Genomic DNA, 144,179 nt, shown 5'->3' on the forward strand with positions numbered 1-144,179 from the left:
TATATATATATAGAGCTATTTAGAAATATCAAGATTTGAATTTTGAATTTCCAGAATACTTGAAGATTACAGGAGCTTGATCCTCAGATCCTTGGGTTGCCTATATCTTGAAGTTATGAGGGATCTGCTGCTATATACTTACATGACAATCTAAACAAAAACAGGGAAAAGGTTTTACATTTTAAAAATAATTATTTAATTTAGGGAATTAAAATATTTATTTCAGAAAATGAATCAGTTACATAGACGCACTGTTGAAAAACTGTTCAGGAGGTGAAAAAGGTCATTAATATTTTGCTGCTTCATATTTCTTATCAGAAGTTTTTCCTTATGGTGATTTTCACAGTGTAGTATTTCAAAAGCATACTTAATTTCCCATGAAAAAGGATTTTTAATCAGAAATTAGGAAAAGCACATTATTGGGAAGCACATCATTACACAGAAGTCAACTGGTATCACTTCTTCACCTTCTTTACTGCAGGTGATCTAGATAGTTAATTATAATTGTAATTATGGGTATGGATAGAATTTGCAGCTTTCAGTGGATATATTTTACCTGGATTCCTCATGGAAAAGGCAAAGAAAGAGAAGGAAAAACTGAATGAAGATATGCTCTCCTGTTAAAATCCTGAGCCTTTTTCCCACATCAGGGCTTTAAATAATGAACTAAGCCAGAGAAGATATTCATCTTTAGTACAAGTCAGTGTGATGCTCAGTCCATTTCAATCCAGAATATGTGGTCAAAATGGGATTTCTGCTTTAAATCTGCATATAATTATTGTGGGAAGCACCTGTAATACCTGGATTTCTTCCCATTTACTCCAGTCATTTATGAAAATGCAAAACCTGCTTTCTTTACTTAAGAATTTCCTTTTATAAAAATCAAAAAATTGTAGTCTGTAAACCTAGGACTGTTTATTATTCATAAAGCTATTCTTGTCCATAAATTCTCACATATAATGGGAGTCTCTAGAAGCTAAAAATCAAGAAACTTTGTGCAAATATTCAGTCATAAAACACAGTAAGGGAGCTGAAAGTTGGAGGGAAGAGGCTATGAACATGGTTCTCCCTTAATTTAACTGAATGAAGCAAACAAACCTTTGGAACATGAAAATGAAGAAATCAGATAATGAATAACGATAAAGGCTCATTAAAACTTAGACGTGCGCCCCTCAAATATAATTACCTTTAATATGATTTCATCAAATGTCACGGAAGAGCTGGGAACTCATCATGATGAAACACTTTTCACCCTACGGTGAGGAGGCCTCATGGAGCTTTATAAATATTGACAATGACTGACTCTTCCTGCAGGGAAAATCGGGTGACTGGAAATGTTTAATCTAATTGAGATCTCAGCAGTGTCACACGGTGGGTGCAGGTCCAGCCCCTCCACCCAACACCTGCAGGATGGGCACCTCCACTCAGACCTCACGCGTGGGATGCTGAACATCTGTCAGATCTGGATACCCAACCATGGAACCTCCCTGCTCTAGAAGGTTTAAACCTCACAAGGATTAACTAACCTGCCCTGCATCAAAACACCACTTGTGTGGAGCTGCTGTGTAAAGCAGAGGAGCTAGAAGGATTTATGACTGTGGGAAAGCTGTCCCCAAATATTTTGTGTGTGATTGGCTTTGTTTACACAGGAAAATGGAAGGAAAAATGATATAAAAGGATGTAAAACTTTATATAGCTTTAAACTATATATAAACTATATACTAGTAACTATAGTATATAACTTATAAATTATAATAATATATACACCCAAATATGCTATATAAAAATATATGCAAATATAATATATACATCCAAATATTTTGTGTGCGATTGGCTTTGTTTACACAGGAAAATGGAAGGAAAAATGATATAAAAGGATGTAAAACTTTATATAGCTTTAAACTATATATAAACTATATACTATTAACTATAGTATATAACTATATAACTTATAAATTACAATAATATATACACCCAAATATACTATTTGCAAATATATACAAATATAATATATACATCCAAATATTTTGTGTGTGATTGGCTTTGTTTACATAGGAAAATAGAAGGAAAAATGGTATAAAACTATGTAAAACTCTATATAACTTTAAACTCTATATAAACTATATACTATTAACTATAGTGTATAACTATATAACTTATAACTTTAAACTATTTATAAACTATATATAAAATTTAAACTATTTATAAACTATATACTATCAACTATAATATATAACTATATAACTTATCACTTTAAACTATAAATAAACTATATATAAAATTTAAACTATTTATAAACTATATACTATCAACTATAATATATAACTATATAACTTATAAACTATATAAACTTTATATAACTTTAAAAGAAGTTATATAAAGCCAGGATTGTATGACAAAAAGACACTCCATATCACAGAATCTTGATTTTACATAAGTTCTCTTTGCTTTTCAGAAAGACAAAAATGTTATAGAGTGAAAATGTAATACCTTTGCTGTCATGCATAGAGGAATCCCATCCCTCCCTTTGCAGAAATACTCTCCTGCTCATGGGCTGCTCCCTGGATAAGGATGGATGTACTGAAGGTTTTTCGATGCACTGTTCAGCAAATCACATTTTTTGATTTCATGGCTTCAGTGGTCTTATCTATTTTGTTATATTAAAAAAAAAAAAATCTCTTGTTGCCAAACTAAGCCTTTTTAATGCTGTCAGGGAAAGCTCTGGCTTAAGCTTAGTTTTTCCAGTCCATGGCTTCTCAGCTTGAGGAAATGCATCTTTAGATTCAGCACTGGCTCTGTTATTTGGAGTTAATTTTCAACACCAAAGTCCTGACTCTCTCCCCCCCAGGACCCTGAGAGGAAGATTGGTGCTCCAGGGACTGAGGGGAGCCTCACCTGAGAGCTGCTCCACTCCCCTCCCCAGGAGAGCCCTTGCTGCTCTTTCCTCACCCGTGGGAAGCTGATGGCATTCTGCTCACTGAGACCTTTCCACATGCCAGACAGCACCAGTTCCTTGGAATTGCAGCTGTTAATTCCTGGTTTTTAACCATCTGACACCAGGCCAACTTTGCTCCTCTGTTGCATTGCTTGGATGAAATAGCAAAAATGAAGGCATGTGAGAAAGAACAGATATTCTCTTGAACTGAAGATCCATGGAAATCCTCTGTGGATCCTCCTATGCCATTGAGGGCTCTGCTAGGACTCCTGTGGCTCTGAGAAGCTGTCACTAACACATCAGAGAAGTTTTGAGCCTTAAAGGTGGGATCCCACATGGAAATATGCAGCAAGTTCACCAATGGCCAGAACTTTCTTCACTGCTTGGATACCTCTGGCTTATATTTGCTTTCTCTTTTTCTGAATGCATTTAACACAGCTTCGTGCTTTTATTTCTTGTGTTCCCTTGGAAAATGTCCATAAAGACACCAGGAAAAGCTCAGTCAAATATGCTGCAATATAAATGTCCATTTGCAATGTATACATTATATAGTTTTTTTTTTAAGTAAGATTGAAAACAAAACTGCAGAGCCCAGTTTATTAATATATTATATCCACACCTACACATAAATACATGTGTTTATACATCAGTGTGACATTACATGTCTGTGCTCATGGACCCCCACACATACTACACAAAATTATCTATCACATTAAGACTACACAAGACTCACAAAAGCCTGAAAAACTGAAAGAAAACAGAAGGAAGCACAGCCAGTTTTGATGGCTTCTGACAATAAATAGCAACTTTTATTTTTCACTTTAATAGCACAGGCCATGCATTACATCTATGGGCAAACCCTCTTATAGCTAATGGAGATATATCCATTAACAACATCAATTTACTCTCCTTTCATTTCACGGTTCTACCAAGCAAAATAAAATATGAAATAAAGAAAGCTTTATGCTAAGGGAAATGTAATTTTGAATTTTAATTCATTGATCAGGAATTAATAATTTGCCCCAGGTTTTGGGGTCATTAGTGTGGGAGATAGTGCAGCGCAGTCCAGCAGAGTCTAAGTTTAGCAGTGATATTTCTCATAGAGCATGAAGCTAATTAGTCCCTCTGAAAATTCCTTCTCAATCCCTTGTGGATTTCTTTCTGGAAAACCTCAGAAAGTCAATACAGAAGTTTCTCTTAATGCTATGCATCTCTAGTTAACCCTTTATTTTTCAGTGTAGGACCAGGACAAGTGTGGCAGTCTTGAAGGTTGTTCACAGTTGTTACAGTGATAAATACACACACTTTTCTGGGCTTTAGTATTGCAGCCATTAATAAGGAAAGAAAAAGGTGGGGAGAGGGTTGTCCTGCTTGGATTTTCTGTTGCTAAAACCAATGCTGAAGAAAAGAGGCTGTGTAAGAACCCCAGGATTTGCACCTTCAGGCTGCAGGCACCACCAGCACATGAACATTGGTGATAGATACGTCATGGATTTCAGTGGATCCCCAAAGAAACCAAAAGCTGTACTCCCAAAAAAGCAAATTTTACACCAGTTTTCTGCTGTTTCCTTCACTTATGATTCTTCCCTTCCCTCCTCTCCTTCTATCCTGCCCTGCTTCCCATGTCCATCGTTGTTTCCGCCACCTCAAAGGCTTTTGGAGAACAACCCTTATGAGGACATTTCTGCCAAGAGCCCAGACCAGGAGTTCCAGCCCTGTTGTAAACTCAGTCCCTCAGAATTTCACAATTTCCTTAGCACTGTCATGCTTCCCCTTCAGCTGAGCAGCTGCAAAAAATTACAGGCTCTGAAATCTCTGGGTATTGTTCCCTGTGTGAGTGGTAGGGATCTGCTGGAGCCAAGTTCCCTTCCATATGTGCAAACTGTTCTCCCCATGAACACTCCTGCTAACTCTGCTCTAACCAGCCACTGCCAGATTATTTCTAGGCTTTAAAAAGATTTTCTTCAACCAAACACATTTAGGATTTTCTAATAGCAATTTAAACCTAATCTGAGAATGTCTGGAAGTGGAAAATGACTTCTACATGCTGAGGATAGTGTTCCATTACCAGTAATTTATTGTCTTTAAGAGCATCACTGGAACATTTATTGACACAACAAAACACAGACATTTCTGGTTTATTGTAAAATCTCATTGTGCTCAGCCATTTGTGACTAAGCACAGCAGTGCAATTTATACTCCCAGGCAGGGCTTCCTATTTTTCCAAGTGTGTTTAGACTCATATGAAGATTGTACAGTCCAAGGGACAAAAAAAAATCTCCTGTTGGAGGCCAATGTAAAACCACAAGCAGTATTGGTGGAAGAAAATCAATTAAGATCTTTAGGAAGGAATTTGGCTGAAGAAATTTACTGCAGCATTTTCAGTTGTGTATGCTGGTATCTAAGAGGTTATGACTGGTTTGTTGAAGCAAAGAATCTCAGTCATTTTAGATTGTAAAAACTGTTTTTCTGTGTTAAGAATTCAACAAGCTCATGTAAGATATAAACTTAGTACTTGTATCTTCATTGACTCTAGAACAGATATTTCAGAGAAATATAATTTCTAATTAAAAGTTACACAAAAGAGAACTGTTTAAAAGTTTGTTGGTTTTTTTTAAATAAATATTTATAATTATTGCTAAGACATTTTAGATCCAGTCCTGCAAAGTCAAGGATTAAACATGTGGGTAACTGTTAGGACTGTCAGAGTAGAAATCTTTGAATTTCATCCATTAGCAGTGGGTAAGAGAGCAAGTCCAGGGATGGTTCTAGGTGTCTAAGGAGATCTTGATTGAGTCACACATGGCTGAGAGGTGCAGCTCATGCACCCCACATTTCACTGACTTTCTACTGCATTGTTCAGAACAGCCTCAGAACTGTATTTTGCAAGGATTCAGAACTGTTCAATGTCAATTTTTAACCCTCAGATATTTCAGAGGCTCTCGTGCATTTTTATTTTGAATATATTTATTCTTTGGTACATTTCACCATTTATCTTGACCTCTATCACCTACTAAAAGAAAAGCCCATTGACTTCTTAGGTTTGTCTGGAATTGCTCCTACTTGCAGATGCAGGTAGGAGGCAGAAACCTCTTCTTCTGCCTGCCCCTCTTTCCTGTAAACCAGGATATTTCATGTAAGGCCTTGTCCTGTGAAACTAATGTGATTTTCTCCAGACCAGGCAGTTAACATTTTTCATTCACTGCACTTCTATCTAACATATTGCATAAAGCTCTGAAGAGATTTCATTTATGCCAGCAATATAAATAAGGCCACACAAAAGCTTTTTGTCCCCCAGCTGATATAATATCTTTGTTCCTGCATTACAGTTGTTTGTTTTCTTGCAAGCTCTGAATGTTTCTTTGTGCTCTTATCCCATAATTATTTCATTAGGACCCACGAGGCTGCTGCCTCAGCACAGCACATTCAGCCCAGGTGTTGCTAAAATTATAATCTATGGGAGGCAATCACAGTATTCAGCAGCCTGCAGGTCACACCTGCTCAGGGTGGTTGGTTTGTTTTTCATTATGAATTTTCCACAGGGTTTATTCCAGGATAATACATTTAGATGTAGGTCTGGCAGGCAATTCAAGGATTTTAGAGTGGATTCACTTTTTCTTATGGATGGAATTTGCACTTAAATGTTAATTAAGTAAGGCAACTTTTTGAAGCCCCTTTCACTGATGACTGTGTATTTGAGGGACTCTACTGTGACATCATAATTCCGTAAAATGGCAGATGAACCTTATTTTATTTCATTATTTATTTTATTTTATTTTATTTTATTTTATTTTATTTTATTTTATTTTATTTTATTTTATTTATTTTCACTTAACTTGCCCTTTAAAAAGATAAAGTTGCAGCTTGGTTTAACATTTTTAAAGCCAGCTGCACTGAAACTGTGTTAAAGAACAAGGAACATCTCCACAAGAATTCCCAGGGTGAGTGGTTTGTGCACTATTACCTGAATTACTGATCTTTATGTACGTGTGTCTGTAAACACAAACTCATTCTGCATTCTTATTGCTAAACATTTTTCTTCATAAAAGGAGTTCACAGTTTATGCCTGGAGGGAACTCTCTTTTATTGTAGAGTCACCTAGAAGACACCAGTTTCAAAAGACATGTAAGCAGTCAATATAAACACAATTCACATCCAATGACTGAATTCCTCTGAGTTCCAGGGATAAGAGGGACTTTTTTTTGTCCAAGGCTTTTTAGTTTCAGACAGATTTCTGAAGAAAATAATTAGATTTGTAAAACTGAGACCAGCATTTCTTCCCATTGATCACAGAGCTAAGAGGGGCCTCAGGGCTGTGTTCACTCCAAAGGGAAAACCAGCTTGGAAAGAACAGAAACAACAAGGTATAATTTAGCCTAGTTATTTTCCAGCTTTTAATGTGCTTGGCAGAGCCTCTTTTCTTGTCAGATGAAACATGTCAGAGCCAGATCTCTCCATCACAAACCTGTGCTCAGTAATACCAGAGTACTCAGACAAAGCCTGCATGGAAATGCTAACAGTATCTTCCCTGGTTATCTTGCAGGGTGATGGTTCTCCTGGACTGCTCATGAGGACAGAAACATCAAATCCTCTGCCCCCTCCAGCTCTTGGTAATGTTTGCTCTGAGGAATGAAAAACTTTCTGGGTGCAAGAAGCCAGCAGAGAAATGCTGATGTTGTGGGGTGTGGGATGGATGGGCACTGCCTCTCCTTCCTCTCCTGGTGCTTGAGGTTAAATCCTCAAGCACATCCCAAAGATGAGGATAAACCTGGCATACCAGGCAGCCATTGCCACTGATGAAACATTCCTGGTGTTTATTCTGTCATGGCTTTAGCTACCATGTATGTGTGCAGACAAATGTTTTCCCATCTATAGCTAAACACTCTTTTCACACTGTAACTCGTTTAAGTATCCCAGGTGATGTGTTTTCCTCAGGGGTTTAGACAGGGTTAAGTGGTGTTTTTCTACTCAAGCAGTTCCCCAAGTGCAGAACTGTAAAATGCTTTTTTCTAATGTGGTTAGCAGAATACTTAAAAAAATAAATTTAAGAGACATTTTACCATAGAATACAATTTTCTAAATTTGAAATGCATTGAAAAGTTCAGACCTTCATTGAAACCCTCACAATATCGTATTTTTTGACTAGTTTTCAGTGTGAATTGTACAAAACAAACCTGAAGGAGCACCATCTCAGACTACTACTACTATTTTGGGTCAAGACTATGTATGAACAATATTTTAGAACAAGTGCCCTAACTTGAAAATATTTTAGAATAGTGTCCTAACTTCTTTACTTTTGAAGAAGTTAAATTATTTAATGTGTATAGATAGCCTATGCCATTATGTATACAAGTCCAGGATTTTGCCCATGACACACACATATATATATATTTGTATAGTCCACCAAAAGCATCACAATGAAGAATCACCTATTCCTGTTCATATTTTCATCTAGGTGGATGGGGAAGTGTCTGCCCTGCATTCTGACATTAAAATTAATGTTGTTTCTATTCAAAGGGGAACAAGTGATATTTTACTCCTTTTTAGCAGAGACACAGGAGCTGTTCAATCTCTTTTCTTCTTCCACACACCCTTTCTCCACCCTGAGCCTTTCCAGCTTTAAAAATTACCCCCTCAGAGCATGTCAGACCTGGTTATCACACACACAGCTGTTCAGCCAAATAAATGTTTAGCATTATTGATGAATTGGTCAGTGATTCTCTTAAAAGCAAAATTTCTGCTTTTTTTTTCCTTCTCTCCTCTGAACATTACATGCCATACTGAGTATTGTATATATAGAAATACACATTCACACATACACTTTCTGTGGGTTATAATTTCTGCAGATTAAAATACAATGCACACCCTCTGTGCCTGGAGAAGAGGAGATGCATTATTCAGTGGAACTAACTACCACACAGTCCCACTGCAGAGTAATTAACAGCATGACTGTCGGGCACAGAGGGGGAAAAAAGGTCTGCAAAGAGCTGCAAAGGATAAAAAAGCTGGCTAAGTGTATCACTTGCTATTAGTAAAACATAAGCTGCTAGGTATGGCTTCCAACTTAAATGGTAAGAATTATTCATAGCAGGAATTTCCCCCTAGTAGCAATAGCTGCAAATGATTAATTCATACAGAAAGCTAAGTTAATTATGAAGTATTGCAAATTAAAACTCCAAGCACCAAAAATAAATGGAAGTCTTAAAAAGAGACAGCTTTAAAAGGGATTACTTTTCCTAAAGAAGCCAGCAAGATAGTACATTTCTCAGACTGGACTGTGAGAAGCAGGAGGGCTTTTTTCTAAATTTCAACATTTAAGGAACCTGTAGGCAAATGAGCAAAATTCTACTTCTCCCTGGTGCTTCAAATGGAATCATAGAATGCTTTCAATTGGAAAGGGTCTTAAAGATCATCTCATTCCAAAGATCATCACCTTCCACTTGACAAGATTGCTCCAAGCCCCATTCAACCTGGCTTTGAACACTCCCAGGGATGGGAAGTATTTATAAGTCCTGAAATTTTTTATTTCTAAATAAATATATGCTTTTGGAACTAATTTCAGAGTTTATTTACTTTAAAATTTTCTTATTAGAAGTTTATTTCATATTAATTTCTTATTAAAATTAATGAGGTGATCACATTATTAAATATTATTCTAATAAGCATGTGTATAGTTAAAGAATCAAAGCAAATAAAATGTAGCTGACCAGCATTTTTCAAAGCATGAAAGCATTTTTGAGCATTTTTGCTCCACTGTTCTGTCGAAAGCTAAAATAACAAACTTGAATAAACAACTCCCTGGAGTTCCTTCTCTCTTTTTTTTTGACAATTTTTTTATTCTTAATTAAAATACAGAATAGCAAAAACTTGAAATCATCATCAGCAGATTTGGCTGTGATCCTATTCCTTTTCTGCTCGTTCTTCAGCAGACACAGAGATGGCTGGTTAAAGACAAGTGGGAATTAGTGAAGGAATCATTCTTTGCCTGGATGCAGTTCACACCTGCAGAGCAGCACGCCTGGCAGGCTGTGCCCTGCTCCTGCCTGGGGGAGCCACAATTCCATCAGCTGCCTGGGTAAAGCAGAACTATCCATGTACCAACAGGCATCTTCACATGCAAATGGATATTTTTGAGTGCTCTTCTGTCTACCCATGCTAAGGGCACAAGCATGGTTCTGCATTTCTATTCCAGCATATTTTATCAAACAATCAATTAGCTGAAGGCAAGAGGAGCCAGGAGAGCAGGAAAGGGGGGTGGTGCAAAACTCCAGCAAAGTGAGCAGATATTGTCAGTGTGCTGTAGCACCACAGCAAGAGAGGGGTGAGGAGGAGAAATATGCCACAAGAAAGGACTGAGAGAGGAGGCAGGAGGAAGGGAAGGTCCCCCAGTCATGCCATTGATGCTGAGAGATAGAAACAAATTGCTTCTACAGTCATATCCCTCTTTAGGAATGGTTAGAAAAGCCATTATTCCTCTCCATATCTGCTTTTTGACAGGTGACAAAGCAACAGCACTTCTGTCAATTCACTCTCCTGTGAACTGTTGGGAAAAAAGGATACCCAGGCCCACACTTTCCTGGTAGAATATTGCTATTGACATTCCACTGACATGCATTGCATATTAATGCTGCTTCTGCTGCTGACCAGAGCTGGTGCTGCCCTCCTCCTACTGCTACCCATGCAAGCTGTCAACTAAATAATGTCACTTTTTGATTAAGTGCCTTCAGTATCTGACACTCAAAAGATGAAACATTTCTCCTCACTTCAGTCGAGTTGATTGTATTTTTCTATTTCCTCTGAATATAGAAGTCCTGTTTTGGAAATTCAACTTCAAATGTGAATGTGTCCAACTCCTGAAGCTGCTGGTTAAAAAAGTTTAGCAATCCCAAGCCAATTATAAGCCATCATTCAATAATCAATAACATATTAATAGATTTGGGAGATATTTGTCATGTGCTGACATAATGGGTTCTATATAGAAATAATACATGGGGGACATGTCAAATAAAATCAAAGCTACCTGCATGCAAACAAGAGAGTGCTGAGCAGTCAGCAGATCCTCTCCCACTTTCCATTTTTTTTTTTAAATCTGTGTATATATACAGCAAATTACCCGCTGTCATGAAAATTTATTCCCATCCCAAGACCTGTTAAACTTCATCCAGAGACGGGTTAAGACCCAAGAGAGCAATTTAGGAAATAAACATTTATCTCCTACTATTACTGACATTGGCAAAATTCCAGTGTAAATGTCTTTTGTTCTCAGTCTGGGTGTTTACAGCATGAAAAGGCTGCTGCCACAGAGGCACCAGCAGAAGTTTGAGCACTTTTCTAAGAACCCTGTATCAGCAGTGAAATCACATCTCACCAAAGATGGAAACCACTAAAGTGATTAAAATGCACTGCAGGCAATGTAGCTACAGAAATAAATGACCTGTGTAGCGAGGATGGCATTCTCTTCAGCATGACATTTGGATCTGGGGCTGCTGAGCTCCTGAAGAGACTTCCCTCCCATTCAGTGGGTTTTTCCAAAAGTGAAGCTCTGTCAAGCAAAGAACAGTTCACAAAGTTCAGTATTTAGTGACTAAAAGAAAGTAGTGTGCTATGTGATATGAAAGACAAGTTTTACAAAAGTGGAAACTTTTGTTAGAATGTGTTTCTTGGCCAGTTCAATGTGGTTAACCTCTTTTTTAATATAAATTGAAAAGAAATTGATAAGGCTGAGTCAAACACTTAGAATGCCATGAAGAGATGACAAAAAAATTGACAGGAGGCCTCATGGTGGTCTTTAACAACTTCATGAGGGGCAAATACTGCTCTCTTCCCTCTCATCATCAGTGACAGGACTCAAGGAAAGGCATAAAGCTGAGTCAGGGGAGGGTTAGGTTGGATATTAAGAGGAAGTTTTTGTCCAGTGGTTGGTAAATCACATGGAACTCTATTTTCTTCATGGTGGAAAAAGGCCATTCTTTATTCATTCCTTTTTTACACAGTTTTGCAGACCTCGTTTGGGACTCTAATTGGTCAGTAGCTTTCTTGCCAGTTACTTTTATTGGTTAGTAACAAGTTGTTATTCTGCATTGACTGGTCACTCAAACCCTTGGTGTGTACCTGTAGGGACAGTTTGTGAAAGAGTTTTCATTTTTCTATCTAATGTATAAAAACAGTTTATGCAGGTGCAAGTTATTTTTTAAGAAATTATTTTAAAGTTTATTTATTTTATGCAGGTGTTTGTTTTTTTTTTTTTAACAAGCTTTTAATAGCTTGTTATGTTAATGAATTGCTCCCAACAGGATTGCTTTCACATGGGAACTTGCAAAATGCTAGCTTTGCAAGTTGATTCCAGGAGACAGGCTTGATTTTGTGAAGCCTTTCTTTATGATTTTTCTACTTTACTGCAGCAGCTGGGCACTCAGGCTCCACAGGACAGTGGGCACAGCACCGAGGCTGCCTGAGCTCAAGAAGTGTTTGGACAATTGCACACAGTGGGACTCTTGGGGTGTCCTGCACTGGGCTGGGAGTTGGACTCGATGATCCTGGTGGGTCCTTTCCGATATTCTATGATTGTATGAAATCCCTAATTTTAGGCAGCTGTTCTGTGTGGCTCGCCAAAGGCGGCACTGATGTGCTCCGGTGTCTGAGCAGCGGCTTTGCTGGGCACACACGGGTTCCCTGGGCACATCCCCTTGGGCACACAGGGGTTCATTGGGCACACAGAGGTTTGCAGGGCACATCCTCCTGGGCACACAGATGTTCTCGGGGCACACAGAGGCTCTGACATATCCCGCTGAGCACACAGAGCTTCTGGCACATCCCGCTGGGCACACAGAGCTTCTGGCACATCCCGCTGGGCACACAGAGGTTCCCTGGGCACACAGAGGTTCTGGCACATCCCGCTGAGCACACAGAGCTTCTGGCACATCCCGCTGGGCACACAGAGGTTCCCTGGGCACCCAGAGGTTCTGGCACATCCCCCTGGGCACACAGAGGTTCTGGCACATCCCACTGGGCACACAGAGGTTCCCTGGGCACCCAGAGGTTCTGGCACATCCCGCTGAGCACACAGAGCTTCTGGCACATCCCGCTGGGCACACAGAGGTTCCCTGGGCACACAGAGGTTCCCTGGGCACACGGAACTTCTGGCGCGGCCCCGCAGCTCCGCCCCGGCTGTCCCGGAGCATCCCTGCCCGGCGTGTGGGGACAGAGAGGGGAGAGCAGCAGAGGGGATTCCCTCCCGTGCCCCGCACCGCTGCCAGCGCTCCCCGGGCTCCCACGGGGACCAGAGGTGCCGCCCCTCTCTTCCTCCTCCTCCTCCTCCTCCTCCTCCTCCTGCCGCTGCCGCTCCTCCTCTCCGCTGCTGCCGGGGCCGCGCCGGGAGCGCAGCGCGGAGCGGGGCTGCAGGAGCGCGGTGCCGCCGCTCCCCGCCCGGTCCCCGCCGCTCCCCGCCGCTCCCCGCCGCTCCCCGGGTCCCGCCGGCCTCCGTGTGTCCGCAGCCGGGCCGGAGCATGGCTTGGGGCGAGCTGGGGCTGCTCCGCTGGCTGCGGGAGAGCCGCCAGTCCCGCAAGCTCATCCTGCTCATCGTCTTCATCGCGCTGCTGCTGGACAACATGCTGCTCACCGTGGTCGGTAGGTGACATGGGCTCGGGCTGCTTTGCCTCCCCCGGCTTCTGCCAGGAATGATGTCCGGCGGCAGATGTGCTCCCTGAATGCCTGATTAATGCTCTCAAACCCGGCATTTTCAAACACTGATTAATTTTGGTTTTAGCCATGAATTCTATCCCAGGCGTTGCAAACGCGCCGCAGTGGACATCAAAGTCTTGCTTTATTTCCATGTTAATTGCAAGATAAGGAATGGTATAAAAAGGTCTTAATAACTCCTTTTTTTCTCTTTTTTCTTATTTTTTTTTTCCTGCTAAACGCCACGAATACTTCGTAGAACGACAGATAACAGTATTTTTAGCTCATCTTCGTTTTTCCTCCTGTGGTCATGCAACTGAAACAACAGGCTAGATAACATTGGAGATGCCTGTTTCCTTGTGATAGTTCCTGTTTCCCCCACATTGGTCTTAAAATGATAGGTTAATAAGAAAACTATCTAAGTCACTTTTAAGAAAAGCACTTCCATGAGTTAGTTTAACAAAATAACAAAAGTTTTGATCAAAGTCTAAGATCCAACTTTTAACGGCTTCAGTGGCACAGTGTCAAGATTCAGAAATCTACTCGAATAAAACAATTTAATATTTTTCACTGGTAGACTGAAAACTCCTCATATTCAAATGTTCATATAAATTGAAAGAAGATGGTCCAGAGAAACCAGTGGCTTGTGGATGTGCATACAAACACACAGGAATGCACATGGTTCTCCTGGAAGTGACTCGGTCTGTGCAGAGCCAGCTCTCAGGTGATGCTTCAGACTCAGTTTCTGAATCAGAATCCTGAATTTCTTGAAGAGGTTCAGCTTAAAAATTGATGCCACAAGGTAGACCTTAGTTAAAAAATATATCTATTTTTAGCGAGTTGATGTTGGATTTTTTTTTTACATTAATATACTTCCTTATAGGATTAGTAATATTTGATTGATTGTTAAGTAATATGTATGCTAGATGCCCTAGGAATTGTTATAGTTTGTAGATTTGAGGTGCTGGACTTTTTCAGGACAAAATGCAAGATGAGAAGGAGTGATGCTGTCACTTATATTAAAATTAATGAACCTGACATCTGTTTTTACAAACTCTGAAATCCTAATGTCTGGGATACATATTGATGCAATTAAATTGCAGCCAAGATCCTAAAACATATAAACATGGCTCCTTTTGGATGATATTATCTATGTAAATTTTAAAATAATGAGACATGAAAATATTGTCTCTTATTGCAAATATGTCTATTATTTCTGATTCTTTGATATAGGTCTGTTATATTTTTTCCTTCTTCTGGCTAGTACCTATCAATATTTTGGTGGTTTATTTTAGAAATATTTTATATTGTATTTTTTATATTTTGGCTTAATAATCATTCCAATTCTCTTCTCATTATTCACACTTTTGGAGCCTAATAAAAGGACTTTGTAGCCACATGCAACAAAGAGGTTTCAGACATGGGTTTTGACACTTCTAATATTTTACTTAATGATGTATGCATAGAAAACCTTATGGGAATCTTATGAAAACTGGCAAAAAATTAAGAACAACGTAAATTAATTTTTTGTTTTAAACTGCACTTCTGAGTTACAGGTTTGTTTTTTTCCGGTAGCAAATTTCTTTTCCAATTCTGTGTTTCTGAACATGCTCTGTAGGAAAGCCTTGTATTTCCTGATCAATGGCAAAGCAACAGCTCGGTGATTCCATTTACAAATAACCTGATAGTAAGATGCCAATGTATTCTGTTTGTTTTTCCAGTGCCAATAATTCCCAGTTACCTTTACAGCATTGAGCACGAGAAAAATGCCACAGAAATCCAGACTACTAAACCTAACCTACCCTCAGCCACCATGGACAGTTTCCAGAGCATCTTTTCCTACTACGACAATTCCACAATGGTCACTGGAAACGAATCTGACAAGACACAGCCTGGGGAGCTGCATCAGAGCCAGACAGAACAAATGGTTGTGAGTGTCACTGCTTCCCCCTCTGACTGCCCCAAGGATGACAAGGAGCTGCTGAATGAAAACGTCCGGGTGGGTCTCTTGTTTGCTTCAAAAGCAACAGTGCAGCTGATGACCAACCCCTTCATAGGGCCTCTGACCAACAGGTATGTCACTGCTGCTGCACCAGCACTGAGGGTTTCACCCTGATCTTTAAGCCCAGGTTAGTGTTTCAAACAGGGTTTTCTTAATTCTCTTTTGGATTGCTGCCTTCTTGCTTTTTCTGGAGGAATACTCCAGTGAAATACATTTGGTGAGCAGTTTTAAACGCTTACAGCCTTTCCAAAATAGCTGCACATCAGCCATCAGTATCACACACTTTTCCTCCAGCTTTTGTATAGAAACCTTTGCTGAGATGGTGTTGAAACATCTCCCATCTAGGTACAGGAGAGCAAAAGACACTGCAATGTAGTATTCACAAAGATTGTGGATTGTCAATATTCCTGTGACACCCACATTAGGCAAAGAGGATACTGAAAGTGTAGGCAGGGTTCAGATCCCTTCCCTGCTCTCACTGAGGTGAGCAGCTCTTGGTGTGTGGTGGTTTGGAGTTGTCTGAGGAGAGAATCAGTGGGAAAATTGTGTGAACTCCAGGGAAAAGTGAACAAATGTCCAACTTTGCCAATGCCATGTTCATCACCAGGTTCAGTGGGTCCCACATTCCCAGCACTACATGACTCTGCCCAGCCTTCCAATTGCTCCCTCGAAATTCTTGCAAATATATGATGTTGCAAATATGTTTAAATGGGACTTCACAGAAAATTTATTTGGGCCAGGATCAAGCTTATAAACATCAATAACTATGACTTAAAGCCCCTCTCCAAATCCAAGTACTGATGATATTTATATGAAGATTAAAAAGTATATATAATATAATTTAAATTTTTGATGTTAATAATACATTTGATTTCACTGTTAGCATTTTGTGTAACTGCTCCCCACAGAAGCAGCCTCAGTCCTCCCAAACAGACTATGAGATCAATCTCTGCAGGAAATAAACTCCAAATTCTATTCATACATATTTCTTATGTAAACTGTTTTCATAGAGAGTTATTCCTTTCAGAAAATAGCAAGCAGCAGAAACTTGTACTTCTAGAACACTTTTCAAGCAGTCAATGTCCATCATAGGTGACAATATTTAAAACAACCAACACACTACCAAAAATATGCCAGATAATTCAGGTTTTGAAGCCAAAACAACCTTGTTTAGGTTTTATAGTGTGTATATATATATATATATATGTGGTGTATATGTATATACACTATATATATATTTATAGTGTATACATATACTATATAACCTAATAGATACATATATAGTCTAAATGTTTCCTTTCAATCTAATAAAAAGTATCCAGCTGAGGGCTAAGCAGCATTTGGACTCACAGTGTCAGGTATTCCAAACCTGTGTTTGATCTGTGGAACTGATCTAAACACAAAAGCTGTAAATGAGAGAGAGAGTTTAATTTCTCCCTCATTTCCCCTTAATTTCCCCTTATCACCAATACATAACACCTCCACAGATGTAAGTACAGCATCACAAAATTACTTTTGCACAAATATTGCTGCAAGTTGAGAAGGATTTTTCTTTCCTGTATTGTTTAGTGAGGATGTCATAGCTCCTCTGCAGGTAAAGTAACATAACATCAAATAATGTTTTTATAAGAGTTCTTTGGATGTGTTTCCAGGTTTTCCTAACTGCCTAAATGGTTGCCCCATTGATATTTACTATTTTTCTGTTAGCACCAGCATTTCCAGAGCCTGCCAAAACAGGAGAACGGTGTGTGGCCACACCTCTCCCCTGGAGCCAGCTCCTGGGATGTGTGTGATGCATCCCTGGTTTGGCAATGAGGCAGGAATGTTCCTGCAGCATCCCCCTTTCCTCTTAGGGGCAGGGTTGGCACCACACCAGTGTGAATTTGAGTGCTGGGAGCTGAGGTTTCCTCCTGGAAACATCCCTCAGGTTTTTGCCTGGGCAGGGTGTGTGACTGCAGGCACATGAGTGAGAGAAGGAAATTCAAGGAGCAAGTCATCCCATCATCCCCTCATCCACATGACAAACTCTTGTCTCACACAGCTGAAGTGAGTGCCTTAGTGGCAAAGGGGCCATAAATTAATTTTAGGGTTCACTGTTTTTCTTTCATGCATTATTTGTATCTTGGTACTGGTATCTGCCTTTCTTCTGATAAATGTTTAGTGAGAAATATCAGTTAACACATTTATCAGTAGAAGTTATTAGATACTCTTCCCCTCTTAAGCTGACAATTTCTAATAACAATGATCAGCTAAAATTTGTGATTGTATAAATCAAACAGAAAATATCTCGGTTATCAATAGAAATACTCTTCCTTACCACTGATAAGCTGTTTCATCACTGTTAAGTTTTGCCTTTATTACTTCTACAGAATTCCAGCAAAATACAAAAGTTTCATAGAAATGATTGCTTGTTTCAAGATCAGTGTGCACAGTTAATTAAAATGCCCAGTAAGTTCCTTTTTCAAATAAGTAGCACACTGTGTACAGTGATTTTTATTTTTCAATCAAATATAGCTGTTCAGCAGTGGTTTAGAGTTTTAGTCGAGTGCTGGTTTTCACCAGGAACTGGCTTTGAGTTTGTACAGCCAGCAACAAGATGTTCTACTCATATGAGTCTGCAAATAATCACTATTTTTAAGGTTCTGAAAGTTTGGAGGCCTGTTTTCCCTTCTTTTATAGTTACTGAAAGTATCGATATGCAAAAACAAATCCCAGAATTGGTTTTATTCAAGGCATATGTTCTGCAAAAACCATTTCTTATTTAAAGCCCAGCTTTTTTCATGGAACACCAGGCACACCTGGCTCAGAGAACAGGTTTTCAGTTCCTGAAACAATACAAGTTCCCTCTGCCCTAGCAAAGTCCTGACAGAGCAAACACTGGTGATGGCTTTGCCATAGGAAGTCACCAACAAACTTCCCACCCTGGCACGGTTTCAGGGCAGAGCTGATACGATTTTGTGGGTCAGAAGAACACGATGTTTTTCCTGGTGGTGAAATTGGTAAGAAGCTATCCACAAAGCACAGCATCTGACACAGGTTTCTTTGTGAGGAGGATGCAGAGAGTGAAGGCTCTGCCTAAAGCTGTCCTGTGGAGAGAGTGGGCAAAGGGCTGCCCTTTGGAACCAACAGCTTCATCCACCTGCACTGGCTCAGGTGCCAGAGGAGCTGTGGCTGCCCCATCCCTGGAAGTGCCCAGGGCCAGGTTGGAGGAGGCTCTGAGCACCCTGGTCCAGTGGAAGGTCTCCCTGTCCATGGCAGGGGGGTGGAAGGTGATGGGGTCTAAATTCCCTTTCAACCCAAACCATCCTGTGGTTCTCTGCTTGACCCCACTGCTTTTATCAACCTCTCACCAAGCTCTGTGCACCAGGCTGTGAGCCCAGCTGTGCCAGCCTCTCAACCAGCAGAGCCATTCAATGCCTCTGCCATGTGTGTCCCCTTCTTTTTTTCATTAGTCTGAAAAAAAAAATTGTAGTTTTAACCTTGTTCCTATTCATATCAGCCTCAAAAACCATTAAAATGATTAGCCATTTTCACCATCACCCTCCTTTTGACACCATCCTGGCTACAGCTTTGAACTCCTTAGCATGAGAGAGAAAGGGGACCACAAAGTGTTTGTGCCCAAGACACACACAAAGAAGGAAGCAGAGGAATAAATAATGTTTGTAACTACATATTTACAGTTCAGTTCCTGTGTGAGCTTTCCTTTCAGGTTTTGGCAGGAGGCTGAAGTGACCTGTTCTGTCTGCCCAGGTCACTCTGTCCCTCTGCCTTCCCCGTGCTCCAGCATGGGGGTGGGAGTGCAGGGACCACACGCCCTGTCCCTGCTGACCCTACGTGTTCTTTCTGAGCTCCACACATATTCAGTGCTTCGTTGGTTCAGAACCTCAAGGAACATATTCTTGCCATAAATCCTCCCCAGTCTTCACTGCCAGTGAAGAAGAGAGCCAGAGTTCCAGGCAGGACAGAGCTAGCAAGGGGTGCTCACATGGAGCTGTGTAACAGCAAGGTTGGAATCAGTGGATTTACAGCACTAATTGATAATTAGGCTGTAATAATCCACAGCTGCTCACCTGGTCAATGTAACCTTTATTGTGCTGTTGCACAGGACAACAATCTGCTGTCTTAGTCTAGAGTAATCTTGTTAGTGGGTATAAATGTTTTCCTGAGAGCCCTACAATCTGAAATGGAGTTCATTTGGGTGTTCTCCATCAATGGCAGCCTTTCCTTTCCCTCCTTCAACTAGTGACTCAGACTTTTCCAGAGACCAGAAATACTTGTAATAAGCACTTTTAGCTGCAAGTAGCCTTGGTGAGACGTGCTGGACTCTGCTTCAGAATTGCTTGGAGGGTTTTGAAAGCAGTACCCAAGAAAATTGTATGTTTAGCCATAGTAACAAGAAAAGATAAGAGAGAAGACAGGCTGTAATATTCTTTGGTGCTGCAAACATGCAGAGGAACAAAATGCAGAGGTAATTGTGATGGAGGATGCTATGTCATGGCTGAGGAAAAACTGCACATTCACTTTTCACCTGGCAAGAACATGAATGGCCCAGAACCGAGGGGCAGAATTGGCTGCTACAGGCAGTGCCTCTCCTTTTTATGATTATTTATGTTGTGTAGGGCACTTGTTCAGCAAAACCTCCCAGTCTGTGCCCTCAACAGCTGTAGAACAGACAGGCAATCCAGCTGCAGGTTGGACATTTGTGGTAGCACAGCTGCCAAATAATTGTGCTGCTAGTTCAGGAGGAGCAGGGCTTGTTGAGAAGGACAGGGAAGGACAACCTGCATATCCAAGGAAATGTCAGCTGGATGTGAGAAAGCCCAAGCACGGCTTCTAGAGGTTCAGCAATTCCATGCAGAGGCAGCACTCCAGAATTGTGCATCTCCACATTTTGGGGGATGCTCTGGGCAATATTTTCCTTCCAGAGTATTTTAATGACTTGTTTAGCTCCAAGCTTCTCCTATGTGTCACTTTCCATCTTGCTGTGGCCCTGTTTGTCCAAGGAAAAGGAAGAATAACATCTGCAACTGCAAAAATTAAGAACAATGCTTGAAAAGCATTACATTGAGCATTAGAAGTGACTTCCAAAATGCTTGTTTTCTTCCTGCCTTCAACCACCAGAAAGTTCCCTGGTGTAGGAAGCCCATTGGAAGAGTTGAAACCTCCTTTATTTAGCATGATGGCACTGCTCTGTGTTTAATTTGTGAATGTTTATGGCAGATCTCACAGCTCATGTCTCTGATGTAATGAGGGAAATGTGGACGTGGGAGCCAATTTGGATGGCATTTCTCTTCATGCAAATAACTGAATATTATTTCAATGTACTTGTAGCAGAAGCAAATTGCAATCTCACAGGCCCTGTGTCAAATCTATGAATTGCTTGATTCCTGTACTGAAATCAGAATTCTCTCTCACAGTGCCCATCCTAGATACGTCTGGGATGGCCTTGAAAGACCCAGCCCTACTTTACTTTGCAGTGGGAAAAGCCATAAGGACATTCATCTTCTTTCATACCCCAGAAAAATCTGATTATGCCCACCATCATCAGTATCCATACCTGCAGGGTTTATTTTTTTTTTTTCTCAGTGCTTTCTTTAATTAAAAAAACTCAAAATCAGGGCAATTGTGATCAAACTCTCCGTGGCCTGTTCTACCTGGGCCCACTAGAAAGGGAAGTGCTCTGAGGCAGCTAAGAAGTTGGCAAGAGGTAATTTTTTATTTCCTCATGCACACAGAAACACCAGGGGAGACCAGCATCCCATCGTGTAATGCCTATTACACACAGCAAGGGAAAGGCTGCCTTAGAAAAAATCATTCACTTTAAATAAAGCAGACAAAAAAATGTATTGTTCTTTTATATATCATGTGTGACAGTGCTGGGAGATTAAAGTTATTATCCTAAGGCCACAGGGGAAGTTGTGATAGGGATTTAATTTGCTTTGGAGACATCAGTTCAGGTAAGTTGCACATGAGTGACCAATCTCTGCTGTCACATATTTACAACACCCTCTTACAGATTTCAAATAGGAGAATCTGTGCACTATGTTTTTATCATATTTTAATGCAGTGATGATTTAAGGCAAAATACCACGTGAAAGCTCATTTTATTTCATTCACAAGAATGATACAAACGATGAATGTTAAGCTCTGCACTCTAGGGAGTTTTCCATTATCAAAGGTCCTTGATTGTATAAAAATATTAATACAAAACAAAAGCTTGGAATAATTATATTGGTTTGTCTATTTCATGACTACTGTTATTAAAAGGGCCATTTTTGACCCTTCCATTATTTGATTGATCTGTTTTAGCCAATGCTGAACCATTTAAATGCACAACACTGTCAAATCATTGGAAACTGAAATCCTTTGAAAGTGCTCCTCTGAAAAGCAGGATCCATTGTTGAAGAATTTGGCCACTAAATAATGTCCTGGCACATACATTTGAGATGCACAATCCTACAAAAAATGAAACTGTGAACAAGGTGTGCTGGACAGAATATGCACACTGTCTTCAGAGCTACCTAGGTTTTGACTCTAGGGTAGATTTTTATTTGCGTGAAAAATAATATACTGTGATTTTTTTTTTTTTTTTTGGTGGTTGAATTTTCAGTTTTATCTGCTCAAAAAATGTAATTGCTTCCCAGCCAGGAAGTTCTTTATTTCCTGGAAACTTGAAAATACTTGGAGAAACCAGGCATTTCTACAGACTGTTTAGAGTCCTAGTGAAGAAATGGGCTGATGAAGAAAGCTTTGATCAGCTCCATTTCTACTCCTAAACCCATGGAAAGCAAAAGTATTATTCTCAGGCTCTTTGGGACTCTTCCAGTGCTCCTGAGGCAAAACTCCCAGAAAAGCTGATGACAAATTTTTTCCAGTAAAAAAGCCATTGGCTTGACTATGTCTCATTATAATTACCATCATTGTCTGATGAGGATGGAAACAGATGAGCACTGAACCACGACTGGGGTATTTCAGAATTCAGCACACTCAGGGAAATCTTCCCTTGGCATATCTTTGGCAACATCATGGAGGAGTTTTATTGGGAAAAATTAAGTCAGAATGAGAACAGGGCAGTCAGGGCAATCATGAGAAGGATTTTTTCCCAGGCATTTCAGATAAAATGTCTGCTGTGTCAGATGAAAAGAAATTTGTAATGTGGACAAATATGGCCATGTGGTCCACAATAAATAGTTCAAAGCCTGCCAAGAAACTACAGGTTGGGTTTGTGTGGTGTGTGAATTCATGTAAGACTAACTCAAAACCTCAGTGGGACAACCTCTGAAATGTGAATACTCATTTTGTTTTCCAGAATAGGCTACCAGATCCCCCTGTTTGCTGGCTTCTGCATCATGTTTGTTTCAACAATCAGTAAGTGTCACATCTTACTTGGTCTGGCCCAGGCAGGCACAACTTTTAAATAAATGGTCCATAATAATTATCACTAGGAATTCTTCTTGTTGATGTCTGGGGACTAGTTCCCAAGGAAAATTTAAGGGAGTCAGCTCCACGTTGATGGTGGTACTGATGAGATTGAACAAGTGCTCTCTTGGGAACGTGCTCCGAGGAACCACAACCCTTCATCCCACCTCAGCGGGTCTCTTCCTTAGCTGAACCTTTCAGGCTTTTCTGCGCTGAAGCAGTGCTCAGACAGTTTTGAATAGCCACAGGAGAGCTGCCCTGCCAGGCCCTGCACAAGCAGATCTCATGGGGGTTTTATCAGAAAGATGGTGAGGCTGCAGTGGCTGATGAGTCAACAGGATCTCAGCGTCCCTGAACGTCGCCGTGGGATGTGCAAACAGGAGATCTGCCTGCAAGTCAGCTGAGATAACTTGCCTGCTCTAATGGCAGTGATAAGGCTTCAGCTGCTGTTTTATGTTTGGTTTCGGCCTGACATTTAAAGCTGTGGCCCAGACAGAAAGAGTACAGAGAACATCAGAGTTCATTAGAAGCCTGTGAGGATCAGTAAAAGAATCGTTTTTGCCTCGGAAGGCAGGTGTAAGGATGTATTAGAACAGGTGTAAGATGTATTAGAGCCTGTGACCAAAACTAGGAAGGGGACAAACAGATCTCCAGGTCCACTGTACATAAAAGAAAGAATAATGAGAGGTTTCCCAGTGGAGATGTGGATGGCACATCCCTGGAAGTGCTCAAGGCCAGGATGGAGAGGGCTTGGAGCAACCTGGTCTGGTGGAAAGTGTCCCTGGCCATGGCAGGGGATTGAGCCAGCTGATTTTTAAGGTCTCTTCTCACCCAGAACATTCCATGATTCTATGATCTTAAAACTGTATCACCAAGGGGACTGAAGTACTAGAGAAGATGACCTGGTCTTAGAGCCACTGACAACTCTGTGTCTTAGGAACAGAGTTAAATATTATTTATGTTAGATAAATTCTGGTTGGGATGTAGATAAGAGTAGGGAGCCTAAATGAGAACTGCTGATCTGCTGAAACCCTTCTTTCCTTTATTTTTATTTTTAAGTGTCCACGCAGTAGGGAGTTTGTAAAATGTGGTGAAAAGCCCCAAGACCACAGGACAGGTGGGAGGAGTGCACGTGGATCCCATGTTTAGCTGGTGCATAACACCTTCCTGCAGCTATAACCTGCCCTGCAAATTTCCTTAGTTGGCCAAGAGATGGGAGCTGAAAAAAAAGCCCTTTATAAACTTACTGTAGATTTAATGACACTGACAACAACATGGCCTCTACAAGCAGAGACGTGTTTTGGTTTCTGAGAAATTCCTGTTTTCCAGCATTGTGGGTGGGAAATTTAGCCAGGCTGACTGCAGCATGCAGGGGCTCTGTCCTAAAAGGCTGAGAATGAAACCTGGGGTTAAATCTCTTGGGAAAAGAAATAGTGGCCCATCCATCCTCTGGTGCACTTCCTCTGCTAGTGGGAGGAGAAGGAGCTTGCTGAAGTTTTTGAATGGGGGGATCTGGCTTCCCTGCACCTTCAGCCAGCTGTGCTCCACACATCTGGCAGCACCAGGGGAAAACCTCTCTCCACCCACTCATTGCTGGAGGAAACACTGGTGAGTGTGTGTTACAGCCTGCCCTCCCCACGTCCTGGAGCTCCAGACTGGGCAGCCTTAAATGAAGCAGAGTGGAGAGGTGAGGCTGGAAAGAAAAGTCTTATTACTCCTCTTGTGTGCAGCTGAACCTGAGCAGATGTAATCAAATCCTGAGTAATTAGTTAAAACTGCTTGGGCTCTTGCATCCTGTGTTACCTGGAGGCTCAGACACCTGAGAGCAATTCAACACTGACACATCTAAATGCAATAAGAGAAAATAATGCAGTTAGCATTGAAAGTGGCACAAGTCACTGTAAATGCTTGACTAAATTGTAGGAAGTTTTTGTGATAGTTTCAAGAAATCTAACTTTTTAACCTAGTTATAGTTAACCTAATTTTAAAAATTACCTCTGTTTTAATTTTTTTTTTTCCTGCAGTGTTTGCCTTCTCTGGAAGCTATGCACTACTATTTATTGCCAGGTCCCTTCAAGGAGTGGGTTCCTCATGTTCTTCTGTGGCAGGTAAGAGATAATAGAGAAAAAATGTAGATCACTTTCAGTCTTTTTTTAGTTAAATTTTGTCACCACATTCAATAATTAATACAAAAATATTCAATTGAATCCTCTTTTCTTTTTTTCTGTCTCTTTCATACAAAGTAGCTCAAAAGCAAATGCCTTTTAAGACTTCCTTGGTATTTGGGTTGCAGTAAGGTAGAGCACTAAATGAACTGCACTCTCCCTGGGATTTCTGCACCTGTGTCTTCAACACTTTAAATTCATTTTTAGCCGCTTTAAAGGTCACTGAGAACTTATGTTGGTACTTATTACAGTTAGAACAGCAGCTCTGTCTGTTACAGAAATTTCTGTTATCAAATGTTGTTTTCAAGGGCTTACGATGCAGGCTGCCAGTTTGGGCTCAGTATATCCATACCACATTTCCAAAAAAAAGTGTCTCATTTTTAAACAAGTAGGTGAAATGGAATATGGGCTTTCAGCCCAAATTATTTGAGCATTCTTGAGGCTGAGGCTGGAGAAAATACATTTTGTTCATGCTGAACATTCCAATCTTGGAAAAATTTCCTGCAAGGGCAGGAACTGACATCAGTTAGGGTTGCAAGTCAAGCTTTCCCAAGGGAAGACATGCCAGAATCAAAATTATTGTTCAGCTGCATCTCAGTCCCTGTGCAAGGGGGCACTTGAGCTACGGGCTCCTAGGTGAACACAAGACTTTTTTATTTCTCAGCCAATGAGCACAAAAGAGCAGAAAAGGCCAAGGCACCTTCTAGTCCACCCCTTCCTGAAGGCAGGATCAGCTGAATATCTGTCATTCCTCATGCACACTGGACAGGCAGGACCTCAGAAGCCTCCAGAGCTGCCGTCAGCATCCAGCTCAGTGCTTAAGTACCCTTATGTTCAGGAAGGTTTTTTCCCCTGGTATCTCATCTAAAGGCTCTTTACTGCCATGTGAGCTTATTTCTGCTTGCCATCCTTCAGAGAACACAAAGAACAGATTCCTTTCTTTATCTTCCTGGCTTTCCTTCGTATTGCAAGACTGTTATCACCTCTCCCATCAGTTTTATCCTCTCTGGTTTTGAATTGGAAGCCCTGCAGGTATTATTCTGAGCCCTTGCTCACCCCCTGCACGGGCTCCAAATTTCTCCCTGTGCTGCACCAGAACCAGCCCCAGCTCTGGGGAGAAGCTCTGACTCCTTTCAGGCCACCAGCAGAGAGAGTCTCACACACATCTCCCAGCAAGGGAAGTTCTGTGTGCCACTGCTGGCAGTCATTCATTCCCTCCCCTGCCTGTCTGTGCAATCGTTCTCATCTATGTGAGAAATTTGTGTCACTGTCTTCTCATTTCCCCCTCTTCCTTTTTTTCCAGACTATTTCCCCAAACCCCACATTCACTGTGAATTCTAATGCAGCTCTCTAACAGCTCTCCAGCTGTTCATGCAAACAATTTGATGTCATCCACTTGTTTCAATAACCCTGGTAATGCACACAGGACCTCAGCTCTTTTGATGATGGATGGTATTTACTGATTGATCAACCATGCAATCTATTGTTTTCCTTCTTTGTGTAGCTGCAGAACTTATTTATTGAGTCCTATGTGAATCTTGATTTGGAAACAGAATTATTAATTTCTATAAGGACTCTTCTGCAGCATTTACGTCTGCAGTGTCTGAGTGCTCCACAAAAAGACAAGCAAATTAGGCTTCATGTCTCCTTTTGTGAAATGAAGGCTCATAATCAAGTGCAGATATAAGACATGTGAAGATAAAGGTCAAAAGGATCCTTTAATTTTTTGATGCTGAACTTGAAATACTCATTTACAAAGCAATCAGCTCTGCATAATACCTCATACCCAGAGCACTGTCCACAATTGGAGCTAAGTGGTCACCAGACCTTTGTGCACTCTGAGTAAAAATAAATTATGGTGAACACTTGTCAAAAGCTCTTTGGAAAGCATCATCAAAAAGCTCTGTGACAAAGAGATGCATAAAGAATCTAACAAATAAGGGCATCACTAAATTACCTGACTAATACTGCACAACAGTATGGTCTTGGTGACCATGGATGGTGCCAAAAGCATTTTTGCTTGGAAGTTAATTCTATAGGGAGGGAGTATATGTGTGTATATATATATGTACACACACACACACACACAAAAAAAAAAAAATAAACCCTCGGTCATTTCTGTATAATGTTTAGTAGGTGTGGCAAATGATGACCATAAACTGTAGCACACAGATGCCTAATTTTGTGCTGTGCTTTTTTTTTTTCCTTTTGTCTCTTTATTTATTTATTTTTAATTGCAGGGATGGGATTGCTTGCCACTGTTTATACGGATGACGAAGAGAGAGGCAACGCAATGGGAATTGCACTTGGAGGCCTGGCTATGGGAGTATTAGGTCAGTGAGGTGGAGGCTCTGCTGGCAGAAGAAACCATCCCCCAGCCATCCCAAAGTTTGCTCTTGGGACCTCTGAAAGCAGCAGGAGGGTGTCACTGGGTGCAATGGGGTTGTGCAGCCTCCAGACTGGGTTCATGGTGCATGTGCAGAGCAGCTTTTCCCACAGCAGCCATTCCCAGTGTGCACACACACGCCAGTCTCTGAGATGTTTGGGGTTTGTTTACGTTGCACATTTGGGGAATGAAGAATATGGTTATTGCCACGATCAGTGATCTCTGTGGGGCTTTTCAAACTGGGTTTTTGGTTGCTGTGTGCCTGTAGCAGGATGCCCAAACGCTCGCAGGGGTTTTGTTCAGAGTCAGAGTGTTCACAAGTGTCCTTTGCTTTCCTTGGCAGTGGGCCCCCCTTTTGGGAGTGTCATGTATGAGTTTGTGGGGAAGAGCTCTCCTTTCCTGGTGCTGGCAGCCCTGGCTCTGTTTGATGGAGGTCAGTAGATCCCTGAGTCAGTATCACCCTGAGGCACCAACCTTTCCTGATCCTGCCATCCATCCCCTCCTGGAGGAGAGTTACAGCATGGATTTCTTTTCACAGCTGTTCAGTTACTTGTTCTGCAGCCCTCCAGAACACAGGCAGAAGTGAGTACTAAAGTAAAACACTGCAGGAATGGGTGTCACTTTGCCTTTCCTAATCCCAAGCTTTTGTTTTGCAGAGTCAGAAGGGGACACCTTTACTGACACTTTTGAAGGACCCGTATATCATTATTGCAGCAGGTACCAGACCTTTTTCTTCCTTCTTTAAACCAGCCATTGATGTCATTCCTGGCCTCTTGGCATGTCTTGGGTTGAGCTGCTTTAACAGCATTGTCATTTTCTGGTTTGCTTTGCATAAAGATCTAAGAATGTGTTGGTGATACAGGATGAATGTACCAACAGAAGCACAATAGGCAGAAAATTTGAAATAAATGTGTCTTTCCAAATGAGAGGCCACTAATAACTTCTAGGTGCCTGCTGGGGCAATGAGATGTGGCCAGGAAACTTCCTGAGAGGCAAGTGACTTGGGCCAAGGCTTTCAGAGTGAGGGATTGCCAGCACATCACAGGCAGGCACAGGGAATAACACTGAACTTTGTTTCTGTTTGAAGAGGGAGTAAGTTTGGTCTCTTGAGCATGAATTGTTGTATTTCAGAAAAGGTCTGGTGGAATGGTGAATGGTGTTTGGTATTATATGTATCTGTTTTCAAATGAGCCTTTCTGTCTCAAGAGAAGTTTTTCTTTTTGCACATTTTTGTTTATTCTGAATTCTGTAATTAAGCCTGGCCCTTTCTAATGTTGACAAAATACCTGGAAACAGAGAATTATTTTCACAGTTCTGTTTCTTCATCCTAACTTGCTTGTCTAACAGAACAATTCTTCCAGGCATTTCTGGAAGTTTTCTGTTCCTTGCTGATTTTTAGGCAATTATCATAACCTTAACTCTGTGACTTGGTTGAGCCGTGACTTAAGTTATACAAATCCTTTTGCTTGAGAAATTCTTGGAGCATGAAAAATCCACTGAATAAAAGTATTTTAGGGAAAAATATAGCAGTGACAGTACTTGTAAGAGATCAGGTTTGTGCTTTGACAGTGATGCTGATGTTCTTTAACCTCAGCCCCTCCTCCTTGCTTTATTTCCCTTGCAGACCAAATTTGGTTTTGTCAGAGCTGAATGCCAAATGCCCTGGTTTGTGTCAGAGGTGCTGCTTCAGAGTCTGTGCCATCAGTAGCCACTGCCTAGGCAGAGGAAATGTCACTGACATGTTTTGTCCCTGCTGGTGGGAGCTCAGGGAGTGAAATCTGTGCCATTCCTGAAGCCAAACCTCACTGACAGGGATTACAGGAAAAACAGTGTTAGCCTGACACAGCTGCATGCACAGACAAGTTGGTTTAAATGATCAGATGCAAAAAGCAGAGCTGAGGCAGGTATCACCTTGGGAAGGCGTGGGACAGCTTTTCACTGGGTGCCTGCTCTGTCCCAGGAAAATGCCAGTGATGTCTGTGCCACTCTGCCAAAAGCTGGGGGGGCTCTTGGCTGTGGAGATGGGATTCAGCTGCCAGGATGCACTTTCACACCTTCTGGCCAGCACAGGGCATTTAATGTCATTCAAGGAAGAAAAGATGTAGGATGCAAGGCACTTTAAAAAAAGGTCAGCTCCATGCAAGACTGAGGAAAAAAATAATGTATTTTCTTTTGGAGAAGCTTTGCTGAGGTAGCAGGCTCTTGGATTTTGCCCCAGATTAGAGCTCAGGCTCTCACTTTTCTCTTGGGGCACATTCTCCAGGTCTGAAGCACCTTTATCCCCATAATCCTGAGCACTTTGGTAAACTCTGGTGGTGCTGCCTGGCCTAAGGAGAAGCAGGTGCCACAACCATGTGCAAGCACACCTGTGAGGTTTGCTCACCTTCCTTTGTGAGGTTTGTTCAGAATAGAACCAATCCTTTGCTATTTAAGCTGACTTAGTCAGAATGGTCCTGCTTCCTCTGCCTGCACTCAGTGCAGCCTGAAATGTTTTTTCCAGCATCAAAGCAGCTGCTTGAGCGTGGCTGATTTTGGCCTGGGAGAGCCCCAAGGTGTTTAACTGGGGCTCCTTGCACCAAGTGGAAGGGTTGGCTTCTGTCTTTAGGGCAAAGCAGTGCTGAACTGTTGCTCCTTGCCTGGGGAAGGGAGAGAGCCAGCAAGTTCATTTTAGGAATTGTGGATACACAATCTAATATATTCTGACAGGTTTGAGCAAAGAATGGCATCAGTGCTCATTTGGTTTTGAACCTTGTGATGAGGAACTCCCTCAGTGAGAAATAATGCTTCTCTGACCTCTTAAAAATTCAGCTTATTTTAGGGAAAAAAAGAGTAAAATTTGTATAGTAAACGACTGAAAGAATCTAGAATATTTTCCTGAAATTCAGAGATTGTAAATATTACAGAGAAAGGTGGGAACACAAGTTTGAGGCTGTCACTTCCAGCAGTGATTCCCAAAAGCCATTTTGTAAGGGATTAGCAGAGGGGACATGTCCTGTTGCCCTGCATTAAACTTTGAGTGCCTGAGGGTCTTTTGAGTAATCCTGAAAGGCATCTTGAACCCCAAGAAATACCATGGGGTTTCATAATCCCTCCACTGAGGCTGAAGTGCAGCACTGAGGAGGGATGAACACGACACAAAGCCACTGGAGCCTGGCTCTGCAGGCAGCAGTGCAGGGCTGAACCAGCATTTCCACCCCTTGTTATCCTTTGTGCCTGGGTTACTGAAGGTCCAGGCACTCAGAAGAGATTTGTAGGCATTTGAAATTCATAGGGCTGTGCAAGCTCAAAGCCAAACCCATGTTTGCTGCTCACTGCTGCCTGTGGGATCTCGAGAGGAAACTCCCTTTTTTGGGGAGCAGACATCCCTGTGCTGTATCTGGGTATTTTCAGGATCAAGAGCTCCCCATCCTGCCATGGGAGGTAGGTCTGGTCTCTCAGATGAGAGGCACAGGGTCAGAGCCTCAGCCTCTTACACAAAGGGCTCTGCTATTGCCCCAGGAGACCAGGTAAAGACCAAGTGGTTGTAGTTTTAGTTAATCATTTGTACAACAGACCTCGTGAACTTTCCAAATGTCATCAAGCTCACTGCAAACTTTCACATTATGAAGCAGCTTAACCTTTATTGTAGAATTTCTAGAATAGAAATATACAAAAAGCTAGCCTTCGGTGATTTTACATTGTGTTCTATTTAATGTTAATCACCATCTGACACATGAAAAATAGGGCTGTAAAAAGTGCAATATTTTATGTAAAAGCATTCATTCTTTGCATGGTGTTTTATTTATAGTCAAAAGAAATAATTACTACTATTATTTTTCCCCTCCCCTTCTTTCTTTAAGGGTCAATCTGTTTTGCAAACATGGCTATTGCTATGCTTGAACCAGCTTTACCCATCTGGATGATGGAGACCATGTGCTCAAAAAAATGGCAGCTTGGTAAAGTACAGTATATTATTTGCATCTCTATATTTTGTCTATTGAATGTCTGAGTTCTGGTCCTGTTAAAGATTATTTGCTTCAAGGGGGTAATTTTTATGTTTTTTTTTTTTTAAATCTGTAAAGTGCCAGCGTTAAACCTGCACAATTACAAACACTGGTATGTAAGAAAAATACACTGGGGTGATGTTATTGCAATAGAGGCTCCTGTAATGGGCTGCACTCACATTTCAAGGAAAAACAGTTGTAGGCAGCCTCAGGACTGGTGCTGATCCAGCTCCACTGGGAATGCCAGCACTGCTCTGGCAGTGAACATTGGCCAGGGCAACTGCAAGGTGCCTGTTGAGTCCCAGAGCCAGCCTGGCAGAGCAAAACCATTTGTTCTCTGTTCTCCCTGTGGGAATCCCCCCTGAGTCCCCAGCCTGAACTGCCCCGAGCAGGTACAGGGATCTGCAGCAGCTGCTCTGTGCTCTGGCAGCACACCCTCCTTGCAGCCCAACACGTGGGACAAGGATGGACTGCTGCTTAAAGTGTGCCCACAGGGACAGCAGGAGCACTTTCCCTTGGATTTGATAGATTTGGCTTCCCTTAGTGCTTATTTAAACATCCCTTTCAACAGAAAGCAATGGGGAGCCCCTGCTTGGACCTCGTTGGGACTTTTAGCAGGGACACAGCCTTGGGAAACCAAGTCCATAAACATGGAGCATGCCTCACGTGTCCACTCCAGATAAAGCTGGAGCAGTCACTTTCTCTTTGAGGTGAGCAAGAGCAGGAAAAAACCACCAGAAAGTGGATTAAATTCCACTTTGAGTGACAAACCATATGTGAGAGGTTGATGTGAATCTTAAGTGGGGGATGCCCAGCCTTCATCTATCTCTGATTAATTTAATCATGGCATGAGGGTATTTTTTAATATCAGTGTATAGTTTGAAAGAAGAAAATTCCTTCATGAAAATGATGTTCAGCTGATATCCCTGCTCTGTGTTAATGTACACATTACACCCTATAAAAAGCACAAATCTTTGTTCTAATTAATGCAATTGAAATCTAGAGTGGCTACAGATGCAGTTCTTAATGTACTGCTGAACCTGGAAATAACTTCTAGCCTGTAATACAGCAGAATGCAAACTTAGGGATTTTGAACCTCAAAAAGGAAAAATAAATATTGTCTATCGACCTCCCTCACCAGTTTCATATTACTGATGCAATAGAAATAAGATCTACTTCATTGAACAGAGGTTACTAGAAGGAAAATATCCATTTTAAATGAAGACTAATTTAACCCCCTTAATGATACAGGTAATTGACTCCATTTCACTTTGTCTGATTTGACAGCATTAATGAAAAATTTTAAGCCTCTTAAATTGTAAATTGAACTGCAGGGTTTTAAGCAAATTATTATTTTATGCAATTGGAAGCCAGCTGTTTGAAGCATGATCTGAAGAAGGTATAAAGAACCTTGATTTGACCAATGAATATTACTGTGCATAAAGCCTATTTAGAAAATTATGGTTCTGCCTCAGTATACCACAGCTTACAGACCAACCTGTGCAAGTCTTATTTAACAAGCCTTTGCAGTATAATTTCTCTTTTCCAGCTGTCAAGGCCTGCTCTGTGTTACCATTTGGTATAACCAGACAGCTCCAAACAGCACTGAAGTAGCTCTGGTTACACAGGCTAAAATGAAATCTTTCCCCAGCACCACCACTGTAACCCACAAGGTTTTTAATCACAGGATATTGCTGTGCTAAAAATTACCTCTTGATTTTTTTCTTATGAATATATCAGAGAGATAGGAAGGAAGATGGATAGGCAGGAAATGAGAAAACCTATGTTGCCCTGGTGAAAGATGAGCACACACACACACACGTGAAGGCAGAGGCTGGATTGTGTACCTGGCACCAGGGCTGCTTTCTGAATCTCTGGCTGGCTCCTGCCCTGGGACTTCTGTGTAAGGAGAGGATGAATCCTCCAGAACAGAGAGTAATAACTGGATTTGAAACCAGAGATGTCACCAGACTACAGCATCTACTCCAGATACAGCCACTGCTGTGGCAGCTTCAGGGACAGAAAAACATTGCTGGTGCCAACAAATGTGCTTTTCCCAGTGGAGGTGGGAAATGAGAGAGACAGAATTTACTCAGGTGTCTTCATCTGCAAGCTATTACAGTTTTATTAAAACTTCATTTTATTTAAACCAATATGTGATTTAAAAAAAAATTAAAAATACATTGGCTAAATAATTTTGATATCATTTTAAAAGCTTTTCTACCCTTGCATTATTGATACACACTTGATCAAGGGCTGCATCACAGTACAGACATGCCTGTAACAGGAAGCTTAAAGGAATTCCCAGGCTTAGAGGAGGGGACTGTCACTTGCAGAGCCACAGCAGCCCTGCTGTCCCCTGCTGCAGGGGATTCACCCACCCTGGGCTGGCTGAGCAGATGCTCCACAAGCCCTGAGCTGCAGGAGAGTCGCTCTCCTTGACCTCTCCCAAAGCTTATTGCAGTCAGATAGAAACTTTGTGCTCTTTGTTGTTCTGTCCCCTCTCCCAGACCAGTTCTTGGATCTCATGCTGAAAAACTCTTTTCAAAGGCATCACGTTGCTCCTGCATCTCACAGATGATGTCCTTAGATTTCACGGGAAGGCTGCAACAAACCGGATATTTGATTCTTGGGGCTCTATTAGATGTGTCCAGATCAAAATTGCAGTGTCTGGCATTTATTAGTTTCTTCTAACACTTCACTGAAATCCTTGCTGATAAAACATCTCATTCATATTTTTCAGGCGTTGCTTTTCTTCCAGCTAGCATCTCTTATCTCATTGGGACGAATCTTTTTGGGATACTTGCACACAAAATTGGAAGGTATGCCTAATTTAAAAATACTAATCACCTTCCAGTCTCTTCATGCACCATTTCCAGTGTTTCCCAGGGCAGTTTATTGATAGTGGAAATTATTAAACCTTGTTCTATAGGAGCAAAATTGATTTTTTTTGAACACATTGCTACTTTGCTGTTTAACTCAGCGCTTCAGACATGGCTTTGAAACATTCAGCTCTAATATCTCATGATCACCATCTCTGAGTGATGTTTCTTCTTTGGTAGGTGGCTTTGTGCTTTGCTCGGGATGCTAATCGTGGGAATAAGTATTTTATGTGTAAGTAGACAATCACACATCTTTTAAATCATGTCAATGTTTGTGTGCTCATCTTCAGATATGTGCTTTTCCCATGAGAGTTTTATGACACGTTATTAAACAATGTGTGGTTAATAGGTTCCAGATCAGAGTTTTGAGTGCTTTCCAATTTCAGTGCTTCAATTATTTTTAGAAATGATGACTCTGAGAGGAGCATGCTCCTCTGTTGAGCTGTCACTCAGCAGTTTATAACAGTAAGTGTGTCAGTGGTTTAATGGCACACTTGTCTGAAATAACAGCTCAGAACAAGGATCAAACTCTCAGATCTGTACAAAGTGGGCTGTAGTTTCTTGGAGAATTTATCTCAGAAAAATAAGCTAACCTCATTAGCATGTGCAGTGTGATGTAATTAACTGCCTGAAATTTCCTTTATAGGTTCCATTTGCTAAAAACATTTATGGGCTCATAGCACCAACTTTTGGAGTTGGATTTGCCATAGGTAAGAACATTTGCAATGAGATCTTACAATCTGTTATTTCTGTAAAAATGGTTTGATATGAAGTTACACAGAAAATCAGGTTTTTTGCCATTCTGATCGAACAGTGCTGCAGCCTGAGCTGTAGCCCAAACTGGCAGGCAGAGCAAGAAGGATTAAGGGACAGTTCTTATGGGGTTTGGACCAGGCTGCTTTAGACCAGCTGGACCCCCAGGCCTGTCCATCAACCTAAGCAGATCTTTCAACCTGTCCATGAATGTAAATTTGTTTTTAGAAATGCATCTGTGCACTGCCCCAAACCCACAGCCTTTCCTGTAGAGGAAAAGGATTTATATAGACATTTGAACTGAAAAAAAAAGGCTTAAACTGTTTGTACGTAAAGAGGAGTTCCCAAGCTCAAACACATGCACTCCTCAAGTAACATGTGTGACATTTCCTTACCCTGGGCTGTGCAGGCAGGCTGCAGTGGGGACCCTGCCTTGCTTTTCAGTGCTTGGCTGCTCAGAAAATGTTCTGGGGCACCTCCACATGAGGGATGTGTAGTGAGGAAAAAAGCTTCAGGCACTGATTCAGACCCCAAGTATTTCAGCAGTTTTGTGAGCTGTTTGTGCTGTTTCTTGCCAGAAATGAGGGTGTGTATCAAAAGACAGGATAAAAACACCATAAATAATTCTGATTGACTGGGGGAGAATGCTGTCTTTTAGGCTGTCAGCCAGGGTAGGTTCACACCAGATAACTTTCCCCTAATTACTTGGCAGATATGGGAAGTGGGAGGTTTGCTCAGTTGGTGGGAAGTGTGGATACACCCTAAATTCACATCTCTCCTGTCCTCTGGCAGGTGCCACATGTACACCTGTACACACGTCCACACACGACCCCAGACACGGCAAAGACCATAAAAAACAAAGCTAATACAGACTATTTTTACACAAACCTTTTGCTTTTTGACAAGCATCCTTTTAGCTGCTTTTGCATCCCTTCTTAGCACATAGCTCACCAAGAGGTTAAAAGCAGGGGAAGAAATTGCAGCGTTTCCCTGGCCTGTGTTTTGCAGGGATGGTGGACTCCTCCATGATGCCAATCATGGGCTACCTGGTGGATCTGCGCCACGTGTCGGTCTATGGCAGCGTCTATGCTATAGCTGATGTTGCCTTCTGCATGGGTTTTGCCATAGGTAAGTCCAGCCTCTCCCAGCCTGGAAAGCACAGGGGAATCTGCTACAATTCAGAAACCCAGTGGTACTTGCAGGTTTTATGAGAAGACGTTTTTATTTTCTGCCAGAAGTCAGAGTAGGGGGAGTTGTGTTTGGCATCTGTTCCCCTCCTCTGCAGCAATTGGTGCTCGCTCCATGAGCTGGAAGAGGCTTGAAGGCACTGAACACAAATGGGATGTGCTGAGAAAAGAGGCCTTGGAACATCTAAAACCAACACCAGAGCTGTGCTCCAAGGGTCTGTGAGGGGAATCCCTCCCCACTGACCCCCTGCCTCCTTGAGAGCATGACACAGATGCCCTTAGGAACACCTCTAATCTCTTCCAGGAATTTGGGCTATGGAGCCAGGAAAGTTTTATAATTACAAACACGTCTTTACATTCCTCAAATCTGTTTGTAAGATGAGGGGTTTGTATACAGAAGTACTATTGTTTAAAGGGACTGCTGTAAATTTTGTGTCTGAGCAATCTCCAGAAAAGGGTTTTTATCTGTACAAGGTCCCTCTGCTGGTGGTGCCATTGCCAAGGCCATTGGATTCCCATGGCTCATGACAATTATAGGAATTGTGGATATCATCTTTGCCCCCCTGTGTTTTTTCCTTCGAAGTCCACCTGCCAAAGAGGAGAAAATGGTAAGTGTAACTTGATGGTTTTTTTTTTAATATTGTTTTTTTTTTTCAGCTAAACAAATGATAACTTACATTTGCATCTTTCCCTCTAACTTCCTCAAAATGGGACCAGCACAGTGTATTTCACCCTCAGGCATTAACTTTGGAATTAACTCCCCCTTCTTTATATGTCCAAGATGTATAAAGGCAAACCCTTTATTGATGTTACAAAGTCACAAATTTGATTTTTATGAAACAGGGTCTTGCAGATATTCCTCTGCATCAGCATATGCTGCAGTGGAGTCAGTAGAGAATTTATTTCTCTTTTCCTTGAGGAGCCAGAACTCTATTGGCCAATTGACCAAATTATTCCATGGTGTGCCTCAGCCTATTGTTTTCCCATGGTTGTCTGGGAAAAAAATATTTTAAAAACATATATCACAGTATATTTTGAATATTTTGGATCATCTTTTTTCCTCCTTCTCCTTCCTTCATGCAGTTCACCTTATCCCTACAAACTAGTGCCTTCTCTTATCCAATATGTACCACAGGGCTTCTCTTTCTCTTTGTTTTAAATATAAATTTGCCAAAGGCTTTTTTTTTTTTTTAATATAAATTTGTCAAACTCTGTGCTCTCCAGCCACTGTAGGGTGTGTAAGAACAGTGTCACCATCTGTAGATTTAGTCTACTCAGCACTCATCCTTACTCTTCTTGAAGAAGGCTGATCTGGGCCCAAAATGTAATTGCTGGTTGTTTATTTGGGTGAAAAGTAACTAATTCTGCATGGTCATGGTCTTATTCTGCAGTGGCACAACTCTGCAAGGTAAGGACAGCATGTGATGTTGGTGCTGCTCACTTTGCACTGGCAGAAGGTGGAAAATTGAATCTTGTGGAAATAATGGTGTGTGTGAGGCCAGCGACCTTCTGTTTGGCTCCTATTTGGACTGCAGAATCCCAGTTAATCCCTTGTCATGACCTTTGCTGAATGCACTGGTTTAGTTTGTTTTGGGTTTTGTACATTAAATAAGGCTGAGGAACAGAAAGGAAAAAAATATCAGCTGCTGTTTCCTGGCAGTATAAAATTTATCACGTACTTCTATGGCCCCTGACAGTTTCATTTGTAACATCACAACCCCTGAAGGGACAGGATCTCTCCCCATGGCTCCAACACCTTCCAGCATCTGCCACCTCTAATATACCTTTAAATTCAAAATAGCTCCAAAGTGGCTCATGGCTGTAAAGTGATGTCCCAAGTCATTCAGGCTGGAGGAGAGTCAAAAGGAGGGTCCCAAAATTGTGGTCTTTGCATAATTATTAATTACACTCAGCATGAAGAACACTACACAGCTGCTCCAAAGCTCCCTGGGGAATTTCGGGCCAGAGAATTTAGTATTTTATCTGGCCCTTACCATGAGTACCACTTTTAGCTTGCTGTAGGGGTCAAAGCACAGTATGGGGACAACCACCCCTGGCATTACCCTCAGTTATGCTGTTCTGGATCTCCATGGAAAGAGGGGACAAAAGCAGTAAAAAGAGAATTGGCTCGAAGCAGTAGGGCTCCTCTTGACCATTCGTTAAGGTTTTAATAGATGGAAATTAGTTATGGGAGGGGTAAACTACTGTCTCTGGAGAGCAGGTTGATGTATTTCAATAATACCTGGGCTGAAATACTGGAAATAGAAATTTTCCAGAGCTGTCTTTAGCAAGAAGATCCCCACTCACACAGACCTGAGGACTCCATTTGCCCTGACTGCAATCAGTGTGGGCTCTGCCCCAAGGGAGGAGAGGGGAATCCCTGAGTGGTGCATGCAGCACCAGCCTCAGCTGGATGCTAAGCAGAAATACTCACACTCTGTTTTCTTCCAGGCAATACTCATGGATCACAACTGTCCCGTGAAAACAAAAATGTACACCCAGAACAACATCCAGTCCTACCCCATAGGTGAAGAAGAGGAGGAATATGAAAGTGATGAATAACAGAAAAGCCATATAACATATTTAGGTGTATGAAATGCTGTGGTTCATGTGAAACATCTCATCCAGAAATAGGTTTTAGTTGTACTGTACATTGAATAGTGAAATGGTCAGAAAAACCAAAGGTATATTATTTATTGCCCGTGACTATAAAGCAGACTGCAAACCGCCTTATGGGGGGAAAGAGCTTTTATAGACCATTTGTATAGTGTTACTCCTTGTGTATTTAATTTTATTGAATATTACACTCTATTTTTTATTAAATGTGTAGTATAAATCTGTATAAAATGTGAATTTTAACTATTTGGTTTTTAAATTCACCTCATTGACAGTATTTCATATTTTATTTGCAGTTATGTGTTACTGTCAAACTCAAGTCTTTATTATTTAATTGGAAATTTAAAAAAGCAACTCTCAAAGAAAACCAAATTTGCATCCTTTCAAGTGACACCCTTGTAAATGCATTGAGAGGAGCTGGAATTCAGAGTGTGGACAGCACTATCACTTTTTTCATCAGCTTCTGGTCATAATAATATATACAAAAAACTAAATAAGAGGCACAACTTCTCTGCCAGTTTAAATACTGAGTTCTTGCTGAATCACCAATGGTGAGGAAAACATGCTGTTAAACAGATGAGTGCATTGCTATTATTGGTATTTAATGAAGTTTTAATCAAGCAGTTGTGCAATATGAAGCCCCCAAACACAAAGCAGCAGGTAAACAAGTGGGTACGAGCATGCACTTTTCCTGTCCCTTAGCAGGGAATGTAACAGCATGAGGATACTTTTTGTATTTCTATATTTTGGATCTTTTAACATATTTCAACTTTATTTTAGTTGCATCTTCAGTGACTGGTTAGGAAAAGCTGCAGTATTACAGTATTTAGACTTAGCATGTGCTGAAAGTGAGCTGCTAACTGGAGCAGTTCAAAACAACTCTCTTACATGTATTTATGTATACATCTAAAAATCCAATGTACATTTATTTTTTTAAATTAGTTCAAATACACTCTTTGCTTAAAAAATGGAAGAAACAGCCTGCTTGTTGCCAGTTTTTCATAACATCTGGGGACACAGCCCAATACAGGTGAAGTATTGTATTAGGCAGTCCCTGTCTGCACTTAGGAAAAACAAGACTTGGAAAGAAATAATTTTAAAAACAATCCCAATGTCCTTCTCAACCATGGTGTATCATCTCATTTGTAAAATGAAAATCTTTATGTGCCTTCTCTCATGTAATTGCAGATGTTTTATGTACTACAGCATAGATACTATGTTTACATATAGTTTTGTAAAGCGTATATACTATGGTCAAAAAATATGAAAAATATAGTGGATCAAACTTCAAGTATTGCTCTGTCAATTATTGCATTCAGAACACATCAAAATAAAGTTATCTGACAGAAGTTCATGATCTATTGTAATAAAGTGAAAAAAGGATTAAAAAAGAATGACCCCCATCATGATTTGCCTTATGCAATGTGCTTTACCAGTGTGGAAAGCATTTCCCAGAGCTCCTTCAGAAACCAAGAGTCTGTCATCTGATGAATTCTTCCTCATCACCAAGTAAGTAATAATTGTGCAGATCAGTGACTATTTACACGAGGCTCAGATTTTACTGTGATTTGCACACTTGAAACTTTGCCCCAAAAGATGTTATTCTACTTAACTTCACTGAAGTCTTTTGGTCAACATCAAATTGTTAATCTGATCACATTTGAGACTGAAATACCAGTGCAAGAATTCTGAATTATTAGTGTTCGTCTTTTTGCCAGCGGATGTATTTCTTCAATTCACTAATATATAATTCAAACATAGCAAGTCACATTTTTTAAAAGCACAGAAGGGCTTTCTTCATGGCCTGGTTTTGAATTTTTTAGCCCATCAAAACCAAGGAGTTTGCATTAATCTGCAACATGAGTAGGAGGAGGAGAACCAAGGAGAGAGAAATGGATCACATTCCTCTTCTGCAGCTGGAGCCAGGTTTCTGCTGGGGCTCAGGGAGCAGCATCTTCCCAGGATTTGCTGAGCAGATCAGTGCAGTGCAGTGGCTCCCTTCTCTTGCTCCCCTCCTGCTCCTCCAGAAGAGGAAGATTAGTTAAAATCCACACAGACAACTCATGTTTGTAATCTATGCGCCACCTTTCTCTCCACTGCCAAACAAAAACTTGGCAGTTAAGAGTTTTTGAGTAATGTGTAACCAGACCTTTTCTGATAACAGGAAGAAATTTTACTCAGAAAATACACAAAAATATCCCTTCTGTCCTGGAAATGTGGATTTTTCCTATTTTGTATATTTTGATCTGTGTCAATTCAGGTGTGATAAAGACATTTTATTCATTTGCTCCCACTATTTATTCCTCCTCTGCAGCTTTAAACTTCCACACATGCTTTGTTTCAAATTTCTCAGCCCAAATAATCCACTTATCAGTAATTTTTTATAATGCAAAATGTGTTTCTCCCCTGAAGTTCCTTCCTTTAAGAGGTGCCTTTAGATGATAAGCTACTGCAATAGAAGTGTTTAAAAAACACTGACACAATGCAAGAAAGTTGATAATTTAGCAAAACTATTTTATTAAAGCTTATTCTCATGATAAAATAACAGCCAACAAAATCATATTAGGCAGGTCTTCTGCAAATGTGTGTAGCTGCCACCTATTCAGATATCATTAAGTCAAGATATTCTTGTTTTCTGTGGTATTCTTTATTTTCAGCTATTTACAGTCACGCATGAAGCAAAGATTACATCAGGAATGTAGTATTACAATTTCCCCCTGGAGATTCACTGCTTATTGTAAATAATGCCAGATAGGAATTAATGTTTTCCTTCTTATCACTAAAATACAACTATTTTGCCCTTTTTCCATTCAGTATATTTAAAAATATTGCACTACATTTAATTTACCTGTTACAATCATCATCATTAGCAACACTATGCGAGGAAAAAGATATCCAGCTTTTCTTACCCACTGTGTTACACCAGTCAATTTAAAACCATGAATGTGTTTTTTGAAATCAGTATTTGCATTGTTTTCACAGCTCCTTCATGTGCACCAGGGCTTAAATGAAGCACTTGGATATATTTGAAAACCTCTGTAGTAGTCTGTAAGAGCAAACACTGATGGCATTGAATGCAGATCACCACCAATGGTAAGCTGCTGAGAAAATGGAGTGGGGAAGTCTTAATATGCATCTCAAGCAAGTATAGGTTAAATAACTTTTAGACAAGAAGGGAAGCTAATTTTGTGCGATTATTTGCTGAAGCTTAATTTCAGAAGTGTGTCACATGCCTGTTTTTAGCATGGATAGTTTTCCATACATCAACTAAGTAGTATCAACTGCCCAGAACTCACTAAAAAGTGCAAGTAGTTGCATGACTGGCAGTAACCATTTTGCTTAGAAGCACAAGCACGCTGTTCCATGGTGCAAACCACTGCTTCTTAATTTTGCCCATCACAAACTAAACCAAGAAGCAAATTTAAAGGAGAGGTACATTACTTATGACCTCAAAACCTAAAGCAGTTATTTTTACCATCTCAAACTCCACTCTGACAAAGGCTTTTTTCTTCTACTACCAGCAATACCAGTGATAATGATATGAGTACCTAGCACAGTACCTGAAATAAAGATGATATTTTATACAAAATTTCTATACACAGAAGATGAAACAATGTCTACAGGAAATAAATAAGAATGATGGCCTTAGCCAGGTGATGCTAAGATCCACAGTTTACACATAGCACAAGACCAGACAGTTCTTTTTAAAAGCAGCTGGTTGAATTTCTTCCTCATCTCTACTGGACTCACAAATTGACTCAAATAAAATATGTTATATACACTATAGGACATTTTGCTGACAAAGGTGATCCTTCTGCTCAGACTCTATCTTCTGTCTGAGAAGCTGAATGCAATTTACCATGCTGTGATTACTCAAAAGTGTGGAGAAAACATTAATTACTTTGTATTTTGCACCTTAAGCTTTCCAAAATGATAGTCTGCAGCAAAATATTAATTTCTTTATATTACTTACACCATCATTACATGCTTTTTCACAGAAGGCAATGAAACCTCCAACTGTTGTGAAGAACAACTTTCCTTTATCAGGCTACCAGATAATACAACATCACAAACATGATTTCGTTCTGGAAGGCAACGAGCCTGTTACCTTGAAAATATTCCCAATTTCATTATTATGAGATACCAGTTCATACTTTGATATCTAACAACAGTCCAAAGTTCTAAGGAGGATTTTCTTTAGCATAGCATTACTATATTTTGTGTTAAATAGAAACTACAAAAAGTTCTTTTATTTAACAAAAGCATGGAAAACAAATGATATGCAATGGTAACTTCAGTAATATTAATAACAGACAAAATGAAAGACCTTTTGCTTGCTTTCATGATATGTTTGGCAAAAAATACACAACTACCTAGAAGACATACAATTAAACTGTGATGAACATTTAAAAGCCTGGCCCCTTGGTGACTTCTGAGTCAGTCATCAGCTTAGGCATGCAACAAGCTTATAATGTTTTCATCATACAATGGATACTAAACATCTTGAAAACCCTGCCTGTTTCCCATTGAAAACACTAGCTAAAAAAAAAAAAATCTGAAAAAAAAAATAATGCAGAGAGGGGAAGCGGGGTCAAGTAATGTATTAAGGAAACCACACACATTGATGTGAAATGGTAAGGTTACATAATTAGAAAAAATAAAAATAAGTTATTAAAAATAAATTTCCAATATAAACCCCAAAGTGTAGTTTTAACCAGCTAGTTTAACAAAATGACGGTGCTGTAGCTGGAGAAGAACCACTATTAGCAATTAACTGTGGAGAAGCAGGACACGCACATTATACCAGTGTTTTAATTTAATTTGTGTGTGTTTGGAGTTAAGTGCAAAGTATTCTCTTAGTCCATTCCTTCAAAGACTAAATATGTAAATATCAGTCTACTGATTGAGGTGGATCAACTGCTTCTTCTGATATGATGTTCAATGTTGGAGCCTCTGTCAGACTGCCATCTTCGCTATCCACTACTTCTGCTATACTGGGTTCCTCAAAATCTTTAGTCACTTTTTTGGATTGCCTCTCTGAGAAAATGTTCTCCAGGGTCTCTAAATCCTCAATGCCTGCCTTGTAGTGGATCATCAGCAGTGTGAGGGCCTGCAGTCTCTCACCCGACTTAGCCAGTGCAGCAGAAATCAGGGCTTTTTTCCTCACCTCGGTCGTCTCCTTTTCTTCTTTAACCAGCGAATTATTGTTCTCCAGCTCTTGGTCTATTTCATTCTGCAGCTTATCCAACATAAACTCCAATTTCTGAAAACGCTCCTCTGTGGGTAAACTTCTGTAGAGATCACGGCCGATTTCCTTCACGGCAATGAAGACGCTGTCGTCGAGGCCGCCCTCCTTGCGGACCAGCTTGATGCCGGCGCCCGCGGCGCGCTTGGAGGGGCTGCTGGGCCCGCTGAGCTCGGTGTCGCTGCTCTCGTTGTCAGACGTGTTCGGGGTGTGCTTTGGTGAAGGCTCGGCCACGTCCGGCCCCTGCTCGGCCAGGCGGCTTTTGGGCACTTGCCGGAGGTTCAGCAGCCGGGTGCTGGTGTTGATGATGTGCCGGGTCAGCCCCGTGGTTCTGTTAGCAGACTTGGCCTCGGAATCGACCCGAGGGGCTGCGGCTGCAGGAGCCTCCTGTCCCTCGGCTCTGCTGCTGCCCCCAGTTCGATCGAGTCGCTTTTCAGCCCCTACGCAAAAGGGCATCTCTGTTAAACATTTTTCTTGACATTTTTTATGGCAAACGTAAGCACAGAACATGCACTGTGAAGCTGCTTTAGTCCACACTTTCTTTTTGCAGTAATCACACCAAGTTGGATTCTGAAACTGAGTATCTTGAAAGTTATGCTTGTTCTCTGTGAGAACTTGTCCCATGAAAGGATCGTCTTTCTGAAGGGCACGAGCTTCTTCTTCCAAGTGACACTCTCTCTCTTTCTCCAGAAATATGCTTGAATCATCAGTTTCACCTTCTTTTAAATATTTGAATTGTAAAGTTACATCACCGTAGCAAAATTTTTCATTGAAACCTTTATGAGTTGTCAAACTCCGCAACGCTGTCCTGGTGACTGCCGCTTTAGGTGTAGGAGCATGCAGCTGAAATTTTCTAACAAATTCCATTGAGGATGTAGCTAGACAATCTAAAGCAATTTCTTCAAGTCTTATGCTTGCATACCCTAAGCAGATAAAACCACCTGCTTTGAAAGGGTCTCTGCACCACAGTGCAACATTAAGGTACTTATGGTATTTTTCTACTTCAAATAGACAGGAGGATGTTCTCGCCAGTGGCCATTGGCCCTGACGGTTTTTATAAGGAATTTCTGGTGACTCCCATGTTCGATGATCATCGCTATCTTTACAACTACGTGCATTTTCTGTGAGTCCATCTTTTAATGTATCTTGCTTTGGTGCTGTTACTACTTTTGATACTGCTGGGTCTTCTATCTGATCACTAATTTTAACTAGCTTCTCTGTAGATTTTTCTCCATTATTTGCAGGTGGAGGTGGCCTCTCTGGTTTATCAGAACACACACCACCAGTTTCTAACACAGTTTGGCCATCACTAGTAGACAAAGTAGGCTTAATTTGTGGCCTAGGTGGCACAGGAGGTTTAGTACTAGATCCTTGTGACTGTTTACCCGATGGCTGTGGTGCATCTGAAACCTCAACATTTTTAGGTGTTGCCACTTTAGCCCCATCTTTTTGTTGCGTTTTTGATGTTGCCTGGTAATTTCCTAAATGCAGTTTTCGATTCAGGATGGGGGATATAGTTCCAAGAGGTTTAGCAGCAGCAAGAATTACTACTGACCGTTTGGGACTTGGAGACGTTGGCAGATCTTCTTTTTGGTCAGGTGCATCACAAGCTAAGTCTTCAAATTCTGAATCAAAATCTCGGCTATCAGTATCAGCTGCTAAATTATTCTGGTCATCTTCTGCCTGTGCCAAGAAAGCTGTGTCCTCCAATTGTCCAAATCCATCCTGCAGTGCTGAGCCATGCTGATTATACCCAACAGGCCTTTCATAAAAGACTAAAACTCTGTCCCCAGCTTGTCTAATAAGCTTCAACACTTGGACAGTTGATGTGATTTTAACACCTATTAAAGAAAAGGACAAACATTATTAAGTTCTAATTATGATAATAATCTAAGTGACCAGAAATAGTCAACAAACACATTGTTGCTCAGTAACAAAGGAAGTCAATTATGACAGAAGAGCTTAATTGAAATGTAACAGATGGATTCTCTCCATTGTGTTCATATAAATATGGAGCTGGAAAAAATAATTACATAAATACTCCAGTTTGCTGCTCCTAATAATACTGTAGTCTTACATTGTAATGTTGGTTTAATATGGAAAGTTTTAACCTTGCTCTTACTGTAAGTTTGGACTTTTGAGCAGTAGAAATTTAACAAAGGACTCAAAAAAGTTGGTATTTTTAAACACAGTTATAATTATAAGAGAAACGGGCAAAAATGAAAATACTTCCAATTTGTTAACAAAATATGGGCATAATGCTACATTATCAGTGTGGTTGGAGTGAGCTGAACCATCTTCCTGAGCAGAACTTTCAGAGCCATTTGATGTATCTCCAAATTACACGCAAGCCAAAATATCTTAATGAGCACACAGTCCAAATACAGTCCTGCAGGGGATCACATAAAAATTACTTTTCCTTTGTTCTAAAGCTATCATCATCTATATATTGAAAGGAACTGAAAACTCTTTTAAATTACTGGAGTACTGCAATGGGGATTTATTTAGGCAGTACCTAAGCAAAAGAACTTATTGTAGACTTTAAGCTCTGGTCTGTACAACCTCTGTAAAAGGTTAAATTTACTGCTAGCCCAGTCACATTAATGTTTTGGCTTGTTTGTTTGGTTTTTTGGGGTTTGTTGTTGTTGTTGTTGTTGTTTATTTGTTCTGTTTTTAATGTTGTTGCCAAACATTTATTCAAGCTTCTTTTGCCTTTTACCTAAGAAGGAGTAAATAAATATGCAGGAAAATAAATCAAGCAAACAAAGACCTTAAGTGACCATAAATACATAAATGTTAGCTTTTGAGTGCCAAGCACAACTGTAGTAACTAAGGAAGGGAGATTAGCTGAACTGCATACACAGGACGACCCTCATTCCCTCATTGTGAAAGCTGACATATCACTCACTGCCAATTGCCAGCAGTCTGTCTCCTCTCTGTAGATCAGCAGCTGCAGCAGGTGAGTTTGGAGTCACAGTTTCGATGACAACGTGCCCTGCATCCTCCTCCTTGGACTGCACAAGGCGCAGCGTGAGCCCAACGCTTTGCAGATTCCCTTTCACAAGTTCTGCCTGCAGACAAAGAAGTCAAAAGTATCTCAGTAAAGCTGACTGCAAGGATTCATGGCTAATAATTTAAATAAAATTATGCCATTTTGATATTAAAAACAAATTATTATTTTAACAATGCGTTAGGATGTCCATTGACTTAATCTAATTGATTAGCTGTCTGCCAACTGATTTTATACCTTTGGAGATATTCACAAAAAGTCCCAGTTCTAGATAAAATACTACTATTAAACACAACCTCATTATCCATTTTATTAGGAGCACTGCATCATCAACCTAGGTATCACTTTAAATGCAGCACATTTGTGTTATAAAACATAACACTATGAGCAGCTTTCCCGTAGTCTGTGCAAAAGGGTGTTTGGAGTAACAAACTCTTATGTACTTCCAGATTGCTTAGGTATATTTAGAACAAATCTCAATTAACAATAGCATAAAAAGTTTCTTCAAAGAGGGAAACCCTTTTCTCATACTTATCTTGCAAAATAAATACTATTTAAATTTTAATTCAAGTAACCTCAAATACCTTTTTAAAAACAAACGAAAAACCAAAAAGGACAACTGAGGTGCAATCCCTGTAGCTAACTTTCATATGACAGACCTAGGTAGGGATCAATTATTTACAGACCTCAGTGTCTGAGATCTTTGGCAACTTTCTTTCCTAATAAAAGCAGCCCTTAATAAATTTAACAATATAATTTTTTTCCCCTAAAGCACATTCCTTTTAGACTATTTCAAATAACTGTCTACCATCATTCCATCAACAGATATTCTGTTTGAAAGGAGAACTCATATGTTTCAGCTTCAAGGATAGAAATTTAATTTGTTTTTTTGATTCCCAAGAAGAGAGAGGCCGACAGTGTAGAAACCTCCACAGGAAATTTTATATTTGGTTTCAATTTACTGAGTTCAGGTAGACAGCCTCCTCCTTCAGCCTTCTGCATTTACTTTGTTGCTATTCAATTGTGGATGTTTGAACTGTCTGGAGCTGAGCCTCCTCTTTGGAGGATGTGCTCATTTACTCAGTTTGTGCAATGGCTTTCCACAGATGGAAGTGGATTACTTAGCTCAGTCCATGGCTCTCTCCTTGGCTGCATAGCTGTCACTCCTTTCCCATAATCTTAATAGCACTGGCTCTTTTCTAATTGCAGTTCACTTCTTTACAGGAACAAAAATGCTATAGAAATAAAAACTGCTCAGCAGTTTGCTGTAGAACAGCACTGAGTTTGAAGAAGCAGACTTGTAATAACTTTCTAAGCTTTGTCACTATTTTCTGCATTTCCCACAAGCACCTACTCTTTTTTTCTCAGACTTCTATTGTTAACGCCCAGTAATGTATGTAAGAATAACAAGACCAATATAAGCTTAATTGCAGTTCCAAGACTTAAAGGTTATTCCAGAATGAAACAAGTAAATAGTTGCCTACAAAAACAACCCTGATGGAGTATTCAAGTTGATTTTTGTTCATTTGTTTGTTTAAATGCCATCCTCATTTACACCAAAACTACTGTTACGTAATTAAATTTCAAAAAATTTAAACAATAAATTACTAAGTATTAAGATACAAAGAAGTATTAGAAATGTCTGTGGAGGAAGACAATCTTTGTTTTTTAAAAAAAAATTGCTCTTCTGCTTTAGTCCTTTATTTATATGCAATATAGCTTTAAGCTAGCAATTCACACATGTTGCAATGTGCTGTATGGAAACAACATGAACAATTACTGCAATTTCAAACAACACTAATTGAATAGTTTAACAGTCAAAAACACAAATGACATGAATTTGCTTTGGCAGCAGGCAAAGCTGCAACAAAAACAACATCCAAAGATCACAATAATATAACTGCACATTCTTATCAAACAATGAGGAAACCATTATTCCTGAGCTTTGCTCAGAGTCCAAGTACTCAAATCTTGGTTTTCCTATGATGGTTCCTTTGTAAGTCTCGCTCTAAGTGACTAAGCTCAAAAAAATATTTCCAAATCATTACGTTTGAATAGAAAAACTATCATAATGAAGATCAGGAAGTAAACTTGCATTTAAGGAATGCTGACAAACATGAAAATTACAAAGGGCTGAAAAACAAATTATAACCACTTTTCCCCCTAATTTCTGTTAGTGCACTGAAGTAGAAAGCTGTTTAGTGAGAGAATTCCAGGAAAGAAATGGATGCTTAGAACAGTGAAAAGAAAAAAAACCAACAAAACACTCAAGATGGTTTTCCTTTTAACACCCTGTTATTCTGGCCATTTAATTATACTCCTTTAGGAAGTCATCTATTTTGACTGTATATAGCTTCTTCTGAAATCTTACATTAGTTCTGTAGCTCAAAGGCCAGAACTGGAGCTCATTAGCAAGACAAGACATTTGAGAGTCAAGACCTGTCCAGGGTGGACATTCTGTTAGCTTTGCATGGCAGCAGAAGAGACATTACGGAGAGTTCATTCTCAACATGAGACAACTCTTGCCCACTCCAGAGCAGAGAAACACCCAACTACTGAAGGAAGGTGGCCACCACAACCCTGTCACAGGAAGGAGTAGGTTGGCCTGTTACCTCAGGCCAACCTACTCCTTCCTTTTACCATTGGTGTTTTCTCACCAATTCAAAAAATGGTGATAAGATTTCTCCAGAAAATCTTCTCTGACAGAGACTGTCAGGGGGAAGAGCTGGTGTTGCAACATCTGACTTTTTGAAGAAAGGCAGCAATGACCTCTAACCATTGTTGATACTTGCAATCATGAAAAAAGTGCATGGTGAGCAGATATGGAGAAAGGGCATAATTAAACAACAAAAAGGAATAAAAAAATTACCAAAAGCTCTTTTTTAAAGTGCTTGTCAGTACAGACTCTGATGCTCTTGAGTTTCCTTTGAATCCAAGGACTCCTTTGAGCAGAACTACACAGTGGATGACTTAACAGCGGAAATATTCTGTAGTGCAAAGACTAGAAACTCCTGAGGTGATTCCCAGCATTTCACCCTTCCCTCCTCCTCCAGAGAGAGACCACATGAAAGAAATGAGGGACAGCTGGGACCCAAGATATGTAGGTATCTCTGAACATTTGGCTCCCATGCAGGGACGCAGCCTGCAGATTACAACATGTATGACTCACTGATGGCAAGGAGACTTCCCATATCCCAGCAGTATCTGATGGAAAGCTGTTTTTGGAAGGAGAGTGCCTTTGAACGTAACAAGCAAAGTTCATCTCAACTTTTTATTAACTTTGGCACAGTCACAAGCTTTCTCATGAAGTAAAGCGGTTTTATTTATCAACCCAAACCAGATGAACAGTTTCCTTGATTATTCTTTCTGGCACCTGCAAGAAACACCACTCTACCTCAGGCTAAGATGAATGCAGGTGAAGACCATTTGGAGCTCTCAAACATCCCCCACCACAACAAGTTCACTCACAAACCCAAACATCTTTGTATACCCAGCACAGCTACTTTAAGCCTTTCTGTCTCTCCCTTAAATTAAGACTTGATAATAAATGTGAAGAGCCAAAGACCTATTGGAACACAAAACACAAGGAGGATGAAAATCAGCTAAATGACACAGAAGTTAGAAGAAAATTGCTAATAATGAAAGAACATTTATTATCAAGAAACCTTGATTTAAGGGATAAAAACTTAACAACTTAACCCAGAAGAAAGGAAAATTTTAACCAATTAGCTATATCATATTAAAGCAAGTTTATTTTAATTTGATCTAATTAATAGCTCTGTTTTACTAGTTCCTGCAAACCTTAGTAGTTATTTAAATAAGCAGCAAGACAAAGCAGATATTAGTACTTCATTGTCAGCAACAGGTATACATTCAGTGTATTTTATACTGAAATAGTTTAACTGCGTCACAGTGCTTAGCAAATTTACCTTTTTAAAAAAAAACCCTAAGCAATCCTGAGACTATTTATTAAATACTTGTTGATTTTAAGATGCAACAAAACAGGAATGACTATCCTAGAGAGAAAAAAACAAAGAAGTACTTTCCTTAGCGTTTTATTATTTTAAAAATCCCAACAATAAAATAAGAGGACACAAGATGACCATCAACTTTAAAATTAATAGAACATTTTGATATGGAGCTGTGAATACTTGGCTTTTACAGGACAAAGTCCACAAGCATTGATTCCACAGAGGCTTTAGTTTATTTGTATGCACCCATGTTTGAGGCACTGCAGAGCACAACCCCACTGCCACTTTCAGTTCAATACTGCATGTGTGCTATGGAAACACAATGCAGGAGAAAATCTTCTTGTGTCTCACAACTTTTCCTTGCCTCAGCTTGTTGTTCGGAAAGCCCAGCAATTGAATGTCAGTGAAAAGAAATTTTTCCAAACATACTGAACTCCATAGCTGCACAGTGAATAATCAGAAATTTAAAGCTTGAGAGTATAATTTAAATGGCCAAGTATTTACATGAATATCAAAATATGATGAAGTTTTAATCTTCAAATGCTTCATGAAATTATCAGTCTGAAATAATTTACAAATACAATGGGATGATAAATAAACATCCCTTTTACAGGCAACAGACAAATGTAATGCCATCTCATTCACTGTTTATTCCAAAACTATATATATGAAGTTAGATTATTATTTGATTCAGAGGTAAAACGCTAAGAGTGAGATAGAGTGGTAGTGTCATAAGTAGAATCTAAGATAACATTAGATACAGCACTTCCATTCAGAATTTCTAAGACAACACATAATAAATTATGTCCATTAATAAATACAGAGGTTACAACATCTAGGAAAGTGTGTATGACAATCTCCTACCAGCAGTGCAACATTGTTCAGCTAAACTTAAAAAATTATTAGGTGCATACAAAAATAGAAAATGACAAAATTATGCCATAGCAGGATAATTGAGCAGAAGAATTTTGCTCTTAAACTTAACTGCTTATTTTCAGGAACTGAAAAGGAAATAGTTGTTTTTGTAAGCTTAATTTTACACTGTAAAATAATTTCTAATAGTCTAAATTTGCTTAACTATTTGTAAGCATTAACATCATAAATCTTTACTAGAATTTAGTAAGCATGTCACATTCTTTTGAATAATTGTTAAGAAAAGCTTGATCACCCAAGCACAAATAAGAGGTCTTTTTTTACTGACTTTACATCAACTAGAAGAATACTGTTTTTCCAAGTTGTTCATACATCAGGGGTATGTAACAGATTCTATGTATCAGAAACTGAACCCATGTCAGTGCTGTACTATGGATAAAAATATTTCTTTTCGGCCGAACTATCGGAGTTGCCAAAGGGGATCTTAAGTATTCTTGCAAGATATAGTCTAATGCCTTTTGAGAAAAAAAGTGAAAATGTCTGTGAATATGTCTGTAAAGTATTACATTCTCCCAGACAACCCTGCACATTGTGAGGAGAGGAAGGAATATTTCATGTCAAACCCCCCCCAAAACATTAAAGTCCAAAACTGGGAAGCAGTTTCTTCTCTTCGGAAGACTCAGTTCTTCGCATTATTGAAAAAACATTTTTGGCAAAGCATTGACTTTAGTATTATTACTTTTTTCAAGCCTATTACTGAATAGAAGTATTATAAATGACCTGCACAGCAAAGAGGCTGTGAGATTATTTACAGGGGAAAGGAGGCAGTGAAAGGAAATATGTATCACCAAACTCATGGTTTTCTCCTTAGAAACACTGGACACAAAGGAAATAAAATAATTTTCTTGTAATGTTCTGGGAGGATTTCAATCTATGGTTTTGAAAAGGAGTAGATGATTTTCTTCTCCTTGTGACACAGCCCTGAAGCCTAACAAGAGAGCTTGTGCCAGTGTAGCACAAGTCTTTTCCAAACCTCTTCTCCAGCCCTCCTGTCCACGGGGCACAGTAACCGCAGACGGGTTCAGATGCAAATCTGGATTAAGGAATCCACGATGACAGAAACACTTTCATTCCCCAGGCATTGAGAAAACTCCCAATTACAGAAGAGGAATGTTCTCTGAGCATTCAAGAGCTACCCCTGCTCTTGGGATGCTTAAATAGCTCAGTAGTCAATAAAGTATGCCCTAACTATCAGTTCTAAACTGTATTCACTGTTATGTCTTCCACATGCACAGGTGCAACGATGCACAAGTGTGGATGTGCCTCCACCTCCTGATTTAACCTCTGTACTTCCTTTAGAGGGTTTAGAAATGTTCAAACACACTGACAGAAGAGTTAAATAAAATAAAAAAGCTGTAGTAATATTTACAGAATAACTATGCTATGCAGTATAACAATGAAAATGAAGGAAATAGTCTCTGCAGTCAAATTAAATCTACATAGAAAATTGACTTCTTTTCCTCCTCACTGGAAAGAGGCATTAATTACAAATCACTCATTGGAAAAAGACTGATGGTAATGTAATGTAAAAGACTGTATACACTACAGCTAGAAGCAATATGCCATTCTAAGAAACCAAAATATACTAGAAAACACATTTACAAACTTGGAAATTAATTTATGATTTGTGATTATTTTTTTGTTTCAAATGATTAACAAAAGACTGCTTGAATAAAAATCTGATTCATTTTTTTCCATAATTGAATCTAAATCGTAATCTAATAATGCTACTGTTCCATAATTTGTATCAAGACTTCTATGACAAAAACTAACATACTCTTCCTTGCTATGTGATCCTTCCTCCATACCAAAGATATACACATCTTTAGTATAATTCAAGTGGAAATTTAAATGTATTTTTCCACCATTCCTAGGTTTATATTGATTCAGTTAATTTCAACAAACATTTTTATTTGTCCTCACTGTTTTTTTAATATTTTTACAAAACATATCAGACAAATACCTTGAATGAATATGTATTTCTTATAGATATATAGAATGGTAGGTGAAAGGGGAGTTGTATAATTTTTTTTTTCAAAATAACTAAATTTATTAATACATTTAAACATTTAAATATATATATATGTGTGTGTGTGACTAGAACTTCCAAAAAGAAATCAAAAGGAAATTATCTGCTGCTTATAAAAAAATTCTTGTTTAACAGCAATCCTAATTATCATTTTTGCACAACTCCTTTTACAGTCATAACTGAGCAACTGCCAAAAAGATATTTCTATGCTTATTTTGTCTAAAAGAAGAAATTTGATTATACTATTTAAAACTTAACATACAGAACCAAAATGAGTTTGAAAAAGCTACTAAAATGGACTTTTATCATTAAGAGATATCACCAATAAAAATAAAATTTCAACCACATTTTTGTAATTTCTCTTTCTCTTCTTTGCCACTTATTTGATAGCTAAACCATTCCTTACTTGTACCCAATGTTCACTGGAGTGTTTGTAGTGGGTTTCCAGATCAGGCTGATCAAATTTTAGACATATTCAAATTTTAGACAATTTTAATTAATTGGTTGTTTGCTTAACCTGGTGTTCTGCTTTCCTCCACTGCAGCTCTTACTGTGTGCTGAAACCCTGCGAGTCAGGAGGGTTTTTCTGTACTCACAGCTGTCTGAGCAGACCTCCACTTGCTTAATCCTCTAAAAAAAGAGTCAACTTTTCACACTGCTCACTTTTCTCTCCAAAACCTCTGAACAACACACTCTGTCCTGAAAACAATTTTAGTCAGTGAAACAAAGGAATCAGCCAACACTCAAAATTATCTTGAGACTAAGTATTCACACACAATTTTTCTAGACCAAATATCAGAAAGTATCTAGTGTCATATCAGAAAATAAGTTCTTCAGCTTCTTTCCTTTGATTCAACACTGCCCATCTTGTAATTTCTGCATTTTTTATATATATTTACATTCCATACTCTCTCAGCTGGAGCAGCTTTATAGAACTGGATATACCTTGGTGTCTCCTTGAGTGTTACTTAATGAACAGGTACCATTTTGTGGAATATTAGGAAAACCAGGTTTTTGATGACTATAAAACAGTGAAAAAAGGCAAGTGGGATGTTCTACATTTTGCTGTTAATCTTTGCAGCCTTTTGAACTGTGTTCTGTACACGGGGAGACACAATGATCTCAGACAAACTCTGCATTTTTCCTGTTTGGTTTGTTTTACTTTTAAGAAGGAGTGTACTTATGGACAAGGTCTTGATATTTTCTTATTAGTCATCCTAAATAGCAAGCCAGTGGGGCTCATTTTCTGATCTACAGGATAACTTGTAAAACCCAAAAAATACAAGTTACAAAATATGATGATAATTTTATTCTGAAATTAGTTACTTATTGCACCAAGATCATATTTAAAATAGCAATTCATTAATACCACAAAATGGCAAATGTTATGCACATGTCTAACTTCGCCATCATAAACTACTTGTCTGAAAAGAAATGTGACAATTCATTGTAGGAAAATTAAACATCTGCATGTCTGCCTGATGAGCACTGAAAATGTTACATATCAGCAAAATCCAGAACTGGCTTGTTACTGAACAGGATGAGAGAAGCTGTATCTTGTTTTCCCAAATACTTCTGATACATTGCAGGCACTCTTTGGCTAAACTACTCCTAAAAAATTGCACCTTCCAATTGCATGGTGAAGCAGGTTACACGACATGTAAAAAGCAAACTGTTTAGCAATTATCATGAATTGCTGGGGCATTCTTATAGCAATTACATGATTTGAATGGAGGAGATAAAGACAAGGTAGCAGAAAACCTGCATTTAACTTTGAAGTACCAAGAGCAGGTAAAATAAAGGCCTTCAGTTTTAGGTGGAGCTCTTTGCAGAGCAATTTAGCACAAACACCAACATAGCTTGTCTTTTAAGTGCTCTTATGCACTGACAGTTTTTATTAAACTCAACTTTGATGATCTCCTTTGATTCTGAAGAAATGGAAAAGATCAATTCTTTTTTTCCTAATGTTATGATAAGAAAAAGCCTTTCTCCAATATTGCTTAAGCGTTACTTGGTCATCATGTAAATATTTTGTGCAAAACTGAAATAAGGTTACTAAGTTCATTAATAATACCATGTGTGATATCAAACCAATAAAAACTTTACCTTGTTATGAATCACTGCATTGCAAATTACAGATAAAGGGGATTGATGAGAACCTATGAGTTTATGCACTGTGAATATGTGCACATGAGACAGGGCAACCCAGGGATTTGCTCATCTCTGAGACAGAAGGAAAACAACTGAAAACATTCAAGTGTATGCATTAAAAGTAAACCCTCTAAAACAATAATTATTTACATGCATCTTGGAAGTATCTAATCAATGGTGATAAAACAGCTACTAGTAATCTCTTGCAATAAACTCAAAATATTGGAGTTCTTTATAATAGAACTAACAGACAGAGTGACGAGCTTTTTCCACACAGAGAAACTGCTTGGCAATTTTCACTATCAGACTCAGCAGCATTAAATACTTGAATACTGACATGGATATTGCTATCAAAACTAAAAATATGAGAGGTTATTATACACTGTGATTATAATAATATGCATCACAGATGCTAGTGTCCATGGAAATAAGATATACAATATAATTTATATTCACTAAGTAGTAACTCTTTGATTTCAATAAGTCACATTTTAAAGGGTTTAGAAGTTACTTTTCTGACAGAAATGCTACACTCTCACAACCAAAGCATTAAGACTGCAGGTAATACAAATGACACTCTTATCAATAACACAGCCAAAGCAACAGGGACCTCACATGCACCTAGAAGTTCCATAATCATACAATTTGAAATATCATAGAACTTAAGAGAACAGTTTGGTTTTTCTGCACTGCAGAAACACTTTTTTTTTGGCAACTGGTACATTTCTCATCAACATTAATGGCTAGATGGCTATTAAAGCAAAGCACAAGCCTGAATAATATCCTGTGTGACCCACTGAGTGTTCAGAATCCCACATTCCCACTGAACGAGCTAAGCCCAAAGGAACTAAAGCAGATGTAGTAAAATGATTCGTGATCTTAACAGCTCTTCAGAGATTAAATAGAAGACCCATCTGTACCAAAATGAAGTTCCTGTTCCATACAAGCCCCACCCCCACCCTTTGCCCGGTAAAACCAGACCAACACTTTTCTGAAATTCTATGTTAAAACATGGCCAGAAGAAATGAGGATTTATATTTAACTTATTCCAAGTAATTGCTGCAAGAAGGCCAAGGTTTTCTGTATAATAATCTTTCTGTACCTAGAAAGGCAGCCAAACCACACTGAGTTGTTTTCAATTAAATTCTGGACAAAACGCTGCAGTACAAACACACAACTATACAACCAGTAAAGGTTTCCATGACCATACATCTATTTCTGGTTATTTTGTTGAACACATCACATCAAATCAATCAAATAAATTTATTTATGGTTATAGGGCACAAGTCCCTGGCAGGCAGTGAAACAGCAGCTCAATGTCACATCTAATTAGTAGCACCAAGACAACAGCACACCTAGAAACCAGATTTTCATTCTGTTACCGACGACCATCACTTATAAAAATTGCCACAACTATTAAACTGAAAATATCTTTACATCAACTCAAATACTGACAATTCACTTTACAAAAAAAAAAAAAAAATCAATACCCAGCTCTAGCTTCTCTGCACTTGAAAAATAATCCAGATTATTTTTAAATACACATAAAAATCAATTCCAAATAGATTCAAGGAATGCTTTAAAAACAGAATGTTAGCTGTAAATTGGAATCCACATACAAGCCAGCTTTGCAACTGAGCTTCTAAAAATGCTTTATAAAAATCCAAACATCTGAACTTTTCATAGAAGGGATCTTTGTCTTCAATGTCCTCTTCACTCAACCAACGTGACCATAACTGCCTAATATAAAAGTGGGATTTCCTTTCTCTATAGTCAGCTCAATGACAAGAAAGCAATTTGTGTAACCATGTCTTCTCCAGAAACTGATTTTAGATCTCAAACCACTAGCACTAAGCATGTAAAAGAGATAAAAAGAAATATTCTTTCAGAAACAGTTTATTAGGAGTAAACCCCAAAAAAGTTACAAGAGAAGCAGAACACTGCTTCCACTCATAGTGGAAGTAAAAGTTCATTCCTTCTGACCCTTTTTTTTTTCAGTACCTTCTGCTCAGGGAAGTAATATATACCATTTCCTCATCTCTCTTTTGTAAGCTAAGTGAAAGAATGAATAGGAAATTATGTCAAGCTTAAAAACTTCTGTTACTTCAGCACTCACTATAACTTCATACACTCTGGTTTTATGCTCTATTATTTTTAAATTAGCAACATATTTTATTGATAGTTGGTGAAATATATGTGAAAAATACCCACGAGATTTCATAAAGCAACATCTTTCTACTTCCCTTTTCCCCTTCTCTCTTCTGTCACCAGAAACCCAGCTTGCTTGGGACTGTGACCAATTACCTCTTCCAAAGAATTCAGAACTCACTCGTTAAATTGAAAATTCAAACAAGGATTAGTCAATACCATACAAGGCTTGAGAAACAAATCTAACTTTAACAAAAAGCTATACTGAAGAAGGTAGGGATAATTCAGCTTACTTAATAATTTCAATGACCCTTATTATAAAAGAAAAAGCAAATTGCATCCAAGAAGTTAATAAAAACTTTTGAAGTAATTTGAATACTCGGTTCAGACCACAGTACTGCACTTTTTTGATCATCACTGTAAGGGCATTGGTGAAACAGCTCAAAAAAAGGTCATTGTTCATAATTGGCACATTCAATACCAAGTATTCAAAAGTCTGAGGTTTCTCTTTTAAAGTGATACTTGTAAAAATATTTCATTTGAAAATCTACAGGCTTAAGACATTAGGACTCTATAGAAAAAAACAATGTGCAATGTGATGAATGATGAAATACCTCACAGTAAAAAGAAGAGTAAACCCAACAAAATTCCCAATAGCAAAGCTTCAGGATACAAAATTACAAATTTAATCATCAGCTTGCTCCCAACATTATCCAGCCGCTTTCCTCCCACTAGAGTTTAGTATTTCTTATAAACTATACAACATACAAAAAACCTACCAGAAAAATTATATTCAGTCAGGGTTTAGGGAGAAAAAAATAAAGGGGTAGAAAGACTGTATATATAGAGATGGGAAGGGAAATGAGATTGGAGATGGAAAAAATAAAATCAGAGCTGGACTGGAAAATAAGTTACTGTTAGTAAATCCATAGCTGCACTATGATGGCAAAACACTTCTAATTTTCTCACTCCCTTGACCTCTGATTAATAAAACTTAATTAATTCACATTAACTACATGAAACCATGTAGTTTGGATTTAACTTAAAATTGATAAATTTCAATTATTTGTGTACAGTGTTACATTTTGGTAGAGACAATCACGCTTATATTACAATATATTAAGAAGGGAATTGCCTTTTTCGCATGAAAAAGAAAGAAAAAGACAACTTGGGAGCTAAGAAAGTAAAACTATAATTATTTTTTTTCCTTAGGAGCTCTACCAGAAGAAAATCATAATGCATAAATGTGTGTTCACCATGCAAAGCTTGCCCTTCTTCATGAATTCCTGAAGTTCACAAAACCAGCCTGTGACTTACATACTTTAACACCATTTGATCAAGAACATTGCAAAGTAATTAAGCTTCAGGTAGGTAAATCTATGCTGTTAAGTCAGACAAACATAAAAGTTAACTGCAATTTAGATGCTTTTAGCAGAAACATCATTGATTTTTTACCATTTTCATACAAAGACACATTTCTGAGTTGAAACACTATTTTGAAAGAAAGCAGTCCAAGGTTAAAAATGGCATGCAAGGATCATAATCTGAATATAATGATAACATCACCTAATGAGTCATTAATAATTATTGAAATTATTGAGTCAATAATTATTGATAGAGCTATGGTTTTACTACACAGAGAGTGAAGTGCTTGCTACCATGGAGAATATCTGCTTTATTTGCAGGCCCTTCTCCAGGGCAGCTGCCAGAGCTGTGGTCACAGGGGTAAAGCCAGCCCTGATGGGGACAGGGTGGCCCCACAGCAGCACCGTGGACACCATGGCAGCAGGACTGCTGGGGAGTTGTCCCTGAGGTGTGGGACCTGAGAGCCACCTCAGCCCACAGAAAGCCTGAGCTTTTCACCTGGGCTTGCTGCAGCTCTCTGCAAAGCACCCACCAGCTTTCATAGCCCGACATCTCTTTGTTTCCCTTTCCTGCTTCTCTCCTCTGCCACCAGAAACCCGGCTTGTGTGGGACTGTGGCCAATCACCTTCCCCAAAGAATTCACAACTCACTCATTTAATTGAAAATTGAACAAAGGATTTGTCAACACCACACAATGCATGAGAAATAAATACAACTTAAAAAAACTCATACAAGTAGTGAAGCTCTGAGGGACACTAACGAGGACTAGAGCCAAGCTAGAGGCCACCTTCTTGGTTTAAGTCTCTGCCTGGGTAAACTCTTTTCCAACAGAAGTTCAAACTATTTTACAAATAACTGTGCTTTCTTAAAAAAAAACAAAAACTTTGCACAGGTATACAGACACTCAAATATAAAAAGAGGAGACATAGCTAAAGTAATACAAAGATGAGACTTTTTCAACGAGCAATGAGACACTTTGAAATGGGTATCAAAATTATGCCTGCAGATTTCAATGACACTCATTCAGTTGACACACAAACCTTAAAGCAGCATGGCTAAAATATGATTTTTCAAAAAATTCTTAACAAAAAATTGCACTATTAACAATAACCAATTTTAAAAAATCTATACACTGGATAAGACCACTAGACAACATTCACATTACAGAGTATTCAAGACAAATGGGAGTGATACTTAAAAATGGAACTAAAGATATGCTGGGGAAGAGGTGAAATGATAGAAACTCAAAAAAAGCTTGTCTGCATCTACAGTGCACATTGCATATCAGCCACACGCTCTCCCTTACAGAAGGCATTGCATTAAGTATTTCTGACCAACTGGCAGTTACTGGCTGCCTGCTCATTCAGCACTCTCAACTGCTATTCCTTCCTTAATAAATGCTATATAGAAATGCATGATACCTATAGATTCATAAAGACATGACTGTACACTTCAAGTTCATGACTTACTTGCAAAATTTTCACTTCTCAGTAATGACAAATTAACCACTGCTCTCCTATTCTGGGTTTATGCTGCTGCCTCAAGAGAGATTCCACTTAAAAAAAAAAAAAAATCAATCTGTTCTATTGGCAGTAGAAATTTATACTCCTGCACTTTGCATTTGTCAATACAGAACACTTGAAACTTACCTAGTAATCTGTAGGACTGATAGAAATCAATCATCAGGAAAGCACATTGCAAGAAAAAAAGAACCTAGCTTTCAAAAAGAAGAATCTCAAAGATTTGTTTCTGGTATGGACAAAAGAGAAGAGAAAGGAATTTTCTTGCAGCTCTCCCATTCTATCACTGCTTTGCTGAAAACAAGTCCCAGGAAAAAATCTGTCAAGACCCATACAGCATTTTTCCCTACCATGTTTTTGCTGCAGTCACAGCAGCATTCCTTGAGTCTTTTCTATTGTAGATTTAAATACCTGCCTCAGCATTTGAAGAGTTATACACTAGGTTGAGGATTTGGCAAAATCAAAAAAGAACCTTTGCTCCACTAAATTATTTCTGAATGCGCAGAGAAGCGTGTATTGCGTCCAGGACACATTTCCAGTGTCTTTATAAGTTACTACTTCCATCTGTTAAAACAAATTCAGAAACAAACAAATCTCTTTAGAAGTAAATTTTTTTCTTCTTAGTGAGGATCAGGTTCTTAATTTTCTGGTAAATCTCTTTTATTTTCATTACAATTACTAGATATGATATTGCTTTAATGACCTGTCATAAAATCTCTTCCTCCTAGCAGCTATTTTTAAAGCTCAGGAATTAATTACAACTCTTGGTTACCTCAATCATATGCAACCAAGACTTTTGGTTCCTCATCCACTTCTACACATCAATTGGCAAGAATCTGAATGCTTCTGCTCACAACAGCAGCCAAGAGTTTGCTCCTAGTTATTACAAACATTTTTAGAATACTTCTTATTTCAGATTCTCTTCCAAAAGAAAAAGCATCAAGAACTCCAGTGGAAATACAAATGTTTATCAAGATTGGCAAAAAACTTGTTTAAAAAAATGAATTATTTTCTCAAATATTGTTTTGTATGGAGTAAAAGTCCATCATAGATGTTCCCATGTTTTGGCTAAACACCTGTTGTAGGCAAAATGAAGAAGTCTAGCATTATTTCCTCTCTCCAGCAGGTCTGTACCTCAGATATAATCTTGATGTAATTTAATTAAGAGTTTTTAGGGTAAAACTGCCTCCAGACTGGACTGCCTGCTAGACAAAGAAAGTTTAATCCATCTGAAGCCATCCCTACAGATACATTCTTAGGCTAGTCTGAAGACTAAATTGGTATTTTTGTGAATTATTTTTATTTAACTAGTTGAACTGAGATAGCTCTGCTCCTCTCCCCTCCCTATGTAACAGCATAGTCTGTCATGTGCTATTTACCAAATTGAAAATACAATTTGAAGAAAAAAGACTTTTTTATCAATGAGCACAGGAAAATGGTCTGAACCAGCCTGGAACTGACTTGGTTAGAGCTGGAAGCAGATTACTTCCAGAGGTCCCTTCCATTCTAAATTACTGACTCGACTCAAACAGATACCTTGTCCAGATACCATTTTAATCTTCTTTTATACTACATATAATGATAAAAAAAAATGCTTGGAATCAAGCCAACTTTTCTGCTGAATGTTTCTGGTCGTACAACCACAAATTTCCTGGGAGTTTTGCAAACCTGTAAGTGACATACATTAATCAGGCACTTTAAAGATTCCATACTAGCTAAATATTCACAGCTACTCTACTCCCATGAGCTGGCTTTGCTGGCAGTGTTATTCTTGTCCTACTTCCTCTGCCCTCTGTTTATGCAGCAGAACTGGTGCCCATGGTCTCCTGCACCAAGCTGACAGTCACTGTTTGCTCTTCCTCACTGCTGTGCACAGACACAGCTTCTCAGCTCAGGCCAGCCGTGTGCTCTTGAGCCAGAGCTCCCCATGGTCCCCACCTCCTGTGCTTGGATTTGCGTTTGGAAGTGCTCCTGCTCCTGGAACACACCAAGTGCATTCCCTGCAGAGGAAGCTGCGTCAGCAGTGGTGCTAATGCCAATCCTGATGGGAGTGCTCCAGAAGCAGAGCCCAGCAAGGTCTCAGCCCCGAGGCCATACCGCTCTAATGGGGCAGCCTAAGCACCTGCTGTCCACTTTGCTTGCAAAATGCACATCTGTTTCCCCAACTTTCTTTCATTTATTTATATGTACATGTTCATAGAGAGAACTTGATCTACAGTCTATATACAAGTCTTGAATCCAGAAACAGACTGTCACATTGGTGTGTTTCACAGTCCCCAAGAACAGACTGTACAGCTCAAACAGAATTGGACTCCACATTTCACAGAAATGACTGAACAGCAGTTTGTGACTTAAGCAAGTTACTTGTTATACATTTAACTTTAACTAGTCCAATGAAATCCTACTCTAAACATGCATCTGATTTAAACCAGTGCAAATCACTGGTTTGAAAGGGGGAGATTTACAGTGGAGATGAGTCACATGCTTGTTTGCATTAGAAGTTCTGAACACTATAATCCTATGCTCCCTTCACATGTAGCTCACATTGTTATGTAAAGTGGTTGTTTTTAGTTTACAAGCTGCTGCACAGACTATTCCTGATATATTCCCACAGATGTGTGATTTAACTACTGTGGAACCTAGAAACAGATTTCTGCAATTGCTCTCTAAACTTTGTTCTTTCTTGACTCTGCTGATGAACTTCAGGCGAGTCAATTCCAGTTTCTCAAGGGTCACATACTGTATTTGCAAGTATTTACATTTTTTTTTAATGCATGGTCAACTTGCTGTTCATATATATTCAACTGAAACAGAGCAACTGATGTTTTTCATTATATATAAAGTGCATGTACTTATATGCACAACTTAAACATAAAAAGTGCATATGCATATTTACAATATATATGCTTGCAGGTGGCTTTTATAATTAAAAAAAACCCAACAAACAAAACACATGAAAAATATTTCTGTATATCTGTCTCAGGTCTTTAAGGAATTAGGTTTTTCTTCTTTCCTTCAGCCAAGAAAAATCTAAAGCTTTGATTAATATCAAATGGATCTGAGGGTGCACAGACATGATATTTGTTCCAAACTAAGCAACTAAAAATGGAAAGAGATGACAGAAGTATAGATCTGAATATACTGACTTTTGGGTAAAGTATCTGTGAAGACACTCATAGTTCATAAATTCTATTTATTTCACCCAAACTCTGACAGAGACAGCCTTTACTGATTGCATTAAGGGAAATGCTCCATTTTCTAATGATTATTTACTCCTTATCACTTCTGATCTACAGGTGGCCTTTGCAGAGCATCACTCTGCTCCCTCTAACCTTAATACACCAGGTGACCTTTTAGTCATTTCATTTGTATGACAAGAATTGGCAATTCCAGGTTTGATCCCCAAGGCTTTTCCAGGACAATTGCTGCACTGCCCACTCACATTATTCTCTTTATTGCTCTCTGTCATCATTACAGAGCTCTGGAAGAACATGCACTGCACTTGTCTGAGGAGATTTTTGCTTATAAATTTTTTTTTAAATTATGGAAATAATTTTTAGGATGCTTGGTCACCAATAAGAATCACTTATCTTGCACTGATAATTATCTTAATATTCACTTTTGCCTACAAAGTGAGATCCTGCTCCTGCTAGTCTACAGACAGAGAATAGCCACAGTCACTGCTAATGCAGCAATCACTGAAAATTATAACAATATAAATACATCACTGTTCTCATTCACTCTGCGTGGCCTCCATGTGTTGAGCTCCACCAGACCTAGAAGAGACTTGTAACACTGAGACAAGCACCTTATTTCTGGTTCAGCTTGTGATTGAAGAGGGAGAAAGGAAGAAAAAATATAAACAGTTGATTTGAGATAAGGTTCAGTTAATAATTATATTCTAGGGAGGCAAGATGTGACACATGTAACAACACTGCATTACCTTGAGTTCAAGAATCTGAACTACTTAAAGCATTTGACTTCATAAAAATAGTCACAATACATTAGACTGCACTCAGAATAAGTAATTCCTCCCACAAAATTAAAGGCTTTCTTTGCAGTCAATCAGTACATTTTATGCCTGTATTTTGACACTTGAACCATAAAATTTAAAATGACTAGACATCAACTAACATTAACTAAACAAAAAAAACGAACCAGAACTAAGCAGCTCAGATTCCTTGTATGGTCTTCTGGGTAGTTATTAATGCACTCCAAGTCTATAAACAGGTGAGATATTTATGCTTGGAAGCAAGGACAATATCAGATTCCTGAAGGGCAGAAGTGAAACTCAGCTTTTCTGTGACAGCTACAAGCACTTGCCTATCCTTTGACAATCTGCAGAAACTCCAATGTAATTTTCTCTTAACTGCAAGATGAACTTCCAGATGATGAACTGCTCGTGGCAATAACACTCAGACAAGTTCCCACTGAGGAACTTGCAGTCAGAAAAGAACAACTCTGCAACTCTGATGTGTCAAACCTGCACACATCTCACACAGATGTTGGGAGATAACTGGTTTTAGGAGAGTTTGTGAGCACCAAGTGCCAATACCTTGCTACTTCTTAACAAGATTTTTACTCACAGCCGTGAGCCCCTTTTCCACAACTTTTCACCCACCCCCAGGCTTTCTCTCTGGAAAATGTTTCTGTTCAGCAATTACACATTCAAGCACAGACTCCTCTTCTTCACTATTCTGGGAGACTTAACTGTTCACTAATGGAAGGAAAACAGCTGTCAACCTGCCCAGCTTGATGAGGTCTTGATTTGGTAGGGAAACATTGCAGCATCACTAAAATCCATACACATGAGTAAATTAGCTCCAATCCAGTTACTACCTCTTCAGTAAGATCCCAGCCCCTTAATCTGAAATAAACCCCCCCTACATTAGGAAAAGGCTAACTATTACAAAGTTAGCAAAGAAAATATATTTTAAAAGTAAACTGGAGGTCTGAAGACAAAAACAAGCTAAAAACCAATGAGAACAGAAATAGCTTATTTTCCCAAAGGTGGATGAAGATATGTGTTTAAGTGCCTCCTCTTCCACTTCAGCCACGTGAGGCAGCCTCCAAGCTGCCAGCTCATCATACAACTTTGCAATAGGATGTAACAAAAAAAAAAAGAAAAAGTCATTCCAGCAATACTGAATTACCCAGGAACCACTTTGTATACTCTGGTCAATAAAACACTGTTATCTCTCTTACAATAAGCCATACTGTTTATACAAACAAAGTTAGCTTTCCTGCATCAGCTATCTATTTAGCAAGATCAGCTATCACTGTAAATCAATTTCTTTGCAAATGAGAAAGACAGCTGCTGTAAAACCTACTTAAAGCTCTTTACTGCATTCAGTATTTGGACCAGTTACAGAACAGGTGACAAGAACAGGGAAAAAAAGTCACCAGCGCCACATCTGGTGACACTCTGAAACAGTCTTCACTTTTACAAGCATTTCTAAGGAAAAGGTATAATTTACTCTTTACTTAATAGTTAAATATCTTTAAATATGACCCAGTACATTTAAAAGTATGACAAGAAAAGCTCACAACTGACAGTCAAACTGGGTACTATCAGGATGATACATAAAATAGCCAACTAAAAGGTAAGTCATAGAATCTCTACTACCGGTTGGTAATCCGTGAGTATAAACACAGCAAAAAGTGGATTTCTTTTCAGATCAGCTCTGTAAAAAAGAGGACAGAACTAACGCTTAGTAAGCCTGAAGTTTCATGTAGCTTTTGTCCTAGAACAGTCATACAGAAAAGTCTTACCAAGGACAATTCACCCAACATAACCAACTAAAAGGCTGGAGCCTCTTTAATGACTCTCTGATGAATCAGGAGGTCACTGCTATGTTCTCAGAGGTCAACACCTTGCAAAAATCAGCTTGGAAAACCTCAGCTGGATAGACAATATCACCAATGGCATCTGCCAAACAACTTGGCTACAAAATCTAATGGAGATTCCAACTGGAATTAGGTGGCTTCAAATCAAACTTATTTCACTATACAAGTATCTGGTTGCAGAACTCCTAAAATCCAAGGACCATGAATCAGCCTTGCTGGCAATTTTCAGATTAAGAGCTGGGGATGGGGAAATGCAAGAACACAGAGAGCACTAAGCACTGCTCAGCACAGCTTTTCCTCACACCATTTTCTTTTCATCTACTATTTTAAATTTGAGGCTCAGCGAGTCAGATTTGTTGCAAGCAGTCAATATCTGTAGCACTCCAGGGAAAATCAGTGTCAAATCTGAACAAAGGGAGAAAAAGGAAAGGGAAGCCCCAGACTTGGATACACGTGTTGCATTTAATACTCTCTGCTAACAAATGCCAGAGTGGAGCAAGCTCTACTTTCTGCCTGCCACAGCAATGGTGTTCATGGCCAGGATGCAGCACAAGACAGCTTCTGATGAGCAAGTAAGAAGTTCCACGTCAGGCTGGGACTGAAAGAATTGGGCTCTAAAGAACTGTCCTAATATACACTGAAGTAAACCCTGCTGTCAGTGTTTTTTGGTTTTTTTTTTAATGTTCATATTCAACAGTTTCTAAGTAATAAAGAACTACAGTGCATTTTCACAGAAGGTTGTTCATTAAATCACAGTAAAGCTTTCTGAAGCCCCAAGTCAAAAAGCTTAAATGTTTAGGATGAAACTGAAAATATCCTGATGGCCTTCAAGTTTATTTGAAAGACAGATTACAGAATATTATGTAAGGCACAAATCTCAGAACTATTCCCCATTGTATTTACAAATATTACCAAGTTTTACAAGATCATGAATTTTCATAAAAAGTGACATTTTCAAAAAGCTTTTCTTGCTTTAATCCTCCTTCTTTCTTTTGATAGGATTAAATGCTGAAATGGCAGGCTGTTAAATAAGCACAGTGAAATGCCAACTGTGAGGCATTTAACTCCATGTATTCACAAATTAACATTTCACAGTTGCTTTAAATTTTGACATTATAGTTTAGGACCTTCAGGCAACTCATTTTAGAAGGTGCTGAATTTGATTTACATTATTTTTCATTTTAGATTCATATGTTATGGTACTGGAATACCTTGAAGTTTCCCCTAATCCCTGATAAAGGAAATTTAATTTTACAAAAAGCTCAGAAATATTGCTTTTTTTTATAGTGCAAGATTGAAAGATGGTGTTACAGGTCCTACCCTTGAGTTAGTCCAGCACTGATCACAATATTCAGAATGAACTGAAGAAAACATCAAGCATAGTCATAAAAAAGCACTGGGATGCTAATCTTAATTCTTTAATTCTTTCTATTATTAGATTACTTCAGGAGATATTTGTGTGCTTCTGAGACAACTGCTGCAAGAGTGAATCCTATGGGGTACCAGACGTGGCATTTTAGATGGAAATTTTTACTTTACAGAATATGAAATCCAGTTTCAGTATTGCTAAAATTAATATTTATAGAAGGAATTTCAAAACATCATAATGAAAAGCCCTACCAGCAATAAAAAAGCCCCAAGACTTACTGCCTGTAGAAAAAAGAAATTGGGGAGAAATATGAACACATGGCTATTCTTACAGTACCACCTCAGACAACATAGCTGACACCAAGGTTTAAAATTGTCCCCTCAAATTTTTCTTGGATTATGTAATTTATTTTATGATCAATAATGGTTCTCTTTTGCTCCTGAATTTCTATAAAAAAGGCTTTAAGAGAAAAGTTGGAACAGATATATTTTGGTGTGCAGTGGAGGACCTCTCCCCATTAGTTTGGATTCTTACAACCAATAAAGAGCACAAACCATTTACAGTTTACATATGTATAAGATTATCAGAAGATACCAATCTCTTTGCAATAGTTTCTACAATTTCTAGAAAACTACTTAATCTTTATTAGAAAAATCAGTGTAGATAAAAGTAACATGACTACAAAGATTTGCAGAGCAGTTGAAAAGAAACAAGATTCTCACTTCAATACAACTGCACTTGAGTCATTCTTCTCTAGAGGCAAATCCAGAGACAAGCACCAGCATCCATGAGCAGTCAATGCACAGGGTACTTACAAAGCTACCTCAGGTCTCTGCTACTCATACTTCAAGTTCATCTCCATGTCCATTCTTCTGCCAGTTCTACAGAAAGCAGACTATTTTCCTTTTATAATTAAATAAATGTTTATTTTTGCTGCGAAATCATTCTGTTCTTTCACAACTCTACACAAGATGTGCTGACACTGGTAAAGAGTCTCACCAAGGACCCAGGGTTCACTCTGAACAGATGTGCTCCAAGGGAAAATAGAACAATTTTTTTGGATGTAGAAATCAACCTGGTACTGCAGTCCAGTGGACACGCCCATCACATTTATGACATAGCCTCCACTTCATATCTACAAGCATGTATCTCATTGTTTAGAGACATCTCATTATTTAACCACAGAACACCTGTCTGGCAATCCAATGCTGTTAATGCTAATTACTGCATCCTAGCCATACATCACTTTTACACAGCAATGCACTGATTAACCTTAATTCCAACAGCATGCACTACTACTTAAGGTATTTAAGGATGTTTACATGTTTCACATGGGAATGTGCAAAATCACTCTCTGAAGTCTTACTCATGTTTGATTTGACAAACATAAGCGTGAGACACCTTTGTATTGTAACAGACACTTCAATAATGCTCCAGATATATTCAATAACACAGCATCTTTTTTCAAAATCAATTGTGACATCTACTAATGTTCCATAAATTCTGGGATCAGATTAAAGTCTTCCCAAAATTCATTACAAAGTATTAAACCTGTCTAGTCTTTTATCTCTACTACTAACACAATACAAAGAATGAAAATGTCAGAAAGTATAAAAAGTTATGAGAATTTTCCTCAGGAACATTTTAAAACACAGTCTGAATCAGGGGATGTATTGTCATGCCTTTGTGAGACTTGTATAAATAAGACCCTGTTAAACCAGAATGTGCAACTTTTCACTACAACTTTGTTACTTCTCTTCTGTAGTTTCTGAAGTTGTTATTCATTCTAACTTCATCTCAAGTACTGCACATGTGAACATCGCAATAAGGATTTAATATAAAAAAGATATTAAGTATTGCCATCAGCTGCCTCATGGATAATATTGCATTAAGGCTAATAATCACAACTAAGGATAGAAGTAAACTTTTTGTTTGGAAAAATAACACATTTTTTTTCATTATAACTTACTATTTAACTACTACCACAGTTAATATTTCTGAAAATAACAAAGTTCCCATGCTAAATATGTAAGCAACACTTCCTATTCTGTTGAGGACCTTTGAAAGTACTCTAATCACTCAGTGAGACATCCTAATATTTTGTAACTTAGCAGACTTCCTAGGGAAAAGAGATTTCTATGATTTTGCTGCATCTGTTGAATATAAATTGAGAACCAAAAAGTAGCTCTGCAAGTTGTTAATTTTCAGTTTCCATATTGTCCCATATTGAGATTTCAAAAGCAGCATCTTGAAACCAGGCCACCATTCCAGGGGCCTCAAGTTCAAGGTGGTCGGGCACAGTGAATTCTTCAGTGCCACCTGAGCTCGAGATGCAGCAACCCAAAGGAAGGAGTCTCTGCTCTGGCAGTTTGAACACACTGAATGAATGACTGCACCATGGATGCATAGAAAACCCTCTGTACATTGAGGGCCAGATTTCCAAAAACAGAATATTTTTTTAAAACTGCCATTTAATTTAAAAACCTGCCATTTCACTTTAGATACTGACACAGAAGATGAGTTTTTGAGAGCCTCTCCGTGAGCACTTTTCCATAGTTTTAAAAGAAGCCATTCCACCCTCACTCCTCACTCCTTTACTGCCATCTGCTGTCACAAACACATCAGTGCCACAGTGTCTGCAGTGCGTTTTTCCTCTCTGTTAGAGTGCAAAAGAATGTGTTCTACTCAACCTCTAAAAATAATCACACACTAATTTGTCTTGAGGAGTGCACTGGTAAATAATGCATTGCCACCTTCACTGCCAGAGCAGTAACCCTGCAGATTTGTGGATGATTCCATACACAGGTGTTGCTCAGCCATACTCCCTTTCTGGCAAAAATAATATACAGTAAGCCGAAAACAAGTATCCCAGCATTTCTTACAAGGATTTTAGACCCAAAGCAAAGTGGAATTTAATGGTGGAAAACTGAATGAGATGTTGAAATTCTGGATTCTTGCTGCTGCAGTGGAAAACAATGCTGGTCTCCAAACACAACTCCAGTCAGGCGTAACAAAAGCAAAGGCTTAAGTTAGTGTACTCAGCAGAGGGTACAACTCAGGACAGGAATTTTTGTTCCAGTGATTTCTTTACACGAGATGAAGTCCTTTTAAAGCTTTGGGGGGGTTTTCTTCAATAAGCACACTACTTAATGCTCAGCACAAGCCCAATTCAATTTGATTACTAACACAATATCCCTCTAATGTGAAACTGAAAAGCTCTTTCATAAATCACACTTCTTTGAAGAAATAGAAAAAGGTTATTCTCACCCTCACACACAAAAAATAGGCAGGCAATCTCCAGGCTGTATGCTGCTAAACTCCTGTAATCAAGTGCAATAATTAGTAAAACACTACCTTACAATACTGGCCAGACAGGACAGGTGAATCTTACTGCTTTCTAAACACTGTCCCACCCAAATATAACAGGACTATAAAATGCATATTTTCCACTATTTGTTTAATGCAGCTGGAGAGCTGGATGTATATTCAAACCAGGTACAGTTTCAAGCACAGCTGTGAGAACTGAACGTGATGTTATCCATACAAGGTCATCTGCCAGAAGACTAAAGAGCAAACAACTGGTTAGGTTTGGCTTTTTCTGTAATGTCATCCATTTAATTGCCTAAAGACATACTTTCTAGACAATGTATCAAGTGCATAAAACAAAGCGCAATATGCAAAGATGACACCCTTTTTTTTACCGTTTTAATAGAACTTCTTGATTTTTCTTCCCAAACATTACTGCTCAGCTCCATTGTGCAATGAACATTTGTTTCTCTTTCATAGGATCCAAATACCATTAACCTGAAATAGAAAAGCCTATGGTAAGAACTGTGATATCATTACATATACCCCAGATATCAAATTAAATTCCCTATTCCTCATCTATACACTATTATTACCTATGTGCATACGTAGAAGTCCAGAGAGAACAGATTGCACAGGCACAGAATTAAACCAAAGGAAAGACACTGACACCCTCTAGTGGAAGAACTCCAAAAGTATAATTTTTAAAAAACAGAATTTTTATCTAAGGGTTTGTTTTGAGTTGACTTTTTTTTGGGGGTGGGGGTTGGTTTGTTTTTAAATAAAGTGTTAAATTGGCATTTCCCCATAAAGGGCTTTTGTTTTATTTTAAGAAGAGCAACAAGAGCCACCAGAGTCTTCCACTTTAGTCTTAAATATCACAATGTGAAGCTCTTGTTGGTTTAAGAGAGGGCTATTGTAGATTAAAGTCAATTTACTGACTTTGTATTTCACTAAACTGGGATCCTCTTATCTGTGATTTTTGTAGCATTTATAACAAAGAGTGGTTCTTCATGGACGATACCCTATTCCAGAAGGCTACAAAGCTTTTCAGACAGGTATTAGCACTAGAAAAGAAAAAAGAACGCAGACTATAAACTTTAGGCTATAGAACAGCAATCAAGTTGTTCACAGCTTATCTCACAGTAGCTGGAAGCAGATAAATAGTTTGGAATAAAAACTTCAAATAAACCTTACTCATTCAAAAGAGCTGTTATATTTTAATCCCTCCTAAAGTTTCTATACACATTTGACAAGAACAATTTCTAAGCTTTCATCTCAAGTATCTTATTTGTGATTGTCCATGTGTTGTACAACTCTTTAGGTGATACAGACAAAAGCTGTCAGAAAAACATGTCAATTTTCTCTGTTTATCTTGACATTGTTAAATAATGTTTCTAGGTTAAATATTTATAATTAAAAAAAGTCTCATCTTTCAGATGTGGAGATTTGTAATAAACATCCTTTGAAAATGAAGTAAAGCTATTGAAGCTATTATTTCACAATAATTAGAACTGGTAAAATTAAGACAACCTGAGGGTAAACACCTCTCTTTGACATCTCTCAAGTTTGCTTCTTCTGCTCACTTAGACACACTCTTAGGGAATTTTTCAGGGGCACTTGTGGCTGCTCTAAAATATCAGCACAGGAGCTATTTTGCTGTACTGGATAGAAAAACAAGCAGTAAGACAGCTCAAAACAGGAATAGAACAATTTTTAGCCAGAACTGCAACATAAAGCGCTAGCAAAACAAAGAGCCATATTGAGATTTCCCCTTACAGCAGGTCAACAGCACCTCCTAACCTGGTGTAAGGTGAACAAACACAGGACAGCCAAACTACACAGTTACATTTCAAAGAGCTCATCATGCTAGAAGTTTGGAGCTCAGTTTCCAATTTCAGAAAGACAAAGGCAAAATTTTAACTTCTGCTACACTAAGAAAATTTTTGTTCGAACAATATCTCCATTAATTTGCAAAGAAAGGTGCTACACATAAAGATTAACATTATTATATATGAATATATATTAAAGAGATATCTATATCCCACAGATTGAAAAGTGCTCACTTGAGGGCACAGTTTTGGAAGTGTATTCTTGCCTAATAAAATCAGAGTTTTTTTTACCTTTGTTAATTTTTTCACAGTGTTTCTTGATTACAATGAGACAAAGTCAAAATTTAACAGAATGTTGCTTTGTTTTTCCCTTTTTCTTAAAAGTTTTAAGATAATTACAGATAACAGCATTTTTACAATAATTAAGTTCTTTGAGAGCATTGTACTTTTTGAAAACTTGAGTTTTTTCTACAGGTCAGATAAAGACTTGCCAGATATATTCCTTATTATTTCTTTACACCAAAGTTCCCATCCTTTCATTAATTTATAAGCAAATTAAATTTTTCTTTCAACAGCATAACAGCAGAAAATTGCTATGGTCAAGCCTGCAATTAGAAAAGAAGTGTGAAAAGTGCAAGTATTTGGTCATGTGAAGAGTATAATTTAATGAAACAAGCCATTTATAACAGAAAAAAGTTTGCTAAACATTTTACCATTGCAGTTTCACCACTGATGCACAGACTTAAATGGGAGAAGCACCAGAACTCTATTACCTGATTAGATGGAAGAATTCTAGTTCCAAATTCTGTAGAGAAGTCAAAGATCATCTACTGTAGTGAGAAAATATAAAACCTTCTGGGGCACTGAGCAAAACTGAAAACCACTCAGAAATTAAAGTGATCCTTCATTCTGGAATGAGAATGAGAAGATGAAAAATGCTCAGGTCCCTGTGGCAGATATAAGTGCAAAAGCCCTGGGTGTCAGCACACAGTGCTGCACTGGAAATTGGCTCAGCCAACCTTCACACCACTCACAGAGGGCTGGTGAAAGGGAAATTTGATCACCGTTACTTCTGTGTATATAGTGTATGCTTCTTCTTTCACTTCCAAATTTCTCTATTTCTCTTCCTACCTCATCAATACCTTCAGATGCAAATTAAACAAGAGTATTCACTCACTGAGGGACTCTATGGACAGCAGTTGTAGCTGTTTAATTCAAAAAAAGAATGGGACAACTGGAAGATCTGAAGAATTACTGTGGGTCCAACAGTCAGACATCCTGGCTGAGAAGTGTCTGTTGAGACAATTTCCAAGTGTGTGTTGAAAAATTCCAAGCTACATAAAACACTTGGATTATGTCAGACCTGACAAATCAGCAACTGTATCCTCTCCCAGCCATCTGATAAGCATCTGTGACAGCTGAAAATACTGAGAGTTCAGAATGATGTCAGACTGAGCAACCTGAGTTCTCAGTGAAAAGAAACTCAAGAGCTGATGCTGCACAGTGTTTCAGAGTCAGGAAAGACAAAATTTAAAAGATTACTTCCCAAGCCAAGAACAACTGTACACAGTGCAAGGTGGTCATTTTGGCCCTCATGATAAAAACAAATGCACCACTGGGCTGAAATTGGAGACTTGCTATGAAGAGAGATCAGAGTTCTCTTACTCAGTACAGTCAAAGGGGAAATGCTCCTGGTGGCCAAGGAATGCAGACAGTTATTTATCATCTTTGGATCATCCAGAGAAAACACCACAAAGATAGGGAGACAGGTAAGCAGGAATTTTATCACAAAAAAACATAACCACTGCTGCCACCACAGGACCCTTAGAAACAGAAGAATATCTTCAGGAAATCCTGACCACCGATAAACTACATTAGTACAGGAAATACAACTCAAATGTTGTACAGTGCTACAGAAAAAAAAAGTGCAAAGAGGAGTTGATATGGGAATAAAAGCAATGAAAAGAACAGGTTTAAAAAAAGTCTTTCTGCAAAGCAGTTTAGTTCATAAAGAGTAGAACTGCACATGACTAGATCAAAGCCTTAGCACTACTTGGATAAGATCTAACATAAAATAAAGAGGCCTGACAAAAAGCCCCCAGCAAACCAAGTGCCCACACACCTTTTCTCTAGCTTTGAAGAGAATAATATTCTCTTCAATGAAGGAAATAGATTTTATTTCTTTCCATTATTTGTTCAAGACCAAGACAATAAATAATGCCTTATAAAAGTGATTTGGATTAATCTAAGTAAGCCTGGGTGAAACTATTATTTCTCTTTGCTTACATAACACAGTAATATAATTACAACATTTATAGTGTCCTGGAAAGAGACCCATAATTTGGTGTGGCAGAAAAGCAAACCAAGCAAATAAGAGGAGGCACAGATTAGCTTGTAACCAGGCAAAACTCAGAAAGGCAAAGGCTTGCCCCCACACAAACCCAAAGTGCCTCAAGAAAGTAACTGCAACTCTCATTTGTTCAGTTTTACTTCAAGAAAAGTACATTTTGTGGTTAGAGTGCAATCATAACACCAAAGCTGCCACTTTGCAAATCAGAACTAACCTACAACTATAATTACTACAAACTGAGGAAACACAGGCCCTTGCTTAGTCAAGAATGAGCAAAAGTGCACAAAAATATACCTTGTACATTCAATTAATGTGACCTTTAGTCGACCTTCTGTCAACAGAAAATCCTGTATACAGAGGTCTCGATCTTCATATTCATCAGCTGGCAATACTTGACATGGAAAAAATGGCTTGAACCTGAAAAACACAGAAGAAACTTCCCTTAATTCACATTACACAACATGAACACACAAAAATATAAAAAAGGGAACAAGACAATAATGAATCTTTAACACTCTTTAAAAAGAGAAATACTGCCATTCCTATGTATTCATTGGTCAAAGGAATGAGTAGGAGCTACTAAAGCCTTTTGAATGCAGCAGACTGGGAAATACAAACAAAAATTGCTTCACAGAAATAGACTGAGTTGCATTTACTAGCACAGATAATTTTTAAGAAGTGGGAAGCTGGTAAAAATCACATGGTATTTTTATGATTGCAAACGTAATTTAACACAAGAGTCCTACTGGAGTAAATATCTTACCAGGTCTTTAAGAACTGCATAAACACCACAGCATAGAAAGATGAAAATATGCTATGACCCTAAAGCTTAAACTTTTTATGAGAGTACTGTTGGTACACCTTAATGAACAGTTCACTTTAGTTACACAGATTGATTCTTCTCTCACTTTGTAAAAAACTTGAAGTGGCTCTTCTTAGTCGGTTTTCTTGAATAAAGATACAGGTATTTTAAAAATTTGCTCTTGAGCTTTATTTCCCTCACTGCAGCATGTGATTCACAGGAAAAGCAGTTCATGTTCAAGATAACATGTGCAAAACACCAACTATCTCACCACATAATTCTCTCTCATTGATTAGAAAATGCTGAGTTATAAATACCAGTTTGGTTTTTAAGTGATAGTGCTCTGGTGTTGGACACAGCCCTGATCTGGAGGGGGAGAGGCTGCACAGCTGCAGCCCCATCACATGGCTGACACACACAGGCAATCCCAACAGCAAGGGCCACAACCCTGCACAAAGAATGATATCACAGCATCTGTGCTAAAGTTTTAGAAACAAAAAAAAAAACTTCTTACAGGGTATTCCTTCTTTCTGTCTTTATTGCTCTCGTTTCCCAGCACTGCCTTGTGCCTTGGTTTCCATCCTCTGTCACTGATGCAGCCTCCCAGCAATTATTTGTGTGGAAACTCACAAATAGCAGGAGAGGAGCAGCACAGCCTGCAGGATGGCTCTGCCATTTCATGAGAAAGAACTCTTTCATAAGCACTGTTTGCTCAACCATCAGAGGCATCTGCTTGTCACATTCAGAGATCACAATATGTTCAGGAAACAGTCACATGGAGCTGAACTGAAGAGTTTCAGAAACTCCAATAAATAATTAAGCATCCTTTAATTGTCAGCACACACTTTGGGAGGGAGCTCCATGCTCTGATTCCAGACACTTTGGTTCTGTACGAGCAACAGCCTCTTACAGAGCCATGAGAAAGTAATTTCTTTTGTTCTCTTTGTGAATAAACACAACTCAACACTCCAGCTATTTTCCTGAAATCCAATTCAACTTCTAACTTTAATTTGGTTCCAAGTTTCTCCCCCATTAACTCCTTCATAAAGAAAACCATTTTGAAATATGTGACATAAAAATAGTCAGTTTTAAATACATTTTTTAAAAAGTCTGGTGCATGAAGAATATGAGGCTATTAAATAACTTTGGCCATGGTTTAGGTTTATGAGTATACCACAAACAACTAACTCAAAATATGCCTTGTTCAAGTACTGACTGATCTGTTACTTTACTCATAGTCTTCCTTTGTAGTTCTTGAATATATAAAGTAACAGCAAGCATCATAAGGGTAGGGGAAAACCCACCAAGATGACACCACTGCTTCCATTCTGCATGACTTTGTCCCACTTCAGGGCCTGGTCACCTCCCCACTCAGACCCACCTCACGTTTCTCACTGTAAGCACAAGTGGCACTCTGCTCCTGTTAGGAATGATTTTACCCCTCAAGATACAGACTCAGGATTTTGTTAGGTGGAAAAGGATAAGTTAGGCAAGCACACCGGAAAATAATAGTAAGTTTTGAGTGAATAGGTACTTGTAGGTTTGAAGATTTTTAAGCACTAATAAACTGCTTTTCAGTTAGTACCAGCAACTGCCAATACATGTGCTTCCAAATCTATTCTAGTTCTCCATGGGAGCATCAAACTAACAACAATCATTCTGAGTTTCAGTGGCTTACTGAAACAAGAATTCTGTCAGGGAAAAAAGACAAAGGGAGAGGATTCAGTGGGTTACCATTAGCTCTCCCAATTTCTGCAAATATCATGCCTAAAAGTGTTGGTATTTCATAGGTTTTTTGCTTACCTATGCATACATCCTGCAGGCCATTTACAAGAACACAAACTTGGACAAATCTATTTTATATGCTAAAAGTAAGAACAGAAAAGCAAAATAACAGACTGAAATATTCAAGTAAGGATGCAGACATATCCACCTACACATTCAAACTAAAAACATCATCCTCAAGTGACTTCAGAACAGTTTTAGTACAACACACACTGCAAGCCTTTGCTGCAGCACAGAATAATGAAACAATCCCCAGAAAAAGCTGTTTTACTTGCTAGATTAAGACAATGTTAATGTAATTTTGATTTCTATTTTCAAAATCCTTTTAAAAAATTTATATAAAAATGAACTAAAGAGGAATTAATTCTAAAATACCAATACAGTCATATACACTAATATATAAAACACTTAGCAGTGCATGGAGGACTGTGTGCAGCACTACTTAAATTTTCTACAAACACGGGATTAAAAGGCTGTCTCAACATCATGCTTAATTTTCAACAAGCACTTATGTTCACATTCTTATCGCAACTAAATTGCAAAATCATTAGCAAAAAAAGGAACACGTCACCTATTTCCATTGGCGCTATCAACATACAAAGAGCTGAATATCTCTCATAAAATGCATTTTTAATGTTTTAGTGCTGCTCTGAAGCCTTCCAAATTTATATCACAGCACTTATCTATTTAATTTACAGAGAGTTTGTGCATTTCCAAAATTAAACATTGGACAAATTACTATTTCCTGTAGATTTCAATTACATACTAGGGAATTGAACAGTTGTCGGAATATTTAAGTACAAGGCAACACTATTTATTTGAAAAGACTTTCCCACTGGGAGTTGGTGAACTAACACAGACCCAGATGGGGACTGCTGCTAACAGGGTGGGACCATTCCCTCATGTTGTAAAACCACACACAGCCTCTCCCATCTTTTTCCCCATGGTAGGAAAAGCCTGTGAACTTCCCCACCTTTCAAAAGCAGAGCACACGCTCTTACAGAGCCATCATCCCTCTCCTCCTGTTTGGCAGGACTGCAGCAGGCCAGCAATGGATTCTCTCTCTGCAGAAAGTCTTTAAAAGTGCTTTTTATTGAATGCTTATAGTGCCTTTTCAACTTGTTTTTGAATTACCAGAGTCCTTCCACAAACTCATCTTACTCATCCAAAGGTTTGAAATTCATACAGCACACTCCTAAGAAAAAGCTAGCTAAAACTTAGCTTTAATGTGAAGAGGAATATCCATCAATCAAACTTCATGTGACATTTTAGCAACTGAAAAAACCCAACACTACAGAGATAACACTTAAAAGAAGCTGTAGCGTAGTGAGCGTTTCTTAAATATTGCAAGATACAAACAGCAAAAATTCCTCCTTCACACGAGGAATTAGTCAGATGATTACACTGAAAGTAATTAAGATAAAGTTACTGAATTAATATATAGGATTAAAGGTAGACACTAAAATAGCACAACACTAAGCCCTTCCATACACAAAGCACAGCAAAAATGTTTCCAGCCACTGCAGGCAATGTCTCCTTGACGTGAAGGACTTCTACACTCCCTTCATGCCAGACTTCAGAGTCACTTCAGTGGCTCCTTTGCTCTTCAGTGACTCACTCCCTCTCACCACCACTCCCTCAAAGTCTAGATCAAAAGTGTATCCAGAAAAATCCCGAGCACATCAAGCTCCTTCCCTTCATTCTGAGTGCTTTCAGTCCCAGAATGGGGAGAATTCTCCCTTCTAGCTGGCAGTTCAGGGAGGCAGAACTCATCTACTTGGAACAAGTCTGGATTTGGTAATTTAATTTTAAAGATGTCTGACCTACATTCCCTTTAATTTAAATTCACTATTCTGTGATGATTGTTGTGTGGTCCTTTACCCAACTTTTAACAGAAAAGAGGACAGAAGTCTTTTATACCTTAGTTTAATTAACCTAATCCCCAAATAAACTGCTTGCCTCTGTACCTACTTAATGATATTTTTAGTTGTATGAGGAAATCTATTGAGAACTAAAAAAATTAGGTATGATAACCATATGCTTCTGTGTCTGCTCATTGCATCAGTTAAGACTATCCAAAATCATGGTAAAAAACAAAAACAATTGTTCAGAGCTAAACAGAGCCAGAAACAAAATTCAAAAGCTCTCAGTATTTCATCTCCTATTTGGAGAAGTAGAAAGCCTTACAGGATCATTTCTAAGAACAGGAGGAGGTGGGATTTTGTAGAGCTTTTGCTAAGAAGTGGCAATATTTTTCTAGAATAAGTTTCAGGAAAAGTTTTAAATTATTCTCTGGTTTTATAACAGAAGTTTGGTATCTAAAACAGTGTTTAAAATTATTGAATATCAGTTTAAGACCACATTAAACACTTGTATGATATGAATCCCAGCACTACTCTATTGATAGGAAGATAAAACTTTTTCAGGTTTGGGAATTTTTAAGTTACATTAACTGAACATTTGAATTTTAATACAGAGCAAAAGGATTTTAAACCTCAGAAGAATCAATCAACCAAAAATGCAAGCATGTTCCCCATAAAGCTACTTTGAATGCATTGCAAGTCTTAATTTTCATCCAGAATGTTAAGCAAAATTCTATCACAATCTAAAGAGAGACTGTGTTTAGAAGATTTCAATATTGCAAGTGCTACTGTATGTGAAGATTCTTGTATCTAAAATACTATTGAAAGAATAACTGCTGGATTTATTTTCAGTCTGGGGACTAATCAAAAGGTTCAACTAACTACACAACAGACTTGAGTCATTTTTAGATTGTGCTTTTCACCTGAGTCAGAAACACAAGTAAAGCAAGTAATTTCAAAGAGGGATTGAGATCAGATATTTTAAGATATAAAGAAGTAATCTATTCTTACACTGCATGTAATTTAAGATGAAGCTTTACATCTACAAAATTCAAAAATATTACAATCCACTCCTAAAAAGACATGATCACCTTAATAAGATTTTAAAGTTCTTATCAGCTAACATTTGCACTAGTCAGATATTATAATGTAAACAGTTTATGTGATTCTTCACACTGAAGATATAAAAATGAGGTTTATCCTTATTTTGAACAAAAAAATAGTAGCAGTACTGGTTTCTCTATAGATTGTTATAGATTTTACAAAAACAATTTTCCAGCTTCCACTAATTTCTAAAGGAACAGTGCTGCTGAAATGTATCAGTATTCACACTCAGGGACTGAAAAAACCATTGCAATAAGATGGTGTTTATTTTCTAGGAAGTTTTATGGCAAGCTACAAATCAGATCTAGTAATCCACCCACTATCTTACAGGATATTCTGCCACACACATGTAGGAGGCTCAAACACACATGGTCTCAATATATGAGCAGTCTTTTTTTTTAACCATGACCTCAAAAGGAAAAAAAAAAGGCAATGATTTTACTAGTCTTTTTTTTTCTTCAAAGAAGTTTCACACTTTTCCAGGTTCTTAAAATAGTCGTCTTTCTTCTTAGTAATTCTGAGGTATATCTTGACTCATACATTTGGGACAAGACATTTCTCAAACTTCAATTTGTTCCTGACTTCCACAAGAACAATAATTAATGCAAACAGTCTAGCAACTTCTCCAAAAAAGATCAGATTTCTTCCTGCTTACATGACAGAAATTGCAAATACAACATGGACAGTCTTAATGATATGGTTTTACTGCTTGTATTAGAATAGCCACAGGTAAAAAATCTTACCAAAACTTCTTATCAGCACAAAGCAGATCAACTTGAACATGTGCAAACTTTTTTGCATTTCAGGAACACTAGCTTCTCAAATTCTAAATTCCAAAAATACTGAAACAGCTTTGTTAACTCAATGTAGTCAATGTCTGTTTGATCCCTAAGTTTTCAGGTTCTGTTGATTCAAATTAAGGGATGAAAATCCAGCTGTAATTCAGACAGGATAAAGACAAAATTTCCCTGTCTAACCAAAAAGCCTGAATTGTTGTGGCTTTGCTCCAAATGGGACAGAAAATACAGAATGTGCTTATGTTCACATAGAGCTGAAAGAAGTAGGTGTGGTTTAGCAACCAGCTTTTAGGCATTCAAGGAAAATAGCAGCAGGAAAAAAATAACAAAAATTAAAAAGCACACATACAAAAAAAGTAAATAAAACCCAAGCCACCCCAAAATTCTACCTTCAGCCAGCTGGATTAGAGGTTGGTCACCTGTCTGCAGTCCTGGTTAGAGCAAAAAGATGATGTTCTATAAGGACGTTCTATGAGAAGTCTAAGCTCTGAACACAACTCACTCATTGAACTGAAGAGTTTTAATCTTCTGCTTTAAACCCTAGCCTATATCCACATGAAATATAGTGACATCTCTTAGGCTGCTTAGACAGAAAACAACTGTCTTACTGCTGAAACCAGTCTCCGACAGCTGTAAACGAAAAATGAAAAAATATTCTTATCTGCTGTGAATTCTAGGCAAGAGAGCTTCCCAAGGTTTATCCTCACTCCTCCAGTTAGTTTTAAAATTGCTAAAACTGTGTAAGCTTCTCCTCAATCTACATTTATCAAGTCACTTCTGGCAGAAGATGCTCCAATTCACAGCCCAGGCTTAGCAGTGGCATTTTCAAAGCTGAGATGACTGACAGCTCACCCTGGAGCTGTGAGCAGCAGTCATTATAGGCCTGGTTTGCAGAGAACTCAAGGGCTGCAGTGGTGGGGAGGGCACAATTGGACCCAGGGACACACCATGGCCATGCCAGCTGTCCCCCAAGCAAAGATGACACCACAGGCAAGTCACAGCATTTTATTAATAGACCCACACTGTAAACAGGATCAGGTAACACACAAGCTCAGTCTGAACATGACCTGTGGCACCACTGATGACAATCAAACACAGGAAGGGTTTGTGAGGTTAATTAATTAACAGGAAGGATTCCTGCACTGTCCAAATCCTGCATCACTCATGGCACGTTACACTTAAGACTTGTGATTACATTTAATAGAATTTGGATACTTTTGCTAATTTGCCTTTCATTCAGAGGCACAGAGGAAAAGAAAAAACCATCTAAGTTTTTGCAGAATTGTTTTAGAACAAAACTGCTGCCTATCACTGCTATTCCCACCCCACCTCTCTTTCCAATTCACTGGGCTCTTTGCTTGGAAACATTAGGCTTGTTTTGTTTCTTCCAACATATTGCACCAAATTTTGTTAGCAAGTATGCAGTTATTCTTAAAAGAAAAAAAAAAAAAAAAACAACAAAACCCACAAAACTGTTGAAGTTTCTGGAGTAGTTTCCCCATGCTAATTATTTAGGAACTATTCACCAAGCCAGCTCCTTCACAGGTGATCCAAACACCACCAGCAAGCCCAGTGCCATGCCACCACCAGACTAGGATCTTCCATTTTTACTCTTCCTATTTCAGCTCAGGCAAACAGGAATAATGCTTTAATAATGGTTTAAACAATTTACTACACAAGTGACATTCATTAAAAGGTCCATTTTAATTTTTACTACTCAACGGGTTTCCTTTAAGACAGTGCATATAAAACCTGTGTGACAGGATATTTTTCACAGGTTTAAGTACAATTTAAAGCATTTTACATATGTGGTAGTAGTTACTACCAGTATTACTATCTTCATTTCACTGGCAAACACCACATAATCTTGTACTTAATGCCACTACAAAAGTATATTTTAATATTTGTACACATTTACTTCTAAGTGAGCATTTTTCATAACTATGTTGCCATTGACACAGATGTAGGAAAATATCCTGCCTAAGCATTAGCTCTCAGTAAAGAAAGTCAGAAACAAAGTGTTATGATTTCCATTAGATATCATCTGACAATTTTTAAAAGAGAGAAAGTAAGAAATAATGGGTTTGAATTTACATCTCAAAGTGTCCCTATAAGTTTTTCAGCCAGAGCAACAAAAAACTACCAAAAAATTAATTCCCAAATGATTATCCTAATTTAATTTTATGCTAGTCATATCTGGCAATTAATTACTGCCTTTGAGTGTGTGTAACAGTCTGATTAGCTATCACTAGCTAATCACTGTAATACACTCTATTTCAGACTATTTCAGAGCTTTATGGCATCTGGGAGGCCTTCAAAAATTGTAGTAGAGTTCCTCATGAAGCAGCTTTAATGGAGAGGGCTGGGGACACTGCTGCTCACAGGCCATTCTGCTGAGCTCCAGCAGCATTGAACAGCAGAATTAAGATGTTATAAAGGTAAGTTGTACCCAATAGCTTTAAGACTAAAATGAATTAGAGCAGCTAGTAGGGGAAAAAAAAAAAAACCAAAACAAAAACAAAAAACCCAAACCAAGCAGCTCTCCAGAGCCCAACTCAGGGATTTGTTACCGCACAAAATTTAAAATTTAAGGTTTTCCCTCTCTTTCTTTTCTTTTATTCTCTGCTACACTCAGCATCTCCTGGCAGTTCGCAGAGCTGTATTTGGCCACAGAACTCAGGCAGGGCTCCACAAGGGTAGGAGTCCTTCCAAACAGAAGGGTGCTTAGGGAATCAGATGTACTCAAATGGCTCTGGGCAGGAGTAGCAATCTTCATCATCACATTGGATCATTGCTTGTTTTCTGGACAAAAAGATGGTTTGAGATCATCACGCAAAGTTTTTTGTAGTTCCATAACACAGGGATTTTAACAGACTGGGGTGACACAAATTATCTATTAATGTAACCTACCTATGTGGGTTGCTAAATAAAGCTTATGAATTCTAGAAGTGTTGCATTTAAAATCTTTTACTATACTCTAAAGAAAAAATAATATCAAGAACACCCAAATGTTCAAACAAGTGTGAACATGAACTGCAAACACAGGAGCATATTGGGTGACTTTGGGTCATCTCTGCAGGAATGCAGAATAAGCAGTTTCCCACAGAAAGCCAGAACAGGAAAGGAGAAGCTGCAATAGTGAATCCAGCAGCTTGAGGCTGAGCTTCACCAGCACTGCACTGCCCTACCCCACTAAAACCCACTGTCCTTACCAGGCTGCTTTTAAGAGTTTCCTGATCAAGTGCCATTTGACAATAAAGGATTAACTTTGTCATGCATTTAATACATATAAATATGTTTGACAAAAAAAAACCTCCTACATTTTTACACCCAATGAGCTACTGAGAGCTGTATTAGCTACATATCTTCACAGATAAATTCTGTGTCCTTTCCTTTGAATTAATCTCCATAATTAAACCATACTATCTATCACAGACTCTAAAAATCATAACACAGCCTGGAGAAGGTGGTTCAGAATAGCCCAATTCCCGAGCCTGAACACACCTCCCTGCTCCAGCAGACAAGCTCAGAACCAAATCCTCACATTTCTTAGACTCCACACACTCCTTAGGTGCCTACAGTTCAGTAAAGTGATTAACTCCTATATGATCTATATTTTGAAAAAAGTTACCCTTAAAAAATAACACTACTATTGCTTATTTCATATTTATTTAAATGCATTGAAAGCAACACAAATTAGGACAACTGAATAAAAATATCCATATTTGTGTTCACTGAGTAGCACGATCAGTTCAAGGTCAGGGTTCAGATGAACAAAAATGTGGTCTCAATGCTGATGCATGCAAAACACCATCAAGTACTAAATAAATCTTAGCACATTTTTTCAGACTCTTTATCCACATGAAAGTTCACTGCAGAACTAAGATCAAGTAACTTCTAATACAAACCAGCAAAAGATTAAACCAGGTAATTTTCTTTACAGTATTATTGTACAGTATTTTATATACTGGTGCAAGGAAGAAAAGTTGAAGGAGGTCCTGTTTTCACGTCAGACCAATTATGCCTATTGGATTTATATCTGCAGCAGAGGCAGATGCTAATGACCAAAATGTATTCCCTCATCTTGTATCTTCATCCATCACTCCCTCCAACTGAGATTTTCTTTCTGTCCCATACCTCTGGTCTCCCATTTTTTTCACTAATCCATCTCAAGTCAGTGATGTGTTAGTTCCTCACCTTTGTAGGAGAAAATGGAAAATAAAGAATTTGTTGACTAATCACAGAAAAAGGCTCACTCTTAAGCTGAAAAGAATGCCACCTGTATGCTGGGAAATGTCTGGTATGTAGCTGGTCACTCATTACTTCTGACTTTACTATGAACAAGTTTCAAACTGGCATTCTTTCAGAATTCAGTCTTTCCAGTGTGAAAACTCATGAAGTGCTGGAGACGGGGAAGATGACTAAAAATGTTTCAAAACCCTTAGAACAAATGGATTTGAACTTGCTAGCTATGTAAGATATACACACAGCCATTGTACCATATAATTTCATACAATCTGAAGAAACTTGTACTTAGTGACCCTCCAGAAATAATGTATGCCTGAGATGGAGCCCTCCGAAAAAAAAGCCAGTAAAAAGCTCTGCACTACCAAAATCTTCCTTCTACATGTAGCACCCTTGGGAAAAAAAAAATTAAAATATTTGCTGTTCTGAGGTTTGGTTGTGCTCTTTCTGTGTCAGGTTGCCTAAGACCCATTATCCAATTACTGTAAGACAAAGTAAAACTGCTTGTGCACTATTAAGATAATCTTCCAAGCATGGAACTACTGACTACAGACAGATCCACTGAGTGAAATTATCATCACTTTGCAATGAGCAAAACAGTCTGTGCTGGCATCATTCAGGGCAGTATCTCTGGGACAGCTTGAGAATCACAGTGCTGCTTTACCATCAATTTTTGCAGAGCAGAACAGGACTCAGATCCTGGAGGGTTTTTTTTAATACTTTTGTACAGTAGATAATTTGTGTCGCTAAAATAGGCATGGCATTAAAAAATCCAATAAATAGCACCAACAAACAAACCACCCATCTTTCCTATCAGTAGAAATGAGAACTTCAAACAGGAGTGTCTTACAGATTTAACTAGTGAGAGATCCCTATCAACTACTGTAGAAATCCACTCAAAAATAAATCCTCCCTTTGCAACAGCTACAGAGAAAGGTCTCTGAAGAAAAGACATGATCACAGTCCCAAAATCTGGTTATTTCTGGTACTCTTGCCTCATCATATGAATAATACATGCTATTTAAAATTTTATTCTTTTTCCAATACCTCCATTTCCTCATTATGAAGTAATTTCTATTGTAAAACACATTTCAAATCAATAGCTATTTACATTACTTCTAGGCTTAAGTTTTGCCAAAAATAAGAAACTACTATGTAACTCTCAAAATGCATTCTATAATGGTAAATCAAAATAGGCTTGTTTAATTGTTCTTCCCAGAGAAATACAGTATAGCTCCAGCTTCCAAATAAAGCATAAAACTATTTAACATGACTAAATATATTGCAAATGATCAGTTCTAAGGATAATTAATGCTGGAAGCAGCAAGAGGAGGTCATCTAAACACCCAATACAGAAATAGTAGAAGCAATGCTTTGTGAGAATACTTCCAAAGAAAAGAATGTTATTCCCCTCTGTGGTAGCATGTATTAAAATAAAGCAAACAGCATTTCTCAAAGCAGACTAGCATCAATACAAAATAGTTGGGTTTTTAAATGTAACAAACCAAGAAACAAAGTGTTCCTAAAATATACAGAACTGACCCACTGCTTAAGTAAGCAACACGTGGTTTGCTTAGAATCTGAATGGATGAACTTGTGAGGTGTTTAATTTAAGGAAAAAAAAAAAAGGCACCTGTCAGTTTTTTTACATCATTGCTTGAGAAACACCAGGAAGTTAATTCTGGCAAAAGGACTTTACATATACACTTTGTATCTTCATTGTGGCAAAGTGTATTTTTATTGCCTAGAAGGAACCCAAACCCCAAATCGCTCCAAAATCTAAAGGCAAGATCAAGAGCTGTGCAAAAGAGCAAAAATACACACCCAACTATTAAGAGCATGCTGGACACAGTACAATCAGTGTACTGATAAGCCTGAGGTGAGTGGGGGCACAGCAAGGCTGTCACCATCAGCAACTTAATAAAAGGTTAATGAGCAAGGTAGAGCTCATTAAGAACTAACACACATGAGCCCATCACTACTGCAACAGCACCATCAAGCAAGGAGACAGACACCTGAAATAGTCCTTACTCTGTGCCCCTAAATCCTATTAACCACTTTAATAGCCACTGTTAAAAGGACATGATAAAGTTAAAACCAGCATGAACAGTGTCTGTAGCATTAAAGAACTGTTTGAGTGCATACAATGAAAAATCAAAGGCTGGACTCATGTCACAAAATAAACTTCACTTTGTGCTGATAGCATTCACCACCCTAGTCTATTAAAAGAAACCTATAAGAAAACAAGGTTGTATTAGGTTTTTCCCACATCTGAACAAGACACTGCTCTGACATACCAAAATGTTTGCAGAAAAGCTGTTTGCATTTCTATTATAAAGCAAAAAATACATTAACATTAGATACAAAAATTTAACTATTGCTATTATCAACAGAATTGCATAAATCCTTCATCAATTATGACCAGAAATAACCCAGCCTACATTCACTAGATTTTACAAATAGCCTTACATCCAGGGATTTCCTCAAATTCTACCACACAAGACAGCAATTCCCATTCAATGGCACAGCAGCTACAAAATAGGGTGTTTTGCCAAACACAGACACAAACACATTTATTAAAGAGACAGAGAAAAGTGATTACATGCTATTAGAATAAAACACAAATTACTACTTATTAGTTTAGACATAAAGCACAATCCTCCTTTTTCAATTAGTAGACAATTGCTTTTATGGAGAAAAATGTGTACAAAATTCTAGACAAACTTTAAATGCACTTACTAGGCTACACTGCTTTTCCCTATAGACTCTTAGGAGTGCAGTATGAATGCAAAATGCCTTTTCCTACTTTCAAGGTACAGTTATGCAGATCACAAAGTCTGTAGAAATGGATCATACAAAATATGACCATACTCATCACTGCTGTGCTGCATAAATTTTGTACCTAACTAGTAAGAATACAAAGTACTTGTGTAGTAATTTGGCTATAGCAACAGACAGTGCACATATGAATATACATTTTTTAAATACAGTGTTTTGTAAGTGATTAACAGAGGAGGCCAGGATTTGCAACACAAACTTAGTTATAGGATGTTCAAAATCAACTACAGGCAAAAGTTCTCTTCATATGCCATTCACCACCCAGTAATAACCTCTAGAAGCCTAATACAAAACACAAGGAAAATGGCATCCTTTCAAACACTAATTAACACCTTGAAACAAGATGAAACTCTTCTGTGGGCTTCAATGTGGAAGCCAACAGAGTAGCAAAGTGTCTTTTTAACCAGGCGAAGAGAGAATTCCCCACACTCCAAGTACTTTTGTTTACAAAGTTGCAATCACTGTTATTCAAAGTTTTATTTACAAAGTTACATGAGCAAGAGTAGGGAGACGTCAAAAAGGTTTTGAACTACACATGGAAGCAAATACTATGTACTTAAACACATTTAGGCAATAGGAAAAAAACTGGGAGAGAATAATCACATTCCATGTAGATGAGAAACTTTTAAGCAAAGAAACTTTAAGTAAGGTAAAAGGTTATTAAGCAGTTGTGAAGCTCCCTTCTCCTACATATTCTTTGCTAAAAAATACATTAGCATACTATAATCCCAAATCCAATGTAAACTTACAATTCTGTTTAACTTTTGCCTCTTATCAGCAAGGGACTTGGTTTTCCAAACCAGCTTTTAGTAACACCTGCACTCTCAGTTCTGCCATCACCTAAGAGTGTACTGTCACTGTTCAGCTGTTACCAAGTTTGGGCATTCACCTGCCTAAACTCAGCTTGGACACACTGGGGAAGGATTTGTAGTTTTAGTCTGTGTTCCACAGAACCTTGGGCCCCTGTGGACAGCTCAAGGTTCCCACCTGAAGCTTTAAATGCCATGTTATGGACAGCTGGGACACCAATGAGCCAACCTTCCTTCCTCAGGACAATTCCACTAATGTGCATTGAGCTCTGTCCTGCCTCAGTGTCCCCTTCACAACATGTGGGGTTGGAATGACACATTCAGTACGTGGCATAAAATGTAAAGGACAAAAGCACCACAGCAGAGTTGGACACTTTCACTGAGCACAGTGGGCTACCAGCCCACTATCTAGTGGGAAAATCAGCTATGATACTGCATTTTCCTCTGAAGCATTCATGGATTCCCAACTTCTTTAACCACAGAGAGCATTTTAAGTTAACTTTAAATTCTTCTTAGTTTTATAATTATTTATGTTTCATATATCACTCTTAGTGTCAGTTACCTCCTATCATCACACTTCTCATTTCTGTTTCACTCTGCTTCTTACCTTATTTGCCCTTCCAGTCCCTCACACATGCCTCATTTATTCTTTATGGAGGCAGAAAGTTTGAGGAACACCTGGAAAATTGACTATCTCCAACTAAATGATGAGAACACCCCACTGTCCATGTGCATCTCTCAGAGACAAAGTGAAGATGTCTGTCTTCATCTGCTGGAGGGGAGGAGCACATAATCTATCACAGGTTGTACAGGAAACCCCAAAACTTGTCTAGGAGGGCAAAGTTCACTGGTTCTTTCTAGGTGTGCTCAGAGTGCTGACTCTGCACCACGACTGCGCTATCCCAACCTCTCCTTCAGGCTCCTCTCCACTTTACAGCTTCACACTTTCCAAAACAGTAAGAGAAAGGAATCAAACCTGCTGTGACAGCTTGCCTGCTGTTCAGGGATTGCTCTCTTCTGGAGAGCAGTTCAGTACCTCAAACCTTGAAAGAACCACTACATTTCTCAAAAAAACTACTTATTGTCATGTCAGAATTATCCAAATCTTGGATATTTTAAAAATCCACTTGCATGAGAGCACTTATAAATTCAATTGCAGGGGAACCAGCAATTTTCAGTCTTCAAAAACTACACCACTACAAAGTTAATTACACTTCAAAATTCAAACAGGCATTTTCAGTTAGTCATCTCTCATTAATTTCAAGGAAAAAGCTTATTGCAGAAGAATGTTGTAAACAAACCTAAAATCCTTACTTAATACATAAAAAAAAGCCAAAAAGAACAAACAAAAGAGAAAGGAAATGTGGTACCCTAAGAGGGATAAGACACAACAGAAAGGAAAGACACTACCCTGAGCAGTGGCAAGGCATTAAGTATCAATATCAGAGAATAGAAACCAAGCAAATATGTCATTTGTGACTTCTGCTATAGAAGTATCAGTGCACGTTTCATAAAAACCCAGAAGGTCCTTCAAAGTTTTAGCTACCACAGTAGTGACAGTTCTCTTATCAACTTTCAGACTTCCCCCAAAATTACTGAGGGAATTAAGCAGACCAGAAAAGAAGCAGACTGCCTATATCACGGGATCTCAAAAATATTCCCCAGACAGTGAACTCTACCCTTTCTTATATTAAGTAATAATCATCTCACCTCTAGAGGTAAGCATCAGCCACAAGTCTTGCCCTGGTGGCTCACCAGCAGCAGCAGCTTGGGAGGACACTCCAAACACACACACTCTCCATGGAGCCATCCTCCTACCTCTTCCAAAGAGGGATATCGTGGTCCTACTGTCACACACCTGACAAGATCCCCAAACTTTTCATACGGATTAATTGTGCCACTTAGTTACACCCAGATGAGGGTAACAACCTCACTGTGCAAGGGCTTCTTCACCTGTTACAAATGGAAAACGATCCTTCCTTTCAGGAAAGCTCCTGCCAACAGACAAGCAATATTACGTGCTAAATACCCATTAAGAGCAAAGCAGCAATTCTGCTGCACACCACCCAAAGTAATGCTGAGGACGCAGGACAACTCACCTGATTTTATAATTGGGTAAGGTGTGCTTGCGCTTAATTACTTTCTTGAATTGATTCACTATGATGGAAGTGAGCTGGGGCATGGGCCTCCCTTCAAACTGAGACCTCACCTCAAAGAGTATCACGGGGTCGTCCATAAAGGAGAAGGACCAGTGTGTGAAGGGCAGGCGTGTGAAGACCAGCTTCAGCCTGCCCATCACCCGGGAGATCTTCACGAACAGGTAGGCGGACTTGCCGAACACCAGGTCGGCATCGATGGCCAGGTGGAAGCCACCATTGTATTCCAGGTCTACCTCAAAGGCCAGCTCCTCGGGAGAGCCCTCCTCATTGCAGGCCACCGGCCGGATGAGCTTCACGGACTTGAAGACAGGCAGCACATCGCCGAGAGAGACCTCCCTGAGGCTCAGCCCCTCCAGCACCTTCCCCGTCATCTTGGCCTGGAGCAGCTCCTCGAACTCCACCTTGATCTTCTTGATGACCCAGTCCCTGACCAGGGCAGTGTCCCTGAGCTCCCTGAAGAGGAAGAGGAAGATGGCATTGAGGAAGTGGCACGTTTCTTCGCGGGAGGACGGGGCTGGAGGGGGCTCCGGCGGCTGCTGCTGCTGCCTGGGGCCGGGCTCGGGGCCCGGGGCGGCGGCGGGCGCGGAGGCCGGGGCCGGGCTGGGGGCTGGCTCCGCGGACGCCGGGCCGCCGGCCGGCTCGGCGCCCTGCAGGTATTCCCTGAGGCCGTGCTCGGGCGCTACGCGGGCGTAGACGATGCCGCCGTAGGCTCCGTCCTTCCCGGGGGGCTCGGGCTTCCTCCTGTAGACGATCAGGAGCTGGAGCAGGAGCGTGAGGCAGCAGCCGGCCAGCGCCGAGAGCAGGATCACGTAGAGCAGCGGCATCCTCGGGCCTCCGCGCTGCCCCGGGCGCGCCGCCCTCACCGCGCCGCCGCCATCGCGGGGGTCGCGCCCGCGCCCCGCCGGCGTTTAACGGCCGCGGCCGCCAGGGGCCGCCTCATCCGGGTCCCCCCCGCCGCCGGCCGCGGGGCGGGGCGGGGCGGCGGCGCCAGCCAACCAGCGGCGCCGGCCTCGCCCTCCTCGCGCTCCGATTCGCGAGGACGGCGGTTACGTCACGGCGCCGGGCGGGCGCGTGCGCGCGGGAGGGGGGGGGAGAGCTGCGCGGGCGGGGCGGGGCGGGGCGGCGGCGCGCGGAGGGGTCAGCCGCGGCCGTGAGGGGCGGCGCGCGCGCCCGGGAGCCGTTCACAGGGCGCGCTCCCGGGGACAGCTCTCCCGGGGACAGCGCTCCCGGGGACAGCTCTCCCGGACCACGCTCCCGAGAGCCGTTCCCGGGGCGCGCTCCCCAAACCCGCTCCCGAGAACCGTTCCCGGGGCGCGCTGCCCAAACCCGCTCCCGAGAACCGTTTCCGGGGACAGCTCTCCCGGACCACGCTCCCGAGAGCCGTTCCCGGGCGCGCTCCCCAAACCCGCTCCCGAGAGCCGTTCCCGGGGCGCGCTGCCCAAACCCGCTCCCGAGAGCCGTTCCCGGGGACACCTCTCCCGGACCACGCTCCCGAGAGCCGTTCCCGGGGCGCGCTCCCCAAACCCGCTCCCGAGAGCCGTTCCCGGGGCGCGCTCCCCAAACCCGCTCCCGGCGCACGCTCCCGAGACCCTGTGCCGGGGCGCGCTCCCGAGACCGCCCCCCGGGCACGGTCCCGACCCCCGCTCCGGGGCGCGCTCCCGAGCGCTGCGGCCGTGCCCGGTGTGGCGGCGCGGGCAGCGTGTCCGGGCACGGCCGGGGGAAGGTGACCGGTGTCGGCGGCTCTTGGTCGGCCGAGGAGCAGCAGAAGGACACTGAGCATCTTCAAAAACCGGCGGGTGGGTGGGGATTGCTGCGGTGAAATCGCTCCAGAGAGGGCGATGACATAAAGCCTGTTTTCGTGGGCGTTGTGGGACTTCCTAGAAACCTCCTGTTTCCTGCTGATGAGAGATGCTTTTAGCACGTTAAAAAAACCCTGCCTAGATGGCATTTTATCCAGCTCTGCTATTATTGGTGATGAGATATAAATCTGATTCCGTCCCCTTCAGCTATCTACTTATGCTTAAAAGTTGTCGTTGAGTACATGAGGTAAAAAACCCCTACCAGATCTGTGGAGAAAAGGAGCATGAAGAAAAGAAAGCTGAGAGCTTTGCGTGATGTGTGTGAGACCGCTGCTGTCCTGTGGGTAGGACAACCAAGGACAGAGGTCTCTTTTAGGACAAGCTGGCTTCGATGGGATCTCAGAGGAAAGGAGAGGAGGGATCTCCCTGCCCAGGCTGCTCAGAAATACAGATGTGGTCTGTACAGGAGGCACAGCCTGTGACAGCCATCAAACTGGGGACCAGGGGGGATGGACATTACAGCACTGCTTTAAAATCAGTGAGCGAGCATAGAAAGAAGAAACGTGACATGAGACAGGGCTGTAGCATGCAGGGAAAACGTGACTCTTCAGAAAGAGTAATTTTGAACTTTCTGAGAGCTTAACTCGCAAGAGCCATTCAAATTCGGCTTACAGAATTGTAATAGGAAATAAGCATATTTTACCAGAAAATATAAACATATATCCAAAAGAAACTCCTGTTATTCGAATACAGCAAATTCATTTAAAGACCAGATCAAGGCTAGATTATGCTAGAGAATGTACTATGTCAGCTGTACACTGTTTTTCTAGGTGCGTCTCTTTGTCAGGGGTAGTCTTTTCTTTCAGTCTTGGAATAGAAGTTTTGTGATTTCTGAAAGGCAGCAACAATTGAGACAAAAGTTACTTAAATGATTAAGCTTGTTTATTACACTGATTTTTATGTTTAGCTGAATACCTAGCTAAAAGTTCTTTGATTATGTTGTACTTTAATAGAATAAAAGAAAACTCATGCTCACATTGCTGGCTGTTCTTTTCCCCAATCTCCAGAACTGCTTAAAAAATACAAACAAGAGGAGAAGAAAATGTGAAATTTTATTACCAAGAAGATAAAAGCTCTCTTCCCCAACCCCCTTGGTAAAGTGTGTGGGGTGGGAGGATTGAAAAGCTCTTAATGATGTAGTGCTGTGGTTTGAAACTAGAGATTCAGAGTATGAATTTTTTATAGGTCTTGTGACTGAAAGTTGAAATGCCTGGGTGTTTAACAGAGCACTTCTATAGAGATACCAGAGAGGTCATTAGTCCAACATTTGAGCTGCTCTGTTACGGGCCTTCACCGTGGCTAACACAGGCATACGTGGTAATAATGGAAAGGTTTGGGATTTGCAACAATAAATGGCTTTTCAGATAAAGATTAATCTGCTCAAAAAGGCAATAGCAGCCTTGCTTTTGGGTCAGGAGGAACAGCGGGAGGATAAAAAATAAAGTCATGTTGCAGATGTCTCAATTGAGTATTTTCTTCTGTTAGACAAGCAGAATAGGGAATTTGGCACATTCTGTGCACCTGATGGCAGCTTAAGAGCCTCTGAAATGTTCAGCTCAGTAATCGCTTTTCTCCTTCTTCGGGAACATTTTCAACAGGAGCTGTCTTATCTTAAAAGACACGTTATGAAGCAAGAATCAGGCATGTTTTAACATTTTCAATGAGATTGGGAGAATGAAGGGAAATAGCAAATGTATTAACGTGAATACAAAACGATTGTGCAAAAATGTTATATAATGTAGGATGGAAATAAAAGAAAAAATATTTAAATTTGTCAGGTAGAGCAGAAAATGAAGATTCATCTTAATACCACCTAAAAAGGGCCTTTAAGAACATATTTTACTTTGGCTTCCATTTGGAAGGTCTTATTTGCATTTTCTGAAAGTCTAGATAAATAGAAAGGTTTATGCAGTCTCACCAATTTTACCTGGGTTACACAGAGCTTTATAAAACTTTGTAGAATGTACTCAATTGTTTACTCTTTGAATAGCTGGAAATCATTAAATTGGGCTCAAGACATGCAAAATAAAAAGGCCTGTATTTATAATGATCTTTTTAAAAAGTACTAGGAAATAGTTTATTAAAGGGATATTTTACCTGTATTTAAACAAGGAAAATACTCTTTTTGTTTGTAAATCAATTTAGTACGTGATGGCAGCAAATCACTAAGTACAGAGCCTCAAAATTAATTCCAACACTTTGTGGGAGATTTCAACAATGATAGTGCACAAAGATTGCAAAATATGTAGAGTTCCATAATTGATAATACAGAACAAGTGGCATAAATTCACAGAAGGGATATGTTTGAAGCACCTGTCCTGTTCTAAGCAAGGAGTGGTGGGCCTTGGGAGCATTTATCTCAATTCATCTCACTCATACCTGATCCAAGGATCACTGGGCTTTAGGAACATTCTCAGTAACCCCAGGCAGCAGGACCAGGCAAAACTGCACACTTTAAAATTCATACCGTGGCACCAAGGAATGAAATATCCACATCACAATCTTGGAAAGGCAATTACACATGGGGTGGGTTTTATTTCTTTCAGAACTGCAAAATAGTCTAAATAGATTGTTTTTCAAACAGGATGTTTTGTAATGAGTGGCTTTAGTAATTTTCTTCATCACTGGACTGGAATTGTTGCCTTCTTTTGTAATATCTGTTGGCAAAATTGTTTCATTCTTTCCTGGGCCTCCTATTGTTTTTGTATTACATCTCTTAGAGACCAAAATTAGATTATCATTCTCATGGTGCTGCATGAAATAGGATTTAGAAAGTGATTAGGTAAATTCATGAGGAAAAACCAGTTGAAGGCTACGAAACACAAAGATTGCTGGAAGTTACACTGTGACAGGGAGCTGGCGGCTGTCTTTTCCTTTTGACTGTCCTCAGGCATCTACAAATTCAGACAAGATATGCTTCACAGAGAGCAGCTGCTCTGCTCCAATGCTGAAGATATCTTAAAACCCCCAAAAAAAATAGGAAACACATTGATCAGTACTGCTTCCAGTTCTAGTTCTGAACTCTGCCAAGAACAGTGTGACCTTAATATCAGGTGATTCTGCATTTTATTGGTATAAAACTCTTTAAAAACACTGGGATTTCAGGTGAGATTTCCTTTGATGCCATCTCAATTCCTACTTTTGTTTTAATTCTGCCTTTGAAGGGGCTCACGTTGCACTGTGAGTCTGCTCCCAGAGCTGACAGAAAGACCTCACCCTATTTCTAGCTAGTCCCTGGGGAGATTTGCTCAATTCACCTGGAGGAATTTTTCTCATGCCCCCTCTGAGCTCATTTCTTGTCCAGAGGAGAATCCATTGCTTGGGGCTCCATATTAATTTCCAAATCTCTCAAGTACATTTCACTATTATAAGCTAAATTCCTCCCCTTGGAATTTTATGGGAAAAAAATAACAGTTTGGGTGACTCAATCATATTTAGGCTGGATTGCTGCTGCAGAGAACCACCAGCATTTCGTCAGCCAGAAAAAAATCATTTGCTTTATTGCGTTAATGCATCCATTTATCCTACTAAAAAATATGACACATGCATCCCCCAACTTATAGTTATTTCTAAGGATGGAAGCTGAGAAATTTGGAAGGTTTTATTCCTATCCTAGAAATGTCTCACTGGAAGGCTTATTTTTTTCCAAGATGAGAGTGCATATTAGATATTGCTTTTTGGTGGATCCCACTTGAGATACCTCTACCCTCAGTTTTCAGAGATAACATGAATCTACAGAATTTACTTTGGAACTGTGAATATTGTGTGCAGCAGGAGGAAAAAAACAAAAGAACTCCATTGTCTGAGTAAAGATGAGGATGTCCCAAACCGACACTTCTGAAAAAGAAGAGGTTTTTAGCTTTTTGTCAAAATTTGCAGATCTGCTATAATCTGTCTCACAACAGGGATACTGTCATTTATCAATCTTACTTGCAACAGGTACAACACTTGAGCTGTTTGGTAACAGTGGCTTAGAGCCCAACCACTTTGGATCAGAACATGTTAAAACAACAACAAAAAAAAAAAGACAGTGAGGGTTTGCATCCAAGATTTAGTTTGGCCCAAATACAAACCCAGTATTTTCACTGAAGCTCATCTTTAATTATCTTTTAAAGTATGTTCTGCTTGTTTAATCAAGAGCTTAACATTTTGGATGTAAAGATGCTTTGGATACTTACTTTAAGAGGTTCATCATACTCAAGCTTAAAGTATAGTGGTTCTTAATTAGGGATTCTTTTAATATCTTACACAGACTCTGGTTTTTTATTATATCGTGAAGGAAGATACTCCTCTTAGGAACTGTAGCTCTCAGATAACTTTTCCGAGATTAAAAAAAAAATTAAAACGGCTATTTTAATTGTAAATATAACAAATTCAGGTTTTTAATATTTACCAGTATGCAAGGCAAACTGAAGATTTCCTTTATTCCCTGTCTGCTGTTACATCTTAAGTCCAGAAACTGTTACTTAATTCGCAGATGCGGGTGAGACTTGTCACACATATTACACTTTTTCCTGCATTTACATTGCTGACTTGTGGTATTCATGTAAATGCCATATTGCTTAAGCTTTAGAAAGTGATATGTTTGGGACAGTGCTTATCATATTTGTCATTTAATGCTCACTCCAGTACCTTTTCCTTAGATGCTCTGAAGCACATTCACATCCCTATTCAGATTTGCAGGCACCCTCCCCGAGGCCCTCTTGCAAGCTCACAGATTATCTTTTTCAGAGTGGAGATTGTTTTTGCTACTTCCCCTAATCCATTTCAAGTATAATTACACTGTGGTCAATATGTTTTTGATGTTCCATAACCTCACATTATTTTTTTTTTAATGCTTGGCTCATTTCCTGGATTAGTCCAAAGCAGCCTCTGGCTGATGGAGAGGCTTCAGGAAACTGCATTAAAAAGCAATTTTGGTTTGCACAGGGATTCATTGGCTAAAGGGTTAATGCACACTTCAGGGATGAATGTGGGGTTTGAGATGAGGGTCCCTGTGAGCCTTTGTGCCTCACTTGCCCTTCATTAAAAGTGTAATTCCCTGCATCAGTCCACAGGTAGTTGGTCGTGTCTGGCAGCCACCGGTCATGGAGCATCTGCTGTGTCGTGTTAGCCTCCAGATAAGCTCGGCCAAATCAGGCCACGGTGAGAAGCTTCTTCCCTCCCTCCTTCCCTCCCTGCTGCTGGAGGTGATCACCCCTGCAGAAAGGTCAGAGCTGCACACGTGGCCAGGCTGCAGCTGCTGCAGCACAGAGAGAGAACCTTCATCTGCAGAACCTCCTGCATGTCCGACCCTTCATCAGCCTCTGTATCTAACCCTTTATCCCTTCCTCAGCCTCTGTATCTAACCCTTTATCAGCCTGTGTCTGAACTTTTATCCCTTTATCAGTCTCTATATCTAACCCTTCATCAGCCTCTATATCTAACCCTTTATCAGTGTCCATGTCTGAACCTTTATCCCTTTATCAACCTCTATATCCATCTCTTCATCAGCCTCTATGTCTGACCCTTTATCAGCCTGTCTGACCCTTTATCCCTTTATCAGACTCTATGTCCATGTCTTCATCAGCCTCTGTGTCCGACCCTTTATCATTCTCTATAACTGACCCTTTATCCCTTTATCAGTCTCTATGTCTGACCCTTTATCAGTCTCTGTATCTGACCCTTTAACCCTTTGTCAGCCTCTATATCTGACCCTTTATCAGCCTCTGTATCTAACCTTTATCCCTTTATCAGCTTCTATTGTCCAACCTTTTATCAGTCTCTATATCTGACCCTTTATCCCTTTATCAGCCTCTATATCTGACCCTTTATCAGCCTCTGTGTCCTGCAGCAGGGAGGGCAAAGGGCTGCACTGGGGGCAGTGGGAAAGAGCCACCTGGCACTGCCACAATCCCAGCCCGAGTTCATGTCCTGGTTTGGGGAGAGGGATTACTGTGCAAAGACTCGTTAATCCAATTCCAGCAGCTCCAGCCCTGGGATGGGTGACATGCTGTGGCAGGTCCTGGATTCCTGTAGCTGCTCACACCCCCTGTGGATCCTGATCAGCTGGAAAGAGGAAAGAAGTAGGGGAAGAGGAGATTTGAGGGAACCTTCTCCAGCTCTTCAAGCTGGAGGTAGTATCTCAGAAATTTTAGCTCATATTGAAGTTTTCTTAGAAAAGGAACATTCTGGGATTTCTCCATTATTCACTTTAGTGTCTCTGATTGCTGCTAAGTTTCATACAAGGTTTTGAGCCATTTAAACAAACAAACAAACAAAAAAAAAACACAAAAAAAAAAAAAAAGAAATTACTGCTCAGCTCATGCATTTATGGAGAAGGTGTGTTTGGTGTAAGTGCCGTGGGCAGGCATGACTGTATCCTGTCCCCCTGGCATTCCTGGGACTTCTGAGGCACCTTCACAGGGCAGTACATAAAGCTGTCCATCTCAGCATCTGTAAATGTGTTTGTGGAGCTGAACCAGTCACTAATGCCTGAAGAGATCCTTTCATCTTCCCTCTTGTTTGGTCAGCCCTTCCTCCCCTCAACCCAGTGGTTTAAATTAAAATGAATATAACTTGTTCCAAGATTCAAAAGCAGACCAGGCATTTTGATGTAAATAAATCTGGGGGGAAAAATACCTTTTGTACTGGCAAGACGCTCAGGAAAGGTAAATGGAAACATTTATTTACATACTCTTATTTCTGTTTTATCCTACTAACTAGGTTTTCACAACAGTCTTCCCCTGCCTGTATTGATGCTTTTGTATTCAGAGAATGAAAATATGCATGTGGGCTCCCAAGGCTAATCTATACACACGTAGTTTTGTTCCCTTCACTGCCTATTTCTGCACAAACTCAAGTAGATTTTCTCAGAAGATGTCCCAAAGGCCATGTTTAATGACAAATTATGATCATTGCAACTATATCTGAACTATAATTCTAATATATGTACATATGTTTGTATTTTAATACATATACATATGAATTTGGGCTACATATTTGTAATAGAATGAGTTTGTTTAACTATGTAAGACAAATAGCTATATTATTGAAATCTCTGTAAATGGCATTATTACACTTCAGCTGAGAAAGCATAACATTACAATTCCTGCCATTCTCCCTTTAGACTTTATTTAATAGTCTGGTTTCATACCACTCTGTGCTGCTGCTGTTCAGAGCAAGCCAAATTTAAATTCAGCCAGGAACACAACCTCACCTTTCACACTCAAGTGATACATTTGAGAGGACAGAAGCAATTTGTAGTGTCACAAATATTTTGCAGATTGGCAAACTGTTTTTTCTCTGTAGTAACAGTGAGATCTGGCCTTATCCTTTGACACAGAGTCTAGGCCATATGTTTTTAACACTTTCTTTAACACTCTTTTTTTTTTTATATATACATAAGACATTACAGAGGAATGGGCTAAGTGAACCACCTACACAAAGGAAGTGACAACAATAAGTAAGAAAAATAGTAAGGAAAATCAGCAGATTGGGGAGGCTGTAATAAAATTTGGAAATCTCTGACAGAAAGGCAATTTAAAACAAGGATCTTCATGCTCACTTCGAAACATCTGACAAGGCAAAAATTCCAAATCCCTCTTAACTGAAGAACAATTCCCCCTTTTCTGGGCAAACTGTATTCCTGTAGTGTCATTAGGCCAGAAGGCAAAGCTCATGAAAGTTTGTACAGTTTTGGATCTGTTCGATTTCCACTCTCTTTGCCTGGGCACTCAGTGATGCTGAGGATGCTGAATTGAGTGAGAAGGTGAAATTCCAGTCTGCAGGCTAAAACAAGTGAGGAACCTGTTTGTTGTTCTCAGCATCACAGCAGATTGGCATTTCCTCCCACTCCCAGCCTACAACTTTTCAGTTATTTCACTAATTTAAGAAGCATGTCTCTAAACCCACAGCTGCCTGAAATGCAGCCTATACACTTCTATTTGAATTTACTGATTGAGCTCTACATCTAACAAATGGAAAAACTGAAGCAAATATTTTCACTATGAAATTTAAAACTTCTCTGAAATAAGCCTTAAAGAAGCTTGGGTTCCTGAATAATTTCTGCTAAAATATGTCATCTGTGCAAGTTTATTTAATCCAAATCAACATTAAAATAATAAAAAATAAAAAACCACAGGAAGATGAAAACTGTCATCTACAAAGTGAAACTGAAGTTCTGTGAAGGCTGTATTTCCAAATAATATTATTTTTATTGGAATGGCTAAAGTTTAGAATATGGTAATAAAAACTTGGAGTTTTTTTTTCCAAGATTTTGACTTAACTGCTTTTGATCAGCAACATTTTTTCAAGTCTTTGGAAAAGAGCAGTCCATGTAACTACATGAGTACCAGCAATACATTTTCTGCCATTGGTACTGTGACCCTATCAGCTCAGCTTGAAGGCAAATAAAATCTTTAATGCAGCTGATGCAGTTTTTATTTGAATGCCGTGTGTTGAAACAACTCAGATTTTACTGAGGGATCTCCAAATGCATGCACTGCAAGCCAAGTGAATGATAACCTTTATTTTTATAATAGGATTGCTGCATTTATCACCCCAATTACAATGATCCTAAGCACTGATCCTAAGCCCTTCTGCTTTAAAAAAGGCAAAAATGTATTAAACAAGGGATAGCTGCAGAGGCAAAAAACTCTTAATGGAGTGCTGCAACTGTACATCTACAAATTTTTAAGGGTTGAAAAACTGAGTAAAGCTCTTCTCAAGTGCTGTTTAGTTCCACAGCCTGTGTACTCCCACCACCTCGTACAAGTGGGAGTACTGTCAGTTTTTAGTAGCCTGAGAGAGGAATACAGTGGCTACAATAAAGGTCTCCGTAGCAACATTAAGAACAGATTTTTTTTTAATGCTCCTAGTCTTATGTTCATTCCTTTTTTAAATACAGCTATTAACTGCTTCCACTGCAGATGTTGCTGTGATCTAATAATCCAGCAAAACTCCTTTGCTCAGGCATGAAAGGATGCTCCCTGCCTTATTTTTCTGCAGATCACTACAGGCTTGCTTTCCCCTGCAATCAGTTAATTTCCACTAAATTTTGCATCATTATTTATCAACAGGCAGCTGGTCTGAAAAATCAACCTGTCAGAGTTTTCTCTCCTCTGAGAGGAGTCAGAAGAGCTGTGGGAATAGAAAGAATTTCAAAAGGAAAATTTGAGCAGGTTATGGCAGACAGTGCACCAAAATGATAGAAAACAAGAGTCTGGGGAGGTTCATCATGCCTGGGAGTGGGGCTGAAGGAAGCAGAGTTAAAAGGTAGAGTGGTGAGGAGGAGAAGGAGGAGGAGGAGGAGGAGGAGGAGGAAGCTGGAAAGCTCCTCAAAGCCTGTGAGCTGTGTCAGGTGCTGCAGCGGGGGAGCTGCTGTGGGAGCAGAGCTTTATTAAGAGAGGAGGAACACCAGAGAACAGTTGGGTTTATCTCAGGGATCCCAAATGGTTCCTTCTGCAGGAGGAGCAGGAAGAATGCTAATATTTTTCTGAGCAATGAAGCAGCGTGTGAGATTTTCTTGCTCCTTTGGACCAGTGTCCCCAGAGCTTCAGCCCCTACTGATTCCAGCATAAAGACTGACTTAAGACAAGCATGGATTTCCTGACTTCCTTGTACCCAGCATTTTTCTTTATATCTCAGAGTAATCCTACTGTTTTCCCCTGATTCCTCACCCCTACAGTTTGAGAGGAGAATGTAGATTTCAGGCAGGTAAAACAGGTAGAAAAAGGCTGAGCTCACCCCTGTGCTGAGTGATACTGGGGCTTCATTTCTGAAAAAAACAGAATGATCTTCCTTTCTACTATTAGCTTCTTATGGGAGAACTAGAAAGGACCAATAATAGCAATAATTTATAACTGCTGCATTCAGGAGTGATAGAGGCATGTACTACAAGCCTTAGACTTCATTAATTATATATAAATACGCATACTGGGTAAAAAAACAACCCTCCTAAGTTTGGTAATAGACTTCTGATATGCTAATCTTTGCTTCATCAGCTTAAATGCTTAAAACATAGTCTGGAAATACTGTTTGTACCACGCAGAATTGATCTGCTTTGGAGGGAGCACAAACTAGGGAGCATGAGAGTGTAGTCATCCATTATCCACTCTGTTATGTACACAGGGTTCTGGTCCATCTCTGGAGCAGCTTGGGCACAAAAGATGTCAAAGGCAGGGGAAGGGAATTACAGGTAAAGATGTAAAATGCATGTTGAGAAGGATGGCAGGAAAAAAATGAGTAGAGGTTTAAGAGCAGGCCTTGTCAAGAATAAAGTGTGCAGAAGGGTAGGTAAAAGGATTGAATTCTGTCCCATTCTAAATCTCTTCAAGGGACACCAGAAGAGATTAACATTTAACAGGGACTCACAGATAGGCATTTGTGCAACAGAGTTGCCTGGGCTGGGCAGAGCTGGTTTATTTGAGTGTTCCTCTCTCCTCTATTAGGATGGGAACACAGATTCCTTCAGCTAATTCAGCTCTGTTCCTAATGGCAATTGTCTGGGAAGTTCTTCTTCAGGACTATATTCCCCCTTCACTCATGCTGTTTTGCTGGGAAAGCCTGGGAAACAGTCTATTAAAGGCAATTTGGCTGAGCTGCCCATATCTCTAGGAAAAGGGCAGCCATCAGCAGCTCTGTGAGTGCTTCATGCAGTCAGTCCAGTTCCTGGCTGGGAAGGAGCTGAAGATTTAGGACTGACTGTGAGGTCTGTTGAGGATCTGTGCCAAGGAGCAGCTGGACAGGCTGCTGGCTGAAGCCTGTTACACCACCATGGTTCATAACCGAGGTAATTGTCTGTGTTTGATTTTACACAGGAGATTTGTGGGCATCAATACTTCCTCCACACCAGCTGCTCGGCATATCTGATGCTGTAACCTGAGCTTACTGGCTTTCTTCTTGTCAGAAGGGCACCATCAAGGACATTTTCAAAGTGTTTGCCAAATTATTTGTGAAAACCTCTCAGAACATTGAAAATATTGCTTTTCCACAAGGCCAAGTTCTTATTTGATTCCTACAGTTACCCTCATCAGCATGACTCTCCCACAGTAACTTTCTTTTTCATGTCTTGTCTTCATGTGCATTTACTGGGGGAAATTTTCACTTGACACAAGATAGGTGCCATTAAGAGCAAGCACAGGTTCAAATTTAGGTGAAGAGGAGGTCATACAGATGCAATGAAGATTTAATAGCATGTTATTGCTATCCTTCTCACACCATTGATTTTCCCCTTCTGCTTTCCACACTTTTTACATTTAGTAGAGTTAGCAGTAACAATCTGTAGTTGTTTTGCATTTTGTATTTCATTTCATTGCTGTTTTGGGTTTGTTTTTTGTGTTTTTGTTTTTTTTTTTTTTTTGACACAAATGTTACCTACAAATAGGTTTTAGTTACAATTCATAAATAGGTTTTAGTTACAATTCATAAATAGGTTTTAGTTACAATTCATCTGCACAGTCCTGTCTTCTCTCTTTGCTCACAATTCTGGCTCTTCTATATTATTCTGTGCCTGGGCTCAATATGCCCAGCTGTCAGGGTGATTTTCCTTTGATTCTAACCCATCTTAACATTTAAGGAAGGTATTTTAATGCTTTGGGTACCAGACCTGGAGAGAACAGCCCTGTGAGACAGCAATGCCAGGATTCCTGCCTGAATTCTCACCACAGACATCAGCCACGTTGCTTCATTATCTTCAGAGGGTATTTAGTCACCTGAATCCTTTGAGATGAAGCTTAGGTCTGCAAGCCCTGAAGTCACATGTGTAATATCAGGATAAATGTGCTTACTAAAATTACAGGCTGGTTAGACAAGTGGGACATGTAGACACACATCTGGGGTAGCTGGAATAAATATCCCTCCCCATTATCCACACTAGTGAGCTAATTTAGCTCTCGTTGGAGGCCAGGGCTGCAGGAAACTGCTTTAGGTGCTGTGGAAGGAACAAGGGGCAGTGAGGGTGCTGTGGTCACCCTCACTACATTTTCTCTCTGTGGTTTGGTGACTCATGTTTCACACTTCCTCATTTGGCCATTTACCAACAATAAAAAGTGTCCTTTTCTAACACAGAGGCATTTAGGAGAACTGGGCTTGGGTAAACAGTATAAGAATGATTGTTGGTAGCTGTGAAGAGTCCTGGTTCACAGCTTTTCTGAGGAGGGCTTGTCTTGATGCAAACACGACCTGTTTTACACAAGAGCCAGCTGCTCATGGTTTGAGCAATACCCCTGATGTACTCAGTGCTTCTGTAGTCCAGAATTCATGATGGATGATGAGAATTTGCAATGTCTGATCCTCTTCATCTGAAGATTTCATGCTCAGTAAATCACATGTATTTCTTTTTCCTTATTTTCATCTGTGAAGAAAACTTCCAGTGTCTTTTCTGAGTTTGCCTTGGTTTATTCTGCTTTAGCTGCACTTGTTTCCAGGTCCTGCATGGGTCTGGCAAGCAGTGTGTATGTTCCTGTATGTTGTGATGAAGTAGCAGGTGGAGAACTTGAAAAACAAGTTATTTGGAAATGCAATTCAGATGCCACGAAGTAACTTGCAAGATTTTGCTGAGCATATAGACCCAAACAGGCTATTGCTAAATAGGTGCTGTAGACTAACACAGCTGTGTTAGGAAAAAGTAAATAGAGAAAGGAAAAGCAAATAAAGAATGGTCATAATAAAATGAAGTAGATGTTCATGTAGGAAAGAAAGAGGGGATCCTCTTTCTTATATTGCAGGTACTAGAAGTTTGTTATTTTCTTTTTAAATTTTTTTGGTTTTTTGTTAATTTGGTTGGGCTCTTTTTTTTTTCACTAAGTGTGAAATATAATATTTCAATTAATTAAATGTCTCAGGAGTTAACTACACAGGGATTCATAGCTGCACCCCTCAAATTTCCTGTGGCATTAAAAGCTTGACCAGCACAATAAAAATATATTATCCTTTGAGCACTTCCTCCTGAAGATACTCTCGGCTTGAAGAGACAAAATATGGTCCAAAACTTCATCCTCATATGTCTTCTGGGAAATAGGGCTCTGAAACTTTGTTCTTTTTGAATAGCAAAAGACGCAGAGCCAGCCTATGGTTTTCTCCAAAACAGATCAGCATCTGCAGATCAGTGTGTAAAACAACAGCAAAGAGTATGAGGCCATTAGATCTCACCAAGGTTTGTCTAGTCAGGCTTCCTGCAACATGATACCAAATCCAGCAGCAGAGGAATACTGGAAAACCTAAGTGCAGAGCCTTCCTTTGCAGGCAATACTTATTGATGTTAAGAGAAGAACTTTGCAGTTGTGTTGACATACTCAAGCAATCATTACAATGAAGATTTTCAATTTCTTCACTTTTTTGCCCCCAGACTGAGCCCTTATTGAGGCAGAATCAGCACAAAGAGGCCTGAACTCACACATAAAAATATGCAGCATTGATGGCTTTTTTTTTTTTTTGTCTCTTGCTAATGATAAAACTATCTTTATCAGGGAGCAGAACCCTCATTTCTTAACAAATTTTGAAGACCATGAGTACATTTCTCACTATGCAGTTGTGGTACCTCACCTATAGATAATCCACAATCCTCACCTATAGATAATCCAAAGAAAACAGCTGAGAGAAAAAAAAAATACAGCCAGCAAACATCACAACAATGTGCATCCAGATCCTGAGGGAGATCCACTTAAATCCAGCCTTGAATCCAGTCATTGAATCCTCTCCCCTTGGGGAATCCACTTTTCTGTGGTGCCACCACCACCACAGAAGTAATTGACTTCCTGGCTGTCTCAACACTGAGATTTCTCTGGACAGATGCACAATATTTTTGAGCATAATTTAATAAAGATTTTGGTATCTTTCTCTGTATTTCTCTTATGTCTTCACTGGTCCCTTTCCATAGGATGCATGACAGCCTAAGGGTCAGTGCAGTATCTGCTCCACAAGGTATCTGCTCCTCAAATATTGTTTGCACTTCCCTAGTGTAAAGTGAGACCATTCCAGCTCAGGGATGATGAAATACTGTAGGGGAAAAAAAAAAAAGCATAACAGGTCTTGCTCATGTATTTGGACAATGCCATAACATTCTTCATTTTGAGGAGGCAGGAGAGGGAGTGGGATGGGATGAGAAAAGTAGTTAGGAAAGAAATAAAACTCAGTTTTCCTTCAACAAAGCATACTTTCCAGGAAGCTCAAGGGATTCCACCTTTATTTCTTGCTACAGGAATTAATAATAATAATAATAATAATAATAATAATAATAATAATAATAATAAATTTTTAAAAAAGGAGACACAGCACAACCAGCAGTTGCTGTCTGTGCAAATGGATCTGCTTCCTCTTCCACACATAGTAGGGGTTAAACCCTTATGCTCACTATCTCCAGCAGCAGGTAGCTGTCATGAACCCCTCACTGTGGTTGTGCTGGTGATCTCAAGTCTTGGAGAGAGACCAGGGCACCCCAGCAGACCCACACCACACTCCAAGACAGGGCAGCACTACATGACCAGTGCACAGCTGGTTTTCCTTTCAGCCACCCTCTGCACATATTCCCTCTTCTGCACATGGGTCACCTAACAACCTTATGCCTGCCAGGGATTTTTGGAAATATTAATAATAATTATAGTGACAAAATATACTCCAACTACCCCTTTTAAGGTTTTATTTCTTACTGAAGTGCCAAACCTCCAAATCTCAAACTTCTGAGAAAGCATATCTTACTATTTGCTCTGATTTCAGCCAAGTTTAATCCTATTGCACTCTGTTAACTCCTGCTAGACTTACACTGCCTCATAAAGACTCTGCTGGAAACCAATACTGTCACTTACTCACTTCTTCCTTTTTTACAACCACTCTGCTCTGTCACCTGCCTGGCACCAATGACATAAAGCTTTCCATTTTTCACCCCTGCCTAGCAGCCTGATATTTTTCTTGGATGTGATTCTGATATCTGGTAATCTATTCACTCTCTCCTAGCTTAGAGGATGTTTCACATCCCATGACAGGGGGTTACTCAGAGAGTAGCTCAGATTTCTTATCAATTCAGGCACTGCTTACTTGCCCCTTCTGTTTCCTTAGCAGGAATCAAACCTCAATAATGATGGACTTGTTCTGTTCAGAAGGTTAAGCAGAGGTGCTAGACACACTACTGAAGTATTAGTAAGCTCTTTGGATTTGGTTTAGGAAAGTCACCCCAAAATTTTATTGAAAGATCAGAATTTGAAGTTACTACGAATGACTGTAAGTACAAGATGAGTATAAATAGTTGTTTGTGAACAATAGGAGCTTGCTGCCATCTGGGCAGCATTAGAAGCCTTAGCATCTTTTAAGCATTGGCAAACAAACATTACAGGAAATGGAAGCAGGACAGAAATAAGACAAGAACGAAACTAGAATGAAACAAAAAGTGACATAACAGAAATGTCAGTCATCATCATGATGTCCTTAAAAAACCACCCTGAACAGACAAGCAGGATGTTTTATCAGGCTGCTATCTAAGATAAGGCATCAGCAGGATCTGAAAAGCTGGCTTATGTGCCTCTGCTTTTTAGTTTCAGTACATGTGTTTTTAGACTCAGCTGTCATTCCTTGAAGCATCCATATTCTAAAAGTAAGCAAAGAATAGTGAGCAGGGTTTTACTGTAGCCCTTTCCACAACTGTGAATTAAAGGTTTGGATCTCTGTGCAAAACATGTTGCTCAAGTGCCTAAATATAAAACCCTGGCTCAAGCACAAATCAAGTACACCAGAGCCATAAACCAGGCAAGAGCATTACCAAAGCCCAGGGCTCAAAAATGAGTGAGCTCTTGCAGTGTAATGAGTTACTTACTGAGCATCAGTGGAGCCAGATGTTCATGGCCTGTCTCATATTTGAGGAAAAATGTGTTCATTTAAATGTCAGCAGAAGAAGATTTAAGATAATACATTTTTGCTGAGTGTTTGTGAGAGTCTAGAAGAATGCCTGTGGTGGAACCCCCAGCCTCGAGGAACACACAGAAACTCTTCAGCCAACAGTAACTTGATTATCTCCCTCAACCCTGAACTGAACCACAGCACTGGCTTCAGATTAGAGCTGGGCAAGAGGCACAGGGCTGCCAGAGAAGGTGTAAATTCAATGTCTTAAATTGCAAGTCTGGTCAAGTAAGGAACAGTGTTTTACTGAGGATTTCCTTTGTGGAGTCACAGCACCAGCACTTCTCTAAAGAAAAGCCTATTGTCTCTGAGGGAGAGTTGAGCATTTCCTAGTGCACAGTAGTTAAAAAATAGTCTGTGTCTGGCTCACACTGGGCAGGGCAGTATTTTTCTAACACACCAAGAAAGAGAATCAAGGTGTTCTCCAGTTCCCCAACTCATCCAAACCAGCTGATGCACCCCTTGGTGGCCTGGCTCATATCCCCCATGAGGAGTGACTGCAGCCCTGGCTCAGCAAGAAGTGAAGCAGAGTGGCTGCAACCCTGGACAGACCCTGTGTCTGCAATCCTAATCCCAGACAGTCCCTGTGTCTGCAATCCTAATCCTAGACAGTCCCTGTGTCTGCAATCCTAATCCTAGACAGTCCCAGTGTCTGCAATCCTAGACAGTCCCAGTGTCAGCTTGTTCAAGGCCAGGAAGCCATTTGGATGCCTGAAGTATTCCTGTGCTGTATTTAACTCATTGTGGGTTGGAACATGATAACATGATAAGAAAAAATAAAAAGCAATCATGATGTAGAAACAAATCACTCACGATGTAGGATTGCCGAGTTGGACTTGGACTACCTGGATCTAGTGGCCATCTAAATCTTGGGAAATGGGGCTGTGAAAGTTTTAATAGGGGTCTGCACTGTATTTCATACACATTTTCTTTATAAAAGCATTGACAGCAGATCCTTCACTCATCATACCAAAACCAAGACATCTGTATGACTCTCCCAAGTGCAGAAAGCCCCTTTGTTTAGATAGCATCAGCCAGAAATTGCCGAAGAAGCCAAGGAGATGAATAGAAACCATCTGAGAGCCAAAAAGCCCTTGGAAAAAAAACTGATTAAACAAGCTGACAACCTACATAGACACCCCAAGTTCATCCATACTTTACCTTCAACTCCAATATACCTAATTGAGTGAATTAAGCTTATTCTGAAGTCAAATATGTATGGATATTTGTGAACGTTGTGTGGGTCAGAGCAGAAAAGTGGCTCCTACTACAAGATGTGGGTGGATATGTGTATATAAATATAAATATAAATGTATATGAATATATATATAAAATATATATATATTATATTATATATATATATATATATATATATTCTTCATTCCCTGGATGATGGAATTTATAAAATCTACAAACTTTTTTTTTTCTGAATACACAACACTTTTAGGAAACATATAATTAGTGGTTAATCCAGCCCAAACTGTTATATCCCAAAATTACTGTGGCTGTCTCAGTTTGTGGCCACTGGATGTCACTACTGATCCATTTCAGAGGACCAGCAGATTTTTTTTTTTTTTTTTTTTTAATGCGTGCAAAACAAATACCCTCCTAATTTGGAGAAAATGAAACATTATTTTACTTCTCATTATTGTTTATAAGGACTTGACAGACCATTTTCCTAATTCAGCATAGCACGCCTGTTTCCTTGTCTCTAAGTGTGAAGGAGCACAGGCACAGACTGTTTCCTTGCATTGCCAGACAACTTCTTCTGGTCAGGGAAGAGCTCTTGGGATCCAGGGGGAAACTGCAAGTTTGGAGTTATGGTGCCATGTCCAAATTTCTTGGAGAAGAAGCAGCTCCTTTCAGCCTGGGCTCATGAGCTGGGGATGCCAGGAGCCTGGCAGGAGGCAGGGGAGGGTGCTGGGACCCTGCTCCACATTTTCCTGGAGCTGGTGCTAAATGCCAGCTCAGCACCACCCTCATTCCCTGCCTCCTCTGTGGAAGCAGGGCAGATCTATTTATTTTCTTAGAGATAAAAGACTGATCCCAAGTATTATAAATTTTAATAAACAGTAGCAGCAAAGCACCTGCCAGGTCACTAAAGATGAGCTCTCTACAGATCCACCCCAGTGTGTTGGACACTCTCATGGACATCAAGTGAGAGCTGGGTCTGCTTCTGAAGCCTTGCAGGTAGCAGAGATCAGAGGACAAAGTATTCTGTTCTGTTCTGTGACATCTTTGCTCTGCTCTTCTGGCATCCCCACAGACCAGAGGAGAGGCAATCTGAGAAAAGCAGATGAAGTGGAGCTCTGGGGAGGGAAGAGAGAAGATGACATCAAGATTTGGATGAGAAGAAAGAGTTTTATGGCAATGAAAGGCAGGTTAAGGAGATTCTGGAACAATCACATCAAATAAATGAAACAAGGAACCAGCCTTGCTTCCTTGAGATCTCTGGGCAGATCATATACATTTACCCACTCAATGCAGTGCTCTGGGGATCTGGCACAACCACTGGAGTGCTCTTCTAAACATTCTGTGAGTCCACCCTGCTCTGCCTGAGTCCCACCTCATGCCAAGGTTGCTCAGAACTTCCCAGGAAAAGATCTTATTTGCCATTCAGTATATCCTCACAAAACTTTCATCATTCAAGCTGAAAACTCCTGTTAGATTTTTCTGCCTCAAGCTGAAAAACAAGAGAATTAAACTATTAATCTATTTCTAAGAAATAAAATGGAAAGAGAAATCATATACTCAGTAGGAACTTCTAGAGATTAATAATTGGACTCTTCCAAGATTTATCCCCTTTAGGCACACAGGGACCCCCAAGCCACTTAAAAACTGGCTGAGAGCCTGGGAGGAGAAAGGAGAACAGGACCAGACAGCTAAAGGGGTGGAAATTTTTTTTAGACAGGGTCAATTAAGTTGGTATAGACAACCCAAAATTACTGCCTTTGAGCTCCTCCTGTCCACCTGGAAGTGTTTTGAATGCTTTTTTGGAGTACCTTCCCCTTGTGACCCAGTTTGTGATTGGGTGTTGTTTGGGGTGATTCAGGTATTTACAAAAGCACAGTTTTTGGAGCTGCAGGTTTCCTGAGCCCATCACAAGCTCTTGAAGAGCAGAGCATGGCCTTACATCTTCATCATCCAAGCCATGAGCTTGGTCCAGGGTGAATTACATCAGCTTGCTAATCTCCTCAGTGACATAACCAGATAAAGATAGTGGTGACCAACACCCAGTTATCTCATGGAGCTGTGGCTCTAACAGGGCTGAGCCAGGGCTCTCCCCATCACCAACCCACTGACCTCACTGGAAACCTGAGGAACTCCTCAGATTTCTGCAGGGCTGCGCATTTTGATTTAATCTGTCTGGCTTTTTGCCAGCATCAAAATTTCCTCTCTGAGATTTCCAGTCTGTTTCAGTTAGAACTAATGGATAAGCCAAGGAGGTCTTCAGGAGCTCCTCTTTTTCCTCATTTCTTTATGTATAGATCCATATTAATGCTGTGGGGAAATAGCACCATGTGCAGAGTTGTATTCATGTCATGAAATGACATTATGAAACGAAAGAAATGCATGGAACAGCAGAGGGGGCACAGAGCAGGTACTTCACCTAACTGGCTGACTTTGTTCAGGAAAAGAAAAAAGAAGCAGCAGAACCATGTCCATGAGATCCACCCTTTACATCTGCTAATGAAAAAGCTACTTTATTTAAATCAGGGTATCCAGTGAAGTATACTCACTCTACCAGTGTGACTGGGAATTTGGCTGGAGGGAGGAGGAAAAACAACAACAACAACAAAAAAACATAATCAAAAAACACAATCAGAAGAAACAAAATGGCTTTTTGGACAAATTTGCTCCATCCTTTCTGGCCCTGGATTTCTTTATGTTTGCTGGGAGAACCAAGCAGCCAGCAAAGCTCAGCCATGGCATCTCAGTCCCAATATACTGCAACGCCTTTAGGGCATTTAAAGTTTTTTAATACATAAATAAACAAGGTGAATGGGTGTTTGGAATCAAAGCTAGGGGTTTCTACACCATGCCAGGACATCTTTCAACTCCATTGCACTACCACTGGTATCAGCACAATTACTTGCAGAGGAAGAATCTGCTCAGACTGAGGGAGAGAACCTGATCCTTTCTTTTCAGCTGAAAATGTCAACTTTGGGACAAGGATAGCTTCCATTTTGCAGAGGCTCAGTTTGGCTCTCTCTTCAACCATGCTGTAAAGCAGCATATTACAGGAAAGCTATTTATTAGTCCAAACCAGGATACTGGCTTGAATATCAAATTTAAATAATATTTTAGCATCATAGAATTATAGAATTTCTTAGGTTGGAAGTACCTTTAAGATCCCTGTGTACAACCAATAACCCAGCACTGCCAAAGCCACCACAAAACCCTGTCTCTAAGCACCACATCTATTGAACTTTGAAATATTTCCAAGGCTGGTGACTCCGCCACTCCCCTCCTGGGCATCCTGTGCCAGCATATCCCCACCAGCTCATCTTTGAGCACATGGGAACAGCCTGCTCCTCAGCCTTGAGAGTTTCCTTTCTGAAGAATGCCCAGCCTTCCTGAACTCAGTTCTTCTTCCAAGGAACTCCATGAATCTGTCTCCTAAAGAGGACTGTCTTCTCTCCAGATGACCAGCACAGCAGTTCTGTGGATCCTTCTCACTTCTCTGAGAATCAAAATACCTTTCATTCCATGATCCCTGTGCCCCAGGCAGCTTCCAGCCACATCCCCCACCAGTCCTTCTCTGGAGACACTGGACAAACAGCAGGTTCAGTGGGTGCCTTTCCTGGCTGCTCCCTCACCAGCTGTGCCAGGAAGTTCTCTCCTGCACACTCCTGCCCTCTTTTCAGGGGACAAGTCCCAATTCCTGCCTGACAATTCTCAGGTGCTTCCACCATTTATTTCTAACATATCAATAACCCTCGTGTCTCTGCTGCTGCACAAATCTCCATCCCTTCTTTCACTGAGAGAGCAGACCAAAGGACCTCACCAGCACCCTGTCCCTCAGAATTTGGGGTGCTGGCCCAGGCTTCTCTCTAGCAAGCCTGGGTTTATCCCTTCCCCTTTCAAATCTAGTTTAAAGCTGTGTCAATGAGCCCTGCTAATTCCTGTGCAAGATCCTTTCCCATTTTGACACAGGTGTACCCCATCTGCATCCAGCTCGGTGTTGTGTAAACCGACCCATGATCAAAAACCCCAAAATTCTGTCAATGACATTGGGCTTGGAGCCAGCTATCGATCTGCTGGCTCTTCCTGTTTCTTCCCTCATCATTCCCTGCAACTGGAAAGATGGAGGAGAACACTGCCTGTGCTCCTGATCCCTTAACTTGTTGTCCCAAGCCCCTGAAGTCTCTCTTGATTGTGCTTGAAGTTCTTGTCACAAATTTGTCACTTCCTACCTGAAAAATCAGTCATGGATAGAAATCCAACACTCATACCAGGGCAGAAAGCTTTCTCTTCACATCTTTAATCTGAACTCTAGGAAGGCAGTACACTTCCCTAAGAAATGGGTCTGTTTGGCACAGTGGGCTTTCTGAGCCCTTCAGGAGGGAGCCTCCTCTGACACTGACCCGTTTTCATCAGCTTCATTTCACAGTCTCACTATATATTAGGCTACAAAACTTGAATTTTCCCAACAAGAAAGCAAAGAGGGAAGGAGCTGGCCAGAGCTTTATGAGGCACTTTGGCAGCATCCTTCCTTCCCCACTCCACTGCCTGGCAGATGACTCCCTGAATGCCTTAATACCCACTGCACGCTTCTCCTTCCTTTCCTGAAGTGTTGCTTTGTGCTGTGGAAACTCAAATACATATGATAATATGTAAGGAGATCATCCTAGCTCTTTTTATGAGCACTGTGAAAGATGTCAGATGATTATCTGAGGCCTCCCTGCCAAACCCATTGCTTCAGGGGGACACATGGAGGCTGGCAAGAAAGGGAAATCCTATGGCCAAAAGCTCTTGGAGAGAGCAGCTTCTCCTCCCACTTGCAGAGACCATGCTTAAATATTTGTGGTATCATAAATATGCTCTTTAGTGCGTGCACTAGTAGATCTCTGGAACACAGATGGGTTTGGACTCTTGGCCTTGTGAAAGGCAAGGTAAGAAGTGTCCAGTGTGTGTGTGGGGGTGTTGGGTAAGTGTCTGCTGGGCTCAGGGTTATTCTGTTTGACCCCATCCTGGTACTAAAGCAGTCTGCTGCCATTACAGCTGTGGGATTTTGAAAATAACAGTTTTTTATCACTAACCTGGTTGACTATAGCATAAACATTACATATAGGGAGGAAAAGTTACTACCATGGGGAGAAAACGTGGCAAAACAGACCTCTAGTGCCTTATAGGTTATATATCCACTTGTGCATGCATGAAATGAATATAAGAACATACAAAATTATTATATAAACATAGCTGATAATATTCTGCTTACTCTCCATACAGTGATTTTATGCTAAAAGGTGTCACTTACCTAACATGGTGCTAAAGCCTCAATCTGAAGTCTTAATTCCCTTCTTCAGTCATGTTAAGCCCCTCCTTTGGGAGCAGAACTTCCCTTTTCCCCCATGTCCTTGCTTTCTCATGCTGTTTGCTCATGGCTTCAGAGAAGTCTCTTCAGTCTCAGAAGCTGAGGTCCTTCCTAAGAAAAGCAGAGTTAAAGACATGCTGAAGCCTTTACCTGTAGTGGTTTGGTGTAACAAGACAGGGCAGAGGGGTTGAGGTTGATTTTAATGATTTCCTTCATGTCACAGGGGAAGTTTAAATAGATTTCTGTGCCCTGAACATGAGACCAGTAAGAAGTGATTTCTGTTTAAGTAGGTGTTAGGAGGTAGGAAAGAGTGTTGTAATAACAGCCTGTCTCATAAGCCAAGGAAGTGAGATGTTGAATCTGTACCCAAACAAAGAGTGAACCTGAGTTACAAGAACTTTTTGCATTTATAGGGCAGCTTTCACTGGAGAATTTCAGCCTGTTCCAGAGTGCTTTGCCTACCTGGAGAGCCGGGGTAAACACATGAACTTACACCAAGGGCAGCTTTCCTTGGTGATGTCATGGAGCCAAACAGTCAAGGAACACAGAGCCTGGGACTGTTTCAGTATGAGTAAAAGGACAGAATCTGGCCCCTTATGCTTAACTTTCACATCTCTTTTCCCTTGTAAATTAAGCATTCTTTTGACTTTATAGATAGGTAACTGATGTACAGAGATCCCAGGGAGTTTGTCTAAAGTCACAAATTGAGGAAGGCAATGAAAAAGGACCCAAAAGTTTTGGCTTTGTGCTCTAACCCCAAGGAAAACTTAATTTGGCACTAGAAGCTGCTTGATCTTTAGGGCTTCTGCATGAACAGGGAGTAGTTTGGTTAATGAAATAATATCCCAGGCACATATGAAGAGCAATTACTTGCTCTCATATAAACTCTCATGTATTCATCTAGAAAAAATGTTCATGACTCAGTCATCTGGGATGGTTCAGGCTGCTCACCCTCCAGCATGAGGCGTAGGCATTGCAGTGGTGAGGTTAAAAAGGAAGACACGTGACCCCAATTACTCACAAGGAGAAGAATTATGATCTCAGATACAGTGGTATAAATCCAAAGCCATTCCTCCCTGAAGTAATTGGCATCATATTATATTTTCTCTAACATACAGGAAATCAGAATGCAGTCTGTAATCCCAGTTTGTCTGCAGAGCTTTGTTCAGGGAGAGGCTTTGCTCTCCTGCAATGGATGTAAAGGGATGGAGAAAAATAGTGCTGGAAAATGTGCAAGAAAGAAAATTATGCCAAGCTTCCCTGTAGCAAGAGCAACAAATTACTACTTAGTTTTAACAGTGTACTTAATAAAGATTTCACTTTTTAAATCAGGTTTTCTTCATTTTTAATAAACAATAAAAATGAACTGATATACAGAAAGACTATCTAGTTGACCTGTATCTCAATTTCCCCTTTTTTGCTCTGAGGAAGGAAGGTGTTGACTGTCAGGAAAGGTGAAGAAAATTACAAACTTACAAATTTACAGATGGAATTTGACAACGAACACAAATCTAGTATTAAGGACATTGCAAGTTCAGAGAAAAGATTAATTAATATAATGACCACAGTAAACTGTTCCTGTGGGACATGGGAAATTGCATTAAGCTATTTCCATCAGTGCAGAACAAAGGACTCAGGACTTGAAGAGTGGGGACTGGATTCATCACAGCAGAAGATCACATAGAAAAATATTCTAAATAGACCCTTCATTTATCATTTTTGAGATTTTGATAATTGTAATATTCTCAACTTCGTGGTTTCAGTAATTTGGAATTGACAGATGAGAACTTTACCCCTTGGGACTACAGAAAACCTGGCAAGAAGTGAACAGGAAAAAGATTCAGTTTGAAACATTATAGGCACCTAGCAAGTTTCCAGCACATCAGCCCAGAGTTTTTACAAATACGTGTGCTTTTAACATTTTCTAAGACCACAAAAGCAGTTCAAACATATGTAAAATTATATTACTGGCAAATTGTCCCAGCAGGGTACAGGAGTTATTCCTTGAAAACTCTGGATGTGCAGGAGGACAGATGGGGTGCCACCACAAAGCATCCTGCCTGCCCCATGCAGCTCCAGTGCATGTTACAGCACTTTATGGGCACTTCTTGAAATTTCTGGCTGGTCACCTGGTTCAGATTCCTTCCTGAAAAGTCTTGGCACACACAACTTGTTGCTATAATTTCTAAGTATGCAGAGGACATGCTTGTGCACCAGTAAAGCTGCAGATCTTGTGGGCTTAGGAAAGTTGATACCTGTATTACATGCATGAATGCAAAGCATGTATATTTACACATGCATAGAGGGCAGATATATTTTACATATGTGGCAGCCTGTGTGTAATGGAGTGTAATACAAGGTCCAGGGGTATCATTAGGAGACACTTGAGTGAAGGTGGTGAGGAAACTGTTTGAACTGGCACATCTGAAATACTGGAGCCTCCTGCCTCTTCACAGGGAGAGGCATTGTAACAACTTGAAATGTTTTTGTGGCAGATCCAAGAATAGTAAAACCTTTCCCAGCATCGAGTACAGTCAGAGTGATGGTTTGCAGTCGTTTGCTGTGTGTAATTAACAACTCTCCATATCTGCATCAGTCAAAACTCCTGCTGTGGAACTTCCACGTTTCTGGTAACCCTGGCAGAGAGGTGGCCCCAAACAGCACCCAGCCCAGCACAGCTGGGTGGGGCCAGCTGCTCTGTGATGCTTCATAATCACAACTGTGTCCTGGTCTGGGTTGAGCACCCTGAATGTGCAAAAGCATAGAGCAAAAAATGAACTCCTTAAATTAAGTATCCTTTATTACTAAAGTAATGAGTGTTTTTGGAGCAATTTTATACACTTTCAGTTCAGGAGTGATTTTTTTACTGAAATAGTACCTCAGCACATCTGCAGTGTGTCCAGTGTGATCAGTAAAGAAGGTGCTGTACTCCAGAACAGCAAAATCAACCTCCCACAATAAGCTCATCTTCCCTCTGAAGAGGTTGCTCTGCTTTTCTCATGGAGACACTTACAAAAGCTGCCCCTCAAAGTTCTGCTCTTCCTCTGGGACCCTGATGGGAAGTGACCACTGGTACTTTGGCTAACCAGCAGCATCCAAGACCCTGATCCAGGGAGAAGAAGCTGGACACATGGCACATTTGTGAGATGAAGGAGAATGTGAGGGGAAAACATCTAAAGGACCCTGAGAAATTAAAAGCTATCCTGTCAACAGTAAGAGTCTGCTGAGATCTGTGTTTTTGGCAGCTGGAAAAAGTCACACAATGTAGTCTTCACAAACACAAGAGATTCTGGTTCTTGAGAAGCTTTAAAGAAAAGGATTCTATCCAGAGCTACATGAGAAGAGAGTATTGTCTCCAGAGGTGACACACCTCCTTTAATTTTGTTTAGGGACCTTGAGTCTCCATCATAGACACAGTCCCTTACAGGCTCTGATGTGAGCACAGGGCTCTTTTCCAGCAGCTCCATCCCAGATCCCAGCCAGGACCAAGTCTCCAGGGCTCTAGGGAAGCTAAATCTCTAAAATTGCATGAAGATTGCTCTGCAGCCCTATTTTCAAAAGTGTTGATACTCATCTAGCTCCTCTCACTTGAAAGCTAGCTAAAACACTTTAGTGAGGGTTTTGTGGATGTAGCAGAGCACTTTGAACTGCATTTTCCTCATTCTTGGTGAATAGGGAAATCTTTAATGGGGTATTTATTTAGTGTGCCAGAGCCAACAGGTGTAGATAATTTGGAACTGCCAAGGACAAATCACCACATGTAATATTAAGACAGTTACTCCAGGGAGGAGAGAGGGAGGAGGGAAGCTCTGTACATTAGCATAACTATCTCCTCACACATCCTCTCTCTTCTTTGCATAATATCCTAGTCTTGTGGGCCCCTGCCAGCAAAATAAAACAATGATCCCAGCCCTGTGGGCCTGTCACTATTGATTTATAAAATACTTACAGTTAGTTGTGTTAAATGTGTCCTTCCATTGCAAAGAGGAATTACTGGGCATCCAGTGGTGTAAGACTGCACCATTATTATCATGCTTTAGGAGTTACATATAAAGATATCTTCAAAATGCCTTTTTTTAGGCATTTTGACCACTCTACGGAAACCCATCTGGAAATGAACGTAGCTGGCCTAATGTATGTAATGAATCTAATGTGCTGTTCTTCCACATTAAGGATAAATCTAATAGGATGATTGAGTGGGGCCAAACTTCTCCAGGAAATTCCTTTATAATACATGATTGAATTATTGTTTTTCTATTAGGGAAGCCAAAACATTCAGTGTTCTTGACAATGCAGGATGTGTGCTGTAACTTTTTTGCCACTAAGCTAGGCATACTGTATCTGGACGTATGCCCAGCTTTTTTGAGTATTTCCAGTTGAGTGATTTATTTATTTTCCAAAGAAAGGCTACATAAGTTATCCAGAACTCAGTAGACTTCTTTTCGGGTCAGACGACAGAACTTGGTGCCTGGCTGCCAAATGGACAAAATCTTAGGAATTCAGAGGTGTTTCCAGCAAAGCTGTGATTTTCCTAATGGATACCTAGAAGTTGTATTTGAGGAACTGCTAAGCCTTTTCTCAATAGAAATTGTGCTCCTAACTCCCTTTGCAAATCTCTACTTCAAGTCTGCTTTCAAGCCCCTAATTATGCTGATTTTCAGAAATGTCCTTCCAGCTGCAACCCTGGAATCTAAGAGAAGCTGAATGTAGCACATGTGAAAATTTGGGTATTTATTTACAAGCCAAATGTGACTCTAGAAGCCTGACTTCAAATGCTTTTTAAAATCTAGATTCAATGATCTTAAAGGTCTTTTCCAACCTAAATAATTCTGTGATTCTATAATTTGAATGTGGATTGTTTAGTCTTTATGGCACTGTGTATTTGAGATACCTACATGCACTCCCAGGGGTAACAACCATAAAATGTGTGTCATTATTAGTGCACATGATGAGAATATGCTGTGACTCTAGGACATCCTGAAACCTCAAAAATATATGGTTATATACAAAAGGAGAAAGGGAGAATCTATGTTTTTCAAACTACAGTTTTTGGAAAAGGTGGTATTTATTAATGCAGCCTCCTAACCTTGTCTAAAAGATCTCGTTGCTCATTTCCTGTAGCAACAGAGCTTCTTCCTTTCAGTCTTCTTAATAGGGGAGGGCAATTATTTTTCTTCTGTGAATAAAATACTTGACGCCATCCCCCACCCCTTCCCAAGTAGTCTCAGGTCAAATCAGTCATATAGTTGCAGCTGGAAACTATTTTTGGCCTAGGTTTACAGCTCTGCAGAGGATATCCAGATACTCTACCAAATATTTAAGGCACTCAGCCAGGGTGTGGGAGATGGCAGGTTCAAATCTCTCTGGAAAAGTGGATTTGAATCCACCCCCCAGGAGGCAGCTATCATTAGCATCTTGCTGTATAGGAATGATGAGTGAATGATTCAAGCAACCTGAGTTTGACCAGCTACTTGTCTCACTTGAGGCTTTCCTCAGTTCTTGGGCTGCAGGGAAGGTGGGATGGGGAACAAAACCAAGCAGGGGCCTCCGTTTTACCTCTCAGGCTAAACCAAACCACTTTTACATCCAACCATCATCTGTCTCAGTCATGCAGAGGTGAGGCTGGGCTTGCTTTCACCCCTACCCATCTTCCAGAGAAACCAATGTTTCACTGCTGTGTTTGATTTCTTTTTAATCCTCCTTAAACTGAAAGTCAGAGATCATCTGCCACCAAGCCAGGATCCTTACTCATCCTGGCAGAGATCAGGTTCTGACCTCCGGGACACCAAATAAAAGCAAGGAGGGGAATAATATTTGTCGGCTTTGTTAGTAACAGAGAGTGAAAGACACCCAAGTGGGTAAAATTGGAGTGGCCCAGTACCTGCTCTGTGCACAGAAAATGCTGGACCTCTCGTGGTGGTATTTCTCTACATGTGCCCCACAGCCTTGCTCCTCAAGTGTATCTGGAGTTAAATATCTCTGCAGGTTAACCCATACTTCTTGTGCAGCCGAGTGTTTATCATCCTTGAGGAATCTCGCCTGTGGAGGTTTGATTAATTTTTTTCATACACACATAAACAGATTCAAGATGTTCTCGCTCAGCCAGAGGATAAAGGTTTCTCCTGTCCTATCTCAGCTCTCCATCAGAAAAACAGCCAGTCCCAGTGTGCCAAGATTCTCCCAAAGGCGTTATTGCCGTCATCTGCACTCATGAACACGGGCTTGCAGAACTTCTGAAAAACAAGGACACTGTCCTTTCCCAGCATGAGCTCTGAATTCTGGACAGCCCCAGGCTGGAATTGCTTCTTACATGCCCTAGAGCCAGGAGAGCTCTGAGAGAAGACCTGGAGATGCCATGCACACAGGGGAAGTAACAGTGGTCAGCTTTGAACAATGGCCCAGCCTCTCCAAAGCAGAAGTATAAAACCTGTGATTCCAGTTTGGACAAGTGCAGAGCATGACCTAAGCCTTCTTAGTTCACTCAAGAGTTTTCCCTTTCCCTCCTAAGCTGCCAAATCACCCTGCCAGATATTGCTCAAGTGCTGATGTGGGTTTGCACTGTGTGTGCCACGTGTGAGTGGATGTTAAAGACAGCCATTATCATTAGAAAATCTGCATTTGCTATAAAAACTCACTGCAAAATCACTGAAACCTCATCAGAGGATTGAGCTACATGCACCCACAGAGAGCTCCCTGGGATGCTCCAGACCCACTCGTCCTTTCCTCCAAGTCAGAGGGCAGGCTGTGTGTCCAGTACAAATCCAACCAAACTCTAAGCAGTCTCTAAGTGATTTCATTGATCTTGAATGAAGAAAATATTATTTGATTTAGGATTCAAAAAAAGTGAGAAATTTCCACCATTCCACCCTTTCTTGCCAAACCCCAGATATTTAATTAACTGCAACTGGAGCTTAAAAACCCCACCAAAATGGAGTCCTTTGATTATCTGGGATCTCAGCCTTCTTAATGAGAAATAAGGTTACAGAAAATGGAAAAAAAAGTACATTTTAGAAAATCCTTGACCCCAGTGCTACAGCCTTGCCCTTGTATCAGTGTCCTAACATGGTGAAAGGCTCTTCTGACCAATCCTGTTTAATCCTTTGGGGGAGATGTCTGCCTATTCAGTCTAGTACAATCTGCCTATACTATCTCATTGCAGTCTAATCATCAGCACAACTATATTCCTGCCTGGCAGCATGAAACATCCAGGTTCAAGATCTCTGATTTCTTCACCCCTTTTGTTTTGCCTTCTAATTTGCATGTATGCACATCTACATTTCATATACACCCCATTATATCAAGTTTTGCATTTCTCCCACCATTTGCTATCTCAGACAATTGTGCAAACTAGAATTCTTAGTTCTGGAAGTCCAGAGCTTGTCAAAGCTCTCCTCTGCACGACTTCCTACTGACATGTTTTCATGTTAACAAAATAAAATGCCAGGGATCCCCTGTAGCATGTTTCCAGCTTTCTGAGGAAGGAACTTGTTCCCTGATTGCCACAGCTACACAGTGTCATAAAATGTCATTATTAATGTATTTCCTTTATTAGGCAGAATAATATGAATTATTCCCTCATAAATTTTTACAGTAACTCCTCCCTACACAGGGCTATGGTTGACAAGAAATGTAGGTCTAATTATTGGAACATGTGCTTTAATGTGTTTTAATGTCATGTTTTCCTTTAATTGTATTATATTGTAAGCCTGCTCTAGAAATAACACTATTAAAGTTCCCTTTCAAAACAAAGATCAATCAAAGAGACAAGCAATTATTTCATTATCCTTAAGAAGCTCATAACATAATGAAAGGAATGTTAAAAATAAACTAAATGGGTGTACTTGATTGAAAGAATAGATCAGTCCTAGTGACTTTTCTCAGAGAGTAAAAAATTATCCAGGATTACATTTTCACAGCTTTGAGTATATTATGGATGGTCTGTTCCTAATAATTAAGTAAGGAAGATTTTTTTTTTTATATTAAACTGAGAATGAAATTAGCAACAGATGTATCTGAGGAGAAGCAAACAGGATGAAAAGCCAAAACTGCAGTTCTGAGGGATTAGGTGGTGTTTGGGTTGACTGAGTCCTCCCCTGCCTGCCTTGGAGGAGACTCCCCTTGTGACTCCACACCATCCCTGCTGGGGAGCCCTGGAACCCTCTTGAAGGGAATTTTGCAAAGATTTATGGGCCTTCTTTGATTTTTTTTCCCAACTTTTTGTAGTATTGGAGCCTTTCAGAAGCTCAGATACTGAAGGTAGAAGCTGTGTAGAGGAACGTCAGAGAAAAATTTTTTGCAACAGAAAAGCTTTCCCAAGAAATTGTGAGGAGAAAAAGCTGGGCAGGTGGGATGTGGGTTAAGGGAGGAGCTTGTCTCTCTTCTCAGTCCTCCATCCAAGTCTGACTTGTCTGGCCTTTAGTCTAAAACAGACAGCTGTTCTAGACTAAAACAGCTGGAAATCACAGCTGGAAACCACGAGGCAGCCTGGCAGCAGAAGGTGAAGGCAGCTTTGGGACATTTGTCACGTGTCACTGGGGCCAGATGAACACGCAGCATGGAAGACAAAGCTCAGAGGAGCCAGAAAGAGCAAATTTCTCCTTTCACAGGCACAGCAAAATGCCTTGCTTCCTGTCTGCTTTCCTCTGCAGAGGGGGAAAACCAGGTGGAGGATGAGGGGTCTCAAATCAGCAGCACTGGGCAGGCAGGTGAGCATCACTGCCCTACCCTGTGCCCCTGCCCAGCAGCCATCAGTGTTGGAACTCAAAATGTCCCTCAGACATTTTTGGAGGTTCCAGGCCCTGGTCAGAAGCATTTGAGACCCTGGCAGGCAGCTGGAAACAGCCGTGATTTTGGATTTGAGCCATGGAATGATTTACTAACTTTGAAGGTGGGACAAGCAGTCACAAAAGTTTATATATTATAGTAGAAGTAGTTACAAAGTAGAGAGAAGAATTTTTTAGTGTTGTACAGGGGGGTTTTAACACCTGTACAGGGGGGTTTTTACTTTGTACATGGGGGTCAGAAGTTTTAAGATGGAGGAATGTAGGCTGGTCCTGTTCCTCCTCTTTCTTCTTCCTTACCTCCATGCTCTTGATGATGTTGACACTCACAGATTGGTTTAGAGTAGAAAAGCACCATTTAATAGAGGTAGTAGGTATTGGGGGAAAACTGTAACCATGTAACACGTAATGTACCATATAAAAGACAGCAGCAGCCCTGGGTGGGGAGAGAAGAAGCAGTCGGGAGTCAGAGAGGATGTCAGGGTGTGTGTGTGCCTCTGCCTGAGCTGTGAGCAAACCACAGCAGCCCCAGAAGAAAATCTTTTAGATAACTTACAACAAACTGCCTTGAGACCAAACAACACGAGGCTGCAGAGCTTTTCTTTGGAAGCTCGGGTTGGAGGAGAGACTTTTCCACCACACGGAGCCCCTGACCCAGGCCGGGTTCCAACAATCAGGACCAGGCAGCCACCAGAACTGCTTTTGGTGGGGTCACTCTGAGCCAGCTGCACTGGGAGCAGCTCTTTGGACAGCTGCTCTACCTACACAGCCATTTTTACAGCATAACTCTCCCAGGGGGATGTGTTTTTACTCCTCACAGCACAACTGGGCTGGTAGTGCCCTCCTGCTGTTGGTTGGACCTGAGCTTGAAGCTGGAAGTAGCCCAGTCAATGCTGCTTACACTGAAAAGTGTTAGACACATCCCTGCTCAGAATTCGTTTAGCTGCCTTTGTTTCCATTTTCCTGAGCAAGGAGAGGAGTGAGAGCAGCTGCAGGTGGCCATGGCACCAGGTGTGACATCCCAGGTTCCAGGGCTTCATTTGCCATGCTGACAGCAACAATAAGGGTTTTGACATGACTAAACTGGGTCCTGACTTCTAGAAAGAAAATCCCTCTTGGCATCACTGCATCCCCGCATGGCACCACCTTTGGTTTAACCAGTTTCTCAATCTATATAACCAGTTCATCCTGCCTCAGGTGTATGCACCAGTATATGGCTTGTGTTTGCTGAAGAAAAGTCTCTGCCTAACACTTTTCATCCTTTCTTTTGCTGTTTCTTTCTCTGTGGTGGGAGGCCTTGCTGTGGCAATTTCTTTCACATGTTAAGACTGCTATTTTTCTAACACAAAACACTATACATTTCAAAAGCTTAGTAGGAAAGAGATATTTCTAAGTCATGTTTCTTGCCAGAGGAGTAGTGAACACTAAATGTTGGCTGTAGACAGTGGTAGACTTGGGATTTGGTAGTTAACCAGTAAAAATATTAAAACAGGCAAAGTCTGTCATCATGTAAGAGACAGCTTTCAACTTTACTAAATGTCTTTCTACTTACAAAGTTAATGGAAACCAGTCACAATGATAAAATCTGTGATTGTCTTAAATAGAAAGAATTTTTGGTTCCTTGTGGTAGAAAGACTGGAATTTAAATTCTTGGGCTTTCCCTCCTCGTTTCTAATTCCTTTCATTTGATTAAAAGAAAGTTTTTAAACAAACAGGCCAATGCAGGAAGAAAGGAGAAACATACATCTTAGCAAGATAAAACCCTAACCCTTTAATAAAAAATACCCAAACTGTGCAATTATGAGAAATCCAACAGCCCCAAAACATGTGGGCCCAGAGCAGATAGAGAAGGTAAACAAAACCTTGGGCAAAGATGGGCAAATGCAGGAATGTTACTGGAGAAGGTCTGATGAAAACATGACAGGAGAAACCACCATGCAAACCACTTGCAGCAAGGAGGCAGAGATGGGACCTGCAGATAACGTGTGGAAAATCTGAATTTTCTCAGAGAAATCAGGGAGAAAAGCAAGGGCAAAGAGAAATCTAAGAGATTCAGATGTGCTGAAATGCCAACAGAGTAGTGAAGATCATGAGGGAAAGCAATTGTGAGAACATGGAGCTGAGAAGCTGTGACAGCTCTGGAGAACCTCCCCAGTCACTGAACATTTCCAAAGGAGGAGAAACAGCCCAGATCTTCTGGCTTGGCTTGACCATCTCTGCCCAAAGTCTGTACTATGACATAGTGCTGCTCTTGCAGCCCTGCTACAGCTCAGGTCTGGAGGAAAACCTCAGCTCTTGATCTCTCTTTGTGGGAGAAACTGTTTTTCCAGCTCTTTTAACCTTGTGCAACACAATCCATGCTCAGGCCCCTGCTCAGGCTCTGAGACAAGAGCAGTGACCAAATAACAAACAGCAGAGTAAAGTCTGAGTCTCACAGCATCAAAACTGAATGGTCTGACTCTTGTTAGCCTAGGAAAGATAATATTGGTCCCTGCATGGAAGCCAAAATTCAAAGTCAGCTGGTGTTTAGTGCAAATTTTTGTCTGCCCTCTGGAATAGTCTTTTAGAGTGATGAAAGGGGAAGTAATATTTTCTAGCCTATGAAAATTTCTATTGTAAAAATGGTCTAATCTGGTCTGTGCTAGAATGAAGCCATGACTCCCTGATGTTTTACATTAACAAACAGAGAAAGGCTCACATCACAGCACACACTACCCCAGTGACCTTGACACCTGCCTGTTCAGACCTACAGGTGGGGTCAGCTCTCCCATAGCTCAAGGGGGTCACCACAAGGTTCTTCTGTTTTAATTTGATGTACTGGAGGCCTTTTGTAGTGGAACTTGAAGTATCAGGAGTCTAACCCAAGGAAATTACAAACCAGGCTGGAATTAATCTCTGAGAGCTTTGCCAGTATGGTTTAACAACAAGGTAAGTAACAGGTTACCAGCTAGGGGCATTTTCTCATTCATGGAGAAGGAGTCTGCAGTGATGAGACTGTGAGAAACTCAGATTCAAGCCACCTTGAAGCAGGTACCTACAACAGGGTGCATGGCTGCTTCTCTCTTGCTCCATGGACAGAACAGCAAACTCAGGATTTGTTCAGCTTTAAACATCCATTTGTGTTCAATTAGAAGAATCCACCCAGAGGACTTTGACATGTTTAGGTCAGGTCCTACAAGGGCATGTGCATTTGGAAATAAAATTTGATGGGGGGAAAAAAAAAATCAGTTAAGCCATTTTATTTAGAGGAATGTCTATATTGATGCTTCTTCAAATTAAAAACTTTTTCTTTTGGTCAGGGTAGGGGAACCATGTTGGTTCTAACAGTACCTGGGGAAAGTGTCTCAGTCCAGGCTAGAATTGTTATCAAAATTAAGAAAACACCCCAACCACGAGAGCTGAAAGGTACTGCAGTGATGATTGTTCTTGTTGGAAGAATCTGAGCTCTGTTTGGGAGGCCAAAAGAACATCTGAAAGCAAAGACACAGACCTGTCAAAATGGCATTAACCAACCCCGTGGCTCCTCTTTGTCTCTCCTTCTCCTGATGCTCTCCTGCATTGAACTGAGCTGTATCTTAGCAATGTTAATGTTACGGTGTTAAAATATGCTGGTTACCTGTCCAAAAGTTTAATTTGACCTTAAAAAATGCCTTGGCAAGTGGTCAAGTGTAGTTGGCACATGTTTATGCTGCAAAAGAGCCCTTAGATGATTCCTCTTAAATGTTTAAACTTAGTAATTCCAGGCAATTTTGAGAAATATTGATAGTTTTACTAGTTTTTAGTAGTAATGGACAGTACATAATTACTAAAAATGTAATATTTTTACACCTGTGTTCTTTTATGATAGTGTTACTCCTGTGCAAAATTAAAATGTCAGCAAGAGAAAAGTTATTCCAAAATGCAATTTAAAATAAATGTATTATTGCACTAAGGAGGTAATATGGTGACTAGTCACACCTGAGTAAGTAAAGAGTTTGTTTTAACAGGGAAGCACTAAGTTTTCTAAAGGGAGGGGAAAGTATTTTATTACAAATAGATTATCTCGGTGCTTTCACTCAGTTTGGTGCAAAACTTCATGTAGAACCTGAGATTTGACAGAAGTGTAGCTGGGGAAAATATTTTTTTAAAATGCAGAGGAAAAAAGTTATCAAAGCAAGGTCACTAAACACAAAGTACTGCAGAAGAGAGCAGCCAAGGACCTTCCTCCACAGCTGTGGATCCATGCTCTGCACTAAAACCCCACAGGAGTTACTGCAACAGGACCAGGGCACCTCACCCTCTTTGGGGTGAGATGGCAGCTCTCAGGGCTGGAGCATCTCCACCACTGCCAGGATTCACTGGACTGCTGGCTAAAGCCACTCTCCACCCACTGGAATTTATAGGGTTGGAGAATTCATGATAGCTCATTTTTAAAATTCTGTTCAACCCAAGAACACCAGGTGCTGGATGAATGCAAAAGAAGGTTATATTTTTTCATCTAGAAATTTCTAGAAGGAAGCTAATTTACTGACACTGTAAATTCAAAAAATCAGTGTCGTGAGTACGTGGTTAATTGGAGCTAATTGCAATGCTGAAGTTCTTATTCTGGCTGGGAAAAGTTCTGTTTCACTTGTGGGTTTTTTAAGGCAAGTTTGTCCACTGTGTCCTCCTTATGAGGACAGAGGTGCGAGAGGCTGCACAACTGAACCACAGATCAGAATGTGTCATTTATGTCATCCTCAATTTTTATTGTTTTTCCTACTTCAACAGCATGAAAACTATGCAGGATATTTTGGGGAACCTCAGCTCAATAACAGCAGAAAAATTCTGGGTGTCTTTCAGGGTAAAAAAACAGCATGCATCTTCATTCTACAGAAAATTATTCTGCTTTCTCCTGAAATGGCCTCTGTAATTTTTTTATAACTTCCTTATTTTCCATCAATGCAGCCTCCCTTTGCTGATTTCTTGCATCAGACTATTCACTAGATAGGAGGATGCAGAAGAGAATTAAAAAATAAAGAAAAAATAAGGATCTGTTCCCAAAGACAGTGAAAACAATGGGAGTCAAAGAAACTAGCACTGGCAAAAGATTTTATTTCCCTCAGGAGACTAAGAATGATCCTAGGCAAAATTTTAGAAAACAAAGATTCCAGTAATAAGTCCAACACAGCAGAACATGAACTGGCATCACATTTAGGTTCTTCCTTCCTTGCTAACAGTGGCACACACCTCACATTATGCTTGATGAATGTGGTAAAATTGTCATTATTGTAATAACTGCATACAGCATGGTCTTTAGTCTTGCTATGGGATTTTAGGCTGACTACTGTACATATTGCTTCTGACTGCTGAAAGCTGAGGGTAACCCCTAAAAAAAGATAAAATCTTCCCTTTTTTTCCAGCTTTTGAAATTACAAACAGAAGAGCCTGTGATGTAGAGACACACACAGAGGGAAATTATCTGAGAGAGGCTTTAATAAGCTAAAGAAGTTCATCCTAATGTAGATTCATGTCTTCATTAATTTAGAAGATGATTTTCAGAAGAGTGAGCTTCTCTTCCTCTGGAGTAGGCAAAATGCAGCTAAACTCACCCCCTGCTGATTTGCTGTGGGTAAAATCATCTATAAATCACTTACTCTGAAAGCAAAAATCCTCTTATTTGGAAAAATACTTCCTTGAATAAGCCGGGCGTAGGCAATGGTGTGTGGGAGATGGTGGCTCAGCTGAAGATTTTCCTGCAGCAGATTTTCCTGGGAACACAAACCATGTGAAGAAGGACTGAGGGAGCTGGGGGTGCTCAGCCTGGAGAAAAGGAGACTCAGGGGTGACCCCATCACTCTCCGCAGCTCCTGGAAGGTGCCTGTGCTCAGCTGGGGTTGGGTTCTTTCTCCAGGCAGCACTGACAGAACCAGAGCACACAGCCTCAAGCTGCTCCGAGGGAAATCCAGGTTGGATATCAGGAAAAAGTTTTTCACAGAAAGGTGATAAAGTTCTGGAATGGCTGCCCAGGGAGGTGGTGGAGTCACCATCCCTGGGTGTGTTTAACAAAGCCTGGATGTGGCACTGGGTGCCAGGGTTGAGTTGAGGGGTTGGGGCTGGGTTGGACTCGATGATCTTGAAGGTCTCTTCCAACCCTCAAGTCATTCTGTGAAATCTGATGAGAGGGAGCTGTCCCATGGGCTCATAGAAAAGAAAAAGCAGCACTCAGGAAGCAGGCATGGCTCAGGTGCCAAAGCCCTGCTCCTGAGGAGCTGACTGGATGGCAGGAACAGCCCTGTTTCCATCCCAGCTGCTCCTGTGGAATGCAGAACAAGACAAGACAGGGAGGGCACAAGAGCTTCAGCCCAATCCATCACCCCAGCATCCTGTGTGCAGTGCAGGATGTGCTGGAGCTCTGCAGGGAAATTCAGAGTTGTAAAAAAGTGGTTTTTAAAAAACCCAAAACATATTCTAGTATGGCAATATTTGGCTAAGGGAAATTTAATGCAAAATAACAGTTAGCTTGGATGTTTTTATCTTCTCTGGAACCATTCAAATTTGGGGAAATGGCTGCCTCTGCACTGTAATAGCTTTAGGGTAGCTGTTGGGTTTGTTGAGAAGTTGTGGTCAGGAGGGTTTTGTTTGCAGGTGCTGAGCCACAGGTCTGAATGGAAGTCTCTGAATGGGGTACTTCATTCTCCTTATTGCACTTTGAGCATAGAAAGTACACTAAACCACATCAATTTACTTAAATAAACAGATCCTATATCTCAATGTAATCTAAGAGTGCTACAAACTCTGTTGTTTAACAGCAGCCTAATTGATACACTTGCTTTTGGGAAGATGGATTTCAGAAGTTCATTTCAACTTCCCAAGTACCAAATATTGCTCTTGCAATTAATTTTTTTTCCTTTCATTTTTTTTTCCTTCTCCCAAAATTTTTTAAAAATATCCCCTGATTAAAAAGTGTCACATTTCAGTATTGATTATCCATTCAGCTTGTAACTGATATTTTTATTATTTCATGGTTTTAACAGGATGCTGGACATCTACATTTGGAGGCTCACTAAAAACCTGCAATCTTCTATTTGATTGCCAAGATTTTTTTTTCTGATTTCATAGTCACTGAAAATGATCAAAAATAATTTAGCTGTAGTACTTGCCTACGGTAAGATAAAGATATTTTTCTGTGCAATGCATACTCACATGATGGTCTTTGCTATATGACAGGCAAATATCTTTGCTGGGATCTGATATGGGAATCTGCATGAGATGATTTAATCCTCTGCTCTCATTTGATCAAGTTAAAGACTTTTTATCATTTAGTGGCTCATTTGTGCCTGGAATCCCTGTAGCTGTAGCAGCAAAGATGGTGCTCTGGATTAACTGGTGAATTAGTATCAGGCTTCAGTAGTGAAGAATAAGAGTTTCTTTATCCCCCATCACAGTCTTTAAATGGTGTTGCTGGTCCAAAGCCATTAATGGTTTTGCTGCCATCCTCCAGCAACGTGGGAAAAAGAAAAGACAAAGACTATTCATGTCAACAAGAAATCGAGAGGAGGGAACAAAGCAAAACCAAACCAGGCTTTCATAATCAAAGAAATGTCTCTGTCCTTATACAGCGTAAAGCCAGATGAAAAAATGAAAAGTATTTATGATTCCCCAAAAAGAAATATACCTGTAGTGTGAGAAACAGCATCAATAACACAGAGAGAGCTGACATGCCATTTTAACTGCATATTTCAGTTTTGAGAACTCACCAAAAACCCTCCCAGTCTGAGGCATACAGAGCTTGTGTTCACACTGCCACATGATGGATGCCTAATGGTTTCCTCCAGACAGCCAACCTTAAAATATCTTAGACCTATTGTGTTGTTGGTGTTTATAGTTTCTGATGCACTCAAGCCTAGGAGCAGAGGGCCACAGCTGTGCTGGGAATGGCAGAGAGAGAGAAAAAACAGACCCTGCAGTCTAAGTAAAACCTCATCTCTCTCCTGTCCTTTCCTCTAGCTCCTGGTTTGTGTTTTCTACAGCCTGACTCTTCTGTGAAACCCCTCTGAGATAAGAACAACTTGTTGCTGACACATCTGTGTGTCACTGGTTTTTAAAGGTTGCTGAATGAATAAACAACAATACACTGAGTAGAGCTTTATATGTGCCTGTTTGGGTTTTTGGGGTTTGGGGTTTTTGGGAGTTTGGGTGGTTTTATTCCTCAGACAGGGAAGGGACTCCAATGGCTTTTGGAGTATTTACACTCAGCTGAGTTTTTTTGGAATCCACAAAATACAAGCCATAATAACCAATAAATTATATCTTCTGTGTTGTTGTGTAATTCCATTGTAATTCTCTGGAATTCTATTGAAATTCTGGGAGATGCCTCTGTCCTTCGCTGGATCTGGCCAAGGAATTGAATGTGGGCTAGTGAGGAGCACTAATACAGTGATGGAACATGTCCACTCACTCTATTGTGATTCCAGGCAGCCAGCTTCTTTTCCAATATCTCTCTTAAAGGCTGTGGCACTTGAATGAACCAGCACCAGAGTCAAGCAGGGCACTAGAAGCCAATTCACCTTCTGCTGCCTGATTTGTGAAATACATTTACCTAGAACCATAGAATCATCAAGGTTAGAAAGGACCTTCAAATCATCCATCCAGCACTGCCTCTGCATCCCCTAAACCACAAAGCCTCCCCTGGGCCCTGGAGCTGCTGGCCATGAGGAGGAGGGGGAGCCTCACCTGGAAGTGGATGTGCTCCCTCTGTTCCCACCACGCTGCTTTCATCTGGCTGCTTCAGCAGTGGCTGCTTTACCCTAAACCTCTCCACTGCTCCCTGATAGCACTGACAACCCCACTGCCAGGGTTAGGAACACCAGCAGCACTCTTCCCTCAGCACAGCTGAGTAGTGAAATTCACTCCTTTAAAAATATGATGCAGGAACATCTTAACCAAATACTTGAAAAATCAAGGCAGAGAAAGCCTTTTGCTGACTCCAGCCTGAGGCCAGTGCTTGTTTTTGGTGCTGTGGGTTGTGTGGCACATCAGGCCCTTGGGATGAACTCTTGCATGAAGCCCCATCCCCACTGCTGGTGTAACCAGCCCCACCTCCTGAGCTCTCCCCTGCCTGACTCATATGGCAAACTTCACCCTAAGTTGCTCTCTCCAGATTTTTGCTGCCTGATTCTGCCCCTGCCCACTCTGTTTTTAGTAAAACTGCCTGTGAGTGGCTCAAACCCACAGAGTCTGTTTCGTTTCTTCACTCAACCCTGTCATGATCAATTGTTTCAGCTACTTTGAGTTTTCTGTGGAACGTGTGCCAGTTTTATTTCCAGGAATGTAACATCACCAACATTTTTCAATTATTCAGATGTGTTTCAGGCTGTCATCATCTCCATCTCCCTGGAAGGAATTACTCCACTTGCCCTACCTCTGGTCCCGCTGACACTAATGTGATGACATTGACACTGCAGAGGTTACTTCCAATTTCAGCAGGGAGGAGAGAGCAGGATCCATCCCTACGATGCTGCCTCTCCTGCCATGTGGAGCAATGCTGAGCTGCTCAGTGCATCTGGTTTCAAAATAAAACCCTCTACAACAGACAAATATGTTAAACCTTTGAAAGACTTATTTCCAGGTTTCAACAACATTCTCTTCAGAAATGAGCACTTAATGGAGTTCATTTAAGGTTGTTGAAGCCACAACTTGCTGTCAGCACTATTTACCACTTCAGTGGCTCAGCTAGAGCCTCAGCTGTTGTGAGCCAGTTCAGTGCTAATAACAGAGTCCTCCTGATTTACATCAGCTGAAAATCTGACCCAGCTCTGCCAGGCTGACAGCCTTCCTCTGCTGGGTTCCAGTAGCTGTTTACACGCTCACTCCGTGCAGACAGAAGTAAAAGCAGTTTTTCTTCTGCCACTCCTGTCTGTGCCCTGTTTTTAAAGTCAAACCAAACCAGCAGATGCTGCAGAGCAGTGTCCTCTCCTGGCTGGGCAGACCAGGACTGGCTTCCCCAGCCCTGGAATGCAGCTGGGGCAGCTCAGCAGTGCTCTCCTCTCAAGGGCTGCATTCAGGGTCTCTTCTCCCCAGTCCTCTGGGAACTGGTGGAAGCAAATCTCCATCTCTCACTGCAATCCCTGCTCCTGCACTCCTTGGCTTTGCTCCTCTGGGCTGAGAGGAGGGACCTTCATTGTTTCAATCATTACTTTTTAATTTGATTTTCCAGGAAGAACAGCTCAGTTCCTTTACATCCATTGGCCTTCTTGCTTGCTGCTGCTGTAATTTCCACTCCTGCTCCCAAATTAAAGAGCCACAGCTCTTGCCAAAGCCATGGCACTGGCCCATTTCCAGCTATGCAGGTTAAAATTATCAACATTTTTTTACTTCAAGCCTTTTATCATCTTCCAGGGCTCTGCCCTGGCTAATTCTGTGTAGCCTCTAAAGCCTGTAAAAAAATTGTATCATCAACTCACAGAGCCAAAGCCATGCAAAATGGCAGCCATCTGCTTCATGGTAAACTGGCAGTGCCCAGTAAGCTGAGAAGTGAATGATTTTAGGGAATAAAACCACAATGCCTTCTGTCATTTATTTCAATAGTAACATTAATTTTATTATCTTCCCCCGCAGTTTGCCACAGAAATTTGCTGAGAGCCATCACGGGAGGTTTTGACCCTCTGAGTTATTAGGTTGATAAAATGTCATTTTGCACTGCCTGCAGAAGCCCAGCTTTTTTGACAGTGGGGAAGGGCTGCTTGCAGGCAGATCCAGACGTCCTCTCTTGGAAGGTACCAAGGGAATATTAATTTCCTGTGGGCTCATGCCCAATATTTAGTAGGTGGAGAATGGTGGCAGCACCATTCTCCTGGAGCAGAGCTCAGGGACACCACACCAGAGGCCCTGGGGGACTCTGATATATGATTTATGTATATACTGTCATATGGGAGAGAGAGAGCTAAAAACTGGCCTGGGGTGGAGAAACCAGCCTGCAAAGGGGTGGGGAGATTTGTTCATTCAGTACATGGCCCCAAAGCAAAAAGCTGAGAGGCAATTTTTTGAGACTGCCAATACCAAAATATTTTAAAGAGAAAAGAGTGAAATCCACAAACACGTGTGATTAGCTTAATAATAAGACCATTGATTTGTGGTTGTGCCTAATCTCCCTTCTGAAGGGTGCCTTTTTACAATTTTAAAAGATAACTTTATCAAAAAAAAAACCTCCTTTAAAAACACAAATCTAAGACTTTCTCTTGATTGCATGCTTCCCTCAGATGGAGCTTTAAAGAGAAGTGCTGTGTATGACATGAAAAAACAGAGCTGACAACAATAAATCTTGCTTAGCAGAGCTGCTACCACCACGACATTTGTGATTTCTGAATTTAATTTTAATGTACAGATCTCACATTTTTGTGTCAGTTTTTAAGGGCATATCAGGATATTGTGCTCCAGCACTGTATGTTAATGGATTCCTGCCTCCCTCCAGGAAAAATGGAATATTTCTTCTCTGAGCTTTCATGCACTCTTCTGCCAAGTCAAAGCAGAAAGGAAAAACTGTGTACAATGTTTTATTAGGCCAAATGTCAATTTGTTTTTCTGAAATCTTTACCAATCTCCCTGGCATTTAATATTAAAACAGAGAAAAAAAAAGGCAGAAAAATAATAAGGTTTTTATTTCAGTCAGCAGTGCCTGAGACATCCAACAGGCCATGGTACATGGAGCTACATTTCTCTCTTATAGAGGAAAGGGGGGCAGTGAAAGATGGTGGAGTAGATGGACAGAATCTGGGTAAATAGGAAAGGTACAGAATCATATTGTAATTTTGAGCCTTTTAAGCCAGCTTTCATTCATTTTTGCTGAATCTGGCTAAAGACAGCACACCTCCCATTTGGTCAGATCTGTGTCTTTCCCCCAAAAGATGAGTTTTTTCCATGTACAAAAGGGTTTCAGTTCCTACCTCACTTGGAAACCTTCCCACATTTCCAGCTCACTAGACAACGCAGCATGAATGTAAACTGATCTTTCTCACATATTAGCATTGTTTGGTACTCGGTATTTGAAACAAATCACACTTTCCTGGCACTTTGATCAGCCAGGAAAGCCCAGCTGAGCCAGGTATTTCATTTGACATAAGAGCTCAGGAGTTTATAAACTTCATTTCCAATGCAGGGACCACTGCTTGCTCACCCCACTGGGAGCTGCTTCCCTCTCCTGAACCCCAAACTCCCACAGCAGCTCTCTCCTGGCCAGACTGGATCCTGGCACAGCCTGTACAAAGCCTGGGCATCCCAGTGCCACCTCTGTCCTTGGAGCATCCTTGCAGCACCCCAGGGGCACATGCAGACCCTGCCTGCATGACCAGGCTGCAGGGCTGCTCTGGGCATGGCCAGGTGTCTCTGGGTTTCAGCTCCAAGGAAAACTCTGCCTGCCTGTCTAGGTAGCCCCTTTTATCAAAGAGAGCCAGAAATAGATTTGGTTTTGCTTCCCAAGGACTGTGGGGAGACTTGGATAAGCATTGCTCCTAAGGATTTAGCACAAGAACTTGTATCTAATCCAGATTTGGGTTAGACAGGGACAGCTCTGTGCCCACAGTTACCTGTCAGCAGGATTTGTGTCATATTAAGAGGTGCCCAGCAAGGCTCAGAAGCATCAGCTGCAGATTTAAGTGACTTCTATGAGTTGTGACTCCTTTGTATTTTTAGTTACACTGTTTTTAAGCAGGAAAAGGAGCCTGGATTTTACTTTAAAGGTCTTTACTGCAGACGCTCAGTGTGTTAGCAGCTTCTGGGATAACTGGGTATTACAAAGGGATTCAGTCTGGGATCTTAGCCCATGTCAGGAGCGTGTGGGAAACAGAACTCATCCTGTTTCACCATGAGCATGACACAGGCTCTTTTCATTAATGCCATGCCCAGATAGTGGATTCTTCCCAAAACACCACTGGGCATGAGAAGTTCTGAAAATATGTTCCATTACCTACCAGGCCTAAGTGCTATATTCCTGGTGGGACTGTGAATTGTTGCTGCTGGAACACTTCTTTCCTCTGCCCTTGGAAAATGGGATGTTGTTGCTTTGCCTCTTGGTGTTGGCTTCCCCTGCTGTCGAGAGGGCACAGAGGCATCTCAGTGACAGCACAGCAGAACAGGACAGCAAACAGTGTTAAAAAGTGAATTTATTCACTTCCCCGAGAGTTATTCTTCCTGATGAATAGGAACATTTTTCCCCATTGAGCTCCAGTTAAAAGCCTACAGAACTCTTGCACTGAAATCCCAAAGAAACCTGATGTCATGGATCATCTAATTAATTTTTTTTTCCATGTCTGTAAAAGCATTAACTCATCAGAGGAAGGTTAGAGGTACTCGAAAGTAAGATATTCACCCTGATTCTCTATCACTGCTACCTCCCCATTCCTCCTGCCCATCTAAATATGAAAAAGGTGCCAAGTCCCTACAGACCTGGTCTGAAATCAGCCCAGAGCCTGCAGGGAGGGCAGGGACAGACATCTCTGTGCAGCTGAAGCACTTCCCTTGGTCGCACAGACCCAGCCTCACTGGAGAAGGAAGTTTTTGAGAGCTAGAAAGAATATACATCCATGACAACAAAAGCAAGAATTCACAACTTTTCCTTTGAAACAGCACAAAAATATGCGCAAAAGATGGGAGTGCTCCTTTGCCTAACACTCTACCTTTCTGAAATTCTTTCACCCAAAAGTGCAACTTCCAACAGAGAGCTTTTTGCCCAGCTCAGATCTTTTCCATCTGGTGTGGTCTGTGCAGGATCCATTTGTATTTGAGCCTTCCTGGCTATTAGCCCAATGAAGTGATCTGGCTAGGATAAAAGAAAATGGTGAATTTACATTTTCCCCTTCTGGCATTCTCACTCTCTTCTGTATTTTTAGTAATAATCCTGTTTACAGAAGAGAGGTTCCTAAGGAGTTACTGTATGTTAGACAAAAAGAATAGCCATAGGCAAAAAGTTGACTTAAAATGTATTTCAGCAAATACTTATATTCTACATAAAATTTTCTCATAAAATATCTGCTTTTCTTTATTCAGGAGAGGAAGGGATCATTTGAGGAAAAAAATAATTTAATAATTTCAGCCTTTTATTTTTCTGCTAAAAATACCCCTGCATTTGGCCAAAAGAAAAATATATTTTCAACAGAACATCAGTGACCTCTCCAATACATGGATAAGTAATAAAAGGATGGCATATGGCCTAAACAGTGTGCAATCAAAGAGATCTTTAGGCATTTTTAAAGTCCTTTCTATCACAGGAGATAGTGTTGATTCAAGTTCCCTTTCATCTTTTCTTTTTCCCCTATGCTTTCAGAACCTAGCTAAAGTATTATCACAGATGATTGAGGGAAGAAGGAAAGGTACATCTCAATGGGTTCTGGCAATGAACCCTTTGTCACCCTGAGCTTTTCTGGAATGTCAACATTCCTGCAGGAGATTAAGAACCACCAGGCAGGAGATGGGGTTAAGCCCCTGTCTTCTCCTTGAGACTTCAAGGCTTGCATGGAGACTTGTGGTTTTCCTTCTGCTTTCTGCAACAACGCCAGCTTTGGGTCTGAGTTCAGCATTTGGCCCTCTCCAAGGTCTGGAAACGTGAGGATCTGTGTTTGGGTTGGGTCTCCTCCTGCTGGAGAGATGTCACTGCCTTCGGTGAATGGTGATCAATGTGTATTTAATAAACCACAGGGAAGCCTGCACCTATTCAGTGCCTTTCACCAAAGGCCCTGAAGGTACTTCACAAATAAATAGCCCAGTTTTATAGCAATTTCTCATTCCCGGTTTTCTAGATAGTAGGAAAGCTGACGTCCAAATGGTTTTCCCACAATCACACATCAAAACTGCACCGACCTGTGAACAGAACTAATACATCCCAATTCCAGCTCTAGTTTCATTCTCAAACAAGATTTGTTATTTCTGCACTTCTTATTTGTCCAAATTTGCCATTCATGCTGGGCAGAGATAGACTTAATCATTTACACCAATGTACCTTTTTTTTTAGCTTGAGACTTCTTCCCCTCTTCAACATGAATCAATGAAATGGAAAAATATGAGCAATCAGAAGAGAAGGTGTGCAAGGAAGAGGAGCAACAGGTTCAAACACCAACTGATGTCCCAAACCAGTGCTGGCTGCTCCTGCCCTGGCACATCACCTTGGGAGATGATGGCTGCAGCCATGCTGATCATAAAGCTGAGATGAGTGGCAGGAAGGGTGGAAAGCAAGAGGCTGTGTCTGGAAAAACTGGAGACAAATCCAGTCCTGGTCAAAGCAGATGTAATTTGTGATGAGAGGAGCAAAGCTGAGCACTTTCACAGCAAAAGTAATTTTGTTGTTTTTCTGTGGGTCCTGAATTCCTGCCCTGCCATGTAAGAATGATGTCCAAGGCCAAATAGTTATTAATAATACTCATTAGTTAATAACAACAGTAGTGCTATTGGAAAATTTCAGGTCCCATACTCACAACTTACTGCCAAGGCAGTCACTTCCCAAACTGACTTCTAAAATTAGAAACAAACAGGCCCCTTCTAAAAGCAATAAACAGCATTTTAATTGGACTAAAACCTATAAATCTGTCAGCAGCCAGTTACCCTGGCTCCCCTGTGTGATCAGCAGCTTTGAATGCCCTTCTGGGTCTTTTCCAGAGGGCTCTGATGTGATCTGATGTCATCACAACAAAGGTGTGACCAAACAAGGCAGCGTGGCTCAGTGCAGGGGCTGACGTGGCCCAGGGTGGGCTGGACAGAGGGTGACACCTTCAGCAGGACAAAAGGTGACACCTTCAGCAGGACAGAGGGTGACACTGACAGAGGGTGACACCATCAGCTGGACAGAGGGACAGCCTTGTGCTGCACAGCTCTGACTGTGGGCTGGGAACACATGGGCATGAGCCAACACCTTGGGTAACTCTCATGGCAGGGCCACATGAAATGCATGTTACAATTAATTTTCCTTATCTGAACAAGTACATTTTCATCTGTTTGTTGTGTGATGGAAAGCTTTTGAATTAATTCTCACACATCTCAAAAATATGCCAATGTCACCCTTGTGATGCAGAAGATCCCAACGAGAGAAATGGTGCCTGGCAAGAACATGCTTAAAGGAAAAACAAATACATGCTCACATAAATAATAAACTCAAACAAATAAATACTCAAACCTGGTGGGATGAGGAAACAAGCCTTTTATGATTGAGCAATACTGGAAAAAATTAATGATACAGTCTCCAGAACATTAGAAATAATCAGCAGTATTTGCTGATCTATGCTACTGTTTACATTTTGCTTACTTTTTATTGCTATAGTTTTCATTTTTGAAAGAAAATGAAAATATTTCACTAAACAAAACCGAGTGTTTTACTCTAAACTACACTGGCCTGAGGCTGTCATAGAGTGCAGGAGGAGACAGCCCTTTCCATGCTTCCCAGCATCACCTGTCACAAGGCTGTCACCTGGATGTGACTGGGTGACCTCCACAGAGCCATTCACACACTGCACAGCTGATCCTCAGCTGCAGATGTGCTCAATGCCAAGCTCCAAAGGAAAATAGTAATAAATTTCAGCAGCGTGCCTGTGAAAACATCTGATTTGCTGGGCCCTTGAAATACTCTGTATTTATAAACAAAGGAGGGTTTTAGTTTTTCTTGTCCTAGAAAAATGCACTGGAACATTTCACCACTGTTTTCTTTCACTTTAATTAGCAAGCAAAGAGGGAATGTCAAAGAGCAATTATACAAAATATATACTGTGCTGATTAGGGATTTATTTTCTGTAGCATGAAGAAGGCAGCTTGAAGTTCACATGAAATCTCTCTCCCCCTCTAATGAGATATACCTTATCCAACCCAGGAAGATACAATTAACTCAGGAAAGAATGCAGCCACTTTCTCAGGGGGGAAAAGCCAGAAGGGAGGGAAGGAAGGATTCATGTTAAAAGGCAAAGCATGAAAGGCTGATCCTGCAGATCCTGAGTGTGTATCTGACTCAAAAGAAACCTCCTGAGCAGCTCCAGACCTTTAAATAAGCCCACAGTTTAACAAGGGTCACTCCTGCTCCTGAACACTTCTGGGTTCCAGCCCAAATCACCTCTCTTTCTGCCTAGAAGTGCTGGGACCATTTGCTCCCCCTTGCTGGGACAATGGTTGTTTGGGGACCAGGAAATCAAAGAATTAGGAGACTGAGCAGGGGCTTAAAGGGACCCTAAAGGCCACCACCAGTGCAGGCTGTGCTCTCTGGGGACTGCAAGGATTGTGTGGGTCCTGGCTGACCTAAAGCAGCTCTGGGAAAGCTGACAGGGACCCTTGACAGGGGTATGCAGTGACAGGACAAGGGGGAATGGCTTGATGCTGAAGGGGGGTAGATTTAGGTTAGATATTAGGAAGAAATCCTTTACTGTGAGGGTGGCGAGGTTCTGGCACAGGTTACCCAGAGAAGCTGTTGACACCCTGCCTCTGGAAGTGTTCCAGGTCAGGCTGGATGGGGCTTGGAGCAACCTGGGATAGTGGAAAGTGTCCCTGCCCATGGCAGGGGGCTTGGAACCAAGGAATTTTTAAGGTCCCTTCAACCCAAATCATTCTGTGATTCTATGACCAGCCAGCCCCAGCTGTACCTTGGCCACCCAGCTTCCCACAGGGAATGGATGCTCCCAGGGGCTGCCCACCTCCCTACTGCTCATTTGTGTAACTTCAGGGTGTTTTGGTTTGTTTTTTTTTTTTTCCCCTCATGACATTTATTCTTATTTTCATTTGAAGAGGCACGGCACCCCTCTCTCCCCTTGCCCCTGGCGATGGGCAGAGGGTCCCAGCCGGAGCGTGTCCTCCTCCAAATCCCTCCTCAACGGAGAGCGGGGGTCACAGGGAAAAAAAAAAAACCCAGCAACAACCCAGGAGCATAAATTGGAGCCAGCAGGGCAGATGCAGAGCGAGCAGGAAGCGCGGCCCGAGGCAAAATGAAACAGCTGTTGCCATTGTTCTGTCTCTGCGCGCTCCGCGGCCGGGCCGCGGCAGCAGCTGCTCGCAATTACCGCACATGAAAGGGGGGCACGGCATTAGGCGAGTGACGAAAAAGCGAGGGGACCGCGAGATTTATCACCGAGCGGCCGAGCAGCCCCGGGAGCCGCCCGGGATGCAGCCGCCGCCGGGGATGCTGCTCCGGGGATGCTGTCCCAAAAATGCTGTGCCGGGGATGCTGCTCCGGGGATGCTGTCCCAAAGATGCTGCCCCGGGGATGCTGATCCGGGATGCTAATCCGGGGATGCTGTCCCGGGGATGCTGTCCCGAGATGCTGTCCCGAGATGCTGTCCCGGGGATGCTGTGCCGGGGATGCTGTGCCAGGGATGCTGTCCCGGGGATGCTGTCCCGGGGATGCTAATCCGGGGATGCTGTCCCGGGGATGCTGTGCTGGGGATGCTGTGCCGGGGATGCTGTCCCGGGGACGCTGTCCCGGGGATGATCTCCCGGGGATGCTCTCCCAGGGATGATCTCCCGGGGATGCTGTCCCAAAGATGCTGTGCCGGGGATGCTGTCCCGGGGATGCTGTCCCGGGGATGCTGTGCCGGGCATCGCGCCGATTCCACAGCCGGGCGTGTGCCCAGAGCAGCGTCTGTCGGGTCCGCAGATCCTTAATTGTCCGTACAATCCTCCCGCGAGGGATCCACCGGGACCGGGCAGAGCCTATGGGCAGATTCCATCACCTCTCT

The 144,179-nt window shown here is 40.4% G+C and overlaps 2 protein-coding genes and 1 long non-coding RNA gene across 3 annotated transcripts; 1 reads left to right on the forward strand and 2 right to left on the reverse strand.

Annotated features, from left to right (window-relative positions):
* The first annotated feature begins 13,111 nt into the window (after window positions 1-13,111).
* SLC18A2 (solute carrier family 18 member A2) lies at window positions 13,112-40,407 on the forward strand. The gene is made up of 15 exons (XM_021545198.3): window positions 13,112-13,561; window positions 15,334-15,685; window positions 22,924-22,982; window positions 25,058-25,141; window positions 27,439-27,531; window positions 27,928-28,017; window positions 28,123-28,166; window positions 28,241-28,301; window positions 31,424-31,519; window positions 34,311-34,389; window positions 34,630-34,681; window positions 35,096-35,159; window positions 36,211-36,330; window positions 36,864-36,997; window positions 38,841-40,407. The coding sequence occupies exons 1-15, from the start codon at window positions 13,441-13,443 to the stop codon at window positions 38,949-38,951; spliced, it is 1,560 nt and encodes a 519-aa protein (XP_021400873.1). The 5' UTR covers window positions 13,112-13,440; the 3' UTR covers window positions 38,952-40,407.
* Window positions 40,408-41,498: 1,091 nt separating this feature from the next.
* On the reverse strand, window positions 41,499-93,392 carry PDZD8 (PDZ domain containing 8). The gene is made up of 5 exons (XM_031505283.3): window positions 92,423-93,392; window positions 76,376-76,498; window positions 72,295-72,397; window positions 47,159-47,321; window positions 41,499-46,091 (listed from the first exon to the last, which is right to left on the reverse strand). The coding sequence occupies exons 1-5, from the start codon at window positions 93,304-93,306 to the stop codon at window positions 43,897-43,899; spliced, it is 3,468 nt and encodes a 1,155-aa protein (XP_031361143.3). The 5' UTR covers window positions 93,307-93,392; the 3' UTR covers window positions 41,499-43,896.
* An 18,379-nt stretch (window positions 93,393-111,771) lies between these two features.
* On the reverse strand, window positions 111,772-119,382 carry LOC146767080 (uncharacterized). Its single transcript, XR_014956185.1, has 2 exons — window positions 116,690-119,382; window positions 111,772-112,517 (listed from the first exon to the last, which is right to left on the reverse strand). It is a non-coding gene; the product is annotated as an uncharacterized LOC146767080 (long non-coding RNA).
* Window positions 119,383-144,179: the final 24,797 nt, after the last annotated feature.

Source organism: Lonchura striata, chromosome 6 (assembly GCF_050655825.1).
Source record: "Lonchura striata isolate lonStrDom1 chromosome 6, ASM5065582v1, whole genome shotgun sequence".
Lineage (NCBI taxonomy): Eukaryota > Metazoa > Chordata > Aves > Passeriformes > Estrildidae > Lonchura > Lonchura striata.

Bases quoted from the DNA above. Each gene is read 5' to 3' on its own strand.
- PDZD8 (XM_031505283.3), bottom strand. From the start codon at position 93,306: ATGCCGCTGCTCTACGTGATCCTGCTCTCGGCGCTGGCCGGCTGCTGC. The intron at 76,499-92,422 runs GTGAGTTGTCCT...TGTGTTTTTCAG, and splicing joins TTACCCAATTATAAAATCAG to GTTCAAGCCATTTTTTCCAT. The intron at 47,322-72,294 runs GTAAAAAAAAGG...CTTTGTCTGCAG, and splicing joins CAAGAAGTTCTATTAAAACG to GCAGAACTTGTGAAAGGGAA.
- SLC18A2 (XM_021545198.3), top strand. From the start codon at position 13,441: ATGGCTTGGGGCGAGCTGGGGCTGCTCCGCTGGCTGCGGGAGAGCCGC. The intron at 28,167-28,240 runs GTGAGTACTAAA...TTTGTTTTGCAG, and splicing joins CCTCCAGAACACAGGCAGAA to AGTCAGAAGGGGACACCTTT. The intron at 35,160-36,210 runs GTAAGAACATTT...TGTGTTTTGCAG, and splicing joins TGGAGTTGGATTTGCCATAG to GGATGGTGGACTCCTCCATG.